This window comes from Misgurnus anguillicaudatus, chromosome 14, assembly GCF_027580225.2.
Source record: "Misgurnus anguillicaudatus chromosome 14, ASM2758022v2, whole genome shotgun sequence".
NCBI classification, from domain to species: Eukaryota; Metazoa; Chordata; class Actinopteri; order Cypriniformes; family Cobitidae; genus Misgurnus; species Misgurnus anguillicaudatus.
In genome coordinates this window covers 27025983-27170161 of record NC_073350.2, presented here as the reverse complement: position 1 = coordinate 27170161, position 144179 = coordinate 27025983, and the positions used below count along the sequence as shown (strand labels likewise).

At 37.4% G+C, this 144179-nt stretch overlaps 2 protein-coding genes and 1 long non-coding RNA gene across 6 annotated transcripts; 2 read left to right on the top strand and 1 right to left on the bottom strand.

Moving 5' to 3' along the window:
- The first annotated feature begins 27172 nt into the window (after positions 1–27172).
- On the top strand, positions 27173–117385 carry pcdh17 (protocadherin 17). The gene is made up of 5 exons (XM_055184152.2): positions 27173–27845; positions 28632–31432; positions 61132–61190; positions 61301–61473; positions 115468–117385. The coding sequence occupies exons 2-5, from the start codon at positions 28952–28954 to the stop codon at positions 116169–116171; spliced, it is 3417 nt and encodes a 1138-aa protein (XP_055040127.2). The 5' UTR covers positions 27173–27845; positions 28632–28951; the 3' UTR covers positions 116172–117385.
- A 13176-nt stretch (positions 117386–130561) lies between these two features.
- On the top strand, positions 130562–133956 carry LOC129438795 (uncharacterized). Of its 2 annotated transcripts, none has more exons than XR_012373243.1 (6): positions 130562–130900; positions 131645–132687; positions 132788–132879; positions 133066–133176; positions 133288–133564; positions 133654–133956. It is a non-coding gene; the product is annotated as an uncharacterized lncRNA (long non-coding RNA). The 2 variants fall into 2 exon arrangements; XR_012373242.1 differs by having other exon boundaries at positions 130563–130900; positions 133651–133956.
- Positions 133957–133967: 11 nt separating this feature from the next.
- On the bottom strand, positions 133968–139722 carry LOC129438794 (uncharacterized). 3 transcript variants are annotated; one of them, XM_055197705.2, is made up of 15 exons: positions 139226–139722; positions 138393–138553; positions 138096–138309; positions 137734–137809; positions 137212–137486; positions 136971–137111; positions 136376–136455; positions 136160–136240; positions 135880–136085; positions 135601–135703; positions 135355–135517; positions 135162–135259; positions 134880–135036; positions 134617–134743; positions 133968–134478 (listed from the first exon to the last, which is right to left on the bottom strand). In XM_055197705.2, the coding sequence occupies exons 1-15, from the start codon at positions 139259–139261 to the stop codon at positions 134186–134188; spliced, it is 2211 nt and encodes a 736-aa protein (XP_055053680.2). In that variant the 5' UTR covers positions 139262–139722; the 3' UTR covers positions 133968–134185. The 3 variants fall into 3 exon arrangements, with proteins under 3 accessions (XP_055053680.2, XP_055053681.2, XP_073732269.1); XM_055197706.2 differs by lacking the exon at positions 138393–138553 and having other exon boundaries at positions 139226–139357; XM_073876168.1 differs by lacking the exon at positions 139226–139722 and having other exon boundaries at positions 138096–139206.
- Between the last annotated feature and the right edge of the window lie 4457 nt (positions 139723–144179).

Genomic DNA, 144179 nt, shown 5'->3' with positions numbered 1-144179 from the left:
ACGTCAGTTGCGCGACCACTCACCTTCATCTGCCTTCGTACAAACCTTTTGATGCGCACAGTGGGGTTACGTGAATGTACGAGCTGCGCACATGACAGATCAACTAAACAATATGATGACATGTGAGAGGGCTGTCTGTAATCGTGCACCAAACGACTCCGAATAAAAAACACAGACTTATCATTACGGTGGGTTCCAGTGTTAAGAGAGAGCTTTACTTCCTGCTTTTTTCAAAACAATCGCACCTTAATGACGAAAGCGGGCCTGGACTCGGATCGATAAAAAGTACAGTGTGAGTGAGTGCACCTGGGGGAGAGGGAGAGGTGACAATCGCGCTGGGACATGGTTTGGTTTGGATAATGTGAGTGCGCCCTAAGTCTTTGGTCATTTTTGAGCGTGATGCTAATGGTCTAACCAGATTCAGTGGATTATGCCAAGCTATGCTAAAAGTGGTACCGCCAGACCCGGAGATCGGCTGAATGGATTCCAAAACGGTAAAAACCAAATGTTTAAATGTAGGGGAACTGGAAAATGAGCCTATTTTCAAAAAAGTGGAGTGTCTCTGAAGGTGTTTATAGCTTCTATTATGTTCCTGTAGCTTAACTGGTCAGCAGTGCAAATGTTGTGAGTTCGATTCTAAGACACATACATACTGATAAAAAGTTGCACTGTAAGTCACATGGAATAAAAGCATCTGCCAAATGTGTAAATATTTGTGTGGGACAAATTAGTTTGTGTGTGTGTGTCTTTCAGCACTGCTCAAAATTCTGTGAGTATCTGCGCATTACGGTTGTGTGATTTGTGTTTGCATGTTATCAAGTCTCTGAACAACACGAAAGACAACCACAAGCTTTTTCAGTAAAGCTCCCTTGTCAAAACATCCTCTGCTGTTATTTGTTCCAGCTAATGCTAATAAGATTCACACCTCACCTCTTGTAAACAAGGAACTGTACAATAAAACATGTTTTTGTTTTGCTTTTGTTCTTTTGCATTGTAGTGCATTAATAAAATCGTGTTGAAATCTCACATATTGGCTGGTGTTGACTGGTCTGTAAACCTAGACAGCTGCCAGTGTTAAAAGCTTAGGTCCTTTCGGGTCCAGTGTGTGGCACAAATGGAATTTAAGGTGTCCTGTTTTAGTTAACACTACAATGGTTGTATTTGTTAACATAGTTAATGCATTAGCTAACATGAACCAACAATGCACAATACTTCCACAGCATTTATTAATCCTAGTTCATGTTAATTCCAGCATTTACTAATAAATTTTTAAGACCAAAAGTTGTGACTGTTAACATTAGTTAATGCACCTTGAACTGTAGTCTATTAACTGATGAATAAATACTGAAAAAATAGACAACTTAAAAGTTTGCAAACATTGCAATGTCTCCGGGTGGGCGGGACTTGGCTGGAGGCAAAAAGAGCCGTGGAGGCAATGTTGCAAGCGTAAACTAGCACGTTTTAGGGGGGATTTATTAAACATGGATGCAGAAGAAGATTAGGAACTGTCCGAATATGTACAGTCACTGATTCTGCGGGACCATGACAGCTATTTTTGTAAATTAACTCTTGCGATTTTAACCATTTCCTAGACAACATATGAATTACTTTTGGGTGGTTTGGGGAATTTTGTCAAGGCTTATTCTCTAATGTAACCTATCGCTGGGCTAACTATGATTAGCAATGTGGATTTTTTTAAAGAGCCCATTCAAAGGATGGCACACATATCTATCGCTGTATGTTTGTTTAACATTTAAGCTAAACAATAGCGTTGAAGGTTGGCGACTTTTCACCTTTAAAACAGAAACTTGTTGATTTGTACTAGATAAAACCAACACACCAGTACATATGCATAGATTATTTTAAATGATATGAAGTGTGCACTGCAAACACAATCATTATTTATGACCATCTTTGTCCAGTCTGTACTCCGTATTGCATTCAACCACAATTGTCTTCTTGATTTCTGTGAAGGAATGTCTGCCAGGATCTGGTAAAACTTTAGTTTTGAACCAAAAGTGCTGTTCCTTCTATTCTGGCAGCCAAAAACACAACAAGATGCACAACTTTTAGCACGCCTGCTATGGGTTCCTATTTATTTTTTGCCTCCAGCTAAAGCGGTGACGTCACAGTGACGTAGGTATTTGAGGGGTCCATATATTGCTCATGCATTTCCTAATGTTTACTAATACACCTTTTTGTAAAGTGTTACTGTTTAAAGATTACCTTGATTGACAGAAAGGATCAAATTAACCATCTGAAGAGATACTGGATGTGTAAAAGACTGAAAGAAATAAAGAGAAAGCAAAAGAGAGTTTAAGATGAAGATGGTCACTCATAAATGTGCTTTGCTCCTTGATAACTGTACAGTGAATTTTCTCTCTCTCTCTATGCTGCATGTAGAAAAAGAAATTATCACAGAGAAAAAAAGATCAACAGGTTGCGTAGCTTGCTTCCTCCTATTCTGTTTTACTATAAATGTCACTTATTCTGTTGGGAGTCTTTTCAAGGTGGAAGCGCACACTCAGTAAAGTAACCTTCAACAGCCCTTCACCACTATCTCCAAGACTTATATGAAGGAGATGAAAAAAGAGATAAAACTGGGCTGGTTTGCTGCTCATCTCAGGTGACTCACAGGTGAAAAAAATCATATTTTATTTTCTTAAAATGCTTTCCTATACCTAGAAAGTTGTATTGCATTTACATGCATAATACAATAAACCTAATAATCTCAAAAGTTCAATGAAAATGTAACTTTAGATATCAGTCTGTTCTTTCAGCAAACAAATGATATTATTAATATTAATGATGCAGATGATATGATAATATCATGATATCAACATACTGCAGGTCTTTGACCGCAAAGGAAGGAGAAACTGAGAGAAGAAACTGAAGATGATGATAGACTGGGGGTAAAAGGTTACACTGTAATGTGCTGTTTTGCTTCCTCACTCTCCCTGTTTGTCTCTCTCTATCTGTCTCTATCAAATTGTTACTCTCTGTACATTTCCCACATCAAAGAGAACTGATAATTCTATCAATTTCAACCTGGGGAAATACCAAGATATAACAGAGAGAACAGAGGAGAGACGAGAGCGAGCGCGAAACAGACAAATGAGTATGTTTGGTTGCTAAGGAACTGCTTGGTCTTGCTCATATTGTACTGTCTGGTGTGTGTCAAACTGATGCTGTGGAAACAGGGGGAACATGAAACCACTTTCTCTTCCTATTTTCATCTTCTGAACTCCTCCTCTCAAAGCGCATGCATCAGGTGTGAGGCCTCTTTTTAAAGGGTTACATTGTAGCTGGGGCTCCCATCACCACCTCATCAACTAGTGTTAACCCTTACAGCCGTATTGAGGTAAATGTTGTGGTTAACCTGTGCCTTTGAATGTAAGTGAATCATATCGACAATACATGTAAATAATATGTGACCTTGGACCACAGAACCACCCATAAGGGTCAATTTTTTTAAATTGAGATTTTTACATCATCTGAAAGCTTTGTATTTATGTATGGTTTGTTGGGATAAGACAATATTTGGCCGAAAATCACTTTTAAAGTTGTCCAAATGAAATCCTTAGCAACACGTATTATTAATAATAAATACATTTTTAATTTATTTTTTGGTAGAGAATTGACAAAATATCTTCTTGGAACGTGATGTGTTGAAGTTACTTTTCAATGCAGCCTTAGACAGTGTCCTAAGTAGTTTTGAACACAAGTTTATTAAAGGACAAGTTTGGTATTTTACCTGTTTTCAGATTGTTTATGATGATATAGAACGGTTTTGACTGAAGTTTCGACATGTGCGGCTGCCCCGAGAGTTTTCGCGTGTTTGTGTTTCACCTCCCACCTTTACAATGGGTTTAATGGTGCACTGGAACAATCCTTCCTAAAAGGCATTAAACTTTCGTTTACAAAGACGTGAAACTCACAGAGTGGTCAGGGGTGTTCACTGATATGCTCACACAAAAATCACTGCAAAATACGCATTCCAACAGGTTTTATCGTAGTTTTTGCCAACTCCATTGACTTGCATTAGATGTGCTGTGAGGTACGGTATTACTCCACGCCGGGAACTTTGTTTCTATTCTTGCAATTGGCAATGGCGGATTAGCGCCACCAACTGGGTTGGAGTGTCTATTATTCAAGCTCTAAGCGGAAGAATGTACGGGTGTGAGGCGTTTGGAAAAATAGAATGCTAAATGCTAAAACACCTGTTGGAAAGCATCTTTTGCAGCGATTTTTTGTGTGAGCATATCAGTGAACACCCCTGACCACTCGGTGAGTTTCACCTCTTTGTAAACGAAAGTTTAATGCATTTTAGGAAGGATTGTTCCAGTGCACCATTGTAGAGCTGTGAGGTGAAACGCAAACAAGCGAAAAATCTCAGGGCAGCTGCAATAAATCCATGACAGTTTTTTATTTCAAAATGCTATAAATCTATTAAATCAATGTATAAATGTGCATTCATCTTTACCATTTTATATTTATTTAGTTGACTAGTGGTATACAATGATTAAAAAATAAACATTAATGGCATTAACCAAAAACACTTACTTTGTTATATTAAGAACACAATGTTTAAGTATGAGATGCTTGATGCTGTCTGGAGAACAAGCAACCGAGTGCCTCTCGCGGAAATTATTAGCTGTTGATGGCTTACGTTTCTTTCCCGTCACAGAAAACCATCACAGGTTTGGCAATGCTATTAAAGTATTATTTTGTTTTGTTTGTTGATCACGAAGTACAAAGTAGATGAGGAAAATTAGCATTCCGTGTACTCAGCCCGCTGCCATGTTTGTTTACATTGCGTGACTGGTGCGCTGTAATATCAGAAATGGATTTACTGCGTTCTGTAAAAAAGGAGGAGTGGCGTTTGTCGCATTTTGGGGAAAAAGGGAGAAAAGATGACAGAACATCACGGCGGGTATTGGATTTTGCGTAAAATTAATTATTTACTTTTAACTACTGACCTGATATAATACTGATTTTGGCAGTAACTCATTTTTTTCAAAAATGGCTTTTATCGCGTTTTGGAACCAAACTCTTCATATATATATATATATATATATATATATATATATATATATATATATATATATATATATATATATATATATATATATATATATATATATATATATATATATATATATATATATATATATATATATATATATATCAAATTTTACAGAACTACTTCCTAAAGGGGTATTATGAGATTATTTTAAGATGTAAAATAAGTCTTTGGCAGACTGATCTCACGGAAAGTCAAAGCAAAATTTTATTAATTTATTTCTGTCCACGGCACGAAATTCAGCTTTTTTGGAGCACGAATGTCTTTTTCGTGACACACGAATTTCTATAAATAGTTTTTCTCGTGTCCGTGGCACGACTTTCTTTTTCAGTTCATTTTATGTATTGTTTCTCATTGTTTTTTCCCTATTTTTTTTACCATTGTTGCTTGGGGTTGGGGTTAGAATCACTTTCTGTTACATTTTTAGACATCCTAACTCTAACCCCAACTCCAGGTGAGAATAGTTTTTAAAAACATGTAGAAACCGATACATAAAAGTTCTTCCTAACCCAAACCCCAAATCTAACCCCAAAACCCAAGCGACAATGATTTAAAAAATATGGGAAAAATTTTTGATTTTCATGGACACAAATAAATTAATAATATTTTGCGTGACTATAACACGACTTTCCGTGAGATCATGTTGGTCTTTGGTGTGCCCAGAGTATGAATGTGAAGTTTTTAGCTCAAAATTAGGGGCGAGCAAAAATGTGCCGCTTTTGGGTGGGTCCTATAAATACAAATAAGCTGATAAGTCAATATAACATATCCACAATTTCAGATGTTTAAAAATATATTTCCCTTTCTACTAGTTGTGTAATGAACAAACTGTACAGTCCATCATGCTGCCTTCATCGCCAGTTACTTATTAAACAATAATCAAGAACATATCAAACTATGGTAGTTAAATACTGGTTGTAAAATCATCGTACAAATAATTAAAAGCTTCACAAAGAAGTGTGTTTTTGCTAATAACCAGTTAACTCAGTATAAAATATAGTACTTGCTATATGAAACTGTATAATCGTTTAATCACATTGGATATATGAAATCTATAATATTGAGTTTGACTTTATTAGACATGAAGTAGCAATTCCGCTCTTTTATCAAGGATAACACAAAAAAGTTGCAACAACTTATTTCCATTGTGATCATTGCTATTCGAACTGTGTATTACAACAACCATCATAAATGGTAAATATAGCGTTATGGTATTACCTCACAGTACCGCGAGAGGAATTCGAAAGCTCATCTTTCAAATAATTCTCGCGGCACTGTGATGTCATAGGCTGATCGGTCTGCGCAGCGCGGTATGAAGTTGAACACCCCTATTTGTGTATTTACCATCAAAGACCTCCACAATCAACCTCGAGGGCGTGTTGCTTCATAAACAATAAATCGTTTGTTTTCACCCAAAACGCGCAAACGAGTATTCAACTAGTGAGTTTCCGGTTCTCCTAATGTATGGCCAACGCCTTTTAAATAAATCTGCGCGAACGTTAGGTCCCTGATTAATCTTCACGAGCCTGTCTGTGTTTGTTTATACGCACAGTAACGAACTTTGCAAACTCCTGCATGCACATAAACTTAAACAACCTTCCAGCATCTCTCATCAGTTCTCAGGTAAGGTGTTGTGTTATGTTTATAATGTGAGAGACTTTTATTGTAACTTAATGTTAGGACACCGCTAATTTATTGCTGGGGTCAAACTAACAAAATTGCTATCTAGTGTGAGCTATAGCAGTCTGGAAAATTGTTATTTGTGAACAATGTGTCTTTGTAATACAACAGAGAGTTAAATCTTAAGTAATATCTTTCTGCTGGGCTTTGATTAGGTCAGATAAATATTTTTTTTTTAAAGAAAGATTAGCATTTTTATGATAGCATTGGGCTCTCCGGTAACTTTCATATAATAAAATCTCAACAGAACATCTAAATTAAATTGACCAATTCAAACACTGCTCCATGTTGCCTTTTTAGCGTCTCTCAAAAACTTAAAATCCGGGATCCAAGACTCAAATATCTTATTTAAAGACACTTGATGAAGAATTGTAATACAGAAACTACATTTTATTCTTGCTGACATGCATTAGGTGTTTAAGACAGTTTTGGAGAAGCCACTAGGTGGAGGACTTTCAGTTTTGGTCGAAGTGACCAAGCCAAGTCAGATTTTTTAAACTCTTCCCTCCAACACCTTGTCATACAGATTTCTAATACCCATGTAAAAATCATACATTGTTTTTCATTCAGTATCTTTTTTTAACAGTGCATACTTTTTATCAACCTTGACCGTTTAACCCAGGCGTTTGCACTGCTAACACAAAGTAGGCTTGTAGCTCAGTGCTTTGTGCTGAATGTTAAAACTCATAGTACAAAATACATATGTACAATGAACCGTTATGAGATACAAATTGTTGCAACTAAGGTACTCATGCTCAAATTTAATGTGTACGTATAGCTCCCAAAGGAAGTAAAACACACTTAACCTGCATAATATGAGTGGCACTCAACAGTCATGAATAAGGTTGTGATGTGATGATGAGTCACAAGGTTCTGATGTTTTGACACTTATTAAAACCCCATTGGGTATGGAGTACCTGTATCACCTGGAAGTCAGTGTGAAATACTGTTTATTTTGCTCCACCTTGATTATTTCTGGCATGAAAATGTGCGGAACGAGAGAGAGAGAGAGTATGTGAGCGAGCAAAACGAGTGAACGCAGCTCATGCATGAGGGGACACGACACTTGAAATGGGTTACATGCCTGACTTAGCTTTGTTGTCGAAGATAATAGGAGGAACCAGCTGCGAATTGCTGGTTCGATACCTGCACGAGCACGCTTCCATTTATACACCACAGAAACACAAACCAGCGCACAGAACGACAGAGCGGAGAGAAGGTACAAACACTTAATAGCTATTTAGGGACAGGTTGAGAAGAGAAGAAGGCAAGAGAGAGAAAGTCAGAAAGAGAAAAAAAGTGATGTGTTTTATTTTAGTGAGAAGCATTAATCTATAATCATTGTCTCGTTACAGGTGCATGAGTAAGGCATAGATCTGTCTGACAGCTATTTAAATAGGAGCTATTTTAACGCATCAAAAAAAAAAAATATTAGTCAATATGTCTGCCTTGAACATCTTTTAACAGCTGGATGTAAAATGTTCAAATGTTTGGGTAGAGTTTATATGTTATAAATAGTGATAGATTCATGTCAGCAGTTTTCCCAAATCTATTTTCAGCTATTTGCAGTCCACTTTAGACAGACCGTAATTGTGCTTAAATCGTGCTGCACTGTGAGTATTTAAATGATGTAATTGTTATGTTTGTCAGTGCAACACACCTCCTTTCAATGATAATTTAAGTTCAGTGCCTTGTTTGCAAAACTCATCTATCAAAACATATTGATCAAGTTGTGTTCAGCACCAATTTTGTGCGTGCTCGTTTTCACTGTTCCTTCATTTGCACAATTTCTTTAGAGAATAGATTGCTAAAACAATGCAGACTACACAGTTTTCAGTTTGTTCTTATTGAATGGTTTTCTTTATTTATTTTGGTCAATTTGTATACAAATAATTTGCCAGCCACACTAAATTGAATAATGTGTACCAATTATACAATGGACATCAGTTTGCAAACCACCGAGGGCTGTAAGAAATGTAACAACATTTTTGGAATGTCGCAAATGTGCAAGTTGCAATATGCATACATGTAGCAATGGTTTGCAATAATTGGATGATTTTAATATTTCAAAAGTTACATAGTCTTATGTAAGTTTTAGGTTGATGCAGATAACAAAGAGACTGACAAGACAAATAAGAGTAATACTTTATATTTTCCAGAAAGAATGTGAAACATGTATGTCGGTTATATAACTTTAACCTATATGAATATTGCACATCGTTTATCGCATTTCAAAACAAGTTATCACATATAAAAATTTTCTTCAATATTATGCAGCATCAAAATGGTTTATTTTTTAAAAATACACAAAAACAAACATAAAACATAAGGTATGTCCCAATTCGAAGTCTGCGACCTTCTAAGGACGTATTTTAAGGACGCGTCATTATTAGGGGTGTAACGGTACGCAAAAATCACGGTTCGGTGCGAACCCCGGTTTTGAAGCCACGGTTCGGTTCATTTTCGGTACAGTAAGGGAGAAATGCAAACATTAAACTGCAGGTTGTTTATTACTATAAACTTTTTTTTACAATTTGTTTACACTTTTTTAAACACTTTTTATTAAAATATAACATATAAAATATATATAAAATGAAAAAATAATAAATAAAATACTACTGCAAAGTTCTTTTTTTACATTATTTTATAACAGAAGGTAACTCTTATCTTAACCTTCTCTTAAACTTTTTCTACTAAAACCTTGAACTAACAAATTCAATTCCTGAATACATTTATGAACTATTAGCCTACATTTTTGCCACCAAAAATTTTCTGTTTTGATTTATTTTGGATTGTTTAACTCACAATATTGAATTGGCTATGTACCATCTCTGTATAAAAATAATATTACTGCTCTATGTGTAACTGCATAGCAAGCAACATGATGATATACTTATTATACATTCATTTTGAGATTAGTGAGTTGCATACCTAGCCATCTTTGATCTTTTGCATGTTTCTCCTAATCTTTGCTTGTGTCGTCAATGTAAGCTGTAACGAACCCCTCCGCAGCTGAGTGACAGCTGAGTAACCCCGGGTTACAGCTCTTCTCTGTCCCGACCAGCTGATCGCATTGGCACAATGATATGATTGACGTGATGTGCAGATGAAAAATCTGATCACGCATTCCTTATTCTCGCTGTCACAGAAAGCGCGTCTCATGAATGCGTAGCAACGAAAGACACGCATCCTCTCACGCACTTTTGAAAGAACAAAACAGCGCGTTGACACGCGTTTAACATGCGCTTTTAGATACGACACGTAAACGTTTACATCAATAATCAAACGGATATACAACTAAGTAAATAAAAATCTTTCTGCGGGCCGAATTATGTTATATGTTTGACAGAAGACTTGCGCTGAACGCGGAGACTTCCGCCACTTAATATGTTCGTGCGGAAACGCACGTATTATGTTCCGCACAGGCGCACACAAAATGCATTCGGCCTTTCGGTGCACGTGTGCACCGTGCCGAAAGCCCTGAACCGAAACGGTCCGGTTCGAATGCACGTACCGTTACACCCCTAGTCATTATCCGCGCTGTTAAGGATAGAACGAATGGATCCTTCACATCCTAGGCTATAAGATTCATTGCGCGCCTGTAACGGCTGAATATAACGGCTGGATATTTAACTTTTTTTTTAAACCTTTATTAAATAAAAGTGTGTATTTAGCAGAAGTTCAGGTTACATATTTATTTTAATAAGTCAGAAACGTCTACGCTGTGTCCAGCCGACAGGCACGGTGGGTGTGTGCAGCAGGTGACGCAAATTATGGGTCCTCCGAAGGCTAGACCGTCTCATTTTAGTTCTCTTCAGCGACTTTAGAGGCTGCGACCTTCAAAGACAGAGTGCTCGCTTCTGAGGTCACGTCTTGAATTGGGACACAGCTGTTAAAATGAACAGTTTTTCACCTAATTTGGCCTCTACCAAGTAACAGATCTTGCATCAAAACATTGTTAAGTTTGTATGGATTTTCCCTGCTGTCTGTGACCCACTGTTGTATCACAGTCCACCAGATTACTGCTTTACATCATGGCATTGGCTATTGAAAAACCTGTATTGCTCAGTAGGTCTGGGTGAGATTTTAAATATAAGATATTATCATGAAAATTGTGCTGGAGATATAAAATTATAGGATAAATCATGAATATTGACAATTTTTGAAAAATTAAGATAATGTGCCAAAGATGTACCAATAAGCAATTTAACTCCACATGTACATCTCGCAAGTAGTGTCAGGGTGTGGGAAAAGACATGGGATTGAATGACAAACCAGTCACTGAGAAGAAATAAAATTAATTGAAACAAAAGAAAATCACCAATCGATCAAGAGTAAAGGCTAAAATATTGACATATTGCATCGATTTTTGTCAAAATTTGAAAAGAAAATCTTTAACAGGGATATATCATAAAAATCTGTCTTTTCCATGTTTAAGTGCTATAATTGGGTCCTCGGTGCTTCTATCAACCTACACTGTTAACCCAGAAATTGTCTTTACTCAAACAATCAAGGAAAAATCATTAATATTTTCTGTTTTGAAGCCAAAGCTTAAAAAGTTTAGTTGATTTAACTGTTAACCTTACAAAATCTATTAAACTAAAACATTCAAGTAAAATGAACTTAAAATTATTAGTTCATGTTGTGGGGAATACCCATAATCCTTTGCGCCTGACTATTTAGATTATTTTTTGCTTTTTCACAAATTAAAAACTGATAAGAACTTTCTCTATTCAAATATTTGTTAATAAAATGTCATATAGGTTCAAGCTCTTATATTATTGATGTTGTTTTGTTGTAAATGATAATTTTGTGAAGTCACCGTTCAGGTGATCAGTGTTTCCGTACATGAATCCTGTTCAAAACATTTTGTTGTATTTCTCTCCACTGTACTTACAATGTATGTCAAAACACATTTTTTGTGTGTTTCTGTGGAGAATCACGTTTATTCAATGATTGACTTAAAGTTAGTCATTGATTTTTGTTATAATACCATTTATAACATCAAAAGTAATATAAAGTGATAAAAACTAAAGTTATATGCAACAGGTTTCCTCACACATTTCTAGTAATGTCATCTAATCTGGGTTAAGAGTGCATTGGAAGAAATTAAAACATTAAGTACATTAAACTTAAAATTAATTGTTATTTCAACCAGGCAAAATCAACTTTTTTAGGGCAACGAGTTTCCATACATTTTTTAGGTTCAATCAACCTATATGGGCTTACAGTGTAGAAAATGTGGAAAAAATAGTAACTTAGTTTTGGTGAACCATTCTCCGCAAACCTGTAAAAATAGGTCATTGAAATTTGGCTCCCCTTGTGATGTCAGAAGGGGATAATACCACCCGTTAATCTGCACTATCCAACCATGGATGCCATTTAGTGATCAACTCATTTGCATTTAAAAGGACACCCCCAAAATGGCACATTTTTGCTCAGACCTACAAAGTGTCAATTTTAACATGTTAAAATAAATTATCTATATGCTAATTTGAGCTAAAACTTAACATACACCAATGATTTATTAGGCATCTTAAAAAAAAAACTCTTATGAAATGTCCCGTTTAGGTATACTGTGCAGATCACACGTAATTCTGCTCAGTATAACGCTCAATGACCTCTTTTATCTCGAAAATCATTTGTTATTCAAATTTGTTTTAGTGACCTCAAATGAAACCGTCCTGGGAAATTCCTGCATGAAATCTTGGTGCATTTTCCCACAGACATCTGTGAGCATGCACTGGGCTGAGATGTATGTATACTCCACCCATCTAACTAACATTGTCGCCCCTGTTTTCCACATCAAAGCATGCGTGAAGCCATTGTGAGATCATAAGATGCCGCTCCTAACGGAAGCGTATCTGCTAATATTGAGTCGAGACGAGTTAATGTGCGAGTGTCTTATTCTCTAAGCTCCTATTTCCTCAGAAGTTTTTTTTTAATGGGTTGGTAGCATGATCCACCTGTGCTTCAAAGAAATCACAGCCTTGTTTTCACGCCAATCAGAAACTGAAGGTGTCTTTGACCCTTAATAAAAAGCTTTCTTTATGAAAACGAATTAAAATAAACATTTATTCCAAATGTAGAAATGAATGAAGTTTACATAACCTGTCTAGAACATCAGGTGATTTTTTTTGCTTAAAGAAAATGAATTGGACTAAATGGTCCACGTAATTTACATGACATTAAGCAGTCCAATCCCAATAATTTCTCTTCCTTTCTCTCTCTCTGTCTTAAAATAAGATGCTGATGCTAAACATTTAATTTTTTATGCTAATTATGTGTCACATGGACATGTATTATACGTGTGCTCTAAATATTTTTTTAGTAACATTCATGACAGTGTAAAATAAAAAATTATGGTCAGCAACATTCACTCGGATACAGAAACCATGCTTTCATTATTTTCAGTTTCTCAAAGTAACCAAAGATGAATAGAGGGGGAAGCTCAACAAATTGTTCTCCTCCTCAAATCCTGTACGGCCCCTTTCCTCCAAAATGACCCCTTGTCCACATCTCTTTCTTTGGGTGAATAATAACAATAATTGGGGGCTAAATTGCAGCTTGGGAACGAAGTTGCCTGACAGTAGCTTCCTCGGGCATGATTTCACCCTCACCCTCGACCCATTACATATGCACATGCACACACACATACCTTTAATTGTTCTGTTTACTGTACTTCCTTGAAAACCTATCACTATATCGTACATTTAACTGGCTTTGATGCATACTGCAAGCAACAGCCTTTAATATAGAGTGTGAAGGGGAACAGGCGTGAACTAGCTTGTGTGAAGTTGTCAAGGACAAACCAAATTAAGAGCTAAGAAAAGAATTTCATCCTTGATAGAGTCTTTGACCTTGTTATAATTACTTTGTTGGTCGCAATGAAAAGGAAATTAATTTGAATGTTTGATTCTGCAGAGAAACCTGTGGGCCTGACGGAATATAGAGCGAAAACAATTTTACTCAAACTCTTCCAGTTACATCTCTGACACCACTAATTGCAACGTTACACTGAGAAAACATGGCATGCTTCTGGTCGGGGTGCAAAAAAATGTGAGCGCGAGAGAGAGAGAGATTTTTCTGATTAAAGTGGCGATAGATTTATTATAGATTTTGCGTCTACTCTGATTCACATTATTAATTCACGAGTCAAGCTGTCATTCATGTGGAAATCACTGCTGTGAGCTCTCAGCAGTCCCTGACACAGCCACTTGTCATACCGTAGATCAGAGCAGGGATGGGATTTATTTACCCTAAATTGGACACTTCAGTTATAAATATGCAACCTAATGCTTTATACCGTCATGACGAAGAGGACGAGAAAGGGATGAATGAAGTCTTAAACTTGTAATGTAGGACATGCCACTAACAAAGCCAAGTTTGTCGATTTTCTTCACCGCCAGAAAGAATAGTAAAAAAAAAACTGTAGCTAGGCCTATACCTTGTGTCAAAACAGAAAAAATGAAGAGTTTGGTTCCAAAACGCGATAAACGCAATAAAAAAACGCTCCTGCTTTTCTGCAGAATGCAATAAATCCACTCAACAAATCACAGCGCACCATTCCATGCATTGTAAACAATAATGGCGGTGTGGAATACACACGGAATCCTAGTTTTACTCATCTTATACTTTGTGATCAACAAACTAACAAAAACAAATTAATACTTTATTGGCATTGATAAACCTGTGGTGGCACTCAGGAGACGGAAAAATGTCGGTTGCTTGTTCTCCCGACATCAAGCTTTTGTCATGCTAACACATCTTATGAAAAAATTTCCATTATTTTATGTGAAGCCAACGAAAATCGAGCAGCACCAAAACATTTTACAGCTGAACGCTTTTAAAAAAGTTCAGCGACAACATCCCAAGAATAACCGCAACAATGTGTTCTTAATATAAGTGGTTTGATTAATGTAAATGTTTTTTGAATATTACATGTAGGGCTGGGCAAAAAAAAATGGATTTTTTCTATTAATCGTTTTTTTTTACGTGGTTGATTCAGAATCGATTCTCAAAGAGCAGAATTGATTTTTTCCCCATTTTTTTTCTGCAAACATTAAACGTAATATTAACGTTAATCAAATAACTAGTCTTCTTCACTACATGTCACCCTCTTTTTTGCCTTGCGCGATGTTACCAAGGAGCCTGTCATTCTTTCATTCAGTGCTTAAAATGGCGGTTTTATGTGCTTCATCAAAGTTGATGCCACCTTCACATGAAAAGTAAGAGGTATGGAAGCATTTTAGATTTCGCAAGAAAGACGACAACGTTAGTGTTGTGGCTTTTAATTTCTTTTTATTAATTACCCACTTGTAAACTTCTGTTCACTGTTATTTTTTATTAATATAGTATTTGTATTAAATCTATATTTATTGAGTTAAATCAAGAATAAAAACTGACCCGAGAATCAGAATCGAAAATAGAATCGAGAATCGGAATCGAATCGAATCGATTTGATAGCTTGTGAATCGAAATTGAATCGATCTGGAACATTTGAATCAATACCCAGCCCTAACTACATGGCAAAGATGAATGCACATTTATATATTGATTCAATAGAATGGATTTTGTGGCAAGAAATTATCAGTTTTTAGTATAAATATTTGAAAATCAAATTATAGATTTGAATTTTTTATGTTTTTAAAGATGCTTTGTGAAAGTTTGTAACAGAAAATAGTGGTTTTCATCTTGTCACTTTCTTGGTATAGAAAACACGTTTTTACAGAAATAAAATGGATTTATTGCCTTTTGTAACCAAACTCTTCATATATAATATAAACTCAGGTGCAAAGGTGTACTTTTTAAAAGGGCACTGCCCCAGTCACAGCTAGGGATCATTTTTTTGAAAGAGCAGTGAAAGTTGATGAAACATTTGTGTACAGTTCCAATCATTGTTATTATAGTTAAGTTTAGTTGATTAAATTAACGTTAATTACCTTTAATTCATGTAGCAGACACTTAAGCAGATTGTCTTGCGTCACCACATATGTAATACTAAAACTTTTCAGATACATTTTTTATGTGCGTTCTCTTAAAAAATTATAAATTGCATTTATTTTTAGGATTAAAGTTGTACATAATCGGTGAAGGGATTGCAGTTTTCTAATTAGATGCATCAACTTTGACATTATAGGTACAAAACATGTGGTGGGTGTTTTTTCTCTTGCTGATAAACCAATTTATTTGGATGTGGTACCATTTTATGGTTAGTTGCATTTTATTATTCAAATTATGTATTGTTAATTTTAAAACAGACCTGTAGCCCAGTTGTTACTGTGGTTATGAATCATAATCAAAGGTAGATTATTATATAATTTTTAAAAGGTTTTATTCTTTGGTTGTTCTGCTTGATGAGTACTATAATCATTACAGCCTTTTTCAAACAATGTTAGACTCGGCAGTGTTCCATTTATAAGGCCACATACATTTGAAACTTTTACTTTTTAAAACAATTGTACATTCTGCTTCTTTAGAGCTCATATGTGTTGCCTGATATCATGCGATGACCCAACTCCCCGAACAGAGAAAAAACTCCCTGTGACCCATTTAAATGTGAAGTAGTGCAAGTTCTGTTCCGTTCTTACGGCTGAGATGAACAAATGAGAGCGCGGAGGCCGTCCTCATCGTCTATAAAGAGCATTGTCTCACACAAACCAATTTATTGCAATTCCCACTAGGACAGAAATAGATTTGAGTACAGCGATTGTGCGCTGTTTTCATATAGACAATGATCATGCCTGTAGGGCTGGAGAACAAGAAAAATACAGAGATGAAGCAAAAAGGATGTAAAAGTGCTGGGATTTGCCCGAGCTTGTGGAGGTTGTGTTAAATATCTCTCATTCAAATCCGTCAAATGGTTTCCGCTGCAACACCCTGTCTACAAGTGAGAGCACAACAAAACAAACAAGCGCACTTGCGGTGTAGACAGCTTTGTTGATTATAAGCAAAGCGTTCCAGATTTGAAGTGTGGCGCGGCTCGCTTGCGGTGTAGACGCTTCAGAGTTGGCTGAGCTTCAGGGCTGATCAATAATCGCATGTAAAGCACTAGTTTCTCTTGCCAAGTCCCTGTCCTGATCAGATATATACACCAACCTTGTAGAGGCCTAAAACAACAAGCAGCTCAATATGATGAATGCAGAACAAATGCATTACACTTTAAAATCGCCAATTACAGCATGCTTTAGAAATTATGTCACTAAAGGAAAATCGAGCTAGAACAGCATTCGCAGCATTATTAGGATGATTTGGACAACTTTACAGCTCAAATAACACACATTTTGTGTAAAATCAATAATGTAAGTAAAAACAGTAAAGCACTGTAAATGAATGATTTATGCAAATGTTGTTGTATAAATCTGAATCTTCTCATTTTAGAACAGATTTTGTCATTATTATTTTAGTCAGAATTCATAGATCCTACTTTTTAAATAAATTTGCTAATCAGTCCCTTCAGCAAAATGTGATTATGCGATCACATGATTCAATGCATAATCAGCCAAAGTTTGCATATTTATGCTGGGGGCGCATTTTTAAAAAAATGCCGCACTTTCACCGCATAAATTGCAGATTTCTGCCCGCAAAATTTTCATATCATATCTTAGCAGAAAGTTGAAAAATGTTGCATTTACTTGTTGTCGTTAGGAAGTGACGTAATTATGTGAAGTGAACATCGATTAAAAGCTCCAAAAGCTGCAAACATTTTTTGCAAGTTCCAGCAGTTTTTGCAAGTTCCCGCAGTTTTTGCAAGTTCCCGCAGTTTTTGCAAGTTCCCGCAGTTTTTGCAAGTTCCCGCAGTTTCAGCGCATAAAATTGCATAAATCCCGCATATTCTATTGCAGTTTTTAAGAAAACGTGCCGCAAGATTAAGGATTTTTGCCCGCAACAATCACAAAAAACTCTGGAAGGATTGGCTAATGATGACTGTAAAATTAACGTGCCACTCCGTGATTTTATAGTGCAGTGCATATTGGTTTATTTAGTGAGTCTGGGTCAGACCTAAGGTTAGCAGGATGATTGATGTCGTGTGTAGCTTCCTGTCATTTCTGGTATTATAAGAGTTGTTGCTCTCATAACGCAGTGGCAATTACAGTTAAGTGGTTTGTCTGTGTGATGTTTATAAGGCAGAAGAAAAAAAATGACTTAATCATCTATCGCGGAAATGACCGAGGGATTTAATCTATTTTTGTATGCGCTTCTCCGCGGCTACAACGGCTCTCTGAACCATTTCCTTTAATAGCTTAGTGAACTTTCAGCTGTTTATTTCTTAATTTAATCTTCTAAACATTAATTAAAATTGTATATGGGTGTGTGGTCTAAATCACTGTCTTCTGCTGGTCTCAGTTTTCCCAGGTTTTTTTAAAGTGACAAAACATTGATTTAGAATTTCACCTTTCTGACACCTGCAGGACAATGAGAGAGAGAAGTGTGCACTAGGAGCAGGCAGGTGAAGATAAGAGAGAATGAACCTTTAGTGTTCTTCTAATTTTGTATCATTGCATGCAAAATTAGAAACCGAGGTAGTTGTATGCATTTGCCAGAAACTTTTATCTAATCAACTTTAAGGTGTACATGTTTCAGTCCACAAGTGCTTTGCAAAGCAAACTTTGGCATTGCTTGCATAAATCATGAGATCTCAGATTTCAGTCCTTTTTATAGAAAGCATTGGGAGACCTCAGATAAAGCATACTGCTGCTTTTGAGAAAAGACCAAGCAATATACTTAAAGATTTCAACAGTGTCACAAACTCAGATTTGTCTCAAAATGCAGATATTCTGACATGAATGTGTTTTAAATGATCTGACATGGAATGCTATTCTTAATCATGTTATCAGTGTATTTTACTTTATGCCAATATAATCCCACGTTTGTCTATTTCTGTTTCACTAAGGAACTTTGATAAAGATTACATGTGATTGAAACTTTTCATTGAATCTCCCATGCTATCCTCTGCTCATATATGAATGCTATTTTACGTCTAGAATGGTACTTAATGTAAGATGTAAGTAATGTAAGAATAGTAGTGTAAATAATGTAAAAATGTGTGTCGACATATGATTCCCTCCCCCAAATCATGCCCCTTATGTTTAATTTCATATTGATTCCACCTAAATGTAAGTGTGTGTGTGTGTTTATTAGGGATGCTCCGATCGATCGGCCGCTTGCTATGCTTCTCAATTAATTATGGTAAAATGCCACTACATCCAAAAGCCAGGGGACGCTCTCGTGCAGAAACTCAATATGCGCTGCAGGCGAAGAACCATACACACGCAGCTATGACAAGCAGCTCCAGGAAATGGCTTAAGGATATATTTATATTGCTGTTCTTCAAACCTTTTCAGGTATTTTCATGATAAAAAAGAATATGTATAAAGATTATGTTTATGGTTGCTTTTTCAAATGTACACTGTAAAAAATGTCTGTAGAAATTACAGTATTACTGGCAACTAGCTGCCAGTAACTTACTGTAGATTTTACATTTATGTTATTTACTGGCAACATTTTGTTCAAAGTGAAATGAACATGAAACATTTTTAGACTTTATCTTCTACAGTAAGTTACTGGCAACCAGCTGCAGCAAATTTTTTAGAGTGTATGTTATAAACGACTCAAACTAAACAGTGATTTTAGATCAATAGGGACTTGCTGATCAAAAGCCGTAGTAGGTGAAATAGCTGTGAATAATATCGGCTGTGCGATTTAGAATAGTTGGGTGATTCTCACGAAAACTTGGTTTTAAAAATGTCAAGCATGAAAATGTAAAAATTGCTTAAATTTACTTTTTTTCCCAACAGACATTGAAAAACAAAGTTTGGAGTAAATGGGAACATTAATTTAAAAACTTTTACTTATCATTTAAACACTTTTTGTAACATAATTTAAAAAATTAGTCCTAAAAAATCTCATTACCGCAACAGTCAGAAAACATCAACACTGACATATTTTCAAAATGACATGACAAACCTGAAAGAACATAATTTGGAGATTCTGCACATGCATTTAAAATCAAAGTATTATGCTTCTATTAATTAAATTAACATTTAATAAGCAACTATTGCGGTAATGATAATCAAAATGTCGTGTAAGCATTCTGACAAGACAATATTGCAAATTAACTGTAAAAAATGATATTACCTGGTAGCCATCTTGAAGTAATTGGTCCATGTGCTTGGTCATTCAAAATCAAACTTTATTAAAATTCTGTATGTGTGCTTAAACTGTTCTCAAAAAGTGTTGCGGAGGATGAGAACATCAGGCATGGACACATAATTTTCCTAATTTTTCTTCATTATTATTATAAATGAATATTCAGTAAATATTTTTCTGTCATCTAAAGTAGTCTAGCAAAAAAATCACTTTATTTTTTTTCTAAATATTTTTGTTTTAATTTGTTTAAATTACAACATAACACATGTTCAAACACAGCAGGACGCATTGCGGTAATGAGAATTTCAGCAGATAATGAGATAAAATTGACAAATTATAAATTCTTATGTTAAAATCACACATTGTGCAAGGTAGAACACAGTATTGTGTTAATTCTGATGCTTTTTAATGTTACTATATTACACATTTTATAGCTAAAATCATTAGTGCCGTGGTGTTTCAATGGTTTTGTGAGAATCACCCAGTTACCGGCCACGTATTATTAGTGTATATCTGCATTTATCGGAGCACCCCTAGTGTTTAAAGCAAATATGTGTGTATTCATTTTTTATGCGTCTTTTTATATTTTTACGTTATAAGTCGTGTGTGCAGTGTTTAATTTTGAATGCAGATTTGTGTATCCATTTTGTACTTTGGGTAATGTATTAAAATGTGTTTGTTTTAATGTGTTGTTGCTGATCAGCGCTGTGACAGTTGATAAAGTTGTGGCAGAGACATGAGTCATGGCTGAGGTTTTTGCACAAGGACAGTGGTTTGCTGCTAATATAACAGTGCCGTTATATTAGACTTTAGGCTTTAAAGTAACATAAGTTAACCAATCTGATCTCACAAAAATTCTTATGTATTTTACAAGTTGGCTAATTTGCATAAATTCATATGAAGTAAATCGAACAAAAACATACGATTATCACTAAAACGAAACCCCACCCCTAACCTCAAACGTCACAGTGGCAAAATCAAATTGTACAAATGCGTACGAATTGCATTTCGTCCAAATTCATACGAAGACATTCATACATTGTCATGGCAATTCGTACGCATTTCATCCAATTCGTACAATGACATTTATACATTTTCGTACAATTTCATTTTGCCACTGTGACGTTGGGCGTACAATTTAACCCACATCTGTTTGCATGATCATTAACACCAACAATAAAACAAATAAATAAACATGCAAACATTCTAATGCTACGTACACACCAAACCCGGGCATCGCGTTACTCGCTCTAGATTACTCGCTGGATTTAACTAATTTTCGCTCGAGTTGAATTTTTTCAACTTGGGTGAAGACGCGTTTGAGGTGAATAGCGCATTTTTTCACGGCAAACGCGCCGCCCATATCATGTCATTCGCATCGCCCCACACAAGGACGCGTCTGTTTGCATCTTTTTTCATTGGCTTTGTATGTAACCTACTCGCGCAAATCGGTGTGAACCCACAGTTACACTTCTATATGTTTCCCCCCACAAAAAGTCCAAATGAATCATCCCCTATCCCTCAATCCTTCCAACACAAATGCTGTGTTGTTCCCCTTAGAGAAAATGAATGAGATCCATTCTCTATATATCCAGCACCTCAATTACCAAAGCGTCTGGATACAGTACAAAACACAAACGTCCAAACATACACTCCCATTCCAGCACTTTAACTCACTCTCAGAATCCAAAACACTCACATCAGTGCCATGTCTCTGAATCCAGCATGGCAAGCTCCTTTTCTCCCTCTCTGTCTCTCTCTGTGACACACACACACAAGCATATACACCTCAGCACCATTACCAGGTCTCTGAATGCAGCATGGCAGGGACTCCACAAAGGCAGAGGGGCGAATGAAGCCAACAAACCTGTGGTTCTTTCCTCCTCCGCTCAGCTAGAGACCTCCTGCTGTAAGGTGGATTGAGGATGGAGAGCCTTCTTCTCTCAAACCACCCCAGGTCTAACCCAGACATTACTTGCTTGGCTTACAGTGAGATGGAGCCCCACACTGGGGCTTTTTCTTGAGTTGTTGTGGTGTGTGATCTGAAAGCCTGCTTAACTGTTTTCAACACTGAAAGGCCAGCAGGGGTGGGTGGGTGATACCTGTAGCTAACGTTTCACAAGTTTATCGACCTTATGTGTGGGTGGCCTATGAAGAAAGACAGACAGACAGACAGATTTGTTGTTCTGTCAGTTATTTTTTCTCTTTTTTTAGGAAGTACTGCCTCTGAGACATTACCACTGATGGATGGATTTATGGATGGATAGACCCTGCAGAACCAATCATAAAGGAACCTGGTGGCATTGAACTGCGACAAATGTGTATGTTGTGGGACAGAAAAGCTGTGATTCAAGCACACCCCTTCAATCTCTGTGCTTTGCAAAACAGAACGAGTGGAGAGGAGCGAAAGCAGATGAAAATGTTACTGGAAAGGGCAGCTGCACTAAAAAAACGCCTCCTTGGAGAATTGTCCTCGGCAGTCATGAAAAAATTGCATTTTGTACCACATAAAAGCTCATCTCCATAGAAAAAAGTCGACGGGAAAGAAAGAAAGAAGAGAAAGCTATTGGTTTTTTTTACACAGCCTGTCCAGAAGACCAGGCCCTCATTACCTGAAGAAAAACTGTGCCATTAAATTGAAATTTAATTTGCAAAATTGTGTTTTAATGTAGCTATACGCTTCCATTCGTCCAAATGTGGCTTCTGTCGCCAGCATGTCTTAAGGCGATTTAATTGGGCTAATAGAGACAGCTGTTATTAGTGAAGCTTCTTTTGTGTGGCTTTGGTAGTTTTTCATCACGACCCTCAGGGCACACTGATAAAGTCTGAAGTGGATTCAGAATCCAGATGAAAGATCTCAGCTCGCGCAGGCAACATGTGAGAGATATTTGACAAAACATCGGTTGCAACATGTGCCTCTCATAAATTCACTGAGCCAATTTACCTGCTTGCCGGTAACACCACATGTATCTTTAATGTAGTCAAAGAGCTCTATACGAGGAGAAATAAAGAAGGTGAGAAAGCCACATACATCCACATCCAGCTTATATATTCCTCTCTAACCAGAACATATGTTCTGCACTTTCCAGAGAACGACAGACCTCATCATCATCACCATCGTCGAGCGTGCTTGAAGAGGAAAGGCCACATTCAAGGTCAAGGACGAAGCAGCTTGTATTGAGCCAGAACGGGAAGATTTACAGCTGAAGCGGCATCAAACGCACCCCTTATCTGCGCATAATCAAAGGGCATTAGCGACAGGGAGTCTTCAAACGGCCTGCTTTAGAAAGGCAGCCCTGTAATGAAATGACAATGGAGAAACATCTCCAGAATAATAAGGTGCCGTGTGCTGGAATTCACAATGAATCGAGACACTAGTTCCCTTGTCACCCGATGATGACTCAGGACTGCGCAGACAGCCTCCAATATAAACACCTCGGGACTTTAGTCAGAAGATCACAGGTCTGGCATCAGTTTTTTTTTATTACAGACCATATCAGTGTGGCTTACAGAGCGTGACTGATTCAACATCAGTGAATGGAGATGAGCGGTACCTTGATTACATTTCTTTATCTCTAGACTGCACTGTGAGTTTACAACAAAGTTTTTTATTGAAGTGACAGGATTTGGAGAAAAAATATCTGAATCAAGATGTTAGATACTTAATCATGATATTATTTAGATATTATGTTTACCTTAAAGGACAAGTTCGGTATTTTACACTTAAAGTCCTGTTTTCAGATTGTTTATGATGAAATAGAACGGATGAAATTTGGACATATGATGCTGGCCCGAGAATTTTCGGGTGTTTCTTGTATCACCTCCCACCTCTATAATGGGTTTATAGGTGCACAGGAACAATCCTTCCTAAAAGGCATTAAACTTTTATTTACAAAGACGTGAAACACACCGAGTCGTCAGGGGTGTTCACTGATATGCTCACTCAAAAATCGCTGCAAAAGACGCATTCCAACAGGTTTTATCGTAGTTTTTGTCCAACTCCATTGACTTGTATTAGATGTGCTGTGAGGTACGGTATTACTCGGCGCCGGGAAACCGTTTGTATTCTTGCAATTGGCAAAGGCGGATTATCGCCACCACCTGGGCTGGAGTGTCTATTATTCAAGCTCTCGGCGGAAGAATATACGGGTGTGAGGCGGTTGGAAAAATAGGTCCACAAGTTTACAACGAAAGGGAAAAACACCTGTTGGAAAGCATCTTTTGCAGCATTTTTTTGTGTGAGCATATCAGTGAACACCCCTGACCACTCGGTGAGTTTCACGTCTTTGTAAACGAAAGTTTAATGCATTTTAGGAAGGATTGTTCCAGTGCACCATTAAACCCATTGTAGAGGTGTGAGGTGAAACGCAAACAAGCGAAAATTCTCAGGGCAGCCGCATATGTCGAAAATTCAGTCAAAACGGTTCTATTTCACCAAAAACAATATGAAAACAGGGCTTCAAGTGTAAAATACCGAACTTGTCCTTTAAAGGGATAGTTCACCCAAAACTGAAAACTGTGTCATTATTTTCTCATCCTCATGTTGTTTTGGACCTGTATGAATTTCTTTTTTCTGATGAACGCAACAAATGAACAAATTTTTGATAAATGATGATTGCATAGCACCTGGGACAATGATGACGTCAACGCAAAAAATATGTTGACCCAAAATGACAGCGTCGGAGAGTAGTAGCAACGCTAGTGGCTCCTCGCAAGTGTGAGCAGTGCGTAAGTGACGCGTGTTTTTTTCAGTGCCCATGTTAAGTTAACAAGCATGCACACCGCACGCATGAGCAGCACGAGCTTGCGGCGCTGTAGCAGCAGTGCTGCAATCGTTTCTGCGTCGGTTCTATTTTTGCTGCGCTGCTCACGCTAAATTAAAGTGACAGTGCTTTGTTTATGGTTTTACTGTTCGTGTATTGATGCGAAAAAGTGTCATTTTACCATAAAATCATGAATGTGATGCCAAGTGTGTTTTAAACAGTCATGACTTTGAGCAATTTAACAGAAAGCAATGAAATATTTAAAAACACACTGTTGCCAGAAGATTGAGCTTTCATTCACTCTCTGCCCAGCACTAAATGCGTCCTCATCTATCTTAACAAACTTAAGAGAAAGAGATTTAATAATGTATGTGCTTTTTAAGTCTAAAATTGTGTTTATATCCGTCATGGACTAGAACAGCACGAAAACAATGTGGATTAAACAAATCAAGTTATAATATTTACAGTGACCATCAAAAGGCACATTGAAGAGGTTTTGCTCATAAATAAATGTAAAATAAATTCATGTAAACTTGAGATTTTTTTTTACTGTTACTAAACAGCACAGTATGGGTTGCAAATGCTGCAAAACGTTTTATTGAATGCTACCTCTGACTAAGAATACATTACTTTGCACTTGTTTAGTCTTTTTTATTTTGGAATTTTAAGAGCAATAAATATATATTGCAATGTTAAGGAATTCATGGTTTTTTTTCATTCATATATGTTAATCAAACTATTGGTTAATTAATGGGGAGATAACCGAGAATCGAATCGAAATCCAACCAGACTGTTAAATTGAATCGTTAGATTAATCGATGCATCAAAAAAATAATCGCTAGATTAATCTAAAAAAAAAAAAGTTTATTCCAGCTCTAAGCACACAGCTGATTGTTTGACCTCAATAGGAAATATTATGGAAGTATTGTGATAAGTGATGAAGATATTTTGATAAATGATGGTAAGCACACATTGACAGTATTAATTTGATCGCTTGAAAGTCAATGGTTACAATCAGCTGTATGCTTACAATAATTTATCATAATATGAATAGTTTGGTTCCAAAACAATATTTTTGTCAGAATATGTTATTAAGTTTATCATGTTTTTATTGTGTTTTATTGTGCTACTTAGCTGTATTTTTTAGTTACAATTGCATTTTTGATTGATATTAATTGGAATGCACAATCAATGAACTAGATTATTATCTCGTTCTGGAACCAAACTCATATTTTGTGTTCATCAGAGAAAAGATATTCATACAGGTTTAGAACAACATGAGGATTTGAAAATGACTGATTTTTCATTTTTGTGTGAACTTTCCCTTTAATTAATATGTTTGAATTGTATATACTATATAATATTCCGTTTACATTTATGCATTTAGACTTTTTTTTCAAACAGTGCATGCAAGTTATAGATTTTATGTGTCATGTTTCCTGGGGTTAAACTTCACCTTTTAGCTGCTAACGCAAAACACTATTGAGCTACAGGAACTATTAACAGTAAAATACATCAGATATATACATGCATATTTCTGTTTAACCAGTGTTTAATTTTACAAATGCTTTACTACTTGGACAAACGAGAGAAAGTTGAGGGTTTAAAGGTTTCCACTAGAGGGCGTCGTGAGCTGAAATCATCGTGTGTTTTTCTCTTTTCATCCTTCAGCTCCCTACCAGAGCTCGTAAAGCACTCTTTGCATTTTTTATCATGTTTGTTTTTCTGTTTTTTTTGTTTTGCACCAATGCAAACGTATGCAAAATACTTCAAAACATGCCTGCATGTTTTGGAGAGATCCAAGGAACCCGTTTACAATGGAAGACTGTCCTTTCTGTTTATAGGATAAACACGCCAAATAGGCTACGTAAGGGCAAGTAAATGACACCTGCTGTGTTACTATAGTTGAAGGCAGATTTAACATACCTCTGTATCTAGCTTCATGTTTTACCCCATTCAGTCGTTATAGGTTTTTTTAATCATTTACATACTGCTATTAACTAAAACATGGTCAGGTGTTTATTTATAGGCTAATAATTATATCTGTCCAAAACATCTGAATGATTCAATTCTTTTGATTTGGAAGTATTAATTTTTAACAAATAATGTTTGTGTAAAATCTGCTAGTTACAGCCGTTGCTCATTTTTAAATGTGTAAACATAACGAATAACACTGATGGACAAATAGCCATTCAGCCTTAGAATCCGCGTATTTGTGTTTGTTTAAGACTGAATATGAAACATAATGTGAGAAATAATGTCGACAGAAGTTCTTAAAGCTTCTTAAATGCTTAAACGCAGACCGAGCACATGTGTGTTTTTTGTTGTATTAAATTACAAACAATTTCTTTAACGTACGGATTTCAAACCCCGCTCGAGGCTCTCAAAGTGAAAGAGTCTTTTATAAACTCCCGTCTGCGTCCGCATCACTCACATAAAGCACCGCTTTCGAGACCCCGCCTACAATTCGAATTTAGCGATTCTGATTGGACACGTCATCTCCTTCCTCCTCCGTTCATTGGTTGGCGGCGGATCAGTAACAATGTTTAATGCACTATGAGAAAAGAGTGAGGCGGTCAGAGAGAGAAACGCGTAGAGGAGGCAGAAGGGACACCGGGGGTTTATAGTGCATCTCTTCCCGTACTGTTATTGACAGCTGGCTTCAGTGACAAGCAAAGACAGCCGTCGCTTTGGACGGAACACTTTCGGTTAATATCAACATTTTACACTTTGGACTCTCTTCTTTTTGCTTTGCGTTTATTTTTCTTACTTCAGCACTAGGGACTGGACGTACACAGTCTCCCAAGGACGCATTCATCACGGGGATGTCTCACCCCGCACCGATGCAGTACACGAAAAGGCTTTGCTCGTTGATGCTATGAACGCTTCTGGATGTGTATTATATGTTTGGGTCAAGATATCGCTCCTAAAGCATCTTTAGTCTGAATCCCGGTGACTCACTGCATGAGCGGAGGAGAGTCACTGCATCCTAATCAGAGATACGTGAGAGGAGTCGCTGCCTCACGTTACAGGCGCACTTTTGGGGAGCGCTTTATTTTTCCATATAGTCTTGTTGGAGTTTTTTTTCTTCTTTGCTTGGAAAGGTTGTGTACAAAGGATGTAACCCGTCTTTGGTGATGGTTGTCTTTAGACTGGATAGCAGGCTACAGGTACGTCAGTTTGTGTTTGTCATTAACATTTTGGTTAAAAGTGTCATTCTGTGATTTCTAATGTTGATATGTCATACGTGCGCGTTAAACGTGCAGCTGCTGGATGCGCACTGGGTCGGAAAGGATGCAACAGCTTATTCTAAAAAGCTTTCTATGTTTAATTCACGTATAACATAACCAGGCAGGGTTGTCTTTTATTTGTACTCTGATTTATTCGACCATCTATGAATTGAATGTATTTAATCGGATTATGGCGTTTTTAGAGATTTAAGAGGCTTATTTGAACGCATTTGTATGCATGAGGTTGCCTGAAGAAAGCTAAGGTATGGATACGGCCCCCAGCTGTTTCAGGACGCATGGATACAGAAAGCGATGTATATGTGTTGATTTGCGCAAAACCTTAATTTATAATTGCGCGTTTGGCGCGCGTAACGCTTGATAAGTCGTTCCACATGGCGTATCCTGACGCATTGCTTAACCTACACGTTAGGAGGATAATGACATGAACATCCACCTGTATTTAGTGGTAAAGCGCCCCGACGCATCTCAAGGTTAGATTGACATGCTCTCCACGTCGTTCATCGGGGAATGATAAATTACGCATTAGATGTGCATTTCATTACAGTCACACTATAGAGGAAAAAAAGCTGCATATGCCGAGATAAGATGTGTTTTGAAACCATTTATTAATCTTGATGTCAGTATTAAATTGATGAAGTGCAATAACGCATGTAATGATCTGTGCACTGCTGAAAAAGAAGTGTTTTTTTGTCTTTTTTATTACAGGGGAAGAGGCTCAGAAAGGCTATTTCTTTGTGGAAACCGGATTGTGATTATGCCTCCAATGCGCCTGGGCGTTCAGCAGAATATAAATTAGCTGTACAGCCTCACCGTTTGTTGTGAAAACTCTGGATAAAAGAAGCACTGCCACAGAGGACAGAAAAGAGCATTCAAAGGAAAAGCCCACATAATGACTTTATACATTTTTTATCATGAATCGGCATGTGTGCTCAGTAATTGAAGGTATAAATCGTCATTTTGCCAGGAAGATCAACAGGTCGGAGGCGTAGAAACGCATCAGAAACCCGAGACACTCACTGAAAGGGATGCATCTTTCTGTTTTCCTTTTCCTACTTTTATGGGCGCAAGCCCTGACATTAAAAAACTTGAACTACTCGATACCCGAAGAGAAAATTCAGGGTGTCATTGGAAACATTGCCAAGGATGCCGAGCTGGAACTGGGGGAGCAGGGGAAAAAATCCAACTTTAGGGTGTTGGAGAACTCTGCGCCACATCTCATAGATGTGGATCCCGAAAGCGGGCTACTATACACAAAACAGCGGATCGACAGGGAAACACTGTGTAAACAAAATTCTAAGTGCCAGCTCTCCATGGAAGTGTTTGCCAATGACAAGGAGATCTGCATGATTAAAGTCGAAATACAGGATATAAATGATAATGCACCAAGCTTTCCTTCTGATCAGATCGATATTGACATTTCTGAAAATGCAGCCCCGGGCACACGTTTCCCCTTGGCTGCTGCCTACGACCCTGACACGAGAGAAAACGGCCTGAAAACATATCAGATCACACGGGATGATTACAGTATATTTTCTCTGGATGTGAAATCCAGAGGGGATGGAACTAAATTCCCTGAATTGGTTGTTCAGAGGTCCTTAGATCGAGAGGAGCGCAGCCATCACACTTTAATTATTACTGCCACTGACGGAGGGGAATATCCTAAATCAGGGACAATGCAAATCAATGTGAAAGTCACTGATTCCAATGACAATAGCCCTGTGTTTGACCAACCCTCATATGTAGTGGAGATTCCTGAGAATTCACCTCTAGGCATGGTATTGATAGATTTAAATGCCACGGATCCTGATGAAGGGATTAACGGCCAGGTTACTTATTCCTTTAGCTGTTATGTCCCAGACAGGATCAAAGAGTTGTTTTCAATAGACCCCCGAACGGGTGTCATAAAGATTCAGGGTAAAATCGACTATGAGGAGAACCCAATTATAGAGATTGATGTTCAGGCAAAGGATCAAGGCCCCAACCCGATTCCTGGCCATTGTAAAGTCACCGTTAAAGTGCTCGACAGGAATGACAACTGGCCCTCTATAGGTTTCGTGGCAGTACGTCAGGGGGCGGTTAGTGAAGCGGCAGCCCCAGGGACAGTGATCGCTCTTGTGAGAGTCACAGACAAGGACTCTGGGCGCAACGGGCAGCTCCAGTGTAGGATCTTAGGCAATGTGCCTTTTAAGTTAGAGGAGAACTATGATAATTTTTACACCGTGGTGACAGACAGACCACTAGACAGAGAAGTCAAAGATGAGTATAACATCACTATTGTGGCCAAAGACAATGGCAACCCGCCCCTGAACTCAACCAAGTCTTTTACTGTTAAAATCTTAGATGAAAACGATAACGCACCTCGCTTCACAAAAATGGTCTATCTGCTTCAGGTGCCCGAAAACAACATCCCAGGGGAATACCTTGGCTCGGTTCTGGCTCATGACCCAGATTTGGGCCAAAATGGTACTGTGTCCTATTCCCTCCTTCCCTCTAATGTGAGCGAGGAATCTATCACCACATATGTTAACATTAAACCCACTGACGGTGCCATTTATGCACTGAGGAGTTTCAATTATGAGCAAACAAAGTATTTTGATTTTAAAGTCCAGGCAAAAGATTCCGGTAATCCTCACCTGGAGAGCAACACCACTGTCCGTGTGAGTGTTCTGGATGTCAATGACAACATTCCCGTCATCGTGCTTCCTCTACTTCAGAACGATACTGCTGAGATCCACGTACCACGAAATGTGGGAGTCGGTCACATTATCACCACGGTGAGAGCGGTGGACAATGACTTCGGCGAGAGTGGTCGGCTCACCTACGAGATCTCGGATGGGAACGAGGAACACCTGTTTGAGATCGATTCGGTGACGGGCGAAGTACGGACAGCTCAGCCATTGTGGGAGGAGGTGTCACCTGTTGTAGAACTCATCATCAAGGTGACCGACCACGGCAAACCAACGCTCTCAGCCATGGCGAAACTCATAGTCAAAGCCTACTCCGGCCCCCTACCAGAGGGTGAACCGCGGATCAACGCCGAACACCACAACTGGGACATGTCGCTCCCATTAATAGTGACCCTGAGTATCATCTCCATCATGCTCTTGGCGGCTATGATCACCATCGCGGTCAAGTGTAAACGCGAGAACAAGGAGATTCGCACGTACAACTGCCGCATTGCCGAGTACACCCACCCGCAACTGGGTAAAGGCAAGAAAAAGAAAATCAACAAGAACGACATCATGCTAGTGCAAAGCGAAGTGGAGGAGCGAGATACCATGAATGTCATGAACGTGGTGAGCAGCCCATCTCTGGCCACATCGCCCATGTACTTTGACTACCAAACACGTCTACCCCTCAGCTCTCCAAGGTCCGAGGTCATGTATCTCAAACCCAATGCCAACAACCTCAGCGTTCCTCAAGGGCACGTCGGATGCCACACCAGCTTCACGGGACCTGTCACGAATACCACAGAGACACCAGTGAACAGGATGTCGGTAATTCAGGTATGACAGACAACTTATAGTCTTCTGACTTATTGCCTTTCTTCCCCTCCACTCCCGCTCCATCTCAGTAGGTCAATAAATGAACGGATGGGTTGATGCGTGTGCATACAAAGAAGCGAGTGAATTGTGCTGTGGAGGGAGCACAGAAGGGAAGGAAAACACAACTGGTGATAATATGAAACATGAGTCTCTATCTGTTCCCCGCCAGATGCAGGAGAGCGCCTTGCTATCGTTTTTTGAAATCTAGCTTCGCTCATATTGTTTCAGGTAATGCGTTATGAGGAAATTGAGTACGGAACATAATTCTGTTGTGGAGATATTGTTTTGATGTTACCGCTGGAGTGAAGAGATTTGATGCACAGACAGGTTTAGCCCTAAAGGCTTGTTATTTCATAACGGCAATGCCGTGATGATTTGCTGCTCCTGCCCAGAATATCTTTAGTGCCACTGGATTGCAAATGAATAGAGCTGCGATCGATAGTTAGTTTCCTGTGGAGCTTCTAAGGTTTGTCTCACACAATGTCAAAATTAATGTTCTTTGTTTAGCTGTCTATCGTTGCTCATACGCTAGGTCAAATAAATACATACAAATTTTATTTTCATACGTAATGTAATTTATCGCAAACATTTCAATTTTCCGTCTTGGCAATGTAGCACGCTTACTGTATTACTTACTCAGCAGGTTTGTGTCACCTTCATACTCATGAGCGCTACAATCCCCTCGCTATTAAACGCATTCAGGCTGCTTTCCTTGAGAAGAAAGAAAGAGCTTTTCTGGATTCCCTCCTTCCTTGCTAATGCGTCTTTGTGCGTAGTGATTTGGTTAAGCTTAACAACTTATGTGTGTCTGTGCTGCTAAGCCAGTTTAAAGCCATTTGAAATCTGTCATGTCAGATGAGGCTAAAGTCACCTCTTTCAACTCAGGTGTGCACATGCGTCGCCATTGAAATTAGAGATGGAAATATTTATTTAGCGGTTTCTTCCTTTCACGTTTTTTTATATTTATATATCAAACTCTCTAACACCCAAGAGCCTCTTTTGTGGATATGTAGCATTGTTTCAGCTAAATGTGTATTTATTATGTGTGTAAATAGGAAGGGGTTACCGTGGCTTTGAAATTTGTGTTTACCCACAAACTCACACCAATACAATGCCGCGTTGTATTGGTGTGAGTTTGTGGGTAAACACAAATGTGAGCAAGTATAGCCGGTAAAAGAACGTGTTACTTTCAAGAGTGTTAATCCTCTTGATTAACCCTTTGGTTCACGAAATGACATTTTTAACCTTTAAAGGTGTGAAGTTACATCAAAACCATTATCTTTAAATACAGTAACTGCATAATTTTATAGGCCATCTTTATAAATTTTAACAAAGGAGGCAATGCACCACTGTAATATTAACCTTTAGCTAAAGGTGTAGTTATTGTTTGTGTAAATAGGTTGGTTAGGTTACTGTGGCGCCGCGTTGAATTGGTGTGAGTTTGTGGGTAAACACAAATGTGTGTGAGCAAGTATAGCCTGTAAATAAACATGTTACTTCCAAGAGCGTTAATCCTCTTGATCAACCCTTTGGTCCATGGGATGACATGTTTAACCTTTCAAGGTGTGATGTTACATCAAAAGTATTACTTTTGAATACAGTGGCCACATATATTCTATCGGTCATCTCTATATATCATAACAAAGGAGGCGATGCACCACTTTAGTATTAACTTTTAAAGGGGACATATCATGAAAATCTGACTTTTAAGTGCTATAATTAGGTCCCCGTAGCTTCTATCAACCTATAAGATGTAAAAAGGTTCAACCCAGTAACTTGGTTTTGGTAAACCATTCTCTGCAAGCATGTGAAAAAATAGTTAATTGAAATTTGGCTCCCCCTGTGATGTCAGAAGGGGATAATACCGACCCTTAATCTGCCCTATCCAACCACGGCACTGACATTTAGTGCAGAAATCAGCTCGTTTACATTTAAAGGGCACAACCAAAACGGCACATTTTTGCTCACACCTACAAAGTGGCAATTTTAATATACAGATCATAAATTACCTATATGGGATTTTGAGCTAAAACTTCACATACGTACTCTGGAGACACCAAAGATTTATTTTACATCTTAAAAAAGTCTTGTGCACTTGAAATTTTTTGTAGTGGACAGATGTTTTAACTTGTTCAAAATACATAACTTAAAATTAGAAGATTTATATTTTATATGCATATAAAGTAAGAAACCCTGTTTTCCTCATTATTTTTGATCAAGAAAGGGTTAACTCTCTCTAAAACTGTGTCTGATGCTGTGTATGTCTCTATCTGTGAATGCTCGGCCATGTGTGTTAGTAACTACTCTTTGTGTCTTCGCTGCTGGTCAGAGGTCAGAGAGAGGACCATTATTCTGTCCTTTAATAATGAGCCGAACAACCAAAGACGCTTCATCAACCCGCAGGCACATGCACTACAGCATAAATACATGCCCTTATCTTTCACCGCCTTCACTCTGCACCAGAAAATAAACGGCCCAAACACACACCCAGCGTGCATGCCGTGTGTTTACACAGATCCATACCGTACAGGATATACTCTCCATTATTTACAGCGCAAGTGTGGCGGGAGGCAGATCTGCTATCCAGTTACCTGGCCTGTAAAACAATCATACTCTTCTCAGGCCTGAAACAAGAGGGACGAGTGAGAGCAAAAGAGATTAGAAGAGTCATAGAAATGTTAAATGACTTTAAAACATACAGTACACTTCAGAAAAAGGAAAACACATCATTTTGAGTTATTTTAGATTTGGTGAAACTACAAGCTGGCGACACTACAGAACTACCAATTGTAATCAACAAGGCATAGACACAGTATATAGAAGATAGTTGTGTTGATTATAAACACAGTGTTTGTGAGAGCCAGAATTTAGTGATCTCAAAACTGTTTTTTTTTTGGTGTGTTGCCAACACAATGCAGTACCAATGAAGTGTTTTTGGCATGCACGTGTATCATACAAATAAATATTTTAATGCAAATTATTGTGTTGACACCGTGTTTATTTGGTAGAGCATTGTGGTAGCAACGCAAAGGTCATGGGTTTGATACACGTTCTGATGAAAAAATTGTAAAATGCTTTGGATAAATGCCAAATGCATAAATTTAAATGTTGTAGTTTAGTTGACAATTACAATTATTATCATTATGTACAGCCTAAAATAAAATCAACACCCCCATTCCGCTCTGATCACCACACAGCTGCACAAATTTCGCAAAAAAAAAACAAAAAATCCCATCAGCCCCGGGTGCTGGGGTGAGACTGTGGGCTTCTAAATGCTGTTTTATAGTGGCTGATCCAGAGGTTGTGAACAACTGGAGACTGAAGTAATACGACTGAAATGAAAAGCGGTGCAGGGTCAATTACAGCACCAGGACTGTCTGCTCTCAGACAGCACAACACAATGAAAGACGTAATTCGATTGGTCAAGAAAAGTTTCCGGGATAAAGGAACATAATAACACTTAATTACATAGCAGGTGTCTGGATCTATTACTTAATGGTGAATTGAGGTTTAAGAAAATCTGCGCTATTCTTTTGACCCAAGAACGAAGGATTTTCTTAATGCATTCGTCTAATCTCTTCGAAAGCTTTTTAGCATTTGTCTTCACGTCTGGTTCATACAGCAGATCTGCGAGATTGACGATTTGAAGGCGAGTGACTTGCGGTCATTATAATTCATTTAAATAAATTATATAGTTATAGTTTCTTTTGTGTGTGTTCCCGTAGCTCAGTCGTAGAGCATTTTGTGAGTAGTGCAAAAGGCCATGGGTTCGATTTCAGGAAACAGACATATTGATACAATACATCCATCTTGTAATGGACTATTTGCTTTGGATAAAAGTATCTACCAAATGTAAATGTAATGTTTGCTTTCAATTTGTTGATAAAGTACACCTTCTGTAGCCATCTTTATTGTCTACCCAGATCTGAAGAGTGGAACTGTGTATCAGGATGGGTCAGTAGATGCCTTGAGCAACAGTGGTTTGTAATAATGCTATGAAAGTGTCCCCTAGGTGGAGACAGTCTGCCTTCAGTACACTGAGAGCAAATGCAAGCAAAATGCACACAGCCTAATTTAAATGCACACAGCGCTGCTCACTTAACATGCTGTTGCAGCACGTTTGCATCTATTTTTTTATCATTATTATTATTATTTTGAGTGACACAGAGTGAAACAGAAAAAAGTGCTGAGAAAAACATTGTATAGTGATGCTTAAAATCCAATGCAGCCATCTGTTTTGCCTTTTGTTTTGTGTTTCCCAAATAAAGAGGTCAACTAAGTCACTTAAGGTCAAATCGGGAGTAGCAATACATGTAGCTCAGGGGAGGGCAATGGCCTTGACACACTCCACTTGTAAAGGTCAATGGTTGGAGGAAATTTTCAGCCGGACAGCAGCAGTAAAACACCTCCGGGGAGTGTCCGTCCGAAATATTTCTTTCCATGAAATGTGCCCAAAAACAGAGTCGGAGAGAGAGAGAGAGAGAGAGGAAGGGGGTGAAAGAAGGATGATAAGAGATCTCACTTTTGAGTATCTGCTTCAAGCTAAGGGTGCTTGTGGTGCTGTTGTTGTGTCATGCGGTGAAGGTGCAGTGTTTTTATAGACGTTGCATGATAGACATCACATTGTTTTTTGTAAAATTGAGTGATAAAAGTGTTGTCAGGTAATCAGATTGCCGCATGAGCTCTAGATGTATTGCTTTGGGAACTGATGCGAAATATTGTCAAGACTAAAGTCAATGTCTGACAATCTGTTTAGAGCGCTCTCTCTCTCTCTCTGTCTCTCTCTCTTGCTCTCTCTCTCGCTCGCAGTGTGTGCGCGCGTTTAGGAATGTGTGTGTGTGTGTGTTACGGTTGGTCAGCAGGAGTGCGAATACAGTCATGCATGCTAATGGATCTGTCCTTGTATGCTGCATTATATGATGACGAGTTGTGCGTGCATGTGTGTGTGTGTGTGTGTGTGTTTGTGTGTGTGTGTGCTGGCAGATTGAGTCATACAGTAGCAATTCCCCTATATGAGCATAACAGCCCACTGTCCTTCAAGATGTCATCTCATTTCTTCTTTTTTCATCTCATCTTCTTCTCTTCATTTATGTCATCTCATTTTATTCTCTGGACTCTCTTCTCTTCTTTCATCTCATCTTTTTCTCTCTTCTTGTCTTCTCCCTTATTGTAGATTTGTGGACTCAGGCTTGCACATCAGTGACTCAACATTGAATTGAAATTTCTGCTACACTTCAGCGGGCCGAGTGCCTAGAAAGAAATTATATTATGCAGTATGTTTTTTTTTCATGCATGAGATCTCTCTGCCTGAGAAACAGAGTGTTTGTTTATGATTTAGGGTTAAAGACGAAAGATAGAGAAGGAATGGGAATCCTTTTGCGTATTTTTGTGCCCACTACTCTTAGTATTTGTGTGTTTGCGCTGAATTATTGATATCCGGTTTTGATATACAGGCATGATCAATGCTGTGCAGTATATGAGGGAATCTAAACAAGCCTTGACTGAACAGGGGCGCACGGGGACCTTGCCGTAAATCTGCCCTTTATTCTGCCTTTAGTCCTTCTAGAATTGCAGGGGTTTATTTTCTTTATCTTGTAAAGAGTGTATAGGTTTGTCTGCATGAGTGTGTTTCACACACGTTAAGCTCATATGATCTTTACTTGCTCATTAATAAATCATAAGATTTAACAAGATCTGCTCTTGTCACAATAAACATCTCGGATACTTCAAGCCGTGTCATATTTAACAGAGAGGGTGAGACAATAAAACCTCACCTTTTGTGTTTCCTTTAATGTATTCATAACTATATTTTAATTAAATCCTTTTCAGATGAAATCCTTACAGTCCTAGCGCACACACACACACACACACACACACACACACACACACACACACACACACACACACACAGACAGAGAGACAGACAGACAGACAGACAACCAGACGCTAGTTTTTTCTTCATGTGCAAAGAGGCATTAAGTTTCAAGTGCTTTAGATACAGATTAGAGAAGGATTGAGATTAGCCCAGTTCTTCAGGAGATAAAAATCAATCCCGGGAAGCCAGAAACAACAAAAAAATCCATCCTTCTGTCCCCACCACCCTCCTTTCCTCTTTCACGCGGTCCTTGGTTTTCTTCGGGTGCACTGGAGTGTGTCAAACCCTCGGCATGAAAAATGTAGCGGAGAGGCTGAACAGATCTGCCTGTTTTTTTGGCGCACATTTAGACGATTAATTACAGCACAGCTGAAGTGTACAGATATGTGTATAATACCAAAGACATTTGTTGAACTGCATGTATAATGTATGGCAATTCGGGAAATCCAAGTAACTCTGTTGAATTATTTATGGAGTTGTATAGCTCTATAACCCAGCTCCGTCCGCTCGGCGTGCTTTGGAACCCCAGACCCGTTTGGGAACCGGCAGGCCGGGGACATTAATAACTCATAAACGCATTTGTAATTTTACCCCGCCCTTGTACAGTTCCGCTTGAACGATGGAATTAATCTTGAGAAAGTCTTTGTGTCGGAGTCGCCGGGGTAGATTGACGACACGGCTCCAGATGAAGAACTGAATGAATGGATGGATGAGTAAATCAAACGCAAGATCTGGAGAAATTAACGGATATGAGAGGCTGTCGAATGATTTTGATTAAATGTCTTATCTCTGCAGGAAACAGAAATGGTTTGCGTTGTAAAATGGTTTGTTTATCATTCGCTATTATGCAACTGTTTCATCCGATCCATTAATTTAATTGGAGTCGCAGAGTGGCGAAATTGTACACTTTCGTTAACTATACAAAATGTTACGGTTAGTCAATATTAACTTTTTGTTTGTTTGTTTCGTAGATCTTTACAGAGCGTATAGCATTTATTCAATAAAACTGATTACTGATAATATTCGATACTACAATATTCGATTGTCAAGCTAACCACTGGGTCGGCACCCCCTTACCTTCACTTGCTTATACAGCCTTATATACCCTCTCGATCCCTGCGCTCTGTCACCGAGCGACGGCTTGTTTTGCCATCTTAAAAAGGGAAAAAACATTATCGCGTACCTTCTCAGAATGTGAAATGATCTGCCGGTCACGACACGATCTGCTGACTCTGTGGTCGTCTTTAAGAATCGGCTAAAAACCCATCTCTTCCGCCATTACCTCACTTCCTAATATAGGAATTACTATCTTTCTCTATTTTTCTTTATCTGTACATTCTTAAAAAAAAAAAATACTAACCAACCCTTTGCTATGTATACTGTGTTGGACTTGATGAGACCATTTCCAGTGCACTTATGTATTGCTGTTCTTGTGTTGCTATAATTGCTTCTATTGTTTACCTCATTTGTAAGTCGCTTTGTACAAAAGCGTCTGGGTGATTCTCAAGAAATCCAGATTTAAAAGGTGTCCAGCATCAATTAAAAAAAGCCATTGATGCCATTTTTTTTTGCACATATAAGATTAAGGTCTGAAGTTACTATAACCATTATTTAAAAAGGATATTTTCCTATAGAATTATTTAATTTTTTTAGATTATCATTATAAAAAATTATCATTACCGCAACATGATATTACATTAAATATATGCATGTACAAACTCATGTTTCGGTAATGAGAACTAAAAAGTTGTCTAGGTACTATGACAAACAAAATTTCAACTTTAATCTGGAGAGAAAAAATTTGAACTGCTTACCTGGTACCTATCTTGAGTGTCACAGTCAATTATGTCCCTTCCAACAATTTTTTTTTTTTTTTTTTTTTTTTGAAAATGTTATTTCCTTGTGGGCTAAAACAATGATTGAAAATCGTTGCGGAGGATGATACTTTACTGTAAATGTTTATAGTATAACATGCACTGAAGCTTTTTATTTTTTAGATTTTTAAATTATAAATATTTCCTTGTCAAAGAACCAAAATCCAATCATGGATGTTGCGGTAATGAAAATTTTCCCCTTAAATGTGGGGGAAATGTTTTTTTTTTGTATATGATGTCATTTGAAATCATGTGCAAAATAGTACATGAAGAGATTTTTGTAACTGTATGCTTCTTGTTTTGATACTCTTACTTTGCATTTACTTTTTATCAAAATGTTTCATGACACCTCATAAGTCTAATTTCGTGAGAATCACCCGTCTGCTAAATGACTAAATGTAAATGTAAATTGTCAAGCTTGGCATTCCTGTTTTCCATGACCTACAATTAATCGTCACCGTTTGAGATAGTACCACAGATAACTTTGGATGTTTATGTCAGTGCGTCATGTTTTCGAAATGCAGAGAGTAAGTAATGTGCGCACAGCGCCGGGGTTATTTAATTACTTAAGTCGGCACCAAAACCTATTAGCGCTAAATGTGAAAAGGAGAAGTATTCCGGCAAGAGTTATAAGACCACAGGATTTGACCCTGGAGGCAGAAAACATCAAGGCACTTAAACTAATTTGCTTGGTCAGTGGAAGTAAACTCATAGAAGGACATTGCGGTCCAGTGGAGTTACATTTTATTTTAATCATCATTTAAGCATAAAGTACTAATTTAAAAGTTTGTAGTTTCTTTAAATTATCCTAAGCCTACCCCAAAACATTTAATGCAACCCTGCCGCTCTAAGCTTGTCTCCCCATCGATTTCCATGCAAAAACACGTTTCCTTTGCCTTGTCTACAAGGATGTTGCACAGCAGGGTGTTATGGAAGCGGGGTGTTAAGTCCTAGTTACTTGTGAATTTTTGCGCAAATGGTAATGAGTGATGCTAGCCTCGCTAACGCTTTAGGGCATTGGTGTTGCTGCCAAAGGTTTGGATGCTTATGGAGATGTTTGTTTAAAAGGAGGCATAAGCTAACCCTGATAAGTGTGGTTTAGACGGTATCATCCATGTAGAGGAGAGAAACACCCACATTCAGATGGCTCAGGGTTGACAGAACGTTCCTCATCTTGGCACTGATTTCCAGCCAGCATTCTAACAATCCATTTATGTAATTTTCTATTCAACTTGCGGTTCTTGTTATTTATTATTTTTAGATCGGTCTTGTGTCATGTTGTCTGGGTGACACTCTATGTTCTTTAATTAGAAATTAAACCATCATCTGCATGATGCAAATGTCAACCAAGCAGTCACGTGAATCTCTGCCCTGGTTCCACCAGTCCAAATGGTGCAGCAGCTTAATAAATAGTTAATGTTGGCCATGTGTGAACAGTATGGTAGCTAAACACAAAGTCAAATCAAATTACAAGGAACAGATTGAAAGACACAGTCTAGCAAATAAATAATTGAACATAAGGTATAAATGAATGAATTTTTGTGCTTGAAATGCTACGCATTACTGGATAGACAAAAGAAAACGCCAGCAACCTGTTCCTAAATTTTACTATTAGTCCAAATAGAACATGCGATTTTGTGTGAATCTTTACACAAATAAACACCCACAGATGTCTATTGTTGTGCGTCTGGCCGTGGGGATGCTAGTCCTTATAGCTCTCCGCTGCGTCCTTCTTTGTATGGCAGAAATCGTGGAGCATTGTTCAATCACAAGCTGTTTCGAGCATCATCTCTCTTTTTGTTATTTGCAGATTGCATCAATACCCCTGCAGGCCCACTATAGACCCCGAAGGGTTCTTCGGATGCCTCCCATGGGCCTCCTTCTGCTAAACCATTTAAATGGCGGGATCCACTTAAGGATGTTTGTTTGGTTTCCTTTTATTTACTTCTTTCATCGCCCATTTTAATTTCTTCATCAAAAGACGCACTTCTATGATTAAGATTCAAACAGCATCTCAGATGTACGTAGATCTGGTAGATGCTAATAATAAAAGTGGCATCCTGTTTTAATGTCAGACTTGTTTTAACAAGTGCTGGAGGTCGGCCAATCAACAGATCTTTTTAGTCATTCAACAAATGTTATCTTTTTTTAGCTTTCTCAGGTACGTTTTCACACTGGGATTTGTTCCTCTTTTTTCTCGCTTTCAACCTTGCTAAACTGTCTCTCTCTCTCGCGCCCTTTTATTTAAGGAACTCTTTGTAATTTACCAACGGACATGTTGCCAGTTGAAATGTCGTGGTGTGTTAAATATTGTTAAAGAAAACAGGTAATTAAAAAATTCACACTAGCATAAACAGTTTTTCTCGCCTGCCGGAGGGCAATGTTCGGACGAGTTCGTTTTCGCCCTCCCGTCTCGCACTAAAATCATCCACTTGCTTTTTTAGTGAATTAACCGAAGATAGGTTCTGGCTCGAGGCCTGTTTTCCAGTAAGGATTTGTGTGGAGAAAGATGGCTGTCTTCGATAGTATCGGATTGCCACGTGACAGTGCCGACAGGTAACATAAACCCTGCATCTGTGGCCCGGTCGAGTTTAATGAGAAGCTTGTCAGCACTCATGTTTTGTACACAGTCTTATCTGTCTACGGTTACAACTTTTCACCTGCAGCCTTGTGTGGATGAGCTGAGGGTTGTCAGCACCCGAAGACAATGGCCGGCGGTTTGGGGAAGCTAATATTTCGGTTTGTTTATCTTAATCATACTAAATAGAGTGTGAACATCCCTGACTGGCAAAAAAAGTTGTCCGTCTGTTTATGGTTCTAATTCACTTGGTTTGTGGTGCTCTCTTTATCTTGCACTCTCTCTCTCTCTCTCTCTCTCTCTGTTTATGAGGATGATGCTTTATGAGATGGTTTGTATATATTAGAACTGAAATATTAATATAAATCATGCAAAAACAACTACATTGCATGTCTTAATACAAAAAGAGATTGATTTTAAATAGACACTATTATTAGGTCTCACAGCTGCGTCTTTATTTCTTGACAGCACTTTTAGATATTTATGAAAACGTTTTAAATCAGGCATAGTCAGTCAGCCTTTCAGTCCTCTTTCCATGGTCACACAGTTACTTTTATATAGTATTTCATTACAACACAGTCCATTTTATAAAAGTAATGGATATAATTCATGACTTTTTATCATACACTAGGTCAAAAAGGGACAAATTCAACCCACTGAGCTGTAATTTAACCTATCCTTGGTTGTTTCAACCCAAATGCTGGGTTGTTTTAACCCACTGTTGGGTCAAATATAAACAATTTCACCGCAAAAAATTACTTTCTTACTTAGTATTTTTTTCTTTTCAGTAGAAATTTCTAAAATCTCTTAAGTTCTTAAATCAAGATGTATTTTCTCGATGAGTAAAATAAGTCCAGTTTTTAGACAAAAAATATACAATTTAAGTTTTAAGCACAAATTCACTTAAATTTTTGTCTTAAAACTAGACTTATTTTCTTAGGTCATTTTGCTCATCAAGAAAAAGCATCTTTATTTAAGAATCTTTTGATATTTCTACTGAAAACAAGACAAAAATACTAAGTAAGAAAGACATTTTTTGCAGTGTTCTAAGTAAATTTAACATACACTGCAAAAAATTATTTTCAAGAAAAAAAAATTGTATTTTTGTCTTGTTTTCTGTAAAAATATCTAAAAATTCTTAAATTAAGATGCTTTTTCTTAATGAGCAAAATGACCCAAGAATATAAGTCTAGTTTTAAGACTAAAAATTTCAAATTTAAGTGATTTGAATGGGGTAGGCAAATTTTTCTTGAATTTAGTGTTTAAGAAAAATTTTCAAGATTTTTTTTGCTTACCCCATTGGCAGATTTTTTTGCTTGATTTATGCACAAAATTACTTAAATTTGATATTTTTGGTCTAGACACTAGACTTATTTTCTTGGGTCATTTTGCTCATCAAGAAAAAGCATCTTAATTTAAGAATTTTTAAATATTTTACTGAAAACGAGACAAAATACTAAGATTTTTTTTCTTGAAAATAATTTTTTTGCAGTGTAACGGCTGGGTTTTTCCTTTTTTGGGTTTAAAAATAACATAATAAGTGATATTTCCCATTGCATCTACTCAATTCTAACCAAGCTTGCATGATGTTTACAGCTTGAGAGATTTTAAATGCAAACTTCCCAGGAGAAAATTGCATGCAGTATAAGACCGCCCCATCTCTCCATCTTAAGGAAAGACATCATCGGCGCCCTTTTAAAAGTAGATCAATCTGCAGTCTCTGAACGGTTTGATTGATCTAAAAGAGTGAGAGGTTCATAACCGGGCCGGTCCGGTCGGCGAGTTGTTTTCTAAAAGGCCACTAACACACTTCGGGTTGATAATTGCAGCTTCTCTCTCTCATCCACCTCTCTCTCTTTCTCTTTTACACGCTCGCTCTGTTTACTCTCTCTGTGCTCTTCATTTCACATCAGATGTGCAGCGGCTCATGTCGCTGATGCCCAAATCCAAATTTGTGACGATCAGATTATCTTGTCACCATAGCAATCTTCGCACCTTTCCGCAAATCGATTCGCTAGTAAATGAAGTTGCGTGCTTAAAATCCGTTGCCTCCATCTTAAGGTAGAAGTCTTTGTTTTCATAACAAACACTGTGTAACAGAGCCACTCCAGAGGTCACATTCAAAATCTCATATGGAATTTTATTCCGAACTGTTGAAGGGAAAAGAATGAGTCAATCATTCCTCTTTATAGGATGAAGATGAGCGGGACAGGTGGAGGGCAGAGGGAGAGGAATCTATTGACTCCGAACCGTCAGTGCCCTCAATCTTCCCATTGAAGGTTGAAATTTAAGCGCGTTTGAAAGCAAGGTCAGCTGAGTTTATAGCTTTAGATTATGCAATTGTTTCTTCAGGGGGTTGCTGATGAATCTCACAGCCAGTAGCTGACAGGTTCCTAATGCAGAGCGGACAGAGTTGCTGTGGGTCAATCTGACACGCGCTGCATTAAGCAAACCTCACTTTTCTCAACTTATGTATACACACAGAGCGATTGCACATAGCTGACCATGAGAGAAATGGAAAGAGAGAGAGAGAGAGAGAGAAAGAGAGACAGTCACCTTGAAGTAAAAGGCTTTCATATGGCATCTCTATCCATTACTCTAGTGACAAAACTTGCTTTCATTTTTATATTGAATCATATTATATATTTAATTTTCTGCTTTGCTTGTGAGCTTATCATCTCCATTTGACCTAAATTTAAGGCTGTGTTGCCTGTCACATGGCAGTTTTTGAATCTTTATCAAAGCATGGAGAATTGTAGAGAAGGGTGCACATGTTGGTAGTGAGTAATGGATTTCTTTGCCTTGCTTTTGGGAACACCTTTAGGTGATTTTCTGGTATTATTTTAATCTGTTTAATAAGTATGTTGTGTTGCTTAAACTGATTTAGGAGCTGAAGTTGTTCCCAGATTTTGTTTTTTAGGAATGGAGATTTCTTACCACTCTCCTTTCATGTTATGCCACAAAAGCTCTTTCTAGTTTATCATTTTGTAATTAGTGGTTCTTGTTAAGGCTCGCACTTACTGTAAGTGATTTGTACAAACCTCTAACTTTAATTATGGCAAAATATATGCACAGTATTGGGTGGACCACCTAAAACGCCCTAACAACCATCACATATTGCCTTAGCAACCACCCTAGCAATGTTCCCATCGCTCATTCCCATCTACTTCTAAACTGGGACTAATTAATCTGTTGCTGCACATTTGGATTATAGGGTTGAGGTCTGAAGCCTGCAGGAGCCACTCAGAGATTAACATCTCAGTGTTCATCTTCTGCCATTTACACAGACAAGAAATAAAGGGAAATACACTTTCTAAATTAAGTTTTCTCTTCAGTTACTTTGTTTTAAACCACCTGGTTAATAATTTTTTTCGACAGTTTCACTCAACGGCCTGACTGTCTGTGCATGGAGATTGTTGCCGTGTGACGGCGGGAAAGCGGTTTAGCGTAAAACAGCCTCTATTTTGAGATGCGTGTTAACTGCTGTGTTAGGAATTTCAGGGAAAACGGGTGGGGAAAAGTGATATTTCATTCTCTCAGGCAGAACATGTCACAGATACGGTTTGGTGATACCAACACAAACAGACCAACAACCTAGTCAGCGTCCTATTTTAAAGACCCCCATGGAATCAAAACTGGTCTCTTGTGGCTTTTTATCTTTATTGTACATTGGTATAATACTAAAAGTTAAATAGCTTTTTAAGAAATTGTAGAAGAAACATCTGAGATTAAATAAATATTTCAATACAACATTTACATATCTCGAGATTTAAGCTTTGAGCAATTCAATAAAAAAAAAAAAATGTTGTTTGTTAAATCAACTCCTGATTTGCAAGTCATATTTATCTTGACTTTTTTCAACTATATTTTATAAGTTATAACAACTCATATGTAGTTATAACAACTCATCTCTAGTCAAGATAAATTTTAAGTTGAAATGACTTAAAATTCTTTGCTGCCTTAAATTTATTACAGCGTTGGAAAGCAGACCTTGTGTTGCACTACCTAAATTTTCTTTTTAAAATAAGATGGATTACATTCTTAAAAATAAATATGTTTCAAAATGCCATAGAAGAAGAATCTTTGACTTTCTGTTTCACGAGAAAATATGCCAACACAAGTAAAAAATGTGCTCATCAATGACATTTATTTTCTCCTTTAAAAGAGGTTAGCAATAGCTATTAGTGAGATGCGCGGGTCAAGGTTTTTTTTCCAACCTGCGGGTCCTGCTTTTATGAAATTATTTGGCACGCCCCAGCCCGCCCCGCACCACTGTATCTATTTTTACAACCCGCCCTGCACCCGCAACCATTAAATAGTCATAATAGGCATTGTAATGTAAATAAAAACAGGCTTGATTGGCCTGAAAACAGTTATTAGATTACATCGCCCTGTAAACTGGCAACAACATACGCTTATGAACTATAGAAACCAGCATGGTCATATTAATAAACAGATAGGATAATCATAAACATTTCAACATTTACCAAGCCACTATTTCTGAGAACTGGTCCCATACATTAAATTTAGCAGCTTGACCTTATTTTCTTTTAATGATGTAAGTTCCCGACCTTAATTTCTCCCGCACCTCATCTTCCATCTTCACTTTTATTTATCTGTTTATTTTGTTGTTGACGGCGGAAGCTGATGGGCGTTTTCGTGACGTGAGGCCAAAGGTTTGCGAACATTATGCAAGTTATGTTGCTACGTAGGCCTACAAACTGTGTTGTAAGTTTTTCAAAGCATCATAATAAAATATGAAAATATATGAAGAGTTTGGTTCCAAAGCGCAATAAATCCATTATCATTCCCTCCAGAAAAACGCGATTGTGCGATCGCGCGATATATGGCATAATCAGCCAAAGTCCGCATATTTATGCGGGGCTGAATTTTTTCCAAATACGACACACTTTCGCCGCATTAATTACATATTTCCGCGCACAAAATATGCAGGGCTTGCATGATTTCATAATCTCCGCATTTTCGTAGCAAAAAGTCACATATATATTAGCAGAAAGTTGAAAAATGTTGCATTTACTTCCCAAAAGCGCAGCCGTGTCCTCTATTGCCATGGGACCGTTATGAAGTGACGTGATTATGTGACGTGAACATCATTGCAGCTTTTGCAAGTTTCCGAAGTTTTTGCAAGTTCCGCAATTTTCGCAAATTCCCACAATTCCATAGCATAAAGTGCATAAATATCCCGCATATTCCATCGCATTTTTTAAGGAAACATGCCGCGAAATCGAGGATTTTTGCCCGCAACAATCACAAAAAAACTCCGGGTTTTTCTGGAAGGACTGCATTATGAACGCTGCTGTCATCCTTGGGACGTCGTCGCTGAACTTTTTTGACAGTGATCGGCTGTAAAATGTTTTGGTCCTGCTAGATTTTCCTTGACTGAGTAAAATACTGGAAAGTTTTTCATGTGAGATCAACTGAGATAAATGTGTTGGCATTGATGCTGTCGTGTGAGAACATTTTTGCGAGTGCCTTTCACGTAATTATTCGATTTTAATGGCTTACGTTTATCTATGCCATCAAAACTACTATTTTGTTTTTGTTTGTTTGTTGATCATGAAGTACAAAGTAGATGAGGAAAACTAGGATTTCGTGTGAATTTAAAGCGGCGGCATTGTTGTTTACAATGCGTGGAATGATGCGCTGTGATTGGTTAAGCAGATTTATTGCATTCTGAAAAGAAAGAGGACTGGCGTTTGTCACAGTTCGAAAAAAGGGAAAAAAAAGATGACAGAATAAGACGGCGGATTTTGTGTAAAATTAAGAATTTACTTTTTAATAATGACCAGATACAATACAGATTTTGGCCGTAACTATATATATTTTTACATGGCATTTATCGCATTTTGGAACCAAACTTCATATATTCCCAAATATTTAATATAGGCTAAAGGGAATAGCGGGTTCGCATCTCTAATAGCTATGCTTGTATGAAAGATAAGAGAACCTATGGATCCCATCTCCCCATCCAGGCTTACTCATAAGCTCACCATTGCATTAGTATTTTCAGTATTCAGACCCCAGAGAGGGTTGCACATAAATAATCCATCATTTCTCCTGCAGAGATCAGCTTCATTCATTCATTTGTTTGTTTGGGCTTCCCGACAAGTGCACGCAGATTCGTAAGAGATGCACGTGTTAGCTGCTTTTCTCACAGCAGAAGCCAAAAGCAGCGTGACTTGCATGACTCCTGGGGGTGGCTTAAGCAAAGCTGATGATAGTTTCAGCTCCCAAATCACTAACAGGTGGTCTAAGACTGGGCTGTACACACCCTCCGCAGGCTACGTGAGGGAGGTTTCAGTGGATGTCTTTTCTAAGGAAAGATTAAGAGGTCATTGACCTGCTGCTCACTACTTTTAACACCTTCCCAAGCAAAGTAAACCCTATTGGTGAGAGCTGTAAGGCTATTGGCAGAAGGGTTATCGTGCCTAAATAGGTTTAGCTTGGCATGCCGGTTATCTCTTCTGCTTTTGAAAGATGACCAAGTGTCGTTACCTCGTCTCAACTTCCAGAGCGCTGCTCAGGCGAAGAGCTACACGCTCCTTAGACCTCTTAGATACTTATCCAGTGATAATTTAATCTTTCAAGTCAGAGCCGGAGAACCCTGACCACAGCTCCATTTAGGTTCCCAGCTGCAGCCTTTTAACGGGGAGCAGATAGGGCCGATATCGAGGTCGACGTCTAGTGGATGTGTTTTGTGGTTGGGTTTTTTCGCAAGGCCGCCACTTTGTAAAATGGAAAAACTAATAATGGAGGCTCCAGCTACACGGAGGATCGTTTTGGGCAGATGTGTGCTGTGAAAGTTTGATGTAAAAGTTTAGCGTTTGTTGGGTTTACATTACGCCGCATCTCTCGATATCATTATTGTGTCATGCCTCATTGTCTTTAATAAGGAGGTATGCTTGCGATTGGGAAGGTTGAGTAGGAGCTCTTAAGAAGCTCAGGCAAGTGGAGTGTATTGATTTTTCTCTTCTGACTCCATTGTCTGCACTGTGGGTTTTCCCTCTTTCTTATTCCTTCTCACTTTCGCTACTTTACACCTTTTCCATTAGCATTGCATGATTAATTGAATACATAATCAAATGCTTTATATACATTTTCGGTATGACTTTACAATAAGGTTGTATTTGTTGACATTAGTCGACGCATTAGCTAACATGAACTAAAGCCTGATTGGACCATCTACGCTGTAGGCTATGCATCAGTTTTTATTAATACGTCTGCATCATTGTCCCCATTAACATGCAGACTGCTAGTAGGGCATGTTAATTTGTTTAACCCACAGTATCAAGGTAAAATCCGAAGAAGCTGCGGCATGTTCTGTACGTTGTTGGAAAAGGAGTGATGGTGGCATATAGACGGTGGCTGCATTTCGAAACCGCCTACTTCCAGCCGAGGCGAGTAGTATGTCTGAACTCATAGTATTCGAAAAACTAGGCGAAAATTACCCGGAAGACGGAGGAGGGGGGGGTTCAAAAATGCTTGAAAGCAGTAACGCGGCTCTATTCAAATGCAAACACGTATTTTAAACAGCTGTCCCTTGTGTTTAAATTGCGCTGGTTTAACGCCATTCCAGTTTAACGACGTATATAACGTGATGTATCAACATGGGGGATGTAGTACGTTCGAATTAATTCATAGTTCCATATTCATACTATATAGTATCTATTGTTTTCATCTTATTCAGTACCTACTGTCACAGTTTGCGATTTCGGACTTCTTTTACAGACTACATTTTTGTTTTTACCGTTACAACCAGAAAAGTGTTTGAGGAAATGTGATGCTATATATCGCAGATTTTTGTTTTACCTTAGGGAGGGGTTCTAGCAGACCAATCACAGCACTTGCGGTCTGTGTATAATTGATGCGTTGTTGCATTTTTAGGATGGTGCAAGTCAGGGTACCGCATAGGCTAGGTTGTACACATAAGGCAGAAGTATAAATTGGGCTTAACAACAAACAATACCTCTACAGCATTTATTAATATTTCTTCATGTTATTATTAGCGTTTACGAATTTAATTTGTTAAATCAAAGGTTGAAACTTTTAACATTAGTTAATGCACAATAAACAGTAACAAAGGTTAATAAATGCTGATAAACTATATTGTAATAATTTATTCATGTCCATGGCACGAAATTCAGCTTTTTTGGCCTTGAGCACGAATGTCTTTGTCGTGTCATTCGCACAAATTTCTTTAAAATTTTCGTGTCATTTTATGTATTGTTTTCTCTCTTTTTTTCTATTTTTAAATCATTGTCGTTTGGGGTTGGGGTTAGATTTGGGGTTTGGGTTAGGATGTACTTTTATGTATTGGTTTCTACATGTTTTCTTCCGCTTTTAAAACTATTCTCGCCTGAAGTTAGGGTTAGAGTTGGGGTTTGGGTTAGGATGTCTAAAAATGTAACAAAAGTGATTCTAATCCGAACTCAAAGCGACAATTAGAAAATAGGAAAAAACTATGAAGAAACAATACATAAAATTAAACGAAAAGAAAGTCATGCAACGGAAATGAAAAACTATTTATAGAATTTTGTGTGAGTGACACAAATAAATTAATCACATTTTTTGTAACTATAACACGACTTTCCGTGAGATCAGTCTGATTTAGGGAAAGATACAAATACATTTCTGGCTAATTTTAAAGGTTACAGCAGGTATATTGCCCCATTTTCAAGCTAAAGGTTAAAATGCTTAAAATTTGCTTAATGTCTGGAACCCAAACACAGCCAAAGTATTTAAAATAATTGACCGGTAACTCTATGGAGAGGTCATATTTGTTCAAACATTAGCTTTTCTTCACACATCGCCATGTTTTTCCCGTTTAGTTTTGAAAGCGTCCATGTTTATGAATATAGTAGGCCACAGCGGACCAGATCAGCTGCGTTTGTCTGGGATTGTTTGTTTCTGAAGTGCTCTAAAAGCTTTGTGCTCATTCGAAGTGTCCTAAGGGAGGTCCGGACCACCAGCGGAGGAGAATCGAGAGAAATCCGCAGTCTGTTGTGTTTAGAGGCTCTGGGCTTTCAGGAACGACCTCGGACGATTAACAAATCAATTACACGCCGCTGAATTTCACAACAGAGAGATGCATGCCGTAGCTCTGTGACCTCGGCATGAAGCCGTGTTGATTCAAGCCCTGCACTCCGACCAATTTCTGAGCACACTGCTTTAGCCATAACCTAACAGGTGAACTTCAATAACAGAGAGCAGATTTTAAGCACGTGTGTTTGTTTGTCTCGACACCCACCGAAGCAGAAGTGTGCTTGACATTTCCAAAGCAGCGCCTTGGCTTTTGAAGCCTCCAGCTATAGCTTTGACACCTTCTGCTCTCCATCACTCAAGAAAACACAGAGTTGGCACTTTAAATGGTTGTATTTCTAGTGTACTGATATTATGTAAAGTATCATGTTTACGATTTCACAAATCAGTTGAGGAATGTCAGTTGTTTTATAATATCTGTAAATGCAATTTTATGTTTTAAACAGAAAGTGCAAATGGGTGTTCTCACGATATCCAGACTTAGAAGGTGTCCAGCATCAGATTTTTTTTAAAAGCCATTGAAGCCAATTTTTTTTGCTTATTTAAGATTAAGATCTGAACTTACTATAACCATAATTTTTTGAGGATTTAAAAAATATTTTCTATAGAATAATTTAATTTTTTTAGATTATAATTATCAAAAATTATCATTACCGCAACATGATATTACATTAAATATATGCATTTACAAACGTATGTTTCGGTAATGAGAACTAAAAAGTTGTCTAGTTACTATGACAAACAAAATTTCAACTTTTATCTGGAGAGAAAAAATAAGAACTGCTTACCTGGTAGCCAATGTTGAGGGCTTAAACAATGATTAAAAAATTGTTGCGGTGGATGAAAAAAAATTTCTTGGACACATTTATATTCCTTATTGTTTTCTCTACATTTACCAATGATCACCAAATACCACGTTTCGTCAATGTAAATGTTAATAGTATAACATCACTTAAGCTTTTTATTTATTTTATTTTTTATTATAAATATTTCCATGTCACAGAACCAAAATCCAGTCATGGACACGTTGCGGTAATGAAAATTTTCCCCTTAAATGTGGAAAAAACAACAAAATTGTACGTGAAGAGATGCTTGTAACTGTATCCTTCTTATTTTGATACTCTTACTTTGCATTTACTTTTTTTATCAAAATGTTTCATGACACCTCATAAGTCTTAATTTCGCGAGATGTTACCGATTGAAAAATAAAACCCTTTATAAGTGATATGCCTTTTCTAAAATATATTACAAATCAGATGCACTGGGAAAATCTTGAGCATGTGTCATGACAACCATTCACATGTTCTCACTCAGTTGTGCACACACACATATACGATTTACATGCATATTTGCCTCCTTTTGCTTAGTATTAAAAAAAGTATGTTAAAAAAACGCACAATACATGTAACACTTCAATGCAACAGTGTATAAACTGCTCTGCTTAGACAAATGTAACCCTACAGTAATTGGCTCATGATGCCACCAGCATTGGGTCGAGTTCGCACCACACACCAGTGTATAACACCTTGTATTATTCGAATTACTTCCACACTCTTCATCCAAAAAAAGGGAAATCAAGTGATGTGATGGATTTCTGTAGAAGTAAAACATGTGGTGCAACGTGGGTAGTGGGGTTGTTAAGCTGTCATTGCAATCGCAGGACACACTTCAGCTGAACCATAGGCCTCGCTACTTGAAAGGGAATAATGCAGGAACAAAAGGTGCGCGTGTTTTAGCAAATTACTTTGGGAAAGAAGCGCTCCGATGTTCCATGTTCATCTCTTGCTCTCTTTCCCTCTCCCTATCCTTCATCCAGACCTTTTGCTCTCTATTTCGCACGTCTTGCTCCCCAAGGCCTCTGAGTGGTTAAGCCATCCACAGTTTTTCGTCTCAGAGAGGCTATCCCTTGTATCACACCTCTAATGTGCTTAACCGGAAAGCCAAGCTGGCCCTCTCTCTCTTTCTCTCTCACTTTTTCAATGTCTGGTTCTCACTCTCCTCCTCCACATCTGACTGTCTGCCTCAGGTCTCAACGCCGTGTCTTAAATTTCCAAGAGGGGCTGACCATGAAAAATTACACTGTAAAAGCCTTTTTATATATCATAATGAGCTTAAGAAATGTGTTTTCCACTTCACTTGTTTTAAGAACAAGGGCCAGAGCTATAAGGACGAATTCAAAGTCAGACGGCTCTCCCATTCGCTCTTGTTGTGAGCAGCAAGCACCAGTTTTGAAACTAACAGTCGCTTGTTGTTTACCTACACAAATGGACAATCGCTGTCTTTTTATGTACTCATTATGGGATTATGTTCTGCTATTTCCAAAGAGGAAATTGGGTCTTATCTGGTGTGTTTGACAGTTGGCTCATCTGTATCTGTGTCAGATGGACATAGTAGGAGTTCCGACTGCCCCGAAGTTCTTATAATCCCAGACGGGATTATGGTAATCTTCTTCTCTTCATTTTTGATCAGGATTTGTGGAAAGAAATGGTGTCTCGATATGGTTATTGCCTCTAAGATGTAGTATGTGGCTTAAATATGCATCAGGAGCTCTTTTGTGGCTCCGAAATTGAAAATCGCCGTAATTGCTCTCAGAAAGGATTTCATGTACTTGAAGCACAAAAGAACAGAATTATGACGAATGTAATGCTCTATAATCACATACGTTTCTTTAAAGTGCTAATATGGCATGTATTATGAACATCTAATGTTCCTGCATTAGAATAACATTTATTCGTCATGTTTAAAGAGGGTCAGTTGTGTGGTAAATGGCGTGAGGGGATTGCACAACATTACTCATGAATATTAATTAGGTGACATTAAGCCAGCATTTTTTGTTTGTGAGAGCAAATACTTAAAATATGTTAATCTCTCAAAGTGCAGGATGCTTAGAGATGGGACCATTTAGGACAGCGATACAAGTTGCATCGTACCCAGACATATGTGACCCGCAGAGATTAAATTTGACCATTAACGTCGACTCTAATGACGATTTATCCAGTCGGATCTGCAGGCACATCAGCACGACTTTAAACCTCAAACAACAGAAACCCGTGCGCTGCTGCTGCTATTATGTTTAAAAGGCTCCTGTCAAATCTAAGCTCGGATAAAACGGATGACCTGCGGTGTCTGTTGGGCTCCACGTAATTAATCTCGATGAATATAACTCTGACCACAACCGTCTAGAGTCATGTGGCGTTAATTTCAAAGGAAGCTATTAATTTTTCAAAACTTTTAACTGGGGGTCTGGGGTGGCGCGCAGGAAATGAGCGGCGATGGCATTTGGTGCGTTAAGGCCAGACGATTGATAGGCTCAGTAACCACAGGAAAAACATGACCAGCTAATTGAATTTGATCACTTGGTAATATAGCAGAGAAATGACCTGATCAATGCGAGTGCCATTCTCCATCTCCTTTGAGTATTTTCCTATAATGAATACGGTCTGGTTATTCTCTTATGCATTTGATTCGTCGTGGCATGCGCCGGGGTAACTCGTTCTGTTTGTTTGTTATGTAGTGGGAAACATCGACCGTCTTTCTTTATCAAGCTTTATTGTGTACGTTTCGCAAATGCTATTCCACCCAGGGCCTTTGTGTTCAAACAGCCAAACAAACTCCCCCGTTTGCCCTTGAAACCTTTGATTCTCAATAGCTTGTCTTGTCATGTGACTGTTTAGAGCTCAATTAGTTTAAGTCACAAGGGCGCTGTGTAAACCTTTAGTTTGTCATTGTATGGTGTGTGTGTGAATAAACAGTAGGTACTGTGGGTGTACAAGACAAATATAGTGTCCATCCCAAAAAGCACAGATGGTTTGTCCAGACACAACCATATATATATTTGTCCACCTGGCAGATCTACAAGGTGAAAGTGGAAGATTTTTCTTCATAATACGCAGACGCTCCTCTCCAAGTCATGTTTGTATTGTCAGACAGTAAAGGGCACGTACCTGGCACGGTGGAATACCCAGATGCATTTCACAAACCGGCGAGCGGTGACGTTCGAAAGGCAGATGGGCATGTATGCTGCATAAGCATCCTTACTCTCCCTCAGGGCACCTTCTCCCACCTCCATAGCTCTTTCTTACTCTATACTTCTCATTCTGTTTGTCCCGCTTCTACACACGCTTGGCTTTTGTTCATTTGTCTCTATTGAAAGAAGGCATCTGGTTGGTCACCGTGACAACACTCCAGAGGGGTACTAAGGGTTTACGGAAATAGATGAGCCATTTTCTGCCTCTCTCCTGAGAGTCTTGTTTTCTCACACACACACTTACATGTACAGATTCTCTTTCGTCTGTTGCCGGTTCTCCTGTCGGGGAGTGGGAAGGTACTTTTTATACCTTTCAATGAGTAAGGTGGGTTTAACTGTTTGGGGACACTTCTTCCAACATGTTAATCTGGCCCGATATTGGTGGACATTCTTGAGATGGATAGATAGAGAGATATATAGGCAGATAGACACACATGCAAGTAGACAGACAGACAAAACATTTAATGTAAAGGTATGACAGACAGACAGAGGGAGACAGACAGACAGACAGACGGAGACAGACAGACAGACACAGGGAGAGAGAGAAACAGAGAAAGACGGACAGACAGACAGAGGGAGATAGATAGACAGACAGAGGGAGATAGATGGGTAGATAGATAGACAGACAGAGGGAGATAGATGGGTAGATAGATAGACAGTCAGACAGACACAGGGGAAGAGAGAGAGGCAGACATATGGAGACAGACAGACAAAGGGAGAGAGATAGACAGACAGAAAGACAGACAGACAGACGGAGGGAGATAGATGGGTAGATAGATAGACAGACAGACTGAGGGAGGGAGGGAGGGAGGGAGGGAGGGAGATAGATAGATAGATAGATAGACAGACAAACAGATAGATGAGATGGATGGATGGATGGATGGATGGACGGAGACAGACAGAGGGAGATAGACAGACAGACAGACAGACAGACAGACAGGCATGTGTATGGAGATAGACAGACAGACAGATGAGATGGATGGATGGATGGATGGATGGATGGATGGATGGATGGATGGATGGATGGATGGATGGACGGACAGACGGAGACAGACAGAGGGAGACAGATAGACAGACAGACAGATGTAGGGAGATAGACAGACAGACAGATGAGATGGATGGATGGATGGAGGGACGGACAGACGGAGACAGAAAGAAGGAGATAGATACGGAGACAGAAAGAGGGAGATAGATACGGAGACAGAAAGAGGGAGATGGATAGACAGACAGACAGATGGAGGGAGACAGACAGATGAGAGACAGACAGACAGACAGACAGACAGACAGACAGAGGGAGATAGACAGACATACAGACAGAAAGATGAGACAGACAGACAGACAGACAGACAGACAGACGAGATAGATGCCTTTAATGTAAAGGTAATAATATAATTGGACGGACAGATTGGCGGACGGACTGACAGACAGACAGCACCTTTAATGTAAAGATGATAATAAGATAGATGTAAAGGTACCAGAACAGAAACATGCCAATGGAAGCGAGGACTTTGCTCTTAATTAAACGCCATCACAAAGCCTGCTGTCAGTATGATTAGTGCCACAATTGATGCATTACTGCAAATGATGCACCAGTACCTTCAATTAGAACTTGTGGTTTTAGCAGCTCAATAAAAATGAGCATAAGTTTAGTAACAGCGATAAGTTGTGTTGTTCATTGACTGTCTGCAAGCCTGTAGCATACAACCACTAAAAAGGATTTAAAAACAGAAATTGTGATGAAAAGCACTGCTTTTGTTGGGCACTTGATTCTGTAGACCTTGATGTCTCATTGAGGCCATGACTTAGAGCAATACAAATGGCCACGTGCTAATTGACAGGAGAGTATCGGATACTTATTTTAGTAATGGACTTTTTATTAGCTTTTAGTATTTATTTATAGCAGCCTAGTGCACAGCAACTAAGGTGAAGAGGCGCCATTGGCTGTTAACCTGCAAGATTGTGTTGAGCCATTTGCTTGAATGATTTCAGATTTCTAAAGAAGTCAAAGCTGACGTGGCATCCAAAGAAGGATGATGGTTAAATTAAACATTGGGGAATACGCAGCATCTTTTAATACAGGCTGCATGGAGTCGTGTACTGCATGACCCAGTGCTGCCACCACCAGCCGACACAGCCTGCGTAATCTCAGGAAACTCGTGAATCCAGATTTAGACTGGCACTATCTGCGCTCTCTGCCTCTCTCTCTCTCTCTCTCTCGCTTTCTATCAGACTTTCTCTCGAGGGGGAGTTTGCATACTGGCAGGATGTTGTAAAACACTTCCCCGGAAAGTGCTCTTATCAACCTTTTAAAAAGTAGACGTGCGGAGGTCGCATCCCTGTAGTAGTGTGTTTTTTGTGGCTGCAAAGGGCGTGCTGATGCCACTGTCAAAATTAACCACCATCTTCCAGTCTCGCACCTCTGCAAGTATGTTATAAATAGCTGGTGTCTTTTTAAACTGCTTATCTAGCAAGCAATTTTGCATTTAAAATAGCCTTCCAAACGCATACAAGGCTAAATCAAGGCTGTCAGTGATGTTTTTAATAGACATCTAGCAATAGCCACAAAATAAATGAAATAAAATAAATAAATACAAACCAAACACCTGTAATCACTTTTTGCTTATGATAGAATATCACAAATCTTGCAAGTTATTTTGACAAAAACAACATGTAACCAGATTAAAAATAGATTTGAAATTCCAATCAAATTCAAGTTTGTTTTGGCTAGAAGTGGGTTACTCATGACTATACTAAATGTGTAAAAGATTCACACCAAGTTTGAGAACCACTACTTCATAACTAGTTACAGAAGTGGAAATAACACAGATTTCTAAATTGTATAAATTAATAAGAGACGTCTAGTGTTGAGATTGTTAATTTCAACCAACATCTCACCCCTCAATTTTAAAAAGATTATGGTAGCAGACACAGGACAAACATGACGTCGCCTGAGACAATGTAGGGATAAAACATGCTCTGTAAAACCATTTGTTCATTTAGGGTACCACGGTGTAGTAAAAATGCTTTATTTTTATGTAATAAAAACAATACAGTTCATAATGTTAGGTCCTTATACATCACTTATAATATAGTTATGTATGTTATATTGGATTTCTGTCAAAAGATCCTTGAAAGTTACACAATGCACCTTTAAAGTCACGTTCTTTCTGATCCCAATTTTTTTAATATTAGTTATTGTGTAATGTGGCTATAATAGCATAAATAATACCTGCAAAATGTTAAAGCTCAACATTCACTGCCAGGCGATATATTTTCTTTAACAGAATTCGCATATTAAAGCCTACAGTGAACGGCCGGTTTGGACTACAGTGCTCCACAGGAATACATCAGTTGCCAGCTAAGCTAACGGCAAGCTAAGCTAATGGCAAGCTAAGCTAACGGCAAGCTAAGCTGCTATCGAATCACAACACACTAAACAAACTACACAATCAGATCTCGATACTTATTTCTGAAGGAGGGACTTAATAGAACAAGGAAGACATCAGCCCGTTTTGAGGACGGTGAAAACAGCGGTATACAGTAAATTCTGTGAAAAATACAGCATTTTTTTCACGTGAAACATGAACACATGTTATATTGCGCACTGTAAACACAATCAAATCTTCAAAAACACAGAAAGAACGGGACCTTTAAGACTTTCAACAATTATATCTTCAGTTGTACAGCATACCAATCACTGTCTGTCTCTGGTTTAGTCTTTAATTCAGCTCTGGCATCTACGTTTTTCATCTGCGGCAGAGGTTGAAAGACGCATGGCATTCGGAGATACAGAGTCTTAACAAAGGCACATAAAGGTCATGGGGGTACGGGAGGCCTACCTGACCTTCACACAATCCTGCAATTCCTTCCCGCTGCGAATGTGGCGTCTCGTTTCTTTATTTCGATTGTCAGTGACATCACTGCACCATTAAATATATCTTTTGAACTCCACCGGTGCGTTGAAGAAAAACATCATATCTCTTTCTAGCAAATAGACATTTCTCCATGGTTTAAGGTTTCAGACGCGAATTGAAAATTGAAAGGATAAACACTGCTATCAAACTTTGATTATATAGCGTTTCGCTTTATCTAAAGACAGAGATCTGTTCGCCTGAAATTTTCTGGTCGCTTCTTTCAAATGCCTTTGAAACAACAGGTGCGATAATATATGCCGGGTACATGTGGTAATGTCAAGCATAAAAGCACATGTTAGTAATAAAAAGCGTTTTTGCACTACATTACTCTACCATCAAGATGTCTGAGAGGTTTAATGATGGTGACGAGAGAGTGAATGCGGATGGGAGGGGTGGAAACGAAGTGAAGCGGTGCATTAGTCTTCCTTGCTCTTGTGTTTAGCCGTGTCAATATTGTCTGGACTACAGCTGAGCCCGTATTCTTTTTCCTTTCACTTCGTATCGACTCTGAGTAGGAGCGCAAACACGTTGTGGCAACATTGATGTAAAATTGAGTTGAGTAATTGAAACCCATAGGAGGGGGATCAGAGAGGGGCTATCGCTTTTTCCATTGTCACTGGCGATTGAAAAGCGACAGAAGTAAAAGAGAGATAGATATAATTTTGTAAGATTGACAAACCACTGAAGTTTACTCAATAAAGCGTTTCTTATTACTCAGCTCAGTCCTCGTTTGGCAGAACTGATTGGGGAACCGTTTGGACTTTTTTTATCTACAATAACAGATAAGTGGTCTGGACTGAAATGCAGTTGCGTGCCGTGTGAGAGTAGGATTTCATGAAACCTGGCAAGAACAAGTTCAGGTCATATTTCACACAAAACTACAAAAAACCTGATTTACTACTATTTACAGTACTAATGCTGTTTATGTTAGCATTTTTCAGGACCATCAAGATTTTTAGCATTGTGTGTGTGTGAAGTATTAAAACATTGGTAATGTTTGTAGGTGTACCTTTATTTATATGACAGAAGCACACATCCTTAAATACTGTGTGTTTTGTGACAAGTCCAAAGATAAATCACACTGTTTTGTTCATAACACAGCAAATTAGATTTACAATGTAACATTAAAACAGCACTTTTTACCTTACGATGACCTTGCGTAGTAAAAGCTCCTCCTGAACTTAAAAATCGGTGGATTTTAAAACTGCTTTTGATGCGCAACTGTTAAATAATGTATATTTACTGTATAACCAACCTTAAATAATTTATATCTACTATATATCATGCTACAACCAGACTACATATTCTAATTTAAATAAATAACTGTCTTAAACAAACAAAGCTGCTGGAGACTTGCCATTGGCTGTTGTATTTAAATAAATAATGAGGTGAGTCTAATAAAGGTTTATGAGCTATTTTGGGGATGTTTTACTATAAATATAATAGTTACATATTTAGATAATCTGTTATTACGTTTATTTAATAGTGAATTGCGATCATAGAGAATAGTAGCACTTTTCCTTTGAGTGAAATGCTGCTAAGACAACCAGACATAAGCCAACAAGGGATGCTATTTGTGTAAAGAGATACTCCGTTTTTTATGGTTAGCTGCACATTTCTGGGGGGCAGTTGGAAAATGTGGGGGGCAATGCCCCCCCTAGACCCCTGTAGACAGGCCTTGCCTTAGTCTTTGCTTTGTGTTTTGTCAAACCTCCCTTAAACACCAAAAGCACAGAAACTGGATAGTGTAACATAAATTAGCATCTTGCTTCTGTTATAAATAGGTTCTTTCTATTTGCCTGTAAAAACTCAGCTAAAGTAATTTACTTTTTTCTACATAAAATCATCCTAAATAATGTAAAGAACATTCTGTGAAAATGTAACCTTGATATCTTAAACATTGAGTAGGGAGATTAAAATCGATGTGAAATCTGGGATTGAAATCAAATGTTGACGCTCACAATCGGAGACCACAGACTGGGTCACATTTACATAAAATTATGTATGTGTAAGTGAATATTCAAATGCGTAACATGTCTCGTTTTTTCATATACCGACACATTTCCTCCTCTTCTTTCCTTTTCCTGTTTCCGTTTCACACTTATTTGTATATAACAGGTCATTAAGTTCACAAATGTGCAATTAAGTGTTTTGGATGTTTAATTTGCATGTTTCCCTAACTAATTAAAAATGCACACATCTAAAGATTAAAGCCCCCCATCTTCTTTTTTTGAATAATTAATCAATCTTTTTCACCAGGAGATTCTGTTGCACACCAGGACGCATCGAAATGTCGTACAAGACGTAAACTGTCTTCCTTTTTCCTCCACAGACAGATAATTTTCCTGCTGAGTCCAATTACATGGGTAACAGGCAGCAGTTTGTTCAAAGGTAAGGCCTATTTATTACTTTTATCAGCTGTGTTTGTCTCAGACTCTTAGGCATTTGGAAGTTTCTGTACACGATCCGTTTGAACGTTCTGTCTTGTTTTTGTCTCGCAGCAGCTCCACTTTCAAAGATCCAGAGCGTGCCAGTCTCAGAGACAGCGGACATGGGGACAGCGACCAAGCGGACAGTGATCAGGACACTAATAAAGGCTCCTGCTGTGACATGTCGGCTAAGGAAGCGCTCAAGATGAAGGCCACTGGCCTGAAGCCACAACCGCTCGAGCAGGGTGAGTCCTTCAATGTTAAGATGCTTATTAAGAACTGAAGACCACATTGTTGGGAGGGACGCCTGCTCTCTTTCATTAACACTGTGGTTGTGCTACTATACAGATTTTTTTCATGCACCTTTTTGTTTTCTCTGCATGTCCCAGAATAAAACTTTTAAAGGGGTGGTTCAATGGTATGTCATGCATTCTGACTTATTAACACAGTTATAGAGTTGTTTCCTCATGCTAAACGGAGGCAAAGTGTCAAAAAAGCAGTTGGGCGTGTTACAGAGTATTTCTGTGCCAGATGCACTTCGCCAGGGTTCGTACAAGTTTTTTTTAGATTACGGGTCCAGCTGACGTTTCAGGGGTTTCTATACATATCACTTCTTTTTATGGGCACTTCCTCCCGGAAAACCCGTCCCACCCGTCAATCAGCGGGAGACGCTAGAACTTACAAACATCACATCACGCGACAGCTTTGTTAAATTTTAAAACTCAACAATGGCACGAAAGAAGATGTGTTTTGGGATGTAAGAAGAAAAAAAGCCAGCTTTATGAAAACACTGGATATAGTTCATTATCTGGGGTAGCAACGGAGTTTTGCGTGTGTTTAATGCGCTGGATTTCATTGAAAAGTCCCAACTGGGTCATGAGTTGCATGCGGTAAGACAGACTTTTGTCTTATGTTGGAAATAGGCGCGTGCATATTATATAAATGACACGAACATGTAGAGAATCATAAGTTAAACAGTGTTGTATAGTGTTGCATGACTCGTACTCGCAGCTCGTAACTCCTCCTTCTCCATTTTTCGTACGTTTTCGGAAAGAATCTGTAAAGGTAATCTTTCTTTTATAATCTGATTAAACTAAAGACTCTTTGGAGATATAAAGGATGTAATACTACTCTATAGGTACTCCAGATTAACACCAGAAATGCAGAAACAGCGTGTGTTACGTGAGTTTTAATACTTTGCGGGCCGAATCTCTAAACTAAAGTGCCACTTCTGAGTGCAGTAATTTGGTCTGCATCTTTATTTACTGTACTATCACTTCATAATCCAGTTTAAACAGGCCCTAAATATGCTAAAGTAGCACTGCGTGTGAATGCTTTTGTTAAATTATTGTCCATATTTCAACACAATAATGCCTCCATTCGAAGTAAATTAAGTTTGGTATTATTAATAGAAATTGTCTTTTTTTTCTAAATCTTTCTTAATGAATCATTTTGAGAATGCCATTTACATGCCCGACGCTTATTTTGTCCAAAGCCTACGACCTTTGCAGTGTTAATGATAAAGGCGCAATTAAAGTCTTACTTTAACTTGTTTGCTGGCCTTGTCTTGATGTTATCATATTTTAGAGCCGCTTTTCGCTCTCGCGCTTTCCGTTTGTCCTTTAGACTCTCTATTCTCCCCATCCTCTTTCCCATCTCTCATTTTTCCTCTTTCACTTTCTTGTATTCCAGGCACGTTCTCGGTTTATCAAAGCAGGCAGGCCCATTATGATTTTATAAGCCAAACCACTCTAGCTTTTCCATTTAGTGAGTGCTGGTTAGACGCTGGGAGCCGCTTTCTTAAAACTTTGATAATGGAACATGGAAAATGACTTATCATCCGGCGGCCCATGTTACATTCTCCACCTGATTAAATATGAATAATTATTCCGGGTCTCTGTTGGTAGGACAAATTACTCGTGACATGGGTGGAACAGTAACCTCGCGGATTAGAAAGACGTCCCACGACCCCTTTTTATTGCACTTGTTCACGAACAAAGCTTATGAGGATGGTTTTATTCAACTGTGCCCGTTGGGTCATGCCGAAGATTATCACACCGGCTGTGTCCCTCATATGGCAAAATAAAGAAAAAACAAACCAAAACAAGAGGCGAAAGGAATAAATGGGCCACAGAAAGCAATACATCAAATATAATGGCACAATTAATCAATAGAACAGAGGGGAATCTACCGCTATCTGAGCCGAGGCAGCGAACGACTACGCCAAGCCTGTCTGCCTTGATTTGGCTTGCGTGTGCGGGTGTGTGTGTGTGTTGTCTTTTGGATTCACGAATACACTGAATGCACTGGCAAGAGAAATTGGCCAATTAAAGAGGCCCATATGTTTCATATTTTGAGAATGTAGTCATTTAATGGTGCATGGGAATGGTTGGAGAACGGCTGAAATTAGCCGGTTTAACGGTGTGACTCGCTTATACACACAAAGACAAGAGACACAGCTACGACGGTCCCGTGTCCAACAAGCAATATAATGACCTGAGCCATGAACAATAAGATAATGCCAGCAAAAAGTTCTGCATGTCTAATAGTTATTTGTATACAGTAAGTCGTTCGGCATTATTCGGGGACAATACTGATATTTCAACATTATCAACAATTTTTCCGTGGCACTCTTACGGATCTTCGCATTTTACCGTGGCCCTACCACGGACTTTCTTTTCTGTGGCATTCTCACGGATTGGTTACTCAACTGCTTTTTCCTATTTTCAAACCATTGTCGCTTTGGTTTAGGGTTAGATTTGGGGTTTGGGTTAGTATGTCACTTTAAGTATTAGTTTATACTATTTTTTTCTGATTTATTCTTAAACTTTAAACAATTGTCGCCTGGCATTGGGTTAGAGTTGGGTTTGAATAAGGATGTCATTTTATGCAAAACTAACCCTAAACTAAAGCGACAATGGTAAGAAAATAGGACAAATCAGTTGAGTAACCAATCCGTGAGAATGCCACGGAAAAGAAAGTCCGTGGTAGGGCCACGGAAAAATGTGGAGATCCGTGAGAATGCAACGGAAAAATGAGCAAAAAATTCTGTGACTATTCCACGGAAATTCGTGAGATCAGGTTGGATATTTAGATATCTTAAAATAAAAAGTTTTACTCATGTACTGAGTATTTATTCTTCTAGGGTTAGCATTCAGCGCAACGATCAATGTAAAAATGATTCACACAGAAATTCATTGCATTTATTCAGTTGGCAGACTACTCAAGTTATACATTTTGTTACATCAGGTAATCGTAAAACCCTCTGCGCTGCTGTATCAGTTGAGCAACAAGAACGCTGTGTCTCTTTTCGCTAATGTTTTGAGCCAACTGAAAATGGCTTTTATCCCTCACAGACTCTTTTTCATTTGCGTCGAATTAAATGCACTGTCTAGTCTCTTTGGATTTATATATCGCTCCCATTTTCCATTTTTTCTTCGTTCTCAATGGAGATCAATAGTTGTGCTACGAGACGGTTAACTGAACCGCTGTCTGTTTTGCCAATAATGCTACAGAGGGCTGGGCGGATCCTCACAGACACAGGCGGATGACACATGGCCAGGCTCTGCCGGTGTAGCTGTCCCCTGTGACTTCTCTTAAGCTTTATCACCACCAACATGAGACTGTTTTCGCTACCAGCAACTTCTAAATCGGTGTTAAAAGGATTTGAGATGGATACAATATGGCCATAACGACAACATTGTAACAAAATAAATGTTAAGGATTGTGATGCATATGCAGCATGTTATAGCCGTGTCATGTTTGGTTGAGTGTTATTGCCGTTTAGTGCAGCAGGTTATGGTCAGTGGATATGAGTTTGTGTGTATGTTAGAAGCCACTTGGGTTTGATGCATTATTTAGGAAACAGGAAAGGTTTCCTCGACTTCCCATACTTTCCCTTCTTCACACTTTACATCTACAGTAAACTAGGTGGTACAGTTAACTTCTAGGTATACATCCATGCTCAGCATATTAACTAGATGTTGTACCAACCAACTGGTATTGCTGATGGGAGATTTTGTATTCATGAGGGCCAAATTAATGATGGGAGTGAACCGAGAAACAGAACAAGATAGTCGATTGTAATCTCTTTCTTATCTCCATCTCTGTGTTTTGTTTTGATTTGCTTTCTTAGCACCACACGCGTAGACTTACTCTCTTCCCTTCGGCACCGCAGTCTGGCTGGTTTCCGGGTTGTGAGGATTTTATGCAGTGTGTTTGTGCTCTCTCCTTGGGCTGTGTATTAAGTCATAATTCAGTCAAAGAAGGAGAGAGAGAGAGAGAGAGAGAGAGAGAGAGAGACAGACTAGGCCTTCAAATAGAAATAAACAATAGAGTGTAGTAGAAGACAATACCCATCTCTCTTTCTCTCTCTCTCTCTCTCTCTATCTCTCTCTCTCTCTCACCATCCACTCTAATTATGCTCAGCCTCAAGCACAACACATTCAGATGCATCATAACCGCATAGACATATGCAGCATGAATAGAATCAAGCTCCCTTATGGATCTACTTGCGTGTTTTTATCCCTGTAGAGCAAAGATGGTTTTATGTGCCATGTTCATCACGTTCTCTGTGCTTTGGATTGGATCAAAACCAAGCCGAAAAAACTAGCTCTGTTCCAAAACCCAGTTGTCGAGTTGCCCACCTAGAAAGCCTATAAAAGCATCATATAAGTGCTGCCACTGGGAATGGCATTTTAAAAACGTACTGTAGGCATAAACATCTTGACTTTTGATGTATCTAGTTCGGCCAAATTCTAGAACAGCATCGCATAGATTCTCAGTAGACAATGCAATGCCAGATGGAATAGAGGAATGCTTATTTTTCAGTCGTTTGCATTGTTGGATATGCGTAATCTATTCAAATCGCTTCTCTTGCATACTTTGCATGGTGTGCGCTATTCAGAGCCACAGCGTATGAGATGTTTATTTTATAATAAGATGCTGATTTAAAGGGATAGTTCGTCCAAAAATTTAAATAATGTCATTAATGACTCACCCTCATGTCGTTCCAAACTCGTAAGACCTCCGTTCATCTTCAGAACACAGTTTAAGATGTTTTATATTTAGTCTGAGAGCTTGTTGACCCTTTGTTGAAAATCTAGTCAGAGTATACTGTCCATGTCCAGAAAGGTAAAAAAAATCATCAAAGTAGTCCATGTGACATCAGTGGGTCAGTTAGGATGTGTTGAAGCATCGAAAATACATTTTGGTCCAAAAATACAAAAATTACGACTTAATTCAGCATTGTTTTCTCTTCCGGTTCTGTTGGAAAATGCGTGCACGAGACTAAAGTCACGTGACTGCAGTGACGCGGCTGACGTGTTATCCTAAGACATGTTTGTGAAGTTGTTTTTTTTTCAAACTTACAGCATGTGTCTCCCTCAGACTGTAAACGAAGCTCAGGTGCACAAAAAAAAACTGGGGGGCACCATATAACACGTCAGCCATGTCACACGTCACACGCGTCACTACAGTCACGTGACTTTAGTCTCGTGCATGCACTTCACAACAGACGCGGAAGAAAAGACAATTCTGAATAAAGTCGTTATTTTTGGACCAAAATGTATTTTTGATGCTTCAACACATTCTAACTGACTAACTTTGATGATGTTTTATTACCTTTCTGGACATATTGGTACTAGATTTTCAATGAAGGGTCAACAAGCTCTCAGACTAAATATAAAACATCTTAAACTGTGTTCCGAAGATGAACGAAGGTCTTATGAGTTTGGAACGAGATGAGGGTAATGACATTATTTTTCATTTTAGGATGAGCTATCCCTTTAAATTTCACACTTTTTTTAATCTCTTCTTACTTCCATCCCGTTTAGTGAGTGGACAATCGTGAAATTGATTCATTAGGCTCTCTAAACTGGGAGCTGTATGTTCATTAGGCCGAAAAGTATTATTTTTTAATTAATTGGTGATTAATCGACGTAAATTTGGCTGAATGTGTTCATCGGCAGCCCGCGCACGGTCCGATGCGCCAGTATGAGAACGCACGGCCCATTTTGCCTACCTGAGATAATCGTGCGCGTGTGTGCGTGAAAAGGTCCCGTTAGATTGCTGTGTAAGTGTTCCAGATGACCTAGCTTAATTGTGTTTGATTGGAGCGCGATAATCAAATTGTCTCACCTTTTTCCTCCCCATCATTTCTCCTCCTTTGTTCTACCGGAATGCCATGGATGCTTCGGATTATCCATCTGATTGAACAAAGGAAAGAAGTATAGACAGAGAGAATGAGAGCGCATTATAGCCAGTGGTTTGCAGTTTGGCTGGTTAGCGTGTCCATTTAGCCCCCGCTGTTAAATGCCGTGACTGCCATTACGGAGACAAAAAGCTGGTTTTTCATTGGCAGCTGTTAAAGGTTAGCCATGCGTTCTGACGAAATAAATGCAATGTATAATTAGCATTGCTTTACCTTGGATGTCTTACCAAAGGCCAAATTTTAATTCGATAAAAAATGACTTTTGTGCTCCTGTATGTCACACCTCATGATGTACAGTAGTAAAGGGCTTAGGTGCGTGCGTTTTTTTAAGGTGACATTTACAGTAAGGTCACTTATTCATCTGATGGATTAGTGTCAATAATAGCAAGCTATGTGCTTCAAGGTTTTGTGACAGTCGAGGAAATAAAACAGGAACTATAAAACGGCTCGTTCTGGTTCTTCATTCTGATTGGTTGAAAGGCGTTCTAAGCCGTGATAAAATACCCTGGTAAACCCACGGTTCAGACCGCATCACAAGTATCACTGCGCCACTGTTGCTGCGTACTGATTTATGAAAATAAACACCACAGTCTTTAATCATTTTTTTATTTTTCTACATTTGCACAATTATGGCGATATCCAGATAAATGTCAGTAAATATTGTTGAGTCATTTCGTCAATAAAAAGAAAACGTTCTCTGGGTTGTTTTTGTCTTAAATTGATATTTCCGCTATTATCCACTAGATGGCAATCTTACCCAACTTTAACACTGACACATTCACTCGACACAACAGCGTTGTGGTGGATTTAGCGTGACGTGTAAGTTTTGATGGCTCTGAATCTGATCTCTTACAAAAGTTCTTCACAAAAATGGAATTATCTCCGCTTTTAACTGAAAATTTGAGAGGTGATAACTGATAAGAGAACAAATGAAGGTAGGATGAAACAGGGTTTTTTTTTTGTTGTTGTTGGAAATCGGATGGTCTGTTCTTTCATTTGATATTTTATGTTTATTTAAAGATGATAATTTTTCTGTAAGGGATTAAACTAAATCTGGGTGGCAACTTAAAGAAAAAAAAGCTGACGGGGAAAGAGTTAAGCATGCTTCCAAGCATATTTGATCATCACTTCAACAGTTGCACGATATAAATGTTAATATATATTTAAGATGAATGTTGATTCATAAAAATAAACACCACAGTCTTTAATCATATTTTCATTGTGTCTTTGCTGCGTCTGTGTTGCTTGAGTATTGCACTCTGTTGCAGCCACAATTGATTCTGAGGAACTACTTTGTTTGGCGGAAGAGGAATATTTGTACTAATATAATTACAACTTATTTGTGTTTCATTTTGTGAAACCCTGCTATGCATATGAAGTAACCGTTTTATAAACGCAAGAAACCCCGCAAAGCAGTGGGGTTACAGTGCATTTTATAACAGCTAAGGGGCGTTGTTAGGCATGACGCGAAGCGGTAACCCACTGCTTCTTGGGGCTTATTGCTTTATTATAGACCTCTTTGTCTTACGTAAATCACTCATTTTTAGCAAAACTAATCAAGATCCTCTTTAACCTACTTAGCTATTGGAACAAAGCACTGAATTTTGGTCCGCACACAGACACAGAAATTGCTTGTTTTGATAAAACCAGAGAACAAGTGCTGATTAAATATTTGGATAAAAGTGTATGCCAAATGCGTAATTGCAAATTTGTCGCTCTGAACAGGACACCAGAACGTCAAGCATCAGCTGAAAGATCTTATCAGACATATTGATTAAATTCCTGATTATACAACCTTTTGTTTAGCTTCTTAGCTAGTAACATGATTCATTCATCAATACCCAATACCAGGCCTTTATAGATAAAGGAGGTGTTTCGAATAAAATAGCATTTGACTTAAGCGAACTGTTTAGTTACATCGGGAGGAAAAAAATGTGTGAAAGTTTCTGCGGATGTTAAGACTAAGGAAATTTGTAGGAAACTAAAGTGGGCTGATTTCGATTTCATGATTATTTTTGTTTCACCTCCTGTTTTGTACTCTACAACAAACGATTTAACGAAAAGCAAAGGATTGCTGTGTGTAAACGCACCGGTATTCATTAACTCGTGTTTGGTGTTTAATGAAGCGACCGCGATGGGGTTGCAGGTGAAAAAGCAACAAGTAATGAATAGCACTCTACCAAAAATACACCTAAAAGGAATGATACATCTTTTTTGTGCATATCCCTCATCGTGATCCCTAAACACATCTACTTCAAAGGAGTTAAATCAGTTAATTAATGCCATTCTAACTGATGCCCTTTTCCACTTGTTGCCTAGGTAACCTCTTTCTCCTGGTACTCAGACATTAGCCAAATCCATATTGACAGATTTGAATGTTTTTGCGCTGTTTTTTCTCCTAAAAAGGTCATTTCCTGTCATTCATTTTTGCACGTATAATTCATACGTGTTAGCAATGGTTCAGTTTGTCGTGAAATGGCTCTTTGGTTCGCCAGGGCTATTCATCATAAGTGCTTTTGGCTTTTCTTCTTAGTTCCTTTCCATAATACACTTCCTTCCTTAATTTTGACATCTGTTTTATTTTCTTTTTTCTTTAATGAAACTAGTACTGTGTAATGAAGTAATTCTTTATTGTTTTTGAGAGATTTTAGTTTTTGTAAATCCACAGCATATGTACACGCAAATGGAGTAAACAAAATTTGTAATCTCTAATCCCCTTTAACAATGAAGCACCCTTAAAATCAAGCATCTTTCTCATCCTTTCTTGTTTTGATTGGTTGGTAGGAATGTTGTTGAAAATGCAACAAGGATCCAGGAGCATGTCCTACTTGGCGAAATCAGGGTAAGCGTGTATAAAGACAGATTTACATGTTAAGATGAGCTTTCCCCTCCATAAATCAGTTCTGTATAAATTTCATTTTTACTGAAAGTGCTGCGTGCACAACTAACTTCATAATCTCCAAAATTTATCTTACTGAAGTTTATATTGCAGAAACTCTTGAACTGGGGATTTTTGAGTTTTGCAGGAATAGACTCCGAGAGTGTCATCAAAGCAGACTGCCAACAAGAATAATCGCTATCATTGTCTTTCTTAAAAGTGATTCAAATATGCATTAATATCACATAAATCTTACCGTTTTGGACCGCAGTGCATTTTTCATGTTTGACAACTTTTGTATCTCTCTTTCGTATTTTCAGCTGTCACCCCAAATCTTATTTAGCTGTACACTCTCAGATTTGTCCTCTATCATTTCTGACAATAACAAGCGTGTCATGCTAATGTTGTTGATTTGCAGACGAATGCAACATAAAGGAATTGAAGGGTCAGCAAAACTCTTGTGATTTACTTTGTTCGTTTTTGATACTGTCGGCAAGACTGCTGTGAATCATCTATCAAAATTGCTGAATAGTTAATCAGTTTGTTACTTTCTTGCTTGTAAATTCAATTTGTGCAAATTAGAATTTGATCGAAACATAGATCAAAACTCATCATCTGTTGTCACGAATCATGTTTGAAAATGCATTGGTGTGGGAGATGGCTTAAATGTAGCTTAGATACACACACACCCAGCCGTAAAGGCAAAGGCCAGGCCATCGCAGATATATAGCTTGTGACTGCATGAGCATGAAAGTGGCTGACCTGTCGACTCCCATGGGGAAGAGCAGCTTTTCCCTCATAACGATTACAAATCACCAGCAATGCAATTACCAAGGGCTCAGCATTGCCTCTCGCGACTTAAACAATGGTAGCCAGACTCTGAGAGCATTGTTCAATAGCAAAATAAAGCCGAAGATTGGTTACTCGCTCAAACGCAATAAGAATTCGTGTCCATTCACTTATATGGAGCTTGTGGGGCCACTGGAGGTTTATTTTTGTTAGGGGCCATCAAAGTAATATGCATGCTATTGAATGAAGCTCATGAATCAAAATTATAATTTTGTGGCTATTCATGCTACTGTGGCTTAGAGGCCATCTATATGCTAGTGTGCTCCCAAACACACAATGAACTTTTAACAAATGTATACTGTAAGTGTTAAAGGGATAGTTCACGCAAAAAATCATACTTACCCTCAGTGTTGGGGAAAGTTACTTTTAAAAGGAATGCATTACAATTAGCCTGACGTTGTCATACTCAATTCTAGTCAGAATTTGAGTCTGATACCGCTCCATTGGGCTATAATTATGAGGCGTGTCTCAACCGAAAAATGCCTCTGCACTCAATTGGATAGACCTACGACCAATCAGAGCAACGGAGTGTGTGACGTATGTTGAAATTACGTCTTTGCAGCCTGACTGAACTGATAGTTATTTCGCTACAATGACACTAACATTGTGATTATACTAAGTCTGAGTTAGCGAATGTACATCAACACCTACTATGTTTACAACATTTCGTTTATACCACAACATGAAGTATTTACTAAGTCATAGAGTAAGACTATCTCTTACCATTTGTACGTTAGGTGAACTTCATCCAAGACGATACCCATTACGTTGGCTTGAAAATATTGGAGCCTAGTATGTCCCTCCACTTATTCAGCAACCATGATTCCGGGCTTCCGAAAAGAAGCTGGCAACGACCGCTAATTATATCCATCTCGTCGTGCATGCTGAGTTGCATCGGCGTGATAACATTACCCATTTCAGTTGCGACCAACTTTTGCAGAATCCTGTGGGAAGGACAGCAAAAACATCAACAAATGCCCTGCTTGCGTTTCTCTGTTCCTCTTTTAAAATCAATGCTCTGTCGATATCTTTTAGAACAGACTCCATGTCAGAATCCACACATCTGAACTCTACAGTGCAGCCATTCAACACACGCGCTCTTTGGTGACGTGGTTCATTACGTTACAGTTGATTATCTGTCCATCATCGTACAAAGCCCGCCCTGACAATTTGATTGGTTCGCCCAGCTCTAGTCCTAGCATAGCAGCTCCTCAACGGAAAAACGCCAGACCGATCTTCCCGTTTTCAAACTCTTGTGGGCGGGGCTAAGATCGGCTGGCACCCAGGCTACATTACAATATTAAGTTACTACCAAAAAAAGTAACTAATTGCATTACTTAGTTACTTTTCATAGAATGGAATGCTTACATTACTTTTTAGTTACTTTTGCGTTACTTTTTCTTGGTGAAGCTTGGTCTCTTTTAAGCCTTGCAGGTTTTTTATTACTGAAAAGTTCTACATTCAGAAATTGAATATTTCATCACAAAAATGTCGAGCTCTGGCCTGCCATCTCAGTTTCTGACTTAAACTGTTCCCACACAAGCGTGTAAGCATGGAGTGCAAAGTGTGACTACGTTTACAGTAGTTTATTCAGTACATTTTTTATCAAATAAATTAAACTGAAAAGTAACTTGCATTACTTTTTTAAAAAAGTAACTCAAATATTAATGTGTACATTTAAAAAGTAATGCGTTACTTTTATTCGTTACTTCAGAAAAGTTATATTATTACGTAATGCACGTTACTTGTAATGCGGTACATTCAACAATGATTACCCTCATGTACCTGTATGAGTTTATTTATTCTGTTGAACACAAGATATTTGATAAATTATGGTAATCACATTATTTTTTATACTATGGAAGTCAGTGGGTGCTGTCAACTGTGTGGTTAATTTTTAAATATTTTTGATTGTATTCTTATACAGGTTTAGAACAACATAAGTGTAAGTATTTTATTTAGGTGTGAACTATCCCTTTAAGAATGTAGAGTTTTTCTCATCTGGAAACGAGACCAAAAATATTGATGACTCATCGTGCACTACACAGATTTTTGCCCAATCAGGCGCTTTTTAGATTGCTTATACCACCTGTGAAGTGGAAACTGCCCCACACAATATTGTCCTGGGACTGGTGGGATTAGTGTTGGGCGATATGCCCCATTTTGAGATCGTCCTACCGTCAACCTGTGAGATCTAGGGTGACCACCTGCTAATAAGCCCAAGGGGGGACAAGGGGTGTGTTTTTGAGGGACAATGTGGGACACTCCCTGGCCCGGTGGTGCACCCAACCCATGGGCCGACTTATTGATAGTGGTTTACCCATTTCTAGCACATACCACCTTACACTGCAAAAAAACTTATTTTCCAGAAAAAAAAATGTATTTTTGTCTTGTTTTCAGTAAAAATATCCAAAAATTCTCAAATTAATATGCTTCCTCCCGATGAGCAAAACGACCCAAGAAAAAAAAAGTCCAGTCCTTAGACAAAAACATCGAATTTAAGTGATTTTGTGCACAAAACAAAGATCTGCCAATGGGGTAAGCAAAAAAATCTTGAAAATTTTTCTAAAACACTAAATTCAAGATTTTTTGCTTGTTTCATGCACAAAATCACTTAAATGTGATATTCTCGGTCTAAAAACCAGACCTACCCTCTTGGGTCGTCCTGCTCCTCAAGACAAAGCATCTCAATTCAAGAATTTTAGATATTATTTAGATATTTTTACTGAAAACAAGGCAAAAATACCAAGACATTTTTTTCTTGAAAATCATTTTTTGCAGTGTACATGGCATATTATTTAATGCCATATTCCCCTAAAAATGATGTATGCTCATGAATAGGCCAACCAATGTGTATTTTTTTTAAATAAAGATTCATAATATTTTGAACATTCAATGATTGACAGATGCACTTCCACTTACGATTTACTTTAGCTATTTAATTTATTTTTCATTATAATTTATTCACTTAAATAAATTATAATATAACATTATAGAATTAACAGGAATTGAAGTTGCTCAACAACACAGAAACAGTTAAAAAAGTCTCACAACTCCAGGGGTTCACGGAACGAGAAGAGGGAGGAAGGATGGTGAACTTGCATGTTAGTAAAGGCAGGCGCAGGGAAAAAACTGTTCAGTGTTCTGGAGACATCTTTAGGACTTTCAGCCACAAATATTTATTTTCCCAGTCTTTCTTGTACCCACACCTTCTCTTTTTAATTGATGATGGCAGTGCAGAGTCAGACTCCGTCTCTTTCTCCATTTTTCGAATTGGAAAGCGCGCATCTAAAAGGGATGCACGTACGTGGCTGCGTGCGGACTGCGCTGTCATGACAACAACGAAAAGTTGACAACAACCTAGTCAGCAGTTCAACTCGAGGGGTGACAGTAGCTTGCGAGTGGCGAGCGAGCCTGAACTGTCTAGTAATGTTCGTTTGGCTGCCTGGGGCTCAAGGATATAGAGCGACCAACTATTTTTAAGCAAGCATTGATTATGCGTGACACGGTCTCAATTTGCGGGACGCATGAATTGGGCTTCAAACGCTGTGCGTTCACGCGCTACGCGGGACGGGTGGTCACCCTAGTGAGATCACCGATACACAATAGTATCGGGGGGTGGGGGAGTAGTTTACTCATTTACTTATTTGTTTATTTATTTTTACTAATTTATAACAAGTCGCTTGATTGGTGAAGAAAAAAGAAGCAAGGGCAACACTGTCATGACCGCAAACTTCATAAAACTAATGCCATTTATCCATCCGCATCATTAAGTCTAAAATTTCCTGCGTGCCAGGGAGTGGGAACAACAAACTCACTGCTTTTAACCCTCTGCGCGCCTAACAATGTTAATGTTCAGTTAAAACTATGATTATGATAATAATAAAACTATCGCCAACTATCGTCATGAAAGCGCACTATTAGCGATCGTCGATATACGATACTATTGGCACAACCCTAGGTGGGATTAAGTGATGGCACTGTTTGTTTGTAAACCTCACCTTAACGTGCCGTTAGTGTAAACAGCTGCCTCGGTGGAAAACTCTAATTAACACGTTCACACACAACAGGTACCATATGGGAGGTTGCTGGGGTCATATTTCTGTAGCATTTATATCTGGTACCCCTGATGCGTTAATTGATGCCTTTCTTTGCATCTCAATGTCAAGAAAAGCCAAGATGTCTCAAATGTTTCAATTTAGCCCCATAACAAGTATTCAATTGAAATGAGAGTGAGAAAATAAACTATTTGCATATACGAATACGTTATTGTGTGATTTCACAAGCTCGCATATTGCAGCAGATCTGCCACACGGGGTCTGTTGTGTCAAATGGTTACCCATAATCATTGGAGCCCCTCAAGTTTTTTTCACCTTGTTATTAATCCTCTTCCTAAAATAGGCTGTGTTCTCTTAAGCGAATAAGCACGGCCCAGTTGATGCATGTGAATGTCAGAGGAAACATTTGGTGAGGGAAATTAGAAGCCCGAACAATCTGGAGTTTCTCAAGTCTCAATCATTCATGTATTACTCTTGTTGTTGTTGTTGTTGTTTCATGACCTCACTTCGTTCACTTCACTTGGGTTTAAACGTGCACGCTCAATCAATTTAGCCCACTGAGCTAACGCAATCCCCCAGAGAGGAAACAAATATCAGAACCTCAGGATTTTGTTTCCTTTATTATAAGAGATTGAAGGGATTAGCTTTCACTCCTAATATACAGACTGCCATTTTGTTTCATTTTTGTTTCACAGTGAAGTTGTATGGTAACTGCAGTTTTAAAGAGCCCCTATGGTCCGATTCACGATTTTACATTTCCTTTGGTGTGTAAGTGTGTACACGTTAACGATATGCAAAGGTACAAACCGCAAAGTAAACGCGAGTTATCGTCTTTCTTGGACTACAACAAACACACGGATTGTAGGCAACAGTTTACTTCTTGGGATTGGTGATGTTGACAAGACCGACATTATCATATTTCCTCCCGCTTCGGACTTACAGCCTGTAAGTTAACTCATGTTGGCATTGCATTGTGCGTGAATCTTTTAAACATGGTAAGGAGCGTCACATTTCCGGCTGACGTCAGAGGTATTTAGGCCAATCACAACGTACAGATTAGCTGGCGAATCAGGGACACAGCGCTTTTCAAATCGAGCAGTTTTGTACAAAATCCGTGCGTTTAGGAAGAGAGGGAAATCTGGCGCTACAAAATGTATGGTATGTGGAAAATAATGTGTTTTTGAACCATAAACCACGTGAACACATTGTATTATACCAAATACACAAAATAACATTTTTTAGCAATGAAATAGGTGCCCTTTAAGGTCGCTAAGTAATAAGTTTGGGAACATGTTTGCCTCTTCAATTCAGCCTACTATTTTGAGTATTGACTTGAGTTGAAAGTTGACACAACTTATAAAACAAGTAAAAATTTAAACCTAATATGTTAAGTTAAAGTAACAAAAATATATGTTGATTTGACAAAATCAATCATTGTTGATTTTTTACAGCGTTACGTTTTTAATATGAAGTGTTCATTGGTTTGTCTTTAACTGGTCGCAATCATTTCTCTGCTGTCAATTCGATTATAATTGGGGCTGCCAAAGATTAATCGCGATTAATCCCATACACAATAAAAGTTTGTGTTTGCATCATATATATGTGTGTGTGTACTGTGTGTATATATTATGTATTTTATTTAGGTATATTTTTTGTTTATATTTATAATAAATAAACAAAAATATAAAAATAAATATAAATACACATCTAAATGTTTCTTAAATACAAACATAAATGTGTGTGTATTTATGTATATACATAAATTATGCAAAAAACTTGTATTTTGTATGCGATTAATCGCAATTAATCTTTTGACAGCCCTAATTATAATGAGTATTTTCTTCATAGTTTTTTACCAGTAGAAATACATACAATATGCATAAAATTCCACGTTTTAACTTTTGCACATTTTTTATTTGATCTAAAAAAAAACACACATTTTAATGGCTTGAATTTCGTACAATGTGAAAATAATTTTAGTGCCATTCTTCACTTGTGTGAAATGTATTTTTATCTATTTCTCAAAAGTAAAACTGTTTAGTTGGGCGTTGAATATTATCATAAGGCTGAGAAACAGAGATGTTGATATATTTCCTAGCCCTGCATAACGTAGTCTGTAGGTGCGCTATTCAGTAGTTTCTCTGTTTGATGTAATTAAGCAGAAACCTTGTTAGCCCCTGGTATGGTGGTTATGATATTTGAGAGTCATAAAGACACTGTGTCCTCTGCCTTCCGAGGGAGCAAACCATAAATCTGTGACATTAGCCCGCCGCCCCTGTCGCCGTAGTGACTAATTACGGTCTGTTTGTATAAGTAATGGCTTATTCTTCACACGGTACCTTGTGATCGTGATTAAGAAGGGACCCCGTCGGAGCTGTAGACTCATTTTCCCGCTCTTTCATTGGTCGCTTGCTTATCATCTCCCTCTCCTCTTCAATGAAATCTCATTATTTGACACGTGCTAAGTGCTATTCGGGGGTCTTTCCGCCCTAGACAGAGCTGGGATTAAGAAATTAGGAGGTATTAATCTATACCGAAGCTAATTTATACCTCACATTTGCAAAACGGACAAGAGCTCATTGCTGAGACAAACTTCCAGAGAAAGAGTTAGCGACAGTAATTGGCGCGCCCGATCTCAGCGCGGACCCGCAGCAGCTCGAGCGCGACTCGCGCTCATGTTCTTTATGATCTTTCGCGTTTGACCTTATCACTTGTTCAAACGCTTTGACATAAAGGTTGAAAAAAATGTTTTTGCCAAATACAAAGGCGGACGTCTCGGAGGAAAGCCTTTTTGAAGAGCGTTTGATTTTGTTTTTCTCGCTAAGGGCTGAGCCTTGGCACCAGCACTGCCTCTTTAAATATTATTTTACTGTCTAAGTAGAGAAAAATACTTTATGAAAGCAATCAAATTTGAGTAGAGGCCGTGTTCAAACCAGGCACCATGGCTGTAAACCATTACATCCAATAACCCAAGAACATCAGCGCTAGATTAATATACTTTAACAGTGCTTGAGAGATTTTCACATATGAGTTCATAAAACAAAGCTGACAGCTCCAGATGTAGGCTGCAGTATTCATGCAAAACCTGCCTTTTTGTTTTCTATCAGACGTGACCCATGATGCATTTTAGATGTTTACAAGTGCTTGGACAGATGGAAATGCTCAAACCGTATCTGATGATGTACTGTATGTTTAGGGCAGTTGTTAGCTTTCCGTATCAACGCTACAATATATGTAGTCTGTTTTATTTTACCTTTTTTGTGTCTCTCTTATTCCCAGGATCACTGATGTATTCAGATGTAGGTCAAAAACCTCAGCTAAAACACAATATGTTGTCAAGTATAGCCCATTTATTTGGAAGTTTTATTACTGAAATCAAAACTGGACTGGATACACAATCCTGGTCTTATTTGTGCATTATACCCTCCGGGTATACTGTACTGTACGTTGTACCACAAACAAAAAGGTTTATTTTGTTTATTTTGTTTTCCATTCTAGTGCATAACAGTTATATTTCCAAATCTTACCAGTTTCCAATATAAAGTATAAGGTATATTTGAAGAGCTTATGATGCAAAAGCTGCTAAACGTCACCTCCATCACAGTAGAGCTGCGCGATTCTGTATAAAATGAGAATCATGATTCTTTTGCTTAAAGGTGCAATGTGTAATTTTTAGAAGGATCTGTTGAGAGAAATGCAAAATATTATACAAAACTATATTATCAGGGGTGTATAAAGACCTTTCATAATGAACCATTATGTTTTTATTACCTTAGAATGAGACGTTTTTATCTACATACACCGAGGGTCCCCTTACATGGAAGACGCCATTTTGTGCCGCCATGTTTCTACAGAAGATTTTACTTTTTTATTAAGTTGTCTCCAAAAATGACATGTTTGTCCTGTGTCGGCTACCATAGATTCTCTATGCGTTTCAAAAGCAAGGGATGAGCTGTAAACTAAGCTGTTGATTGCATTTTGCAACCTCACCACTAGATGCCGCTAAAACTTACATACTGCACCTTTAAAATAAAGCTCACGATTCTCAAGAACTTTGTTAATTTTAAAGACATACAACCCCTGAACAGTAGTTTAACATTCGTTTTTACAGGTGTAAAGAATTATGATTATGAAAAAAAAGTTTTGGCGCAAATTGCTGCCACATGGATTGACATTACTTTATAGTAATGAGATATGACGTGGTTCGGTGGCAACCAATCGGAAGGCGGAATCCTCCGCTTGAGAGGATTCCAGAGAAGTATTCGAGCGTCAAAGCATTTTTTGACGCTCTTGCTGGCGGCGTGAACGTCCATCGGGTGAATAAATCTACATGCACGCTTAATCTTCATGCCCACTAGAACACTTGGGCCAAATACAGGAAAACATAATGTAAGTGTTTAATTGCAAAGACAGCAAGTGTGGTTATTTTGGACGAAGCCAATGTTTCCCCTTGTGCTAAAAACCCTTTCGGAAGGGATACCTAAACAACGTCAAGGTTCTTGTCGGACATACCTGCGCATTGCTCTGTCTCAATCATTCTCTTTATTTTCTGTTTCTTTCTGTCTTACTTCTCGGCGAAAGCATCCGCTGTACCAGTGGAGCGAACACAAGCACATCTGGTTTGCGCAATAATAAATGTGACGCAAGACGTCATCGCGGTTTCTGTTGTCGAGAGAACTGACGAGACTGCGGCTTTCCACCTTAAAAACTACAATTACCTGAATCGTCGAAATGGTGGATTAAGATCGTTTGGAGGGTCAAATCGAGATCACGATCTTTTAACGATTAATCGTGCAGCACATATTGTAAGTTTATCAAATGCTTTTGATTTAAATCCGCTTAATCTAACCCACATGCCATTCAGAAATATCGGTTTGTTGGCAGAATCCATTAAGAGTCTGAAAAAAGCTAATTTATAATAATGCACTAAGAGGCTTTTGCATTTGAGCTCTTCAATCGTCTCAATTTAATATTTTTTATTTAGGTCACATTATTATTACGGTTTCGTCTTGACTTTGAAGTAACCTACCACACTCCTCTATATTTCAAGCTACAATAGCTATGCAGTTTTGCCTATCAACCTCATCTATTTTTAAAATGCAGAACAGTAGATCATTTTCTTTACTCTCTCTCTCTCTCTCTCTCTCTCTCTCTCTCTCTCTCTCTCTCTCTCTTTTGGTTGATTTAAGCTTAAACTGGTTATTAACTTCAGAACTTTGATAAGCACACATATGTTAGATTAATTAATGCGTTGACTGTATTCCCCGGGCGAATCGGCTCGCATTTTAGTTTTAACCTTTTACTTTAAGGCATTGTTGGGTGTATAATTACGCTTGGCTTAATTAGTTAGCTATTAAGACCTGTCATGAGATAGTGACAGGAACCAAAGGACTGAAGAAAAAACATCTGTCTGTCAAGAGGTTTATAAAGGTTGTTAAAGCTCAACTCGAACCACCATGCAATTCGTACAAACAACTTGATTAAGTCAAAACTGGCACTTGTATGCTATTAAATAGCAACAAGGCTGGCTGTTGTTTGGGTTGTGTCTTTTATATTTTAATGGGCGGAGTTTGAAGTGTACTCATCCAAGACAGTGCTAGCTCTGATTGGTTGGGGTATTGATTGGTCCTATCAAATAATAATCAGCCCTTATTGTTTGTTTCCTGAGGTTTTGCACTCCCACAAGGTTTCTTTATGAGGACCCAATTTGGAGACCTCCGTTGAAGTGTCCAATCATCCACACAGGCACACTTTCTTATCAAGCTTATCAAAAGCACTGTCTCAATATTTTGTTTTTTGTCTTTCTACCAATCTCCCCGATAATGAATTACCCATTATTTGTTTGTCTAGAATGGTTCTGGAAGAAACAGCTTGTGCAACATGATGCATGTGTATGTGACCGCACACTTGCTGTTAGTGACAAGGACATCCATGTTCACCATGATGTCACCAATCTATATATATATATATATATATACACAGTATACTGTGTTTTCTTCCGTGTCTGTGTCAGATTGGGATCAGGTTAGTAATAATTTATGTTCATCTCCACTTTGCTCAGGGAGGGCTCAGTTTCAGATTGCGGTGTCTTAACATCGACTCGGGCTGTGTTTTATGAATCATTAAGAGCTCAAGAACATTTATGCTAATGACTTTGAACTCATTTTAACTCCTTCCTGAAGGAACTACGTTGGGGTTTGTTAGTACAGCTTATCATCAGATACAGTTATCTTCTGTATACGTACTGATTTAGCAAAAGGCTTAAGTTTATCTCACATTATTTATGATGTGCTATTTCATATTGCCAGTCAGTGGCAGGTGATGATTGGACAGTAATGTGGTTACACCCTTCATAATTCATCATCATTATTTTTGCCTAATTTTGTTCTGAGTGTAATGTATATTCTTTAAAAAAAACATTTGTCGTAGAGCACTTGAATATAGATGACCTCGAGTAAACCGATACGAACCACAAATCTCCACATTGATTTCATGGGGTCCTGAAGATGTCCTGCTCTTTGCCAGTTTTGCCATAAGGGAATTCGTGGCATTTTGCCATTAAAGGAAGTTAAACATGACCCTGGTCTTATATCAGCGTTATGTATTGGTTTAGCACGATGAGGCGTGCTGCAGTGGAGCATGCTGTGTGGGTCCGGCAGAGCAGAGAAGTAAGGAGAGAAGTCATCTCAACCTTCAGGCTTTCAAAAGGCCTCCTGCCCTCTTTTTGGCACGTGACTCTGCTAAAGCGTGTGTGAGTGGTTATATCGTGCGTGTGCTTAAATCAAACCGCTCTTCTGTGCAAGAGAGCCTGAGTTTAATGAGCGCGTGTCCACCTCCGCCTGAGAGTCTGTAGGGGTAACGTGTTGTCCAGCATCTCCACAGAGATGATGCCCTAGAAGGAGATTATGATGATGGGTCCTCGCTTCCTGCCTCTTTTCCACTCCTTACCATCTGTGCGCTGTCTTCGTCTTGTAAGCATTTTAAGTGTGTTTTTGTTTACTTGTGGGATTTTTTCCTTTAGCGCTTTATATGATTTTGCATTGTAGCAAAGTAAATTACAGTTAACACATTTAGTAAACACACAAGCATGTGTAAAAATATAAAAAAGTATAAAATAAATAAATAAATAAAAATAAGTAAGAATATATACAAATAAGCTAATCAAATATATAGAGTATACAAAAGAGAAAAAAATACATTTTTATTCTGATAAAAGTGATAAACATTGTGATAAAATTTTAATTTTATTCTCATACAAACAAAACATATACTTTTTCATCAACATATGTTTTTAAATAAAAATATCCTCCAAAAATCATTAAAGACTGTTACTTTAAAACTGTATGACACGGTCTTATAGAAAAACCCAAATGAGAAATGTTTATAAGATATTGTTGGCCAATGAACATTGATGACTAACGAAAAAATATTGAGGAAAAAATTGCTTTTGAAGTTGTTCAAATGAAGTCCTTAGCAAATACATCCACTTAGTAAAGTTTTAATATATTTATGCTAGGATATTTACAAAACATGATGTTTACTTATGGATGTCTCCATTTTTTTTTAAAAAAAATTTGATAATAATTATTATTATAATTTACATCCAAAATGCTGATGTCTTTCTTTGTTCAGTTTAGAAAAAAATTAATAAAAAAAATATTTTTCTCAATTTAATACTTAAGATTTTAATGGACCCCAACAGTTTACAGTTTAAATGCAGTATAAAATTGCAGCTTTAAAGAGTCCAAAAAGAGGCATAATAGTCTTATCTACTGAAACGATTGTCATTTTTGGCAAGAAAAATATAAAAGATGTACTTTTAAACCACAACTTCTCGTTTTGCACCATCTGTGTGACCTCATGTAATGCGTCATCATGTCAAAAGGTCACGCATGACGTATGCGAAACTGTTTACAAGTGCGGAGAAAGAGGACCGTTCCGATGTTGTTGTATGTGGAATGATACTAATTAATGTCTTTGTTTATTGTTTAAAATGGTCCGCAAACGTGCGTTTCATATATGCAACACATGCTTTTGCAATTACATGAGGTCGCACTTGTGTGCCACATGGCTAGTGCAAGACGAGAAGTTCTGGTTTAAAAGTGCACATTTTTTATTTTTCTATCCAAAAATGACAATCTTTTTGCTAAATAAGACCATTATGCCTCGTTTGGGAGTCATTTGATACTGCAATTGTAAACTGCATTTAAACTGTAAACTGTTGGGGACCAATAAAGTCTATTAAATTGAGAAAAATCTTGGAATGTTTTCCTAAAAAAACTTAATTTCTTTTCGACTGAACAAAGAAAGACAACATTTTGGATGACATGGGGGTGAGTAAATTATCTGGATATTTTTAAAGAAAGTGGAGTAATCCTTTAATATCCTAATGATTTTTGGCACAAAAGAAAAATCTATATTTTGACCCATACAATGTATTGTTGGCTATTGCTAGAAATATACCTGTGCAACTGTTTTTTTTTTTTTTTTTGGTCCAGGGTCACGTACTTTATGGGTTTAGAACAATATAACAGTAAGTAATACTGACACTTTTATTTTTGGGGTTAACTTTTCCTTTATAGAAGTCACAATGATCTAGACACAGATTTGCATAATTCAACAGTGTGTCATCCTGCATATTTATAGTTACATAAACCCGACATTTTCCTGCTCTTGCTTTTGTCTGCCTATCCTGTTCTCTAAATGATGACTTCCTGTTCTGACAGCTATTGAGGATTCACAAGGTTCTGCTCTGGAAGTGACATCTTCTGCCCTTCATCTTAAAGCTGTGTTTAAGAGAGCCGGGCACGACCTCTCTCTGGCATGTCTGTTCACATTCGTATTGGGGAGGGATTTGATAGAGAGACACATGAAAGCTGTTTGTACCCGTCGGGCTTATCATTGTGTGCTCGTATGTATCGATTTTTCTTCACCATGTGAAATATTTAGCCTCGGTTTAAAGGTGCGTCATATTCAACCTGAGATAAAAGTCCCTGAAATGTTCAAAGCTGCAGTGTTTACTTTATTATCTATTCCTTTTATTGTATAAAATTTGTATTGTGTATGCTCTGATAGATTAGTTAAGAAAAATAAAACAATTTAGCAGACACTTTGATTGACATTGCATTTAAACAATACATGTATGTTCTGTGGAATCTAACCCATTAACTTTTTCTTGCTTAAACAAAACTTTTCCTATTGAGCTACATGAGCACATATTTGATACATGTTGCTCAAATAATTTTTCACAAAGAAAAGTGGAAAAAAAACATCCTAACAGAACAAAAGGAAGGAACATGCTGTCATGCTTAATACAGAACCAGTGAGAGATGGAGGGAGGGGATGAAGGATAGATGGAGATAAACGGACAGAGGGAGGAAGAAGAGACATGCTGTCTCACAGCAGGAGGTGGGCTTAAGTAGCCCACTTCTCCTGTTTCCTGTGGGCTATAAGCCACCTACAGTTCAAATAATAATCAAAAGAGAGAAGCTGTCGAATGAACGGTTATGTGCTCTCTATGGTAATTAGAGGGATAATTTCTATCTTCTGTGTCTTACTGTGTGCATCAATTCCACAGCTATGCCAAACGTTTTGCTACAGTAATTATACGGTAATGTTGAAGTCAACATTGGATCAAAACGACCCTGCACTCTTTAATATAAAGGTGCTATAAAGTGTGACATTTTAGTCAAAGGTTCCTAAAATAACCATTTCCTTCTCACCTTTCCAAAGCCTGTAGAACCATTTTGATTACAAAGAACTGTTCTGGAATTATAAAGCTTGACAAAGAATGTTAAGGAACCTTTTTAATTATATATTTTTATGTTACACATTCAAGATCATATTGTAGACCATCATCAGTGCATATCATTCCAAAAAAACAAAGCTTTTTTTTACTTTTTTCAGCTGGGTACACACCAAAAGATAATCGGGCTAATTTTGGGCCGATTTCCCCCCTTCCGACAATCCTAGCTATGTCCTGATTATCTTGATGGTTCTACAGATGATCTCATAAGATTTTCCCTTGGTGTGAGGTGTGTTAAGAGTGTCGGACCCTAATCGGAAGAACGTCAGAACCGCCCCGATCGCGAATCGTAAATATTAAACGTGTAATATTTTCTGATCAGAAATCCTGATGTGTGGGAGGAACCCCGAGGAGAAATGCGTGCATGCTCTTGAGATTATCACGTGAAACGAAATGATATCCAATCAAGCGAGATGATGGAAGACGGAAGCAGTCATGGCGTAGCACAAAGTGAAGTTGATGCATGTTCCCGCTATCTCCACGACTTCACCAAAACCATTTTCTTTTTTTTTTCTTGAATTTTCTGTTAAAATCATTGCAAACACTATCATTTAAATTTCTTCCTGCATATCTTCCAGCATGCTAATTCTGACGAGATTTCCTGTGTTCACAGTCGAGACTCTGGTTGAAAATCTGGTGTTGGTGTGCAGTTAAATCTAGGATTTTTTTATGCTTATGTTTGTGGTCTTTCACATTTTGAAAATCTTATAAGATGTAAAAAAAATCTTTTGGTGTGTACCCAGCATAACAGTAGCCTGGTTTCCATTACAGTTTTGAACAAAACTTTTTCGATATTTTCTGTCGATTAAAAAAAATATTTGAATTGACAGTGTTTTAATTAACTGACTAAACCGACTTATCCAACTAAAACATAACTTTTTCCACTTACAATCCAAAAATTTCTTCCAAAAATTGGCATGGTTTTTTGGAGACGTTTTTGGATTGCGAGTGGAAAAAAATGATGATGGTAGATTTATGTATTTTTCAGCCACCGCACTAGCCAATATTTTTATTCGAAGGAAACGCAGGCATGTTTTACAAGCATTAATGGTAAGGAAAGCCCCTTAGCTGCCACATTTCTGGGAGGTTGTAATACGCAAGTTTGCGTCTTTTTGTTCATGTGATTTAACATACGCCTGTTTCTATTGTAGTTTTGCATTATATTCGTTTTTTTGAAACCACCTAATGCGAGCTTAAAACATTTTGCTATAAATGGGAGCAAAAATGTTGTGTTTCCATTGACGTATTTTTAATTCGAAATTTCCACAATTGGATGGGTAATGGAAACGCAACTATTGTAAATACAGCAGCCTTTTTACATTTTTGATAACAGTAAAGGTTTTCGCCGCCACCATTTTAAAAAAAAAGTTGCCAGCCAGTGCCAGCATTTTTCATGATTTTCACAAAAGTTTAATGCCTTCCAGAAAATGTTCTTCTTTAAATATATTACCATACAATATATCAAATGAAAGAACAAACCCTCTGCTTTAAAAAAAAGAAAAAAAACGTTCATCGTACCTTCATTACTTCTTACCTCTCAAATATTGGTAGGTTTTTTTTAAAAAACACCAAATTTTGAGCAAAAAGCTGAGATATTTCAATTTTTCTGAAGGACTTTTGATAGAGATCAGATTCAGTAAAACATGCACTGAGTTCTTACTCTTACACGTGAGGCGTTACTTCCGGGCTGCATAAGTTGCGGCAACCGGTGGATAATAGCGGTATTGCGGAAAGCCGGAAATACTCGTCAATGGCAGCGAAAGAGTTAATGGAGCAATTAAATGCCACTAAACATTAGGCTAGTTAAAAACACAAACCACAACTCGATCTCACATAGCCTTTTTGATATATAAGATATAAAGATATACTGCAGTATAAAGTATATTGTGTGTGTTCAGGTGTGTAGCGTCAGGAGTGCTTTTCCTCGATAACCTCCGCTTGTTGCATTTCTGTCTTAATTTTTTTTCTCCTGCTGAATTAAGATAAGAGAGTTTGTTAATTAAACTGTCACATGCGGCACCTTAAGGAATCGCGGAGGAAGAACGGCTTTAATTGGAAACCTATTGTCTCACTACACTCTCGCCTCGTCCGGTGACTTTCATGACAGAGAGCAGGGAGGAAGTATCACAAGGCAACAGGAAGTCAGGGAATTGTGAGAGGAAAAGGGAAGTTAGCGGCGTAGGATTGCTGTTGTTATTCAAATGTGTTTCCTGACGATGTGTTGTTGCTCTTATTTTGCCTTGTTGTTATCCAGGGAGTGTGATTAGGGGATCAGCACTGTTAAGTGATGAACAACCCTGGCCGGGGCTTCAACTGTAAATACCGTCAGCAATTAACACTGATCAGAAAGAGAGAGAGAGAGAGAGAAAGCAATTTAGTATTGGAGTCCTGCATGGCGGATCAATTATGGAGATTCTCTATCTCTGAAATTTACATCCCCCGGTGCTCATTACTCATGCGGCTATGGGATGTGTGTGTGTGAACGTGTTTCGTAAAGCTATAGATTCACAGGCTCGTTCTTGCAGTCTGTAAATAATCTGTGCAGCCATCTGGGCTGAAGGTGTTCAAAATCCTCCTTGATTAAAAAAGTGCAAATCTGGAGATCAGAGAACCACTGATCTTCTCCTTTGCTAAGACCCGGACCCAGATACAGGAGCGACCCCTTCAGTAATCTCATCTGAGGAATGCGATGAAGCTCATAGAGATACGGGTGTTGTCAAGGCAAGGGGGGGCACGTCAGCGCGAGATGAACGCAGTTGTTGTAGCTAGGCAACAGCTAATGGCATATGAATGAGATCTGAACAGGTGAAGCCGAAGTTGTCATCAATGTTACTTCTAATGTTCGTTCTTGCTGGTCAAAATCCATTCTATTGGCTAGATCCTTAATCCCTTAGAATTGAGCTGAAACGTGTTATCTTAAAAGGGAACATAATTAAGTTGACAACCTTAAGTCACTTTAACTGCGATTCCACATGGTGCTGCTAAGTTGAAATCTTTACTGTTCTAGGATGTGGTCCATGTCTCACGAATTAATCAGCGCTGCATATTTCTGCACAAGATTTCTCACAGCTTCGTGCTCTAAATCAATGTACGTGTGTGTGGATGGACTCCAGGTTAAAATGCCTATTCGTTCAGCTCAGACTGAAGAAATCTATATCAAATCTGTGCAAAATGTCTACGCACACAGCTGTTATATGTAGTCTCAACCAACTGCGGTTTTTCAATCATGTCCTCTAATCTGGTTTTCACCAGCTAATGCTGAGAGAAACAAACATTTAGTCTGAGCTTCATTATCGCCGCTGCCAATTACGGTCCTCCGAAATTGTTGTTATACAGATGGTGGGATGGCTGCGAAATCGCCTTCGAGCTTTGCTTTCCCACCAATCGCCTCTCGTCGACGCGTTGGGTGTGCAGCTGCTACATCAACATGACAAGTGTTTCTTTAACATTATTGTTCAATGACCAGTAATCGGAGTGCAGTGGCTGCCGTCGAATGATGTTTTCTGCTTTTGGGCTCCGAGGAGCAAGCACCTGGGCCGGCACCGAGGAGAGACAGCCGTGATCAAACCGAACGCCTCGTCGTGATTTCAACTTACACGTTGTCGCTCCGAAACAACTCAACAATTTGCTAGTTCATTTAAATCCGCTGTAAACCTCACACCCCAGTAGCGAAAAGAGACGCAGTCTAAATTAGCTACAGCCCGGCAAGTGCGAATACGTTTACGAGCTCTCTCATACTGTGACCAAGATGGGTTTTATTACTTAAAGCAGAGCGTGAGAACTCCATGCACAATTATGTGCTGCTTTTAGTAAGTAATACACCTTGTTGTAATCAACCCCAGTCTGAGACACCCTTAACACATTAAATGCATTTGTTTTCAGTATTTCTGACTTCACGGAGTCACATTTTCAGCTATCTAATTTACAAGTTATTGTATATATTTGTTACATTTCCTTTAATTTAGCTAAGTTCACTTTAAAATGAAAGTCATCATTTACTCATCCTTATGTTGTTGTAAACCTGTATGAATTTCTTTTTTCTGATGAACACAAAAGATATTTTGATAAACACACAGCATATAGTGTCCATTGACTTCCATAGTAGGAAAAAATATTTTGGAAGTATTGTAATAAATGATGAAGAAAATATTTTGATAAATGATGGAAAGCACACAGTTGTACCCATTAAATTCCATCATATTTTTTATTCCTACTATGGTAGTCAAATGGATCATTTCTTAAAATATCTTTTTTTGTGTTCATCAGAAAAAAGAAATTCATGCAGATTTAAAACAACATGAGGATGAGTAAATGATGACAGAATTTCCATTTTTGGGTGACTTATCTCTTTAAGTATAGACATGCAGATCTAAAGGTTTTAAAGGTCATGATAAACGTTTTATTCAAGTGATCCTAAATGTCTGAGTGTTCATTTAACCCTAACTAAAATTAGCCAATAAAACCATGGTTTTACAAATGCTAATTAACACACACAAAAAAAATGGTTACTACATAATGAGACCGTTTCCGAGCAGGTTTTAGATAAATCCAGGACTAGGCCTTGAATACATTAGGACATTTTTTACAAATAAACCTTAAAAACAACAACACTGGTGTGCATCTTAAGACAAAACAATGTCACTGATGTATGGTAAGATATGTCAAAATGGTTTTTAAATTAAGGCAGCTCAAACATGCACATGCATTTTAGTCTGGGACTAAGATAAATCCTGTCTAGGAAACCGCCCCAATAAGACATATCGGTACTACAATAACAACATCCTTCATTTTCATTCGGGGATAACTGATGTCAATACTAATATTTAGAGAGCATTTTATAAGTTATTTTTACTGAAAATTCACTGAGAAAATTTTAAAACAGATATATCGGACTACTGCTAATCTTAATTTACATTTTATTAGTATGTGTGACTTCACCCAGCAATAAAGGGCACCTATTATGCAAAAATACTTTTACAAAGTGTTTGGACATGTGTGTTGGCAGTGTTTTTCACCCTACGCTGAAAAAATCCACCCGCTCCTAGTTTTTACTCCCTATTAAACCAAAGCAGTCTCATTAGACATGCCATTTTGATTCTCTTATCAATGTGAGGTCACATTGGTAAAGCTCCACCCACTTACAGTCCTGTAGGTTCCACCCTCAACGAGTTGTACTCTGTCCACTAGATACTATTCTCTCAGACTGTGTTAATCAGATATATTTTAACTAAAAACACTCATTGTCTGTTTGTAAGGAAGTGAGGAGTTGTAGCTCATTTGCATTTAAAGGTACACGCATTAAAAGAGCAAGTTTTTGCTTCCACCCAAATAGGGGCATTTTTGACATGTTATAATGTATGATCTGTGGGGTATTTTGATCTGAAACTTCACAGACACATTCAAGGCACACCTGAGACTTATATTACATCTTTTGAAAAGGCCCTATAAAGGGATAGTTTACCCAAAAATTCATTTATTCACCCTCATGTTGTTCTAAACCTGTTGTAAGTTTATTTTTTTATGTTGATAAACATAAAATAAGATATTTTGATAAATGATGAAAAAGATATTTTGATGAATGATGATAAACACACAGTTGACGGTACCCAATGAATTCCATCATATTTGTTTTTCCTACTATGGAAGTCAATGGTTACAATCAGTGTGTGCTTACCATCATTTATCAAAATATCTTCTTTTGTCTTCAGCAAAAAATACATTTATACAGATTTAGAACAACATGAGAATGGGAAAAACAGAATTTTTATTTTTCCCTTTAAAGCACTTTCAAAATGCATGTTTTTTATAGCTAGCGAATTATTTTAAAGTGAGCTTTAGCTGTGATACACTCTGATTCCAGCTAAAACATGAGGACACTCATAAATCTAATCTGTAATTCAGAATAGTGACACCCGTAGAGCATATCTAATCCCAGCCAACCGGCTTTACTATATTACCACAGGCTGTCATCTTCTTTGCACGTACTTTTAGGAATGTGTCACTTTATCTCCTGTTACTTCAGCAACTGTGTTTTTAAATACAGGTAGTCGATTTAGTTTGTGTTGTTTCTGTTGTACATGTAACATGAGGAGGGTGTTTTGATAAAATCTCAGATCTGTGTTTTAACATTGTTGAGCTTACATAATCCCTTTCTTATCCTGTGTAAGTCCACAAATCTTTGACCTTAATCTTATAAAGTGCCACATTGAATCAGATAAAGGATTTGTTTTGTCTCTTTTGATATATTTTTGTTTTTTTTGAGAATAGTGTTTAAAAACTGTCATTTAAAAACAAAGTTTTTAAAATATACACTGTAAAAAGTGAAAAGTTGGATCAACTTAAAAAATTACTTCAATTGGTAACATTCAACTTAAAATTTCACTTTAGTTTCACTTTATGTGAAAATTTTAAGTTTAATAAACTTAATGTTTGTAGAATATACCAACTGAAGTAATTTTTTAAATTAAACCAACTTTTTACAGTGTAAATAATATCAGTGGTGGCCGGTTCTTTTTTTTGAAGGTCCTCGATGCGAAATTCGTCACAATATGTATTTAGCCCGTCATGTGTGTGGTTCGTAATTCGCGTCGAGTGATCCTATGTGCATCATGTGTTTTGTCAAAATAAGTGCCTGCTGCAGACGCATCTAAAGGGTTTATGATAAAAAAGACGCTCGCCGTTTGCCAGATACTCCCATAATCTTAAGCGCGATCAGAGTTTACTGTTAAGGGAGTGTTTTGCGTGTATTTTGTGAACGTGAACATCTCTTTTATCATAAACGGTTTTGACGCATGTGCAGCAGGCCCTTATTTTGACAAAACACGTGATGCACATGGTTCACATGACGCAACAAACACATATTTTGAAAACACGAGCAACACACATGACACTCCAAAAATATATTTTGAATTTGCGCCCCTCGGAAGAGCAGTCACGAGCCGCCACTGCATAATATATTTAAATATCCATCTAAAACAATATCAGTTTCATAAATAGGAGTACATAGCTAGGAATTGATGCCAATTACTATAGTATTGATGTAAAGGGCAATACACAGAGATGGGCCCCAAACCCCATAGGTACGGCTCTGATAAACAATATTATAAATGATCTCCCTGCAAATATGGAAAATAAATAAATTAACAGTCGAAACAGCTGAAATGTGATATTGAAGTGAGACTTCTAAATGAATGTCTCTCAACACAGGGGCTAAGCATGTCTTATTGCATTTCAGCCAAACATCTCTTTTTAATTTGATCATATTTATGAAGCAGAGAGTAAATATGTATTTATACGAAGGCTACAGAAGCAGCGGGGTTCTAGACGGCACGGTGATGGAAAGAAAAGGTCAATGCTAATTTAATAAAGTGAAACGGAAATCTGCTAGCATGCTAAGCTAGGTAGCGGTGCAGGATATGGGATCAGGATACGCAGGATAAGCACTGGACAGGCGTGTGGGCAAAGTGTGTCAGTTTGCCTTGAAACCGGGTTAGGACCAGGATTTGGACATCTGATACTTTAAACTGAGAGACGACCCTCTATATAACCAAAGGTGCACATAAGGTTCTTCCCGGCGATGCCATAGGAAACCATTTTTAGTTTTACAAAGAACAACAAAAAGATCCCGCACACTGTAAATCTTGCAAAAGTATACATTTTTTAATAATCCTAAATTTCACAAAGAACAATCACTCTAAATTATTTTGAACACAATGCTGGGTAAATATTGGACAGAACACGTTGGGTTATAAATAAACCTATGCCAGGTTGTTGCTAACCCAACCATTAGTTGAAACAACCCAGCATAGGTTTATTTTTTGTGCAATTCCTTTCGCAATTTCTTTGTTTAAACAATGATGACCATTGTCTTCAACAAAATATCAAAGTTACTCCAGTTATTGATGCTACAAACTGTAAAAAATTATGTCAAATCACCAAATTAAGTTAAAGAATTTCAACTTGTTTTTATAAGTTATGGCAACTTATCAAAACTCAAAACTTAAAATGTAGGTTGAATTGACTTGCAAAACCAAGTTGTTATAACTTCATGCTGCATTTTTTTACAGTACAAATGTTGGCTAGTATGGCTAAAGTTGGGGAAAGTTAATTTTAAAAGTAATGCGTTACTTAGTTACTTTTCATGGAAATTAGTACTTACGTTACTTTTAAGTTACTTTTGCGTTACTTACTTGGCTGAGGCTTTTTCAGGACTTGCAGGTGTTTTTTATGAAGTTCTGCATTCAGAAATTGCATATTTCCATCACAAAAATGTCAAGCTCTGGCCTGCCATCTCAGTTTCTGACTCAAACTGGCGCGTGCCCATAGAGTGTGTAATTCTGCATCACTACGTTTAGTTTAATTCACAACATTATTTTTTTAACAAATTAATTAAACTGAAAAGTAACTCGCATTACTTTTTTAAAGAGTAACTCAAATATTAATGTGTACATTTAAAAAGTAATGCGTTACTTTACTCGTTACTTCAGAAAAGTAATATTATTATGTAATGCATATTACTTGTAATGCTTTACCCCCAACACTGAGTATACTACCCAGTCTCATGAAATTTGGTGATAAAGTCACGTAACTTTTTGATTCTTTTTTCGTGATATTGTCACGAAATTCTGCGTTTTTTCGTGATCATATTACAAATTTCTGTTTACATGTAATTGTCACGTATTGGTTACTCAACGGCTTTTTCCTATTTTCAAACCATTGTCGCTTCGGTTTAGGGTTACATTTGGTGTTAGGATGTCACTTTAAATATTGGTTTATAAAAAAAATCTGAATTTTTTTATATTTTCCTATTTTTTAAACCATTTTCGCCTGGCGTTAGGGTTTGGGTAAGGATGTAATTTTATGTAAATCTAACCCTAATCCGAAGCGACAATGGTAAGAAAATAGGACAAAACAGTTGAGTAACCAATACGTGACAATTACACGTAAACAGAAATTCGTGATACGATCATGAAAAAACACGGAAATTCGTGACAATATCACGAAAAAAGAATCAAAAAGTTAAGTGACTATATCACAAATTTCATGAGATTGGGCTGGAGTATACTCATAATCACAAATGAAACCACATAGCAAACAAAAAAGACCGAGAGAATTTTCAACATTTCAGTAGTAATATTAAATGTTTTCTGGTAGAAACTACGCTCGAACTGATTTTGCCAAGTGGTTGATGTCCTCAGGGCAACATGTTGTGTTGACCCAAGGACAACATTTTTCTAAATAAAACCTTAACCCCAACCCTAACCATAACCAAACCCTAAAATCAGAATGACATGATAAATGAAATGAAAAACAATGGTCTAGAAACAGCTAATCTTGATTGTAAGCTTAAACTTAAAACAAACTGTTAACTTATTTCTGAAATCTGATTGGTTGATTAAAATGTTGTCCCAGGGTCAACATGATGTTGCCCTGAGGACATCAACCACTTGGCAAAATCAGGAGAGCCAGAAACGACGGTTACCATGGTAATTCCTTTTAAGGTGCCTACTTTAAAGTATTTAAGTGGTCAGTATTAAGTTCCCTATTGAAACTGCACATATAGGTCTTGCAGGAGTCCAAGACTTAGTTCCTGGAAATGTGCTTTCTTCATATGTCAAATTTTGTAACACACTTTCATGCGCTGTATTTTCTTCACAGCGTTATGTGTGGACCCCTGGTGTCAGCTGCAGAGATTGGCCCTGCAGCTGTTGTTAAGGAGATAGGGTCATTGCAACACCATCCATGATGGCTTTGATCACAGAACCAAAATAGCTGCTTTTGAAACAAAATGCAATCATTAATGTTTTTCTGAAACGTTTAAATGCACCATTTCAGCCACTCGCATTACGCCAACATCTCAATTTGCGAAAAAAAATGAGTGGATGCAGCATTAGGGAGAGAGGAAAAAGCAAGATTTAAAGAGATGGTTGCAAAGCCAGCTAGAAATTAAAGGACTGGAACAGCTGTGTATCAAGCTGTGTGGAAAGAGAAGGATCTGGCTGGGTTCTCTTCCCGTCCCACTGAAAGCCACTTACGAGATTCAACAGCTTTCTCCCCATGACCCTAAGTCTTCACATGGAGAGGGCCAGCTTCAATAGATCAATTACTGCAATGATTACATTCATCAAATACTTGATTGAATCTCAAATCCCCCTTTAGAATGAAATGTTTCTCTCGCACAATCTTTTAGATCAGAGAGATTGATTAAATACACTTTAAGACTGTTGCTCTGTTTCCCCCTTTGTCTGAATTTCATCTCTTTACTTATTTCCTGTGTGTATCGCACGCCTCCATCTTCACTTTTCCTGTCTGTCGTGAGATTATCTTCATTAAAAGGTTACACCTTATCTCTTTCTCCTTATTTTTCGGGCTCTCTCGCTCTTATTTCCTGCATCTGTCCCCTTCCCGTCACCTAATGGGGTTAAAAGCATCTCTATTACTCTAAAGGTGTACACAAGACTACAGATAACACCCGCTGTGTCTAGTAATGAGCGATCGGACATCATTGAGCGTGTGTGTCTGTTTAGTTAGTCCGCAGCATCGCTGTGATCCGGCCACGTCCCGGAGAAGAGGAGATAATTGACAAACGTATAATCCTCTTCCTCCGCATGGGACTCCAGGGAACCATTGCGATGACAAAGTGATGACACATGGAAAAGTATTAAACCCAATTGCGGGAAAACAGCAGGGGAAGGAATGACTGTAGACTGAGAGTGACATTTACATTACAACAAGAGACTTAGAAGGAGAGGTAGATACTGCCAGTCACCGATCAACGTGATCACTATTTCGGGTGCACGTAGGACACCTTTATACAGTAGCATTTGTTAGCCTTTCAGTGGTGTAAATGCCTATTCACTTGCTGTTCTGTCAATACTTATAGGATTTTGGCAATTATTGTGAAAATAGTACAAAACAAATCTTATTTTCAACATGATCTCACGGAAAGTCGTGGTGTAGTCACGCAAAATTTTATTCATTTATTTGTGTCCTTGGCACGGAGTTCAGCTGTATTTCGTGCCTTGAGCACAAATGTCTTTTTGTGATACTCGCATGAATTTCTATAAATAGTTTCTCGTGTCCGTGGCATGACTTTTTCGTGTCATTTTATGTATTGTTTTCTCATTGTTTTTTCCTATTTTCTTATCATTGTCGCTTGGGGTTGGGATCACATTCTCAATTTCACTTTTGAGGTGTCAAATTCGCGTCTACCATGTGTAGTTTGCCGCTTGAACATTTTGAGTTTACTCGCTTCATTTGCGCATGAAATTCTAGTCATCGAGACATTTACATGGAAATTCAAGTCATGGGCCTTCCACATGCTTCTGCGACTCTGCTCGCTTCCTGTAATCACGTCACTACTTGAGCAAGCTCCTGATTGGTTAACATGGTGCGTTTTCCGCCAAAGTTCACATTTTTCAACTTGCGCGTTTGCCGCGGCAACGTTCAATTTGCGCCATTCACGCGTATGAGGCGGAATCTCGTCTACAGCGCTAAACCCCTTATTTGTGCCGCAAATGTCTTTTTTGTAATACTTTCTAGTGTCCGTGGCACAACTTTCTTTTTCGTGCCATTTTATGTATTGTTTTCTCATTTTTCTCATTTGGACAAGATTCCGCCTCATACGCGCTAATGGCGCGAATTGATTGTTGTCGCGGCAAACGTGCAAGTTGAAAATTTCAACTTTGGCGGAAAAATGCACCGCATTAACCAATCAGGAGCCTGCTCTAATAGTGTTGAGATTACAGGAAGCGAGCGGAGTCGCAGAAGCCTATGGAAGGCCCTCCCATGACGCAAATTTTCACATAAATGTCGCAATGATTAAAATTTTAGGCGCGGCTTTCAAACGCGAATGAAGCGAATGTTCTCAAAATGTTCAAGCGGCAAACTAGATGCGGGAGACGCGAATTTGACGCCTCAAATGCGGCTGGTGTGAACCCATGGTAACAGAAAGTGATCCCAAACCCAAGCGACAATGATAAGAAAATAGGAAAAAACAATGAGAAAACAATACATAAAATAAAACGATAAAGAAACTATTTTTCGAAAAGACATTGTTGCTCAAGGCACAAAATAAAGCTGAACTCCGTGCCTCCATGGACACAAATAAATCAATCAAATTTTGCGTGACTTTAACATGACTTTCAGTGAGATTAGTCTGCTTATTTTTGTATGTAATGTTGCATTGTTTATTTTATATAATTTACCTGCGTAAGTTATTATTTTTTTATTTATGCGCCCTCATAAACTACTTCAGTCAAAATCTGAAAATGTATCTCCGCCCTCTTGTGGCGAATTGGAGCATCCATTAACTCCGCCCTCTCCAACTGTCAGTTCTATTTTTGAATGATACGCCTACTTTTCTATATCCAATCAAAGCACAGTGGAAAGCATAAGCCACACCCACTATTTCCTTGCATGATATTCTGTTTTGGGGATGGGCAATATAAACGATATGCAATATAAACGATACAAAATTGGCATACGATAGAGATTTTAATTCTATTGCACGTGATAATGGATGTTGACGACGCTATCAACCCATAAAATTTAGAGCCACGAGCTGCTGCCGGCTGCAACGCATAATCATATTCGTCATTTTGAATAAACATGGCTGAAAGCGTCAGCGAAACAGAGGAGCTCGTGAAAAAGACTGGAGCAACATCTATTATTTGGACTTGGTTTGGATTTAAGCCGTCCAACAAGCAGCAGGAAAATATACTTTGTAGAGCAGGGTTGTCCAATACATCGATTGCGATTGACCAGTCAATAAGTTAACTGCTGCTTCACGCGCAAAATTGGCATTATGGACTTAAACACTTTTTCTAAGGGTCTTTATAACATGTTCTGAAACGAGTCTATTAAAAGCATCATACCGCAATACATATCGCTATTGCAAGAGGCTGCAATGTATATCGCAAAATGGATTTTAGGGCATATCGCCCATCCCTATTCTGTTTCACTTGAAAATACGTCACAACACGAAAATAAAGCTCGGTTCAAGGGGCTTTAAGTATTTTGTGCTTTTTCAGAAAGGGAAATGTTTAAAACATTAAGGGTCAGAATTATTAACAGCTTGCGCCAGCGCAAACCATTTTGTGGCGTTAACTACTGTCGGGACCGATTAAAGACATGCTGTGACAAATTAGCGATGAAAAGGCACGGACGCAGTTGTTTTTGCGACTGACCTTTCAGACACTAAAATTATGGCACAAGGAATATTTGCATGAATCCCCCAATGTGATTTTGTTTATACGCCCCGATTTACTGGTATTTGCAGCATTATTTAACATCCGAAATTATGTATTATTAAGGTAATTTGCATTGCTTTATTGTGGTCATTTTTAAAATAAGATATTGCGCCTTTTGTATTGTGTGCCCAGAAATTTCCACTCCAATACAAATTTTTTGGGAATTGCGCTCTCAGGATAATTTGCCCTGTTTAGTAAATCTGGCCTTAATATGTGTCATTTTGTTATTTTCAAGCCTTTATATGATATAACCTAAATATCAAAACAACAGAAATTTGACATTTCAGAAAGATGCATGATGTGTTTAAAAAGTAGATCGCTTTTATGCTGTGTCAATTTTTGGTTAAATAATAGTTCATTGAACATGAGTCAAACTAATTTATATTTGTCAATCCATTTATTTGCTGTTTCTCTAAAAAAATAGAAGGAAAGTAGGAGTTGCTTTTGTAATTACCAGATGAGTCGTGACTTTTTGAGGCTTAACATTTTTTATTATTAGGGGAAAAATATAACAGAGATAGAGAGAGAGAACAAGAGAAAGAGCAATACTCTACAACTGCCGTTTGGGGAAATGAAAACAGATTAATACCATTAATGAAAAAGGTGTTTTGTGTATGTTTGTTATTGTAATTAGCTGCAGTTAATATGAAACAAGCAAAACCTAATCTATTAAAGATCTGGGCGTCTGTGCATGCACCTGCCGTACAATTTTCCCCACCTGTGAAATCTGGTTGTGAATTTTTTAACTTTTCTAAGATTGAACTTTAGCTGCAGCAGCAGGTAATAAAGACACAAGGTCTTGAGGAGAGTTTAAAAAGAAACGGGCTCTCGCACCAGGCATACATTACAAAGTGCCATGCACCGGTGTGACTTCCCCTGTCCTAATTACAAAGGCTTAAATGACACAGAGGATTTCATTCAGACTTTTCTTCGCTTCCCTTCATTCACGCTGTCTCATAATAGGGCTGGTTTTGTTCACAGCGCACCTGCGTCTCACCTCAGACATGGCAACTCCCGAATATTTATACCACATTTGAAAGGCATGCTCAGTGTGTGTGTGTAGGGCCAGAAATCTCCTCCTGTTCTTACTGCTTCAGTTATTCATTTCTGCAGCTTCTTTCAGGTGGTCATCACTAGAAATCCTTTTCTGTCCTTGTGTCGCCTGTGTGGTGCAGCGTTTCTTTTGTATCCAACCCACTTCCGGCCCAGTGTCCATTCAAGCATTGAACCTCACTAGTCGTGAAAGACAGGAGCCGGCTCGTTGATATTTAAATTATGCGGTGTGTCAAGTCAATATTTATGTTTGGGCACACAGTTACATTTTGCCTTTTTTGATAAGCAGGCTGGCTGTATTTTTGGCATTCTTTATTTGAAAGAATAGGCTTCAGCTGATTAAAACATGCAATGAATCAATGTGGGTGAATAGGATAAAAGGACAAAATATGTTTTCATATTATGTATTGACAAAGAGAAGGGTGATGTAATCAGTTAATGGCTAACTCGAGTGTCATAATCTAAACGAAGGGACATTGAATAATTTTTTCGTTTTGTTGTCGAAAGATGAGGGTCTTTTATATGCAGGAGTAGAAAATAAAAGGGTTGTTTGAAAATAAAAAGTGTAATTTTCTCTACTACGTCAAATAACAAAGGGAAAGATTGTTCAAGTATATAATTGTATTTGATATGTTTATCGTATATAAGTATATATGATTCTTTTTATGGGGATTTTTACATTTCCATTTATAGTTTGTCCTCCATGTGAAAATCATGTCTTATCATTTACAAAAGTAAAAATATGCAATTTTTTTAATAATAAGTTTATTTAGAATTTATGCAAATAAAGAACATTAAACAAGAAAATGAAATCAAGTATACAAATCACACATAACCTAAAATAGTAATAATTAACAATAATTACCCCCAAAGATTATATAACTATATGTTCTTTGCCTATTTGAAAAAAAAATATCATAAGCAATTTGTAAAAACAAAGCTTATGAAGATAAACACAATTTCCAAGAACTTCTTTATGCATTATTAAAGAGCAAGACCTGAATTAATAAGCTTGTGGCTCACGTCCCTCCATCTATGTACTGTACTGTAAGTGTATATAGGACATATTTCTGACCACCATGGAAAAATCATGTCTGATCATTTTCAAAAGTAAATACTGTAGCACACTGCTTATTAACAATCTGTATGATTTGAGAGGTTCATGTCTATAAGTACAGCAGGAGGTACAGTACGTGCTAAAGTTTGAATCTCATAAGCAATAGTAATTAAAAACAAAGCTTATAAAGATAAACACAATTCCCAAGAGCGTCCTTATGCAATTATTAGAAGGCCTGTATTAATAAGCTTCTGGTTAAAGTGGTTTAAATGCACACCTTGCAGACAGATTGTTCTGGACTGTCTGTTGTGTGTAGATCTTTTGAAGCTGTCAATGAACTCTGTGCATACATGTGATCACAGGGATCAAAGCAAGAGTATTAAAAGGACACTCCACTTTTTTTGAAAACATGCTCATTTTCAGCTCTCCTAGAGTTAAACTTTAGATTTTTTACCATTTTAGATTTGGCTAGGAACTATACTCTCATTCTGGAGTAATAATCAAGAACTTTGCAGCTGTAACATGGCTGCAGCAGACGTAGTGATATTATGCATTGCCCGAAAATAGTCCCCTCGGTTACTTCAATAGCAGGGGACTATTTTCAGGTGCTGCGTAATATCACTACGCCTGCTGCAGCTTTGTTACAGCAGCAAAGTCCTTGATTATTACTCCAGAATGAGAGTATAGTCCTAGCCATATCTGCCTAGAAAATCAAAATTTTAAATTTTCCATGAGTCTTAGTATACAATGTAACTACAGAAGAGTCAAGTTTTAAATAGGAAATATCGAAACTCTTTGGTTATTTTTTTGCGCGATGCTAATGGTCTAATCAGATTCAATGGATTATGCTAAGCTATGCTAAAAGTGCTGGAGATCTGCTGAATTTTAACATCAACTGTTTAACTCTAGGGAAGCTGGAAAATGAGCATATTTTCAAAAAAAAGTGCAGTGTCCCTTTAAGTTTCTTTGGCTGGAGAAGAACATTACGATACATGTAATTCACCTGTAATGCATTTTCCTAGACATACCTATAAACACTGCGAAGAGCTCATAAACAAAACCATTTCACTTTGTTCAAATCAACCAATTTTGCAATGCAAGTAAATGCCCACCTATTTGTTAAAATGCAACATATCCAGCGGTCCGTAAAAATAACCCGGCCTCTCCGCCCCCAATGTCTCTTTCATGTGTGTGTTTTGAAGGTTAGCACATTCTCTTTTAAAAGGCCAGCAGATCTGACCACCACAGGTGAGTGCTGTGGTCCATAGGTCCACACAGATCCCTGCTGTGAGAAGAGAAAAACATCTCACGCTTTCCTCCCCTCCTTTACGATTCTCTACCTTTCACTTTTGTCTCATTTCGCCAACTTCCGTCCTCAAGGAGGTCCTGCGTGTGAATGGACATCGATTCGGCTTTGTGTGTGTGTTTGGAGTCGTCTCCTTCGTTGTCTACGCTGGAGGCGGGCTACCCTGAGGCCTCGGCTTAGAGCAACTTAACCAGGCATTAGCTGCCTGCTGCTCGGCTCAGTGAATGCGTAATGAAAAAAAGTGTTTGATCGAAAGACATTTGTCCTTGGCTTAGTTTAAGCGTCTTGGCGTTCCCTTCTGCGTTTTCGGGAGGCTTGTCGATGAGCCTCCCCGGAGTCCATTGGCATTTGATTCCTTACCAAGCCCCCACACGTTATACTGAAAAGCAATGGATAAAAGTGGGCGACATTCCTTTAGGGGAACGGACACAGCCACAGATCTCAGGTTCGATACGTTTAGACATTTGTTTGTAGTGTGTGTGGTTTAAGATCTGTAGATCTATAAAGAACTTAATGGAAAAACTTTGAAAGAGACGTGTTGCCTTAACCCACGGTTGGATAAAGTATGGACAAACCCAACAACGCTGAATTAACCTATAAAACATCCATATCAGCTTTTTTTTAAAAGAGTGCATTTTTCAGAACGGTGTATTGAGATAAATTTGTAGTCTGAGATCATATTAAATATTTTAAAATGTCAGATTTTGTACTCACGCTAAAAACGGTTGTTTAACCCATGGTTGGGTCATCACATCCAATTGCTTCACAGAAAATCCTCAATGTCAAATTCAAATTCATAAAGGATAAAATGCTACGGCTTCTAATATGGATGTGACTTTTTGATGTAGTTTTTACATTTATATTCATGCATTTGGCAGGTTTTTATCCAAATTGACTTATAGTGCTATACAAGGTATTCATTTTATTAGTAAGCATGTTTTTTTGTGATCAAACCCATGACCTTTGTTATCGCAATGTTTTTCCAGTTCAGCTACAGGAACATTAAAAATCCCAGCAACCTATTTAGCTAAAAATCATCTCTGCACTTATGAGCGTTTACATTGAAATGTCGTATTGACCTTTGCTAACATGGTGTTAAACTGTCAAAAACATCCTTTTTTACTCTTGTGTCATTTTTTTAAACATTTTCAACCATACATTTTTTTTTACATTATGTCACTTTAGTCTAGATTAAAGTGACATCCATATCAGCTTTTTTTAAAGTATGCAGTTTTTAGGAGGGTGAATTGAGATAAGTTTCTAATGTTGCATTTACACCAGCCGCGGTAGAGGTGGCAAAAACGCGATTCGCGCGTAGTTGGACGTGTAAACATTTGAGTTTACTCGCTTCATTCGCGTGTGAAATTCTAGTCATTCGAGACATTCATGAGGAAATCCGCGTCATGGGAGGGGCTTTTGCGACTCTGCTGAGACTCCAGTCGCTTCCTGTAATCACGTCACTACTACAGCAAGGTCCTGATTGGTTAACGCGGCACGGAAACCCGCTGAAGTTCAGATTTTTCAACTCTCGTGTTTCCCGCGGAAATGCTCAATTCACGCGGAATGCGCTGCGCGTTCCGCAGGTTGCCTAATCGCGACTTTGCATTGACTTAACATGTAAATCACCCGCGCTTGCCGCCTCTACCGCAGCTGGTGTAAATGCAGCGTAACAAAGTCTGAGATCATATTAAATATTTAAAATCTATTTTAGAAAAGTGACAACGAGTTTTAAACAAAAAAGTGAAATGTCAGATTTTGTACTCGCGATAAAAAAATGCAAGATTGTTTAACCCATGGTTGGGTCAAATAATACATTTTCTAGGTTAATTTAAAGCAATGTGTTTTGGGGGGGTTTCTATATTTTACCGTACTTTCCGGGCGATAAGCCGCATCGGAGTATAAGCCGCATCATTCAAAAATGCGTCATTAAGACGAAATAACATGTATAAGTCACAGTGGACTATACGTCGCGTTTATTTAGAAAATTATTTCACAAAATCCAATCCAAAGATCAGACATTTATTCTGGAAAGACAAGCCAACTCGCGTGAAGTTCGCATACTCGTCATTCCACATCACTGAATCCATTGAATTACATAAATACAGAAGCAGCATATGGCCGACTCTCGCAACTATAGACGTTAATGTTGTCTCTTGCCTCGTAAATTTCAAAATTTATTCATACTGACTTTCAAGGCACACCTGACTATAAGACGCAGCACCAGCCAATTTATGAAAAAAAAAAACACGGGTTATAGACTGAAAAATACGGTAAACAACTCTGCATTTTTAGAGTACAATTTTAACCGCTAATTAAGTAGATACAATTTTACATGTTAAACTTATCATAAAAATTGACAACAAAAAATTATCTCTCTGTAAGTAAAAAACGTTTTAGACCATTTTAATGGTTTCAGACTTTTGAACCCCTGTTGTATTTGACATTGTTTTTGCCCCACCGTTACAAGAGAATAGAGATATCTGCTGTGCTACGTTCAATTGTGCAAACACGCACACAGGTGCGACAGCAGGGGCCTGGAGGGTTCAGTCGCTCTCTATAAGCCTCGAAAATACAAGGCCGACTACATATACACACATCCCCTACCAACTGCGCCCCTCTCTGCCATGGCACAGGTGCTGGGTCTCTGATGCTTCCCCGATCACGCTGTGCGGCCGTATCAGACTCTCTACACCGAGCCTGTGTTCATGATCCCCACCCTACTGTGTGATTCTGCCCCATCACATCCCATTGCTTCACAGAAAATCCTCAATGTCAAACGACAGGGATACATAAATGATAAAATGCTTTGGCTTCTGATATGGATGTGACATTTTGATGTAGTTTTTACATTTATATTCATGCATTTGGCAGGTTTTTATCTAAATCAACTTATAGTGCAACACAAGGTATTCATTTTATTAGTATGCATGTTTTTTGTGATCAATGACCTTTGCACTGTTATCGCAATGTTCTTCCAGTTGAGCTACAGGAACATTAAAAATCACAGCAACCTATTTTGCTAAAAATCACCTTTGCACTTCTGAGCGTTTGCATTGAAATGTCGTATTGACCTTTGTTAACACTGTGTAAACTGTTGAAAACATCCTTTTTTTTCTTGTGTCATTTTTTTTAAACATTTGCAACCGTAAAACTCTTTTTTACATTATGTCACTGTAGTCTGGATTTCACAGATAGGGTCCCCCAATGAAGTATTTCACTTTGAAATCTTCGAATCAAGTAGTCGATTTTCATACTGTTTTTCTTTATTATTCTGATTGTCTCATTCTTCGATTTAATCTTCCATTTATCCTGGCATAAAGGCTGATTTGTAACCGCTATCTTGTTCCATCACGTACTCCGTCTGCCCCCATCGGCAGAGTGCAGTAGATTGAGAGAGAAGGAGGGAGGAAAGGAAATTGATGCTGGCCAGCGAGGCCGAAAGAAAACAGGAAGTTGGTAGCGTGGCGCTGAGATCGGGAGGGGTCATTGCCGAACGAGCACAGACGAATGAAACGACGTGACTGAAAAATGAGATGCTAAGAAAAGATTTGGCAGGAGGCCTTAATGCACCGAGTCAGAATGCACTATCTGTTTCTCTTTCTGTCTCAATCGCTCTCTTTCCCAGCTGGAGAATCCAATAAAGCGCACAGGCACCCAAATCCTTCTGAGAGACCGGGAAGGACAGAAAACCTGGCATCCGAAATCCTCCTCCGTAACTAGGAGTGTGATTTGTTTGTTAACTGGCTTCAGATTCTTAAGTGGCCTAAATTTGACTTACCGTCTTTCTCGATTTCTCCACCATCCTCTCTCCCACCAGGATCAGAGGGAAGTTTCTCTGGGTAGTACTCAAATGAGGTTGAGGATGAAGCGTAGGACTGCATTTATTATGTCGGTTCTGCCGGTTTGCTTGTTACAGTGCCAAGACAACGCTGAGCGTTTAACTGTGGGTGTGAGCAGATATCTCAGGCACCATTAATATGGTCAATCAAAACATTTTCTTACGATTTAATTTGCAGAATTGATGATTATTACATTTTAAATTAGGATCAGAATGTGTTTTACTTTCGACCCCACCTGCAGGGACGAAAGTAACACACAGGTGGGTCAAAAGTAACACAACAAAACAAGATAGATTTTTGTGTTACACATGTTTTTATTAAATAAACATGACTATGATCTCTTTAATATGTAACTGCAAACATATTTTCTAATTTTTTTGTTATTTTTGTAATAAGTTTTATGAAATGTTTCAAAAGCAACCAACAGTACAAACTTAAATTGTGGAGAATAAAACATTATGGGGCGGTTTCCCGGACAGGGATTAGACTAGTCCTAGACTAAAATAAATAAAAGAGCTGTCCAAACTCAAAACAACTTGCACTGGCATATCTTAAAATACATCAGTGCCCTTTGTTTTGCCTCAAAATGCACATAAGTAATGTTTTTAGTAAGTTATGTTTGTTAAAACTAGTTATATTTCCAAATTAAACTCAGGCCTAGTCCTGTCTTAAGATAATCCCTGTCCGGGAAACCGCCCCCAAATATTACATACAGTATACAACACTATTAGCAGCGGGACAAAAGTAACAAGTGTTAGATAAAACTCTGATGTTTTCCCCTATATGTTTCATTTACTGTAGGTACAGATATGTATACATCTGGTAGGAATATGTACCTTTGATGTGCTAATATGCACTCTTTGGTACCAATTTCCAGCTCCAGGGTACTAAAATAAACTATTTAGGTGCAAAGGTTTACTCTTTTAAAGGGTACCACACAAGTGACAGCTAGGGACCTTTTTTTAAGGCTTAAAATATTAGATCATTTTGCTTATCACGACAAATTTAACTTGTTTATTTTATTTCAGTTTTTAGTTAAGATTTTTCGTACTCCACTGGCAGATATGTTTACATATTATAAACTCACTTGATTTTCATAATTGTTTTCAGAAAACAAGACTTAATCTCTCATTTAGAGTCTCATCTAAAGTCATTTTGCTTCTCGAGTAAATATATCTCGATATAAATTTTAGATATTTATACTGGAAAACAAGACAAAAGTACCAAGACATTTATTCTTATTTTAATATATAAATTATTGTTTAATTTAGTTTATTGACTTACATTTTTGTTGAGAAGAATGCCATATTACTATAGTAATACAACATGTACCTTTGATGTACTAATATGCACTCTTTGGTAGTAATTTGCACCTCTGAGGTACTAAAATAAACTATTTAGGTGCAAAGGTTTACTTTTTAAGAGGGTACCATCCAAGTGACAGCTAGGGACCTTTTTATGCATACATTCACTTAATTTTATTTTATTTTAAATAAGACTTAATATATTAGATCAGTGGTTTTCAAACTGGGGGCCGGGGCCCACAGGGGGTCCACGAGATGGTGCCAGGGGGGCCCCAGTTTTATGATATTTTATAAAATACATTCATTTATCATGAATTCTGTGTAATTAAACCTAAACAATAATAAGCCAACTAACCAACAGCACTACTAGGTATAATTTTATATGTTTTATTTAATTAAAATATTACATTTTAAAATTGTTTTGTCATACATTTTCTTTCGGGGGGCCGCAAAAAATGCACTGTATACAAGGGGGCCGCACGCTGAAAAAGTTTGGGAAACACTGTATTAGATCCTTTTGTTTATCAAGACAAATATAACTTGTTTATTTTAATTCAGTTTTTAGTTAAGATTTTTCTTACTCTACTGGCAGATATGTTTACATATTATAAACTCACTTGATTTTCATAATTGTTTTCAGAAAACAAGACTTAATCTCTCATTTAGAGTCTCATCTAAAGTCATTTTGCTTCTCAAGTAAATATATCTCCATTTAAATTTGCTTAGATATTTAATCTGGAAAACAAGTCAAGTGTGTCCAAACTTCTGGCCTGAACTATATATATATGTATATATTCATCGGACGCACGTGATACACGTCTGGATCCGAACCTTACTTCCGTTTTCCTTTTTTTAATGGTCTGACTAGTAATATATATACATATATTACTATAGTAATGCAACCTTTGATGTACTAATATGCACTCTTTGGTGCCAATTTGCACCTCTGAGGTACTAAAATAAACTATTTAGGTGCAAATGTTTACTTTTTAAAGGGTACCATCCAAGTGACAGCTAGAGACCCTTTTTAGCATAAATTCACTGTATTTTTTTTCTTCTTTTTTTTAAAATAAGACTTAATATATTAGGCCATTTTGCTTATCAAGACAAATTTAACTTGTTTATTTTAATTCAGTTTTTAGATTGTACAATGTGACTTACATTGTTGTGATGGTTGAGAAGCATGTCATATTACTATAGTATAATGGGTTGTGTTTTAAGATAGTATAACAATACAAGACATCGTCTCACAGCCCTCCTGTTTCCAAATAAGGCAACAGACCCAAAACTCAAGCAAATATCTTGCGATGTGACCTTCTGTTAGCACTGTCATAAAACTCAGCCGTCGTCTTGAGTCACTGCTCTGCCTTTGGGGACTATGTGCGTGAAGTAAAATGAGATTTGTCGTACACACATCATTAGCTTGATGAGCGGGCCGAGCTTGGTGCTAGCGGACGCCCTGTGCTTCTATACCGAAGTGTGCGGTACTCACGAAATGGCTATGGTGCGTGCTGCTTGTAATAATAATTGGCCGGTTGATTTGACATTCCCGTAGCTGATGAAGAGCGTCACAGCATTCCAGCATTCGATGTATAGATCCGGACTGTCAAACAAGCACACGCAGGCACACAACACAATTATAATGAAGTGTGCCGAAAACAATCGCTAACCTTGTGTGTGCTGACGGTACGCGTGCGTGCGGAAGGGGGTTGGGGTGGCAATATTTCACACCGTGCTTCCTGCTTCGTATCTGGCGAAGAATTAGTGGCCTCGGCTGGTGTCACATGTCTTATTGTTAGTCATGGCGACCCTGCCAACCCTCAAGGTCACCTGTTCCACCCAGGCATGAATAATCTATTGAAGGATTGGTTCCTCTTCAGTGGCTGCATAGAGATGTGTCAGCATAGATTATTTATGCTTTATTGTGCCTCCATTGAATGAGCAGTCAGTCCTGAGTGCGGTGGAGAAGGCGTTCGATTTGCTCTCTTGGACCGGTGATTTTTTTTTTAGCTTGGTCGTTTTTTCTGAACTATGAAAAGATGTTTGTTTGTGGTTGTCATTGAGTTAGACTTGTTTGTAAAGGTGATACGAAAGTGTGAAACCGAAAGATGTTCCCACGCGTGCACACATGCTGTTTACACTGATGAAAATAAATAGCTTGGCTTAAAGGGATAGTTCAACGAAAAATGACAATTCTGTCATCATTTACTCACCAAACCTGTGTAAAAAAAATCCTGCTGAACACAAAGGAAAATATTTGTAATCAAGCATGAAGCCGAAGCATCATTGACTACTATAGTTGGAAAATAACAATATGGAAGGTAGTAGTGCTCAAAAAAAGGGTTGGTTACAAACATTGCTCATAATATCCTCCTTTTTGTTCAGCAGAACCAAGCCATTTTCACATGTTCGTAACGTGTTGAGGAATGAGGAATGTTTGTAACATACAAAGTAATTGATGACAGAATTTTTATTTTTGGATTATCTTTTCATTTAAGCAGTTTTAAGCTGGTCTCCGAACCCGACCACCTGACAGTTTGAGGGCGGTTCACATTTCGCGTCTAAATCCGTGCTGAAAATGCGACCTGTTGGTTCTTGTCACATGACCTGCGGTGCGCTTACAGCACACAGTAAAACAAATCTGTAGAAATTACAATGTTATTGCAACTGGCTTGCCGGTAAATTACTGTAGATTTAAATTTATGTTATTTACTGGCAGTAGTTTGTTCAAAGTTAAATAAATTTTAAATATTAACAAGTCTTTATCTTTACAGAATAAAACTATACAATAACAGCCTCATGTAAAGCATTCTGGGAACCAGAAATCATCATCAACCTTTTCCTGTTTTTTACTTCAGATTTTGTTTCCCAGAATGTTTTGCTTGATGCTGTTTTTTTAGTTTACCTCTGTAAAGACAAAGACTTGTAAATGTTTAATGTTTATTTAACTTTTAACAAAATGTTGCCAGTAAGTAACATAAATTTAAATCTACGGTAAATTACCGGCAACCCAGCTACAAATTTCTACGAATTTTTTTACAGTGTATTTTAAAAAGTTGAAATGTTTTTAATTCAATGTGTTGCGGACGCGCCTGGAAAAACTAGCTCGTCGCACCGCATGCGCATTGCGACAGCATCGCTTACATTATGAGCGTGCATACCGCGCACCTACATTTGAAATAATGAACTTGAGCGCGCAAAAGACGCAAAATGTGAATCGCTCCTTAAGGTGTTTCTTTACTCTTTCCCTGCCAGCGTTTTTTTTTTTTAAGTTGCCAGCCAACGTTTAAAGCTATCCAGAAAATGTTTTTCTTAAAATATATAAACATACAATATATCAAATGAAAGAACAGACCCTCTGCTTAAAAAAAAAGTTTCATCCTACCTTCATTAGTTCTCTTTTATCACCTCTCAAATATTGGTAGATTTCCTCAAAAACACAACATTTTGTGCAAAAAGATCCTCAAAACTTACACGGACATACAGCTGTTTGCCTTAGGGCGATACTTCCAGGTTTTATACGCTGTGGAAGAGCGCTGGTGGATAATAGCGTTATTGCGGAAAGCCGGAAAAACTCGTCATTGGCAGGGAATCGTTTTCTCTTAATTGACGAGTTAACTCATCAATGGCGTGGAAAGAGTTAATCATGATATAATTTATTCTTAAGCCAATGGATGGGTAAAATATGGACAAACCCAACCGTTGGTTTCAATTAACCTCAAAATTGTCCATATTTGACCTAAAAACAAAATCATTCCTAATTTACACCCAACGGTTGAGTTTGTATAATTTACCCAACTATGGTTTAAAACAACCCAGCATCTTTTTAAATGCATGCATGCTAGCAATGAAATAAAGCAAAGCAGTGTGTGGATCTGAAGGGCATTGTGTGTAAATGTGTGTGCGCATGGGAGATCTTATTATTTAAAGTGGACAGCGTGTTCTTTCTCACCTTGTCACACATGCTAGTTTGTGGCACCCCGTACCAGCCCTTGTATTCCTCTGCCACAACACATGAGCACCACATGCTAAATGTCAAGCTCGCTCTCTTTCTTTCTCTCTCTCTCTCCTCTTATAAGGTACTTACCCATCTTCTCTCACAAGCTTGTCTCTCGCCACAAAGAGCTCTTCCCTGGGGACGTACCAGCAGGGTCCAAAATTAACACTCGGGAAGAGCCAAACGCAAGTGAAAGTTGGCTTCGCTGAATACATAAAGTTAGTTGCCAGTTGGCTTGTAATTTTATTGGGAAACGGAACATGGTAATACATGGTTTAAATAGCATTGTAAGAGTGATATTTTGACTCTCGCGGATGTTATGTGGAATTACAAACATACAGTTGGACAACTTGCAAATCTAAATTGCATCAGTAAAAAAAGAGCATCAAGTTCGTCAAGCTGTGTGAATTATACAACTCGCATTAAGCCAGCAATTTAGCAGTCACATTGTGTCTTTAACAAATTTTGTGACAATTAAAGTCACAGCAAGACTTTGAGATATTTCATATATGTGACCCCGGACCACAAAGCCAGGGGCAATTTTTTTTAAATTCTGATTTATACATTATACGCTTTAAGAATAAATAAGCTTTCCATTGATGTATGGTTTGTTATGATTAACTATTTGAAATTATGGAATCTGAGGGTGCAAAAAATCGAAATATTGAAAAATTGCCTACTGAGAAAAAGTCCTTGGCAACACATTTTACTAATGAAATTTTTATATATATATATATATATATATATATATATATATATATATATATATATATATATATATATATATATATATATATATAATTTATTTATTTATTTATTTTTCATTAGTTATATATATATATATATATATATATATATATATATATATATATATATATATTAGTGCTGGGCAAAGATTAATCGCGATTAATCGCATACAAAATAAAAGTGATTATTGGTATAATATATGAGTGTGTGCTGTGTCTAATTATTATGTATAAATATATACACACACATTCATGTATGTATTTAGAAACATTTACATGTTTATATATATTTATTTATATTTTTATACAATCTAATTTATATTAAATATAAATAAAAAAAGATATATAAATAAAAAAATTCTGAAATGAATATATGAATGTGTGTGTGGTTAAATATACATAATAATTAGACACAGTACATGCACATATATTATGCAAAAAAAACTTTTATTTTGTATGCGATTAATCGCGATAAATCTTTGCCCAGCACTAATATAAATATATATTTACGGTAGGAAATTTATAAAATATCTTCATGATCTTTACTTAAAGGCGGGATGCATGATTTTTGAAAAAAACTTTGGAAAAGGGAGTCGGGCCGAGTGCCAAAACACACTTGTAGCCAATCAGCAGTAAGGGGCGTGTCTCCTAAACGACACTGAATATGTGTGGGTTGCATCTATCAAAGAAGGTCCAGATTCTATTGGGGTGTGTTTGTTTAGGTGATTTCAAATATAAACATTGGCTTTCAGAGATCATGCATCCCCCCGCCTTTAACATCCTAATGAATTCCGGCATTAAGAAAAAATCTATATTTATGACCCTTACAATGTATTGTTGGCTATTGCTCCAAGTATACCCGTGCTACTTATGACATATGATATTGCGAGTGACACAACGACCCGAATGCGCCGTTAAAAAAGAGTGAATTAACGTATCCGTTCGCTCTACAGATGCGCAGCAGATGTCCGTGTGTATGCAACTATGTGTATTTGTGTGCTGTAAAGACACATTTTAACCCTGGGAGAGGCAGGTGCAGCAGCACCATTAAGAAAGCCTAGGGGATGTTTTTTTTTTTTTTGAGTTCGAAAACTTTCTCAAGGTTAGCAGAAACCCCACAGACCAGAAACAAAATGAAGGAAACCCCAGGGATAAACTTTTGTTGGCCAGACACACAGAGTAAAATCGTGAACAATAGAGATTGGAGAGCGAACTGCAGAGGATCATTTTTCATGACATGGCTTGGCCTTTAGCAGAGAAACATATGAAAGAGCAATTTAAAATATGATTAATGAGGATAATAAGGTCAAGTGGTCATCATTTATTCATGTCGAGCGTTGCCTCTTTCCATAAAGAAAGCGATCAGCTAGACTTCTGCGAAAGTAAACACAGATATCAATTCAACTGTGAACACTTTAGCACTGTCACAATGTAGACAATTAATTCACTTTCACTGAATGATGCACAGTACTTTCATCAACATAAATAACATGGCGCTTTGTTACTTTAGCTATCTTACTGTATATTTTTAGCAATCATCAGTTAACTTGCTAGAGCCAAGACACTAACCAATGTTGGCGAGGTATAAAAACATACTCAAACGTGAGCATTTAATACACATGAAAGTTATATTTTGTGACACATAAGGAGAAAGTTATTAATACAATCATGCAGAGATTAATAGTCTTGTGAACTGCCTGCAGCTGAAATACAGTAAAAAAAAGTTTTTATTATGATTATCAGCATCAATACTTTATGAACATTATTCCAGCATTTCGGTTGATTGGTTTTCCATTATCATCTGTTATCAAAAGAGACTTGTCAAGGCTTTAAATAGTGAATAATGACCGAGTTAAATACTAGAATATTAAAACATTTTCTATCTGAAAGTTTGTAGTTTTTTTGATTCCTGAAAAGCAGACATTGCAAAGCTATTTCATTCACTATACACACTATACACGAGGGGCGTGGCAATCAAAGGGGCGGGGCGTACGTGTCATGATGAAAATGAAAATATTTTTATTAAAAACACAAACTTAATTTTGAAGAAACTATGACAGGAAATGAACACATACTAGATTATTAATGATTTAAAAAATTTTTAACAGATACCTAAAATGGGAATATCTGCATGATGAAGTGAAACTAAAGGGTTAATAAGCACAAATTAAAGCAGATGTTGTAAAACGTCTGGCGAACGATGATAGATATTGCGAAGATTGTAAAAAACTGATTATTTCTCACTATTAATTACATTATCTTAAAGGAGTGTAACTACTGTAGCATGTAAATAATGCACATAAATAATATGAGCAAGACCGCAGATTCTCTGAGATGCACTTGACGCCTTTTGTGCAGCGAATTATATATCTTTATTTAATCTCATTCATTCATGTCATACATGAACGAAAAAGAAAAGAAACAGGAAGAAGAAGAAAATCTTATAATACCTGTCACTTATGTATGCACAGTCAAAAAAAAAAAAAAAAATAATAAAAAAAGAAACTACATAAATGAGTCAAACCCACTCCTTACCACAACCACCAAAAATGATCAATACCACCTATCTTTACATTTAATTATCATCCTCTTAATCATATTAGTCATAATTTTTTTATAACCTTCCAAATATTTTTCTTATACAGGTTCTTAAATTTACAAACACTTTCAGTTCATAATCCAATGTATTCCACAATTTAACTCCATAAATGGACAAACACCTCTGCTTTTGTGTGGTACGTGCAAAATGAATTTTAAAATAATAATAATATAATAAAAATAATATTAGAATTTTTTTTTTTTTTTTTTGGACAACCTAGTTTAGGCGGTAGGGTTTCACAGCTAAGGCGGGCCGCCTGAACTGCAAAGTGCTGCAGGAAACACTGATACAGTAGATATAAGATTTTTGTTTGTTCGACTGAAATGATGACATTATTTGTGATGTTTGCATGTGTTCAGGACCATATGCATGTGCGGCTCCGGCCCCCAGCTTCACCTGAGCTCTCTGAGCATTTATATTTACAGGACAGCAGCTGCGCCTTTCCCTTTTTGTTTATTACTTTTTTATTTCATTTTCATGTTTTCCCTTTGTTTCCTCCGTTTTTTATTTCATTTTGCATTTTAAATTCATAATTTTTCTCCCAATCCTGAAACCATTTGACACACCATAATAAACAGCACGCAATAATCCAAACTGTGGTTTCTTCTGAGCTGAGATGAAAGAAGACACACACATACACACACACATATACGCTCAAAGTGACGCAGTGCCGCACTACACACTTGGCTCTGTGATATGGCAGGGCTGCCTTGGGATAGCTTCAAAGCCCAGTGACATAAATTTATGATAGCAGCACCACACATTTTGCCAATACTGAGCTGTTGTTGTTCTGCTGAGGGGGTAGATTTTAAATGCGTGTATCACGGGGGGTAACCGTAGGGGGGGTGCAGCGCATTTTTGGCCATCTCCTTGATCATGTTCACAGAAAACTCATTCATTTAGCCAACTGGTTCCCGTTCCCCCTCTAAAAGCATGAGGCCTTATGTTATATAATTCATTACTTTGTTGAGCATGTTTGTGGGATTTAAGAAGTAAACTTTACCGCAGTGTTTTTGCAAGGAATTTGCTGCAACACGGTAAAAAATATATAGCCTATGGCAAAATGCGATATTATATAGTGGTGAGAGAGTGGGCCGTTATAGGTTTTGTGTATTGTCAGTAAATTGTCCACAGGTGTCTGTTGCTGTACTAAGTGTTTGCTGCAGTGAAACACGCTTCATTTATAGATTTATCCATGTGGTTCTTTTATTGACTTTTAGTAAAGTGTGAAATGTGCACATTGTTGTTCACATCTGCTAACCATCTCTCTCTCTTTTTCTTCCATAGACGAGGATTGTGTGAATTGTACAGATGAGTGTCGAGTGCTGGGTCACTCCGATCGCTGCTGGATGCCCCAGTTTCCGGCAGCGGGGGCCGGAGGAGCAGGAACTCCCCAGGCCGAGGGCTCGGACTACCGCACCAACCTCTTTGTCCCGGCCGGCATGGAAGCTGTCGCCGTCGAAACCGAGCCCTACGAGACGGTTTGCAATCCCAACGGCAAAAAGACATTCTGCACGTTCGGGAAGGAACGCCGAGACCACACCATCCTTGTGGCGAATGTTAAACCCTATCTTAAGACCAAACGTGCCCTCAGTCCTCTGTTGCAAGAGGTCCCTTCCGCCTCATGCAGTCCATCCAAAGGCTGTAATACAGGTTCCCCTTGTTCTTCAGCCAAAGGTATGGGCGACGGAGCGGAAGGCAAGCCAAGCACCAGCCACTATGGACCTCCAGATGGACAGTACATCTCACCCAACAAGCAGAACAAAGAGCAGGGTTACTCGACTCTGCCTTCTTCCGACCCAGTGGCCAAAGTCTTGGCTGAGGCACGTTCGCGGATCAGCCAGGAGACGGCGGTGAACATGGACTGTGTCTTGGAGCAGGGCGGAGGAGAGATGGGTCGTGGCACCATGGATACAGACCAGGTGGTCAGGGACATCGATAAACTGCTCCAGGATTGTCGGGGAAGTGAAAACACCCCCATCAGAAAGTAAGACGGATCCTCACGCACCTTCAACGAACATTAGAAACAACGACAAGGCAGGAGGAAACATGGATCCGAGACGCTCTCTAAGAGAGTGCCATACTGATGAGTAGACAAAAAATGAGTACTTGAAGATTACACGTAAGGAAGAACGAGCAAAAACACTTTGCTTTTGTTTATCTGGACGCTGTGTTGTGTTTTGGGGGATTTCTTTTGGAGTTGCAGAAGTCGCTGCTTTTGGCTTCTAGCAAGCTTTTCTTCTTCAAGTGCCCACCAGCTTAAAACGTAAAGTGACATCTTTCCGTTATCGAACCGCATCTCGGCCAGGGACTTCAGGAGGGGTGTACGAAAATGGTTTTGACAATCGATGGGGCGGGGTGTGTCGAACGCTCCGAAGCGATCGGACCACACCGAGACAGAGACGTTCTCTTAAAATTTTATTGGCTTTGTAATATCAGCATAAGAAGTGCTAACGATATCACCAGACTCTGACGGGTGTGTGGGTCGACGATTCTTTCGGGTGGGGCGGGCAGGGTTGATTATGAAATGTAACCATTCTTCACCTGTCATTTCTAGTCACGTGTAAACTGTGTCCTCCCCCATGTATACGTACGTATGGAACATTCCAGATCGGTGAACCTGTTACTCTCACTTATTGGTCCTTTGTGTGATCGCATCTGTCTTCTGCTTTTCACTACTTTTAAAGTGACTCTTCACGTGTCCGAGGTTAAGTTATAACAGTCACCCTCTTGTATATTAGGGACATTTTTCCTCAACTGTGAAAAGATATATCTATATATACATATAGATAAATATATATAAATATATGAACTTATGTATAGTGTCCAGATAACGATGAAAATATTTATACATTTTGTAAAAAAAAGTGGAAAAAATAACAGTAATCTCTGAAACACGAGGTTGTGCACAGGACGGAAATGCAGTTGATGAAGATATTTATTAAACTGCAAAGGACACGGTTTCGAAATACAAAAAACACGGACAGAAAAGATTTTAAAAAAAAGGAAATGTCCCTTCACATTGTCACTTATACACAATATCATTTAATGTGCAAAATGTATCCAATTTAATGTGTTTACATCAAAGCGACATATTTTTATTGATTTTTTTCTGCAGTTTCTGTGCATTTGAGCCAAATTGTTACGTGTACAAGAGCTATATTGTGTATTTTATTAAATTAATATATGGTTGTGTTGTAATATACATGGGCTTATATTGTACTTGGCAACCAATGCCTTTGTAGTCGTCAAACTCTATGAGTTTAATTTTCACACTGTAAAAAAAAGTTTGTTTAAAAAGTAAGTTACCCGGTTGCCTTAAAATTTTGAGTTAACTTGTTAACACAACATTTTTACAGTTAACTAATATTTTTTAAAGTTGAATTAACTTAAGGCAACCAGGTAACTTAGTTGAACAAACAAATATTTTCAGTTTAATTCCTGGTTTTCGCTTTATGCTTAAAAGATCAGCGTTTGGACAGGCTATGTTTTTAAACACATGTTGAAAATACTGCTACGTGTTTACCTGCTGAGCAACTTGTTTTTTTGTCTGAAAGAAACTCAACTATAATCAATGTATTGTTTCCTAATTTTTACAAGTCGCTTTGGATAAAAGCGTCTGCTAAATCTCAAGCCTTCTCTCTAGTTTGATATTCTCCTAAACCTGCCAGACAATATCGAGTCTCTTGCACGCATAATATTAGTCATATTTACTTTAATGTACTCGAGTGCAAAGGGTTAAGAAGTTCATTTCGTAAATAAGAACCAAAACAATTTCCTCTGAGTTATTGTGCACACTGTACACTGCAAAAATGATTTTCAAGAAAAATAATTAGTATTTTTGTCTTGTTTTCAGTAAAAATATCTAGGAAATTCTTGGGTTGGGATGCTTTTTCTTGATGAGCAAAACGATCCAAGAAATTAAAAAAAATGTATTTTTGTCTTGTTTTCAGTAAAAAGATCTAAAAAGTCTTAAATTAAGATGCCTTTTCTTGATGAGCAAAACGACCCAAGAAAATAAGTCTAGTTTTAAGATCAAAAATATCAAATTTAAGTGATTTTGTGCATAAAACAAGCAAAAAATTCTGCCAATGGGGTAAGCAAATTTCTAGAATTTTTCTTGAATTTAGTGTTTAAGAAAAATTAAAATTTTTTGCTTATCCCACAGGTAGATTTTTTTGCTTGTTTTATGCACAACATCACTTAAATTTGATATTTTTGGTCTAAAAACTAGACTTATTTTCTTGGATCATTTTGCTTATCAAGAAGCATCTTAATTTAAGACAAAAATACTAATACATTTTTTTCATGAAAATAATTTTTTGCAGTGTAAAAATGATCTTCGAGAAAAACATTTTTTAATCTTGTTTTCAGTAAAAAGATCTAAAAATTCTTAAATTAGGATGCCTTTTCTTAATGAGCAAAATGACCCAAGAAAATAAGTCTAGTTTTTAGACCAAAAATATCAAATTTAAGTGATTTTGTGCATAAAAAAGCAAAAAAATCTACCAATGGGGTAAGCTAATTTTTCTTGATTTTTTTCTTGAATTTAGTGTCTAATTTAGATTTTTTGCTTGCCCCATTGGCAGATTTTTTTGCTTGTTTTATGCACAAAATTTTACTGAAAACAAGACAAAAATACTATTTTTTTTCTTGAAAATCATTTTTGCAGTGCATGTTACATTATAGTTGCTGGTTTATCAAAATTCATGTAATCTTTATTTTGTCTATATTTTGTTTATACAAAGTTCCTATTCAGTCCTGCCACTTTAATGCACATTTTTACACCCTTTATTTTGACATGTTTTTGCCTTTTCTATTCTCATCTGCAGCACAAACAGTTAATCAATCTACTGTATCCTTCCAGTTAACTTATGGTTCATAATAACCTTGTGCACTCTCCACATATCCTGACTAAACAATGAATACATGAATATATATTTATTTATTTTAATAGAACAGTACCCTGCCCACACAGTGTATGTTGGCGTTTAAACTTTTCCCAGGAATATAATCAAAACCACGCTCCTCGTAAACGAAACTTCTGTTATTTATAAATGTTATGCTGGATCTCTTGAAATGAGCTACCATCACAAAAGACGATTTAAAAACATATACGAAAGCCCAAGGGGTAGAAACCATTTTCATGATCGGCTATTTATGTCTTCAGAAAGTGATGCCCGGGGTTCGGCGTTAAACACAGGTCGCACTGCGCGTCTACCACAGGGAGAAAAATCTCATCTTCCATAAAGACACAATTGCGTCTGATCTGTTATATATTTATTTGTTGGTTTATTTATTTATTGTTCTACCGGCGCATCTGTTTTCCTGCCTCAAAGACAAACACTCCCAGACTTTCTCGATTGTTTTCTGCCTTCTTTTTTTCCAACCGAGTGAGTTTATCAGCACCCGGGCACAAAGATGACGAAGAAGGAGTTTGCTGTGAGCAAGAGGAAAAAGAAGCATTGTGTTCATATCTAAATGAGGTTTTATTATTTTTTATTTATTTTCCAGAACACAATGACAAGTTTAACATTCCGACATAACCGCAACAAATAACAATACACAGCGCGGCGGTTGGCGTCTCAGATCTCGGCGTGGTGCCTGACACAAGCCGTTTTTATTCTCAACAGAGCCGATTCTCCATCATCAGCGCGGTGCTGCGGTTCAGTCTGTTTCATTTACACGAAGAACGACGCCTTCAAGAGACTTGAAGGTTCTTAGGAAAGCTTTAACCCAAAACTAGACAGATGGAAATAACTTCCCTGCTTGTTGTTAGTCTCAGTCAGTTTGTTTCTTATTTCCTAGACTTTTGCTCATTTTTTTCCACTTGTGAATATGTTAGTGGATGCTATGCGAGCACTAGTTTATATTTGTGTGACTAAACCTAATACAACTTTTTCTCTATAAAGTGAAAGTTTCTTATGCTAAAATTCGTATTGCTGCAATCTCTATGATCCCGGTCATAACTGCTTAAAGTATGTTTGGCATAGCATAATACATTTGCACATCATTGTACAAAGAAGAAAGTTTTGTGCAATACTATTTCACACCAAAAATAGTCATACGCTTTCCATTCCAGGATGAAGTAACAACCGTGACTTTTAGTATCTCTTTTTGTAACTATTTGATCAATTTGTCAAATGTTAGATTTACAAAAATTGCAATAAAAGTGCAAAATAACCATGCTTGTTTTAAAACTGTGGATGCCACTCCTACGGTTTAACATGCAATGTGATAAGGTGTGGCTTATGGGTTAAAACACAATACTTGTCACCTGGACAATAAATCAGTTTCTTACACAGAACAGCAGTACTATGTAAGCAAAACTTTATTTGATTTATAATATTTGACAATATTTAACAATATTTGATTTTTTTAATATTGAGCCCCATTCACTTCTATAAAATTCTCTTTCCTACTATGGAAGTGAATGGGGCCCACGAATGGTTTGGTCACAAACATTCCTCAAAATATCTTAAACACAAAATATCTTTTCTTAAAAAATCCTGATAATTTACTCACATGTCATCCAAAATGTTTATGTCTTTCTTTGTTTAGTCGAGAAGAAATTGCATTTTTTGAGGAAAATATTCCAGGATTTTTCTCAATTTTATAGACTTTATTGTACCCCAACAGTTTACAATTGTAATGCATTTTAAAATTGCAGTTTCAAAGCAGCTTCAAAGGGCTTTAAACGATCCCAAACGAGGCATAAAGGTCTCATCTAGCAAAACGATTGTCATATTTGGCACGGAAAATCAAAGATATGCACTTTTAAACCACAACTTCTCGTATTGCACTATCCGCGTGACGTGCCAACATATTGCGTACACTCTTAAAAAGGATGTGTTCATTTTTTTACACATCTTTGTGCGTTAAGCTTTTAACACATGTGTCATTTTGTGTTGATCTTGTGTTAAAATAAAACACAAATTGTGTTAAAAGTAACACAAAATGTGTTGTTTCAATCATAGCACAAAGATGGGTGTATTTTGGGACAACGCATTTAGTGTTGGTTTTAGTTGAGTTGTTTTTAATACATTCGTTCTAAGCACGGCGAAAAGTCATTTACATTCAGATGGCTACCAGGTTATTTTTTCTCTCCAGATAAAAGTTGAAATTTTGTTTGTCATAGTACCTAGACAACTTTTTAGTTCTCATTACTGAAACATGAGTTTGTAAATGCACATATTTAATGTATCATGTTGTGGTAATGATCATTTTTGATAATGATAATCTAAAAAATTTAAATAATTCTATTGGAAATATTTTAAAAATCCTCTAAAAATAATGGTTATATTAACTTCAGACCTTAATCTTATATGTGCAAAAAAAATGGTTTCAAGGGCTTTTTAAAAATTCTGATGCTGGACACCTTCTAAATCTGGATTTTGTGAGAATCACCCATATGTGAAACGCACACTTGCAGACCATTTTAAACAATTTAGTTTTGCATACGTCTTGCGTGACCTTACAACGTGCTTAACCCTTGTGTGGTGTTCATATGTTTGTTACTTAGACGATGTTTGTGGGTCTATTGGACCCAGAGCATTATTAGTATCTTAAATCAATGCAGTCATACAAATTTATATAATATTGTTTACAGATGTTTACTTTAGCCTTATTGCAAGTAACATAGACAGAATTCATGGTTAATATTTGTCATTTTCCACTGTAGAGGACTATTTATAAACTAAAGTGCCATTCGTTTTTTGTGGTAATATGAAATAAAAGAAGAAAATTCTATTATGACCCAGATATTGGGGGAAAAACTATTTTATCTTAAATAAGTATAAATGAAACCAAGTTTTTCATCACTGTTGATGTTATATTCTTTGAACTTTTTGAAATTGTACACATTTTGTCAGTCTACACAGCACAGGCCCCAACTGAACAGATGCCATATCATTAGACATTATCCACACTGAACATATAACCTGTGCCTGCCAGCCAACACAACACATAAGAAGCAAAATTTTACTGTGTAGTTGTGTTGCGTATGCATTTCTTGCATTTTATACACATATAATGTGTCCTTCTTATGTCCACACACATGTGTTGTGCAATGTGTTGCTATTGAACACAACTTAGAATGATGAGAATTCATGGATAATATTTTACTTTCTCTATTATTCACTCTCTCTCACACACACATCTTTGTTGGACATTTAGTCCCCACAATGTGATAAATACCAGGTACACACACGCACGCACGAACGCACGCACGTGTTTCTGGTTTCCATGTTTTGTGGGGACATTCCATAGACATAATGCATTTTATACTGTACAAACTGTATATTCTATTCCCCTTACCTATCCCATTCCCTAACCCCAACCATCACAGAAACCTTTCTGCTACTTCACATTTTCAAGAAACATCATTTTGTTTGATTTATAACCTTGTTTCCTCATGGGGACATCAAAATGTCCCCACAAGATCACAAAAATACGGGTATTTCTATCTTTTTGGGGACAATTGGTCCCCACAACGTGATAATGACCCGGCCGCACGCGCACACACACACACACACACACCATAGGTTTTGTGGTAAACCCATGGTTTTACTAATGGTAATCAATATACCAAACAACCACGGTTACTACTCTTTTACTACAGTAAAACTATGGATTTTTTGTAAGGGAGATAATGGTAAAATGTAGAATGGTTCCTGTTAGACAAAAGGTAAAGTGTTTTTGGGACAGTGTGGGCAAACAAATGTTCATGCATGATATATAACATGTTGTATCCTTGCGGCATTACAGCAAGAGTAGAAGGACAAAACTCTGACATGCACCCATCACATATGTACAGACATAAATACAAACACACTCATGCACTCACAGGAGTCCCAGATAGGAGAAAAACAGAGTACAGTTACATAGCATGTTCAATTTTCACATTCTTATTACCCCCGGGTCCAGTGGACCCGAACACCACATATGTAATATAAATGTGTAGGGGGGGTACACAATGTACAGTAATTATAAAGTTGATTATTTTTATGTTCTTTATAGAAAATGAGCCAAGGCCAATGAATCTGAGGTTGAAACAACAATTGATTACATAATTTTTCTTATAGTAAACATTAAAAACGGGTCCCACAGACCCGAACACCACACAAGGGTTAAGTAATATGTAAGGTCACGCTGGTGCATCACACAGCTAGTACAAGACAAGAAGTTGTGGTTTAAAAGTGGATTTTTTTCTTGCTGAAAATGACCTTAATCTTTTTGCTATATAAGACCCTTATGCCACATTTGGGATCGTTTAGAGCCCTTTGAATCTGCGTTAAAACTGCAATTTTAAAATGCATTAAAACTGTAAACTGTTGAGGTCCAATAAAGTCTATTAAATTGAGAAAAATCCTGAAATATTCTCCTCAAAAAACAAAAAAAAAAAAATTTCCACTCAACAAAGAAAAACATAAACATGTTGGATAACATGGGGATGAGTAAATATCAAGATTTTTTTTAGAAGGTGAAGTATTCCTTTACTTCTCCAAATATACAACTTTAACTTGAGAATGAGAAATGACACTTAAATTTTGTTCCTTTTCCAGATGGACATGCTGTTGTTTTTAAAAATGTGGTTCCTCTCCTAATTAAATAAGGGCCCAGATTTAAATGAGCATGTGATTTTGGACCAGTATTTTTTTTTGACCCATTTAAAACAATTAAATGAGACATATCATGAAAATCTGACTTTTTCCATGTTTAAGTGCTATAATTGGATCCCCAATGCTTTTATCAACCTAGAAAATGTGAAAAAGAACAACCCAATAACTTAGTTTTGATAAACGATTCTCTGCAAAAGTGAAAAAGTAGGTAATTGAAATCTGGCTCCCCCTGTGATGTCTGAAGGGGATAATACCAGCCCTTATCCAACCACAGCACTGCCATTTAGTGCAGAGATCAGCTCATTTGCATTTAAAACGACACATCCAAAAACTGCACATTTTTGCTCACACCTACAAAGTGGCACATTTTTACACGCTATAATAAATTATCTATATGGTATTTTGAGCTAAAACTTACATACATACATACTCTGAAGACATAACCGCTGTCATGTGTTGCAATTGGCTAAGGTCTTATGAAGAAAAATCAAGCAATCCCATTAATTAATGTAGTCTCTGAACTAAGGTGCGAGGCACGGCTTATTATGCAAGCCTTGTGAGCTATTTGCTGTCTAATGGACTATAAGTTGCTGAGGTCAACACATAGTCTGAAATCCAGCATAAAGCAGTGTTTCCTCATTAATGTGTAATTACACTCAGTAGGCATAGACAGAGATTGATTGCAGTGTTAGTGAGGGGTATTTTCGGCCATCAAAGTCTAATGTTTAAATCCATAATTGACCTTATAAAAACCCCTCCCCTTAAACATGCACCCTTGCGCGCACACAAACAGCATCACTTTAACCAGTGAAGAACGATGCGTAGGTTGTTTAAGACTGTATGTGATCTATCCCATTAAAATGTCTTATTAATAGGCATGCCTTCATGATTGTCTATGCTGTAATTCATAAAAATAACATTTTCCATACTGTAGTTATCACATGTGGTCCCATTTCTGTTGCTTTGGGTTGGAGAGCTCTGTGTTTTTACTCTGAACATAACCGATATCTGTAAAGTTTTGCTCCGGGCTAATGATTCTTAATTTATCTCATTAGTTCACATTCTCACCACTCAGAGAGATTAAAGCACGGAGGTAGCCGACAGGCATAAAGCAGGCGACGGTTTAAGTGAAGCATGCGGATGCTATGGATAGTAGCTATGGTACTGCACAGTTCGGCGGCTCCAGGCAGTCGGCCAGAAGAACCTACAGGCAGGTTTATACACCAGAGCAGCTTTGCTAAATTGACAGAAGGGGCTTATAATGTAAATATCATCGCTATTTGCATAATGCGAGGTGTTTGGCCCATTAAGGACGGTAGATTTCATTTGTTTGAGCAAAAAGAATGGTTGGACTTCAGGTGGCCTAGAGAACAGAAAAGTTCACAACTTAAACTTAAACTGCTTTGCATTTTTAAACTTTCCATGTACATATTCAAAGTACATTCTCTAAAAAAAGTCTAAATATCTTACACGAAGGTGATTAACATCGATGCCATAGATAAAACACATTTGGTTCCTCATAGAACCATTTGTGACTACAAAAATAAGGTTATTTTTTTAAATTGAGATTTAAAGATCATCTGACAGCTGAATAAGCTTTCAATTGATGTATGGTTTGTTAGGATAGGACAATATTTGGCCCAGATACAAGTATTTGAGAATCTGGAATCTTAAAGGATTAGTCAATTTTCTTAAAAAAAAATCCAGATAATTTACTCACCACCATGTCATCCAAAATTTTGATGTCTTTCTTTGTTCAGTCGAGAAGAAATTATGTTTTTTGAGGAAAACATTCCAGGATTTTTCTCATTTTAATGGACTTTAATGGACCCCAACACTTAACAGTTTTAATGCAGTTTAAAATTGCAGTTTCAAAGGACTCTAAATGATCTCAAACGAGGCATAAGGGTCTTTTCTAGCGAAACGATTGTCATTTTTAGCAAGAAAAATAAAAAAAATAACTTTTAAACCACAACTTCTCGTCTTCCTCCGGTCCTGTGACGCGCCAGCGTGACCTAACGTAATACGTGATCACATTAAGAGTTCACGGATGACATATCAAAACTACGCCCCAGTATTTACAAGTGTGAAGAAAGAGGACCGTTCCGATGTTGTTGTATGTGGAATGATACTAATTAATGTCTTTGTGTCAGTTTATTGTTTAAAATGGTCCGCAAATGTGCATTTCATATATGTAACACGTGACCTTTCCACGTCATTACGCAATTGCGTGGGGTCGCGCTGGTGCGTCACACAGCCAGAGGAAGAAGAGAAGTTGTGGTTTAAAAGTCGATCGCAATTGCAATACCGGTAGATTGCACATAAGTTAACTGCTGCTCCACGTGCGAAATTGGCATTATGGTCTTAAAATACTTGCATGTTTCACAATTACTCTGAGTTGCTGCGCCTTTCTTCTCAAATGTGTTTTTATAAATCTTATGCCAGGCCGCTGCAGCTCAGTGGTCGAACTTCCGCAATTTACCAGGATGCGCATTGTTGCCTTCACCCAGAAGCTGATCCATGCGCACAGTGTGTGTGTGTGTTTGCGAGTGGCAAACGAGAGAGAGAGAGAGAGAGAGAGAGAGAGAGAGAGGGCGAGGCAGCGTAGCGCTAATTTCTATGCTTCTAATACTGTTGTCATTTTCTAGTTTGTTTCACTAAACCGCATCTTCGCTATTGTAAGGAATACTCTTCCAAGGGGCGCAAATTCAAAATATGTGTTCGGAGTGTCATGTATGTTGCTCGTGTTTTAAAAATATGTGTTTGTTGCGTCATGTGAACCATGTGCATCACGTATTTTGTCAAAATAAAACGCTGCACACGCGTCAAAACCGTTTATGATAAAAAAGACACTCACATTCACAAAATACACGCAAGACACTCACTTAACAGTAAACTCTGATTTTACTGAGTATCTGGCAAACGCGAGCGTCTCTTTTATCACAAACCCTTTAGACGCGTCTGCAACAGGCACTTATTTTGACAAGATACATGATGCACACAGGATCTCTCGACGTGCCAAACACATATTTTGAAATGACGAACCACACACATGACGGGCTACATACATGTTGTGAAGAACTTCCCATCGTGCACCCTCAAAAAAAAAGTCACCGGCCGCCACTGTACAAAAGTGTAATTTTTGAAAAAGTACCGCGCCGGTAACAACCTTTGTACCTTGTTTTCCCATTTTTGTTGAGAGTATATGACATCATGAAGCAACATTAATTTTAGAAGTGTAGTTTTACTACTTATATGCTATTTTACAATGACTTTGTATGTGGCTTTGCAAATCAGATTTCAAAAATCTGTTTTAAATACTGTTTACTCACGTTTTAAATCAATCTAGCTTATTTATTTTTACTATGAGTTATGAGATTTCCTTCTGAATTGAACTGAACACTGATATCAGTAGTAGCCCTCTGAAATTAAACACAAACATAATTCACTTTCAAGGTTCTAAGCCAATTAAGACTTTCATGAAAATGCATAATGTGAGCAACAATATTTATTTATTTTTTAAATAACGTTGGATGAAAATTCATTTCCATCTCTTATCTTGTATTTGCCTTCATTTCCAGGCATATTTCATTGGCGTTTCTTCTAGCTTGTATATCAGTAGCTTGAGGGTGGGCATTAATTAATGACAGGGTGGATTGTGGGAGAAGTCTGCTGTTTTTGCAAGGTGCTTTCCAATGCCGAGCTCATTTAGCTCAGAGCTTTTTTCTCTAGGTGCCTGTGCTCCGTAAGCTCTGTCAACAGACCTCAAACTAAGACTTAAAGACTGTGCCGACTAACAAGCATCGCTATTGGAGTTATTGAAGAACTGCTTAATTTTACTAGACATTAATAGCCTAGTGGATTTATAATGATGATTAGATGAGTCGACGAAAGGTGCAGAAAGGTGGGTGGGCAATATGGGGAAATGTGCCTGTAAAACCTAAATTATGTTTTTACATAGAGTCAATGTAAAGAACATTCGGTAGCACTTTATTTTACAGTACGTGTACTTACCTTGTACATATATGGTAAATAAGTTGTACTTACCGACAAATGTGTGGTACTCACTTTTAGGTATCTACATGGTAATTAATTGGTATCATTACTGTACTTATTATGTAACTCTAGATAAGTACTAGGTAATAACAGGTACATACTTATAGTGTAGGTATACCTTAACTAACGAGAAACATTACTGTACTTACAAATAAATATACAGTAATTACTATTTACAGGCAAGTTAGGGTTAATGACAGGTATTAATAGTGTACATATACGATAACTAATATCAAACACTTCGGTACTTACAAATTATATATACACAATAAGTGTGTACTAGTGAATGCACCCAGTAGTTAATGCGTATGATAGTCAATGGTTGGGTTTGCTGGACAGTGATATGTATATGATGCTATATCTTAGGTGGTAGGTCCTATGTAATAACATAATAACATACATAATAATATGTAATAAGCATTACATAATACTTTATTTTACAGTCCTGTTTCCATGCACTGAATGTACCCAGTAGTTAATGCACACGGTTATTTAATGCTTGGTTTAAAGGACAAAGATACTGAGTCTGAGTACTAAAATGGCACATCAGTAATGTTTGTTCTTAGTTATCATATACGTATGGTATAAGTATAACTTACACTTGCCTGCAGGTACCACACACTTATCATATATATACAATTTGTAAGGACAGAAGTGTTTGATATTTGTTATCATATATGTATACTATAAATACCTGTCATTTACCCTAACTTGCCTGTAAATACTAAATACTTATATTGTACATTTATCTGTAAGTACAGTAATGTTTCTCGTTAGTTACAGTATACCTACACTATACGTATGTATATGTTATTTCCCAGTACTTACCTAGAGTTACATAATAACTACCAAGTATGTACTACTGTTAAGTACAGTAATGATACCAATTAATAACCATGCAGATACCTAAAAGTGAGTATCACGCATTTTGTCGGTAAGTGCAACTTATTTACCATATATGTACAAGGTAAGTACACGTACTGTAAAATAAAGTGCAACCAAACGTTCTGTAAAAATATAACCTTGATATCTTTAATATTGACTGAGTAAGTGAATGTCAAAGATTGAAATTAAAGTAAAATCAGTGATTGAATCAAACTTTGATGCTCCTAATTTCATTATTAGATTATGAGACTTTAGCCTTGATCACAGACAGGGCCACATATTTTTATTTTTGATGAATGTCTTTCACATAGTCTTATGTAAAGGATAACGTACAGTCAGTGTTCATTTAGAAATTATGCCCCGCCTCCAAAAAAAGCAATTACAAATAAACCACATCAGTGATTGGAGACGTTTGTTTCATAAAGAGCAATACGAACAATCTTGTTTTAAAAGCTAAAATGCCTACACTAAGATCCTGTTGCCTGCTGTAAACCTGTCATCAAAGATCCAATCCCATATTTCATACACCATCGAATCAAAATCTTCATTCATGGCCACTGGTGAAAGGAATATGTGCTAGGATGAGACCTTGATTGAACGAGATGAGGAATGTTCCCCTCGCTTATCATCTGGGATGAATAATTTCTTGTTTGCTGTAAAAAAATATTAATGATATCTCCAGAGACATCGGAATTAAGCAATGCCGGAACAGAGACGGACAACAGCATTAAAAAGTTCCAATTACCAATATCAGATCGTCGCGCAGCGGCCATGTTGTTTTTTTATTGGATTAAGTGAAATGTCAGGCAGCTAATTAGAGAAGTCGAGCGTGTCTACCCGGGTGGAGGAGGAGCATCATATCCCCAACATTGCATTCAAAAGGTTAATCTACAAACCCCTCGAAAATATTCTAGCCTGAGAGTATGTCTCTCTGCCAGGCAGTCTACAATATCTCTGTCTGTCTGTGTGCCTGGTTTAGCTTAAAAGGCTTCATATGAGACATTACCTCACTAGGCTACATCTCTTTAAACCTTAAAAATCATTTATTGAACAGATATTATGTACTTTACTCAATATGAGACAGTATGTGCTGCTATTATAAAATTGCATTTTGGTGCCAAAAACCTTTGTTACGTATTTTACATATACAGTGCACTTTCGGTTAAATATGTGTATGCATTTAAAAAGTGCTGAGGCATCTTTATTCCCTCGTATTCCATTAAATTCAGGAGAACATTCGCATACATTTACATTTCTTTATTAATACTGTAGCTATTTAAATGTAAGCAACATAAATTACTGTGCAAAGGGCCTTGTATTTTTTTTGCAATAGTATAGTTATATATAATAAGTTCTCAGACTCTTTACTAGAATACAATCAGAAAATACAGGAAATGTATATGCAGAGTTAAAGGAACACGGCAACTTTTTGGGACTTTAGCTTATTTACCGTATCCCCCAGAGTTAGACAACTCCATACATACCTTTTTCATCTCTGTGCATCCTGTAACTCTGTGTGCCGCACCCACCGCTAGCCTAGCTTAGCACAAAGACTGGAAGTAAATGGCTCCAGCTAGCATACTGCACGCTAGAGGTCTTCCGGGTATGGAGTCAAAATAGGGCCATATATATCTGCAAAATAAAACAATGTTTTTCAAAAAAAAAATATGTTTAGAAAAAAAATATATATGTTTTGCAAAAAAATATATATGTTTTTCAAAAATATATATATGTTTTGCAAAAATATATATATGTTTTGCAAATAAAAATAGAGTATTGAGAAAAAAAATGCTTTTTTGCAAGTAAAAAAAAATAACTGCAAAAAAAAAGGTTTACCACTGAGAGAAAATATAAAGTTTAGCTAATTAAAACTTCAGCCGCATTAACTTTGCAACACATTTCCCTTTGCGCTGCTCCTTTAAATCTGCGTTTCAGTCATCCGTGCCTCTGCGGTGCAAGCTTTCCTTTGCGCTTCATTTTTTCTTTGCGCCTCGCTTTGTGTCCCTGATTTGACGTGGGGGGAGGGGTCAAGAGGTTGAGGTGTGTACAAGGGACGAAGGCGCGTCCTTCTCGTTACGTCATCAGCGCGAGCCCCAGAGCCCAGACCGAGTGGATCGATCGAAATGGCGGAGCAGAGACATGCGGGTGATGGATCACAGGTATGTATTATTGATTGCTTTCTTATTATTATTATTATTATTAGACTATATATTATTATTATTAGACCTATATTATTAATAACAGATACTTCAGACCGACCAGAGGGTGGCATTTAACGGGGTTTTGCAGTAAAATTATTTGAGTAAGAAGCTATTATGTGTGGAGAACTTTCACTGAACATCATAATCTCATTTTTTTATGGAGATGGGCCTGTAGAGGCCTTTTGCATCTGAAATCTTTTAATGTAATCCCACAAAAAAGGCAAAATATAGTATATGTGGTGGAAATAGCATTCAGACATACGTTACTGCATCCGCCATGTTCTGTTGTCATGTGACCCCTATGTTCTTTGATCTGAGACAGAGTAACTGCAACACACATAACTAGTTTTAGGAAATGCATATGGACATCATTTTATTAATATTCCTAAAACCTTCTCATGTATTTTCATGATAGTAAAGTATATTAATATTAATGATGATGTTCGACTGTTGTTTTTTCAAATGCACGTTATAAGTGACTCAAAATCGAACTGCTTACATGGAGCATTATTTCCTACTGATCAGAATCGTGAAAACACTCAAATAAGAAACAATCGTGCACAAAACACACACAGATACATGCACAGAACTCAACACGCACACACCAGACAAACTCCCAAGGGTGTTTTAACTTTAGCTGACTCGCATATCAATTTGTAAATCATTTTTTATACATTTAATCAAATAAATTCTTATCTTTAGGTCCATGGACCTAATGATGCCACAAGTCACCAGCTGGGAAGGATGATCATGGAAAGACTGCTATCCAAACTGCAGGATGCAATGAGTCGCCTACCCCTAGATTTAGATTATTTGCAGTTTTTATGCGGTCATGAGCTTCTCTTCATTTCATCAGTCTATAATCAAATTTCAGTCCCAGAGGAACTCCTTGGCGAACTGTCAACCTTGAAAAACACAGTAGATAGGTATATTGACAATAACAATGAACCTGTTACTGCCCTTGAAGTGGAATTTGGAGTTAAGGGGCCCCCAAAGTTTATTATATCCAGAGAACATCTTCAGTACCTAGTTAATATGCAGCTATCTGTTCCATGTATTGCCGAGCTTCTTGGTGTCTCAACAAGGACAATCAAACGTCGCCTCACTGAGTATGGCATTTCTCTAAAGGACACCTACAGTAAAATCACAGATGAAGAACTTGACAACCTAGTGAGGTCAATCAAAGCTAAAAGTCCACACCTAGGCCATAGAATGATGAAGGGACACTTACAAGCCTTGGGTCATCGTGTGCCATGGACAAGAGTTTGGGATTCCATGCATCGAGTGGACTCTGCTGGAATACTTGCAAGAATTACACAATTGAGATGTGTAGTCAGAAGGACTTATTCCGTCAAGGGCCCTCTTCATGTTGTTCACGTAGACACAAACCATAAGCTGATAAGATATGTTATGCGTGTCAAGCCATTGATGTAGTGCTACTGAAAAGTATATGTGACCCTTTCTGTGAAAAATCACATATTGTGATCACATTACATTTTGAAGTCATTATTTGTGAGTTTCTGAGTTTTCTAATTCTATTTAAATTCTTTGAAAATGTATGAAGGAATATAAGTAATGCCCAAAATTTTTTTGTTATTTGATATTTTTAATCCTTAAAAATGACTTATTATGCATGTGAGTTTCTCTCTACAGTTTACATACGCATTTCAACTGGTAATAACAGATTATCTTTTATCAGATATGGCCTTGTGATATTCGGTGCCATTGATGGGTACTCCAGAAAGGTATTTTTCTCTTTCTTTAATGCATTGTTGGCCTATAAATTTTGTACAAATCAAATTCCTGATGGAATGCGTAAGTCTAACTTTACTTTATGTCTCTCAGATCATGTACCTTGGAGCTGCAACAGATAACAAGTCATCCACTGCCCTCGGTTTTTTCCTTTAGTCAGTGGAGAGACATGGGTTTCCCTTGAGGTAAGACAACTTACATCATGAGTGTGTATGAATGCTTTGTTACCTCCAGTAATGATTCCTTCTTTTGTGAACGTCACCTTGGATTAAAGCATAAGCTAAATGTAAATAAATCCCTGCTTGTTTAAACATGGTTAACATAGGTTTCTTTTCTAAAATACCTGGTCATATTTAATTTTTTGCATTTAGAGTTCGAGGAGACCAAGGAGTTGAAAATGTAGAGATCGCCAGATGTATGTTTTCTGTGCGAGGTTGTGGCAGGGGAAGCTACATTTCAGGGAAAAGCGTACATAACCAGCGGTAAGCAGCAAGATAAGTTAGTTAAAGCTTGATATTCATTTTAAAGTGTTCTGTTTCTAAGAATGATGATTTGTGTTCAACATTACACACTGTTTTCTCTTCCATTTGTAGCATTGAGCGCCTTTGGCGTGACATATGGATGGCAGTTACAAACATCTATTACGATGTTTTGCACAGCCTTGAAGAGGAAGGATTACTAGAGCCAACCAACAGCCTTCACCTCTTTTGTTGTCAGTTTGTGTTCCTGCCTCGTCTCCAGGCCAGCCTTGACTCCTTTACTATTGGGTGGAATAACCATCCTCTCCGCACAGAGAGTAATCGAAGCCCAGAACAGTTGTGGGAAATTGGACTACTGCAAAACCCTGTGACTCCTCCAGTCCCATCTGAGGTATTTTAAGAATTTGTCTTTTAATGTATGTAATGTTTTCATGCAAGATATTGTCCCAATGTCCATAAACTATTACCAACTTTTAGCAGATTGCACAAGACGACGACTCTGACTGGGACACAGACATTATCTCTGACCAGCCGTGGACAGGAATTGTAGTTCCTCCAGTCGAATGCCCCTTAACTGAAGAACTTAAGGCCCAAATTCAAACTTTTTTTAACCCAACCTCACACTCTCAAAACTATGGAAGAGACCAGTATTTAGAAGTTTTAAATTTTGTACTGCTTCATTCTTAATTGACACTAAATCAATCATTGAAATGACTAGTGAACAAATGATCCACTTACAAGCAAATTAACATCCAATTCAATAAAAAAACAAACTTAAGTTGACATTGCATGCTTGTTTTATTTTCTGTATTTGCTATATTTAAAGCAGAAAAAGGCTCTTATAACAACATGTGTTCTCTAAACACATGCATTAAGATATCAAACTTTACAATATGTAACACGTTGTGTTCTCTACACATACACAGTAAATTTCAAAACCATAAAGAACATTTGCCAATGTATAAAAGTTTTTTTTCCCGAACATGTACAATTCCATACATTTAGTAGCATTTTAAATTCTGTTAAAACCGTTGTCAAATTGAATGGCTTGCAACATGATTGACTTAAAAGAACTGTAGTCACCCATGTGTACTGTGGGAAATGTAATTTTTCTGGCACAGGCACTTACAACTGGGAAGCATATTTTATGTTCTGGCATCCTCTGCATACACTCATGGTCAAAATGAAGAGAAATTTTGAATTCTTTAAGTTCTGACATTAGAAGAGGTTTGTGTCCCTGGCCAGTGAGCCATTGCATAACACCGGGGACAGTTAAGGGCAGGATGTCTCCGTCAGGGCTATCCTCTACAAGCAAAACAACTTGTTATCTCTAGGGTTGGTATTGTCTGAATTAAATCAATTACATTTTGACATTAATTTGGGTAATCTGCAGTTTTTTTAAACAATATGTATACTTAATCAACTCTGTCAGTTCATACATACCACAGCTTTCAATTTCTTGGAGAAAGTCTTGCAGAAAGTTGATTATAGCTGTTTCATAAGTCTCTCGTACTGATCCCTTCTCCGACATTTCCGGAAGAATGTTCTGCATGATGAAGTCTGCATCAGCCTGTGAAAAAATACCCATCCATTTTCAGGTACAGTTACAGATATGCATTTGACTTTTATCCAAAGCTACTTTATTACTATAATAACATTTATGTAATACAATATATAGGCATATTTTCTTTTCCAGTTATTGATACCTTATCATCATCATCATCCACCACATCAGGGACAAAGAACTGGTGGCAAAGTCCTGAATGGTTTTCCAGAAGGTCTACAAAATTGTAGACCTCAAGGCCTTTTCGGATTTGCTTCAACAAAGGCACCAAACGTAGAGTTGCATGAAGCACAATTGATCTGGAAAAAGAACCAGAAAATTCTTGCATAATATAGACAGTGTTGTGGCTAATCAGTATAAGGCAGCAAAATTAAAACTGTTTGCAAGGTTTCAAATGTAAAGAAGTTATATGACTTTTTCTGACCTTATTATGGCCTCTTTATTCTCAGGTTTAACGGCCCCAGTAAAACCACAGTTAATTATTTGATCATTCCATGCAGACAGATCGGTTTCTTCCTCCACCTGAAAACACATAAAAACGTAAACTGTGGCAAATGGTGCTTGCGTAGAAATAAAGGTTTTATGAAATCAGATTTTATTTGGAAAAAAATTACTACCTTTTTAATCAAATGATAAAGTTCAGCATCATCCACATCATCTATAGTGAGAGTTGATTCATCCAAGTCTCCAGATGACAGATAATCAAAGCACCACTGCCTCAAGAAACGGGGGGCAGGCCCACCCTGAGCGAGACTAACAGAAAACACTTCTCCAGCAGTCCTAAAAGAAAGAATACAAAGTAATATTTAGTTGTATGCAAAAATGACAACTGACATGTTACTACAATGTACAATATTACTAACCTAAAAAATCCCTTCTCCATATTACTTAGGGAGTAGATGGGACTCTTCCCCCTCTGGTGTCCTCTGTGCTCAAAGAGGTGTTTCTCAATCTCACCAATCAAATCTACAAACAAATGTACATGTTAAAAAAAGAATAATTTACTACATTGTACAATTATAAGCACATTAAAACATACCACATCTCATAATGACTCGTGGTAACTGTTTATTGTTATTCTAAACTTTAAATTGTTACGATGAATATAAAAACCTAATAAGGCGATTGTGAACCTGACTTGCCTGAAAGAAATTCCTTACGAATGGCACCTGTGTCAACACCTGCTTCCCCCAAAAATGTTACACGCAAGGTATTGCCCGGGGTTCCTCTCTTTTGTCTTTGCCACTGCACCATAGCTCTTTGATAGAAGTCAGTTCGAGAAACACAGATCTTGAAATCCTTGCTGTCATCTACCCTACTTGCCAACAAACGCAATACATCATCTGGACTATAAAAACAGGAAAAAAAGATTAGTAAATTCTGATGTCTCAGGGTTGTTCAAATCTAATAAATAGACTGTACCATTTCATGTCTGGGCCTTGGTTTTGCTGTACAGGTGTGCCACACGGAGGACTGCTCTCATAATCCAGTGTCTGTAATGTACTGAGTATATACCCAATGGTTAGATTGACTTCTTATAACATTTACAACATGTTATAACACTTAAAACATGTTTTTAATACATAACCTTATTAAATGTCTGTAAATGAAATAACTTTTCAAATCATTAAAAATTACCTATCTCCACACACACTTGCATGCATGGGCAACTCTGTCTGTGAAAATGTGTCTAAACAAATGGGACACTGTCCCTCATCCTACAACGGCAACAGGACAACTGATTAAGTATTATACAATAAAATCCCAATTAAAACAATTGGTTATTTCCAAACTCCAATCAAGTACTTTGTTTAATTGGTCACTTTAAATACTTTGGTCACCAAGTATTTTGCAAGATCTAAACAAGCACTGGCTGTTTCAGTTTTTTTTAACTTTACAAAAAACATTCTTATTCAGTTCTAAATGTTCAGTAAATTGTATGGACTTCTAACATGTGTGTAGTGTTTTAAAACTATAAAAATAGGGCATTCTTCTCAGCCAGTGTTATTTACCTCTTGCAAAAAAAAAGGTCTTTATGTACCAATGAGAGACAGTATAATTACAATCAATTTATCAAAAGTACTTGACAATAAGGCACTACAAAGAAATTACCATTAGAAATAAAATCTTAACATGGCATCTAATTAATTTTAATAACTGCAACAGTCCTTATGCACTTAAAAGCAAATGTATTTTGAATATATTACAAACACAGCATTTTCATTTAGCTCACCTCAAAACTGGTGGTGGGTGTAGGAGAACAAGTTTGTATTGAAGTAGTGGGTGTGTGTATAGAAGCTGGGGCTGTAGGGGTAACTGCTCTGGTAATCTCACCAACTACTTTTACATCCTCATCATCATCATCTTCAGTAGTCTGAAATTACAAAACGAGATATATATTCTAACTAAAACAAAACTTAACTGAAAAATGTTATAATAAATTCTAAAAAAATGTAATCGTGTAAACAACATACCTCATCATTAGCGGACTGTGTGCAGCCACCACAAGATTTAACATGCAAGTACAAAACTGGTAGTGGCATTGTGGTTTTACAAGTACGACACTCAACCTTTGGCATCTTCGCAAACTCTTCTGCTGAGAATGGCAGTGGATCAAGACATAACTCATCTTGAAGAGGGACCATATACAGTGCTGTTTTTCCAGCAGTGGTAGCCATTTTGAGAAGGCTGCCTGTATAACCCTCTGAGTCTGGAGGAACAACAGTAAGCTTTCTTCTTCCATTCCCACCTGACAATTTAAAAACACATTAACAAATTCAAAAATAAAAAGGTCTTTACTATATAATTGGGATTATACTGTAGCTAAATAGAAAAAAAACAGTGCTTCCCATATTCTATTAACAATTCCCTGTGTACTATTATTAAAAAAGGATGTAGCATGGGATTTAAGGTTAGAATGCCAGGAGAAATGTTCAATTAATAACTCTACTCAGATATTCATGTTTGTTTCTGTTCTGGTTGACAGTACAGCATACCTGGTGCCTTATAAAGTAACCACCCTCCAGTAAGGGACTTCATCTTTGGAAATTCAGCTTCAAGGAGCTTGCATAACTAAAATAAACATAAAACAGAACAAGGGTTCTCAAACAACCATACACAGTAAAAACTAAATCTTTATCACATTGAAAATTTTACGTGCATTTGTTTGTAATTTTTATTCATACTTATTCACATTTTACTATATTTAAGCAAATTATGTTCATTCATCTCAGCATGCTTTGAAAGTGGAATATTACTTTGAAGTTGCAATTATTCGCAGGTTGATATAGAAATAATCCTGCTCTAAAATCAGGTGGCACAAACTAACAAATTAGATTGTACTATAAAATGAACTTACATCCGAATGGTTCACATTGGATGAAATTGTAATCACCCGTTTTCCTAGTCCAGCCTGAAGTAGTTCAAGCTCTTCAGAAGGTGTGGGTGAGGTGTCAGTGTTGCTGCTCATTAAATATATGGAAACAGCAAATGGTTTCCAAGGTGTGGCTTTCACATGTATTTGTGGATTTGGAGTTTTCTTCTTTGATTTTTTAAACATCCCAGGAAAAGATCTACAAATAATAAAACAATGTTAATTATAATAGTAGACATTCAAAAGACAATTGTTAAGATAATTAGATGTGGATGCGGCAACCTGGCCATATCCTGCTCTATTCGAGGCTGAGAAATAGCAGGAGGCTGCTGTCGTTGTTGTGGCTGCTGCTGCTGACCCTGAGCTGACTGAATCTGACCAAGGCTTTGGGTCAGAAGACCTATTAAATTCTGTGCAGCTGTACAGACATCTGAATACTCTCTCTGTTAAATATGTCATGACAACATCATATAGGATTATCTGGATCAGGGGTTTTAAAATAAGTTCCTGGAGGGCAACAGTGCTGCACAGTTTAGATCAAACCCTAATCAAACACATCTGATTCAGCTAATCAAGATCTTCAGGATTACTAGAAACCTCCAAACAGGTGTGGGTTGGCAGAGCTGTGGCCCTCCAGGAATTGAGTTTCACACAACTGATCTAGAATAAGTGCATTAACAATGTATCATATTAACAACATCACAGCTTTTAAACATAATCTATAGGGATGTGACCTACTATATATAAATCAACTTGTTCGGTATCAGAAAGAGGTTTATTCCAAATTATGTTTGCACATACAAGGCATTTGTTTTATTATTTGTTTTCAATTTACAGTATATTTTGAGAGACACCTTTGGCATCGTTTATAGTCCATAATACAACTAGGGCGGGGATAATAATAATAATTATTTATTAATTATAAAACAACGTGAAACATGTGCATATTGAGAGAAATGTACAGCCGCCGACGATTAGCTAATCGCCACATTAACCGCATTAGCTGCTAACTGATCTCTAACTTACTTAACTTAAGCAAACGCGTTGATACACATGGTTGCATGTGGTTATCGGTCTATCTGGCGAACTTGAAGAAAGCTATCAATAATACATACCTGTGATCCATCACCCGCATGTCTCTGCTCCGCCATTTCGATCGATCCACACGGTCTGGGGCTCGCGCTGATGACGTAAGCGAGAGGGGCGCGCCTTCGTCCCTTGTACAAACCCCAACCTCTTGACCCCACCCCCCAACCTCTTGACCCCACCCCCACGTCAAATCAGGGACACAAAGCGAGGCGCAAAGAAAAAGGAAACGCAAAGGAAAGCGTGCGCCGCAGAGGCACGCATGACTGAAACGCGGAATTAAAGGAGCGGCGCAAAGTGAAATATGTGTTGCAAAGTCAATGCTGCTGAAGTTTTACTTTGCTAAACTTTATTTTTTCTCTCAGTGTTTAACTTTTCTTTTGCAATCTTTTTTTTACTTGCAAAAAAGCATTTTTTTTCTCAATACTCTATTTTTATTTGCAAAACATATATATTTTTTTTGCAATTTTTTTTTTTTTTTGCGAAACATTGTTTTATTTTGCAGATATATATGGCCCTACTTTGACTCCATACAATACTCTATTTTTATTTGCAAAACATATATATATTTTTGCAAAACATATATATTTTTTTGCAAAACATATATATATTTTTGCAAAACATATATATTTTTTTGCAAAACATATTTTTTGTTTGCAAAACATTGTTTTATTTTGCAGATATATATGGCCCTATTTTGACTCCATAATTTAGTTTTTTCCCAATTTAAACATAATTTATTTTATTAAACAATTTCTTAATTTTTCTCATTTCTGAATTTTTATGTTCTAGTATTTCTGACCATTTTTTCCAGAATAAAAAAATATTGGTATCATCGGCAGAGGTCACTAATAAACAAAATAAAAAGTAATGGGCCTAAAACGGACCCTTGTGGAACTCCACGTATTATATCTTTTAACTCAGATCTCCGACCATCAATTTGAACAAACTGCAGCCGATTATTTAAATAACTTTTAAGCCATTAATTATCTAGACCCCTAATACCATATAGTTGTATGATTTTGACAATCATTTTTTATTAGGCTCTTATGTTCATTTCACTTTAATGGCAATGAAAAGGTTATTAGTCGGTAAATTAAATGCCTTATTTTTACTATAATATCACTTTAGTCATGGTTTTATCAAATTTGACTGTATTCGATGCAAAACCCTTTAAGTGTATGCAAAAATCTCCACTTTTAAAAAAGTATCCACTTCTTTTTACATCACTATCTAAACTATACTCGCAATTCAACCTACTATTTTAAGTCTTGACTTGTGATAAGTTGACTTAACTTCTAAAAACAAGTTGAAATTGTTTAACTTAATTTGCTAATAACATAAAAATAAGTTGATAAAAACATTGCACATGATTAAAGTCAGAACTCAAAATTTAAAAAAAGGGAACCACACATTATGGGTGCTGTGATGCACGTGGCTGCCGGATTTAGGTTGTATTCAGGTCCAAGTACTCACAAGGGACCCAAGTTTTAATGTGATACATGGTCATTTTACATTCATCTTCCATGCACTTTAAGGACTGAAAAATCAACATAGTGTTTAACGGATTCTGCCAACAAACATGTATTTCTGAATTTCATGGGGCTGTGTTTAAGCGAATTTACAGCAAATGTATTTGATATAAGCATAATTCATGCCAAGAGCATTTGGTTAATATTATTATTACATTTTTGATAGAAGTGGCATTACGCATTTTTTGCTTCATATATTTTTTCCAAAGTATATAAAATAATAACACTATATTTCTTACTGTATCTGAGTGCATGCACACAGGACACCCAAAACACTGAAGTTCCTTCTAAATTCAAACTTACAATTTTGCCACTTAGTATCACTATTGCACATCTTGAAATATTTATAATATTACATAGGCTATTGCAACAATGCAAAATAACAAAAACACTATTGAAATTGAGCTTAAACTGTGTTGAATGGACCAAATGCAAGCAGTAAGTTGCCAGCTATCAGCAGTCTAATGCAAATCATATAATGTATAATTCAGAGCAGCTGTAAACAGATGCTAAAATGTTACTCATCAGATGAATTGTTTTTGTGTGAATTAAGTGCAGCAGAAGTGTTGGCGGTACTATCATTATCATGCATCTCTCTCTCTCTCTCTCTCTCTCTCTCTCTCTCTCTCTAAGAATAAATGATTATAACATTGATCTGTACTAATGTAAGGGACTTGTGTAATTAAAAATACATCTATTACATGCTATTGTCTGTGATGCTACACTGGCACAGATAGTCACCTTATAATTCACAGTTGGGCAGTTTGAAGGTAAAGCAGGTGGAAAGCTCATTTCTTACGCTTTGTTCTGGTGCACATTTCACGCTGAAATTAATGCTTGTTAATCTCGTTTGATAAAATAATGAATGAAAGAAGAAAAGAGGAAGCAATGCAGACTGTGAAAAAAATCTGTATAGTTTGCAATAGTTTACTCACTGCCTTGTCCTTTCAATCCTGTCAGCTGTTATCAAATGCTTTTATCCACCTTGAATTACTTTAGTCAAGCGATAAACTTTTATCAGTATGTGTGTTCCCTGAGATTCAGATCCATGACCTTTGCGCTGCTAATGCAATGCTGTGATTGAGCTATACAGGAATGCTCTAGAAACACTTTTCACCTTGGAAAAGTTTAAGTTTATACAATGACCGCTGTAGATGCACATAAAGGTGACCTTGTCTGTGTAATCCAGGCTAAAGTCTCATAATCTAATGAAGAAATTTGAAGCATCAAAGTTTGATTTCACAACCATGACATTAGTCAATATTAAAAATCAGGGTTATATTTTTACAAAATGTTCTTTACATTTTATAGGATGACTTTAGCTGGGTTTACACAGGCAGGGTCAAAACACTAAATTGACCCTACGTACCAAGCTGGTGGGCCAACATAGCACCGCACACACATACACACCCATCCCTGCAGGCACTAATATCTGAAATGCAAATTGAAGACGCATAATCACATTTAAATGAATACTTACTGCATTCTGCTCCCTGTTTTTCTCTTTAAACTTTGTGTTGACACTTGTGTTGCTCTCCAGGAGACCACATCCTGAGACATCTAATTAAGTTTGCTTTGTTACTGAACGCTAAGGCAAACAACAACACGAGGTAATTAAAGCCCCCCAATCATCACTCTTTTGTTTTGGCCCAAGTGACCCGCTATGAGGCCTTGACGGGATTTTAATTCTCCTTATCTTGGGACGCTGTCGTTCGCGTCTCGGCAAACGGGCTGACACGGTAGCTGTCACCCCTCGTAAGAGATTCGAGCCAGGCACGACACTGCTGACAGCGCGATGTCTGTGGTAATTAGGAAGATAGGGTCGCGCGTCGCGTGCATCAGCATGCGGCATCCACCGCGCGTCGGGCGTGCGGGACGAGCCGTGCCCGAAATGATCTCCCTGACGTGTAGCGCTTGACGGAGGCAGGTTACGTTCTGCCAGGACTTTTTTCACACTTTTAACTCAGAGATTGCTTTGTAATTGAGAAAAACCATTATCATCATGTCCACTGTCAGAGTTTGACGTATCAGCGTGGTATAGCTAAATGTAGATTTGGCTTCAACAGTACGTACTCAGGAGGGATGTGTCATGATGGTTGACTAGTTAACCTTGTCTATCAATTAACCTAGACTTAGTGGTTAAGACAGACATTTTTTTTGGAAAATAAACCATTAAAAGGTTGATACAAGTGTTTTAAGGTTAACAAGTTTTTAGGTTAATAGTGTTAAATATTTACACCTGCAAAAATCTTAAAGAGTCAAAGTTTTGTTTGAGTCTGAACTGTGTTTGATAGTGCTATGAATTTAATGGTCCACCTGTAAGTTTGCATGCTATTTATGTTTATTTCTAATAACAAGTTAACCTTCGCACATAAAGAGTTCATTAGTACCTCAGAAGTACATATTGGTACTAAATGTATAAATAAAATGGTTATTATTATTATATTAAGACCTTTTTAAATTTACTGTCCCAGTGACAGCTTGGGACAATTTTTGACCATTTATTTTATTTTTATTTTTTTGACTGTGCTTTGCTACAATGCAAAATTTTGAAATGCGCTATGTAAATAAATTTGCAGAGTAAATTAAAACTAAAATTGTATTGGTTTTGGAAAAAGAGACATACACTACCATACGGCAAAAAATATATTTTCAAATATAATTTTTAATATGTTATGAAATATACAAAAATGGCCAAAAATATATGTACTGAAATATATTTTTTTATGTTTACAAAAATGTTTTTTTAACCTATATATTATATATTATTGGCCATTTTTTGTATATTTAAAAAAATGTATATTTTAAAGCAATATTCATGTCACATTGAAATAAAAACTTTGTATGTTACAAACCTGTAAACATAAAAGGTTTAAAAAGGTTAAAATATATAATAAAGCAAAATATATACATTTTATACAAACCTTTATATTTCGGCCAAGAAAAATATATTTTTGCTGTATGGGTTGTAAAATTAGAAATATATTTGTTGCCCCTGAAATACATTTCGAAATATATGTTAATATATGAAGGTTAAAACAAAATATATTTTTACATTTAAAAAAAATACACTCACCTAAAGGATTATTAGGAACACCTGTTCAATTTCTCATTAATGCAATGGTGTAATGGTGTGGGGGATGTTTTCTTGGCACACTTTAGGCCCCTTAATGCCAATTGGGCATCGTTTACATGCCACGGCCTACCTGAGCATTGTTTCTGACCATGTCCATCCCTTTATGACCACCATGTACCCATCCTCTGATGGCTACTTCCAGCAGGATAATGCATCATGTTACAAAGCTCAAATCATTTCAAATTGGTTTCTTGAACATGACAATGCGTTCACAGTACTAAAATGGCCCCCACAGTCACCAGATCTCAACCCAATAGAGCATCTTTGGGATGTTGTGGCTTTGTGCCCTGAATGTGCATCCCACAAATCTCCAAC

What these genes read in the sequence shown, in the direction of transcription:
- pcdh17 (XM_055184152.2), top strand. Translation starts at nt 28,952, where the DNA reads ATGCATCTTTCTGTTTTCCTTTTCCTACTTTTATGGGCGCAAGCCCTG. An exon ending in ACAGGATGTCGGTAATTCAG is followed by an intron (nt 31,433 to 61,131) that starts GTATGACAGACA and finishes TTTCCTCCACAG; the next exon opens with ACAGATAATTTTCCTGCTGA. An exon ending in GCCACAACCGCTCGAGCAGG is followed by an intron (nt 61,474 to 115,467) that starts GTGAGTCCTTCA and finishes TTTCTTCCATAG; the next exon opens with ACGAGGATTGTGTGAATTGT.
- LOC129438794 (XM_055197705.2), bottom strand. Translation starts at nt 139,261, where the DNA reads ATGGCGGAGCAGAGACATGCGGGTGATGGATCACAG. An exon ending in GTTACTTTATAAGGCACCAG is followed by an intron (nt 137,487 to 137,733) that starts GTATGCTGTACT and finishes TTAAATTGTCAG; the next exon opens with GTGGGAATGGAAGAAGAAAG. An exon ending in CCAAGAAATTGAAAGCTGTG is followed by an intron (nt 134,479 to 134,616) that starts GTATGTATGAAC and finishes TTTTGCTTGTAG; the next exon opens with AGGATAGCCCTGACGGAGAC.